This window comes from Canis lupus, chromosome 20 (genome assembly GCF_011100685.1).
Source record: "Canis lupus familiaris isolate Mischka breed German Shepherd chromosome 20, alternate assembly UU_Cfam_GSD_1.0, whole genome shotgun sequence".
NCBI classification, from domain to species: domain Eukaryota; kingdom Metazoa; phylum Chordata; class Mammalia; order Carnivora; family Canidae; genus Canis; species Canis lupus.
The window spans coordinates 583,965-703,285 of record NC_049241.1 but is presented as its reverse complement, the minus strand read 5'-3'; the positions used below and the strand labels follow the sequence as shown (position 1 = coordinate 703,285).

Below are 119,321 nucleotides of genomic sequence, written 5' to 3'. Positions count from 1 at the left end.
AGAGAGAGGCAGAGACACAGGCAGAGGGAGAAGCAGGCTCGCTCTGGGAAGCCTGATGCGGGACTCGATCCCAGGACCTGATCACGACCTGAGCCAAAGGCGACACTTAACCGCTGAGCCACCCAGGTGCCCCCAAACCTCAGTTTTCTATGCTATATAACAGAGTGTAACACTTGCATCTCAGCAAAGGACTGTGGTTCTGCTTTATTCTTACCCAGGTTATAAAAAGCAGCCAAGTGAAGGGATGAATCTCCTGCCCCTCTTCTCCTCCCTTCCCACCCCACCTACTGATGTTGAGGCCTGCTCCCTCCCCTGTAAACATCCAGAGCCAAGCAGGGAGTCAGATTGAGTGGCCCTACCACATGTGCGGGCTGTCCAGGCCAGGAGACAACCCCCCCACCCCCGCCCCATGACCTCACTGTGCAAAGCAGGGCACCTTTGACTACACATCTCCCTTTCATTAATTACTGGCATTAACTCAGCCCCTGGAGCTCACTGACAAATGACCACCTTAACAGAGAATTGAGAAAGAGATTGGGGGATGGGTGTCTAAGGAGCCATGCCCCCCCCCCCCCCCCACACCTGCAAAGAGGAGACCAATCTAGCTGGGGTCTGTGTCTTCAACCACTCCGCACTGTTTATGTCCTCCCTAGTGGCCACTTTCTTGTGTCCCGATTTTGTCTGGGCAGTAGTATATGCATTAAAACATAGTTGATTTTCAAAGCTGCTTTGTGATTAGGAGTGACCACTGGCCCTGTCCTGGTCATGAGATGAGGCTGGAAGTCTCAGGACTTCTGAGAAAGTGGATATTCTTTAACAAAAGTGGGCAGGTGAGGCTGGATTGCTTTTTGCCCTAGGTCCTTCCCTCTGCCAGAACCTTGGGTGTGCTGCCTGGAAGCAAAGCAAGCTTGCTGTGACCACAAGGGCCACAGAAGCACATGGAGGATGCCCATGGGAAGGCAGAGCTGCCCTGCCTCTGGGCAGCGTATGGAGCTGCTGTACCAGCCTCGCTGGCTCCACTCCAGACTCTGTCATCCTCACCTGTTAAAGCCATCCCAGGAGGGCTTCTGTCATATGCAGCAAGCTCAGTACTAAATCTCTACATTGACTGTCAACAAGTCTCCATGAAAGCACCCTGGGACATGTATCTGTGTGAACATTCCCTGTTCCTATGGAGAAACAAAGAGGATATGTTCAACGTTAAGACCAGGACAATCTTTCTTTTCCCATCCAGCACCTTCCCTTAAGGACAGCCAGGCAGGGCTCAATGGCCAGCTTCAGGCCATGGCTCAGGTGGCGGCCAGCCATGTGCATGGGCCTCAGACCCCCTCTTGGTTCCATTCCAAGCCATGCCAGCAAGTAGGCAGCTGCCCTGGGTCACAGCCTGCTGCCACCTGCCAGAAGGGACAACTGACATCCAGAATGGGGCCATCACGGGGCTCAGCAGGGAGTTGGGCAGCCTTGGTGTCTGTGGAATGAATGGAGCAGTATGGCCCTTTTGGTCATGTCTCAGGCAGACACAGGAACTGGATGTTTTAAAGGGCTTCTGTGTCCAGTTCAGTCTTTTTTTTTTTTTTTTTTTTTTTTTTTTTTTAAGAAAGCAGAGATGTGTAGTCTACAGTGAGATGTTTTCATCAAAATGATTAAAATAGAAACCAGTTGGCCATGATGGGCACAGGCTTCAGTTGCCCTAAAAATTCAAGATTGTGAATGTAGTCACGGCCTCTCCCTGGGTAGTCCCTGGGAACTCCCTGGGAATCAGATGACTTCCTTCCTGGCTAGCACAAGCCAGTTCAGGAGTGCTCAGCTGAATGATGAGCTCTCTTGCCCCAGGCTTTCCAGTAGCTTCCTCCAAGGAGCATGTGGGGTGGGGGGTGCAGATTTGAGTTGCCCTCTTTAAATATGTTTGGCTTTGTCACCAAATTTTACAAGTTGGAAGATTTCATTTAAATATCAAGATTTTCAGTTTCCTTAAAGAAACCAAGAGATCAGGTGACTGTGCCCTCACCACCTCTGTGTCAGCAATCAGCTGGAGGCTCCTTGGGGCTGGGCTTGTTTTTTCCAGTTTGCCACAGCCCCTACCAGTCCTTTCTACCCGCCAATGGTGAAGCCAAGTGTGCTTGTTGTTCCTTCTTGGGCTTGAGATGCTGGTTTCTTACACTGCTTCCCACTGTGCGTCACCAGCAGGGTCTCTGCTGGGATGTCAGTCTCTGTGTTTTATCATTCTCAATGAACAGAACCAATAGAAGATGTATCTGTACATATATGTGTGTGTGTGTGTGTATATATATATATATATATATATATATAGAGAGAGAGAGAGAGAGAGAGAGAGAGAGAATGCTATAGATGTCTACATATAGATGTTGTTGCTGTATATATTATGGCAGGCTCATGGATCCCTAAGTTAGAGGCCTGGAAAAGCCAGAGGCATAATTCAGTTCAAGTCTGAAGACCTGAGAACCAGGCTCACAGTGGTGTAAATCCCCATTCCAGAGCAGGAAAAGATAAAATGAGGTGTCCCAGCTCAGTGAGCTATGAAACAGGGAACTCCTATTCCTCTGCCTTTGGTCTTTTTAGACCTCAACAGATTGAGATCTCAAGAGATTGCAGATGCCCACCTACTTGCAGAAGAGCCATCCATTTAAATGGGAATCCTGTCTGGAATCACCCTCAGAAACACACCCAGAAACAATGTTTAAAATGGCCCACTGAAATTGATGGGTAAAGTTAACCATCACGGAAATCCCCAATGGAGGTATTTTGATTTATAATAAAAAGTATATATTTGGTCTTCATCCCCATTTCTGGCACAGAGCTCCAAAAACCCTTGGAATTTCCTAACTTAACTGGCAAGAGTGATCAAGGTGTTTTGATATTCATAACAAACTTCTTTCAAGTACATCTGAGTTTATTGTTAATGAGATGACTTTTGGATAATACCTAAGGATGAGGACTGGTTGCCAGCAGAACCAAGGAGTGATGGGAGGGTTGGAACTTCCAGTCCTATATCTTGACCTCTGGAGAGGGAAGAGGAGCTAGAGGTTGAACCAATCATCAATGGTCAATGGTTTGATCAATCATGCCTGAGTACTGAAGTCTTCATAAGAACCCAAAAAGGACAGGGCTAGGAGAGCTTCTGGGTTGGGGAACACGGAAAATTGGGGAGAATGACATGCTGAGAGGGCATGGAAGCTCTGAGCCCCTTCCCCGTACCTTGCCCTATGCATCTCTTCTCCCTAGTGTTCCCGAGTTCTGTCCTTTTATAATAAACTGGTAAGCTGGGTAAAACGTCTCTCTGATCTCTGCAAGCCGCTCTAGCATAGGAATCAAAGCCAAGGAAGGGGTCATGGGAACCTCCAATCTATCGCTGGTCAATCAGAAGCAACCTGGACTTGCAACTGGTGTGTGTGTGGGCGGCAGGCGGGTATAGTCTTGGAGGATTGAGCTCATAACCTAGGCAATCTGGTGCTATCTGCAGGTAGATAGTCAGAATTGGGCTAATTGGTTGGTGTTGACGCAGGCTGGCCAGGTCTGAGGACCCACAGGACAGCCAAGAAGATCCTTGGCTTTGTGCAGTATAGAAATCAAATGCACTGAGAGGAAGTGAGAGCAGAGTTTATTGCAGACAGAGAGAGAGCACATATAGACAGAACATCTGGGAGACTTGGAAAGGAAAATGACTGAATCTCAACTTTGCTTAGAGTCTGTGGTTTTTACTGAGGATTGTGGTTCAGTGCTGATGTCTTCTTGGGCATCCAGGAATACAGACAAATGTTTAGGTGTCCTCCATAAGTCACTTACGCCCTGGAGCCAGGGGTCTTGGTGAGTCAGTGGTCTTGGAAAGTATTTATGACACCACCGGCCACTCCTTAGATACTGCCTTATTGTGCTGGAAGCCTCCAAAGAAACCATTAATTCCTTGACCTTTACAAGGAGGACACACATATCTGTTCCATGAGGCATGTGTAAGCCTGAGGAACAGGTCCTAGCAAGAATGGAAGCAGGAAAAGAGTCCAAAAACAAAAAACAAAAAAAACCCAAACAGTTTTTACTGGGTCCCTTTAGTTTCCCTGTCTCAGTGGTGTTGGAAAAAACATACACTTTGGAACTCCCAACTGCAGTCCATCCCTACTCCTGCCCGAACTTGTGATGCCCTGCACATGGACATTGGCAATTCAAAGGCCACAGGGATGCCATCAGAGTGCTCAAAGTGGACTTCAGCATCCTTGGTTTTGACCTCAATCTGTACTTTGTAATTCATTAAATTCTTCTTTTCAGTTTGTCTCTTAATTCAAGCAAAAGACCCTTGTGGGAAAGCATCCCCTAGTGGGAATGAAACTGCCCCCTGAAGCAGTAAGGACCACCCTGAGCCAGCAAGACCCTGCCCAGGATAAAACCTTCACTGCCCACCTGCACACACCTATCCACATTTTCCTGCTATAAACCAGGAACTATTTTCGGCACTTTGGAGACAGTCTTTGGGACACTAGTCTGCTGTCTTCCCGATGGTGGCCTTGCTAAACTAATTCCTTTCTTGTTTCGCCACTGCTCATTTCTCTGTCTTTGGGTTTTGACAGCTTGAGTGGCCGAACTTGGTCTGTTTTGGGACCCCTGGAACTAGGTATTCTTGTAACCTTGTGCCCCACTAAAGTGTGGGGCACCCAGGAACATCTGGGCCGGTGAGATTTTTCCCCAAATGCAAACAAATGTGACAAGCACCTGTATGTCAGCTGGTCTGCCCCAAACCAGAGTCTGTCTCTAGCTGCCCCAAACCACTTCCTATACACAAATGCTTGCAGGGTTCCTCTCTCTGATGGAGACACTACCGAACAGCCCAGCATATGAGTTCGCACATCTCCTCCTCACTATAAGCCCTATTATTTGCAGTGATGGAGTACCTCTGGCAGTAGGAAGGGTGAAATGAGTCCTTGCCAAATGCTTAGGCTGATTTCACCCATTTAAAAAAGTTGTGAAAAATATCAGAAGTATCTTTAAAAAAAAAAAAAGATTTATTTGAGAGAGAGAGTGAGAGAGTGAGCAAGAGTGGGTGGGAGAAGGGGCAGAGGGAGGAGAAGCAGACTCCCTGATGAGCAGGGAGCCTGACCCTGGGCTCTATCCCAGGACCCTGAGGTCATGACCTAAGCAGAAGGCAGGTGCTTAACCCACCGAGCCACACCCCAGCACCCCTAGAAGTATCTTTTAAAAGCTGAAAAATTGAAAAGATGCAACTCATCCATAGTCCCACCAAAATTTCTTTTATTGTGATAAAATTTACCATTTTAACCACTTCTAAGAGTGCAGTTCAGTGGCGTTAAGTACACTCAGATTGTGCACCCATCTCCACAATACATGTTCAGGACTTTTTCACCTTCCCAAATGGAAAAACTCCATATCTATTAAGCCCTAACTCACCCTCCGTCCATCCCAACCCCTGTAAGCACCATCCTACTGTCTGTCTCTATGAATTTGATAACTCTAGGGACCTCACATAAATGGAATCATACAGGGTTTATCCTTTTTATGATTGGTTTATTTCATATAGCACAATGTCCTCAAGCTTCATCTATGTTATCACACGTGTCAGGATTTCCTTCCTTTTGAGGACTAAATAATAGTACATTGTAACCATAAACCACCATGTTCTGTTTAGCTATTTATCCATCAATGCAGACTTGATTGATTCTACCTTTTGGCTACTATGAATAATATTGCTATGTACATGGCTGTATGAATACCTGAGTCTCTGCTTTCAGTTCTTTTCAGTATTTACCCAGGAATGGAATTGCTGGATCACATGGTAATTCTATGTTGAGTTTTTGAAGAACCACATACTGTTTCCCATAGTGGAAAAAAATTATTTAATTATAAAAATTACTTTAAAAACACTCATGATCTTAAGAATTCTATAGTTACCAAATATCTCTCATGAACAAAGAAAAAGTCTCAACAAAATATTAGCAAACTGAATCCAACAATACATTAAAAGAATCATTCACCAGAATCAAGTGGGATGTATTCCTGAGATGCAAGGGTAGTTCAGGATTTGCAAATCAATCAACATGATACAACACATGAATAAAAGAAAGGATAAAAACCATGTGATCATTTCAATAAATGCAGAGAATTCACTTGATAAAGTACAATGTCTACTTATGATGAAAACCTTTAACCTTTCCCTCTAGAGGGAACATACCTCAACATATGAAAAACATCATAGTCAATGGGGAAAAACAAAGAGCTTTTCCCCTAAGGTCTGGAACAAGACCAGGATGTCTACTCTCACCACTTTTATTCAACATAGTCCTGGAAGTTCTAGCCACAGCATTGAGAAATAAAAGGTATCCAAATTAGTAAGGAAGAAGTAAAACTGTCACTATTTATAGATGAAAGGATACTATATGTAGAAAACCTGAAGGATTTCTAGAAAAGCTATTAGAACTGATAAATGGATTCAGTAAAGTTGCAGGATACAAAGTCAGTATACAGAAATCCATTGCATTTCTATACACTAATGACTAAGTAGCAGAAAGAGAAATTAAGACAACAATCCCATTTACAATTGCACCAAAAATAATGAAATACCTAGAAATAAGTTTAACCAAGGAAGAGAAAGACCTGTATTCTGAAAACTATAAATATTGATGAAACAAACTGAAGATGGTACAAAGAAATGGAAAGAATTCCATGCTCATGGATTGGGAGGATAAATATTTTTTAAATATCTATATTACCCAGAGCAATCTACAGATTTAATGCAATCGCTATCAAAATTATGAACAGCATTTTTCACAGAACTAGAACAAATGATCCTAAAATTTGTATAGAACCACAAAAAAAAAAAAAATCCCAAATAGCCAAAGCAAAATTGAAAAAGAACAAAACTGGAGGTATCACAATCCCAAATTTCAAGATACACTACAAAGCTGTAGTCATCAAACAGTATGATACTAGCACTAAAATAGATACGTAGCTCAATGGAACAGACTAGAGAACCCGGAAAGACACCCATGATTATATGGTCAATTAACTTTGACAAAGGAGGCAAGAATATCCAATGGGAAAAGGACAGTCTCTTCAACAAATGGTGTTGGGAAAACTGAACAACTACAAGCAAAAGAATGAAGCTGGACCACTTTCTTCACCATACACAAAAATAAATTCAAAATGGATGAAAGACTTAAATATTAGACCTGAAACCATAAAAATCCTAGAAGAGAATATAGACAGTAATTTCTCTGACACCGACCATAGCAACATTTTTCTAGATATGTCTCCTGAGACAAGGGGAACAAAAGCAAAATTAAACTATTGGGACTACATCAAAATAAAAAGCTTCTGCACAGCCAAGGAATCAATCAACAAAACTAAATGGCAATCTATGGAATGGGAGAAAGTATTTGCAAATGACATATCTAATAAAGGGTTCATATCCACAGTATATAAAGAACTTATATAGCTCAACGCCCAAAAAACCCCAAATAATCCAATTTAAAAATGGGCAGAAGATGTGAACAGACATTTCTCCAAAGAAGACATACAGATGGTTAACAGACACATGAAAAGATGCTCACCACCAATCTTTGTCATGGAAATGCAAATCAAAACTACAATAAAATATCACCTCACAACTGTCAGAATGGCTAAAATCAGCAACACAAGAAACAGCAAGTGTTGGCGAGGATGTGGAGAAAGGGGAACCCTCTCACCCTGTTGGTGGGAATCCAAACCAGTATAGCCACTGTGGAAAACAGTATGGAGGTTCCTCAAAAAGTTAAAAATAGAACTACCCTATGATCCAGTAATCGGACTACTGAGTATTTACCCAAATAATACAAAAACACTAATCTAAGGGGATATATGCATTCCTATGTTTATAGCAGCATTATTTACAATAATCAAGTTAAGGAAGCAGCCCAAATATTCATCGACAGTCGAATGGATAAAGAAGATATCACACACACACACACACACACACACACACACACAAAACGAAATATTACTTGGCCATAAAAAAAAATGACATCTTGCCATTTGCAATGACATGGGTGGAATTAGAGGGTATTATACTAAGTAAGCCAGAGAAAGATAAATACCATATGATTTCACTCATGTGGAATTTAAGAAACAGAAAAAAGAGATGAACAAGAGACTGGACTCTTAAATACAGAGAACAAATTAGTGGTTATGAGAGGGAAGGGATGGGTGAAATAGGTGAAAGCAATTAAGAGTACACTTATTTTGATGAGCACTGAGTAATGTTTAGAATTGTTGAATCACTCACTATATTGTGCACTGGAAACTAATATAATACTGTATGTTAATTACACTGGAATTAAAATAAAGCAACAAAAACAAAAACAAATCCCACTCATGATCTAAAACAAAAGCAGGGATCCCTGGGTGGCACAGCGGTTTAGCGCCTGCCTTTGGCCCAGGGCGCGATCCTGGAGACCCGGGATCGAGTCCCACATTGGGCTCCCGGTGCATGGAGCCTGCTTCTCCCTCTGCCTGTGTCTCTGCCTCTCTCTCTCTCTGTGACTATCATGAATAAATAAATAAAAATTAAAAAATAAAACAAAAGCAAATAGGGGATGCCTGGGTGGCTCAGTGGTTGAGCGTCTGCCTTCAGCTCAGGGTGTGGTCCTGGAGTTCCAGCATCGAGTCCCACATTGGGCTCCCTGCATGCAGCCTGCTTTTCTTCCTCTGCCTCTCTCTGTGTGTCTCTTGTGAATAAACAAAAATCTTAAAAAAAAAAAAGCAAATAGTGCCAACAGAAAAGAAGTATTAAGTGAAGGTGCTTTTCCCCACCTCACTTTAGAAGTAGTCACAAGTACTAGCAGTGCCTTGTGTATATTTGTAGAAACTTTCTATGGATATGCAAGCATGTGAACATAGGTATAGTTTTCTCTCCTTATACAAATGGGATCCTTCTAAACAATGTTTGACAATGATTTTTCCCAACAATACATTTTTAGCAGAGTCAATCAGAACATAATCAGAACTATTTTAAAGTGTACAAGTCAGTGGTTTTTAGTATATTCAACTGTCTTACATACCCATCACCATTGTCTGATTCCAGGGCATTTCCATCATGCCAAAAAGAAACACTATAGTGCATTGCCATGATTTCCAGTTTCCCCTCCCTTTCTGTCCCCTGGAAACTACTAATCTACTTTCTGGCTCTATGGATTTACGTTTTCTGGGCATACCAATGGAAGCCTATAGTACATAGTGTTTTGTGTCTGGCTTTTTCCCCTTTGCATGTTTTAAAGGTTCACTCCTGTTGTAGCCTGTATCAGTACTTCATTCCTATTTATGGCTGAATAATATTCCATTGTGTGCATTCCGTCTACCCATTTGTCTGTTGATGGACACTTGGTTGTTTCCACTTTCTATTATGCAGCATTACGAATAATGCCACTATGACCATTCACAAACAAGTTGTTGTGTGAATGTCTTTTCATTCCTCTTGGGTATATGCCTAGGAGTGGAATTGCTGGGTCACATGAAAATTCTATATTTAACTTTTTGAGGAACTGCCAAGCTTCCTTGCACACTGGCTTCATGTTTTAAACTTCCAGCAGAAATGTATGAGAGTTCCAACTTTTCATTTTCACACTCCTCTTTCATTAAAAAAAAAATTGTTCTTACAGGATAAGGAATGTCATCTCCTTGTGGTTTTGATATGCATTTCCCTAATGAGTAATGCTGTTGAGCATCTTCTCATGTACTTATTGGCCCTTTGTACATGTCTATTTGAATAGACATTTGAGAGATGTCTATTCAAATCCTTTGTTTTTAAATTGGGTGGTCTTTTTGCTGTTGAATCATGGGTTTTTAAAAATATACTCTATGCAGTAGTTGCTTATCAGATATATGATTTGCGGTTTTCTCCTATTCTGTGGGTTGCTTTTCATTTTCTTTCTGCTGTTCTTTGAATTAAAGGAGTTTTCAGTATTGACAAAGCCCACTTTATTTCCTTCATTGCGTGTGCTTTTAGTTTCATATCTAGGCTATCATCCCGTAATCCTAGGTCACACATACTGTTTTCTTCTAATAGTTTCTAGTTTTCTCTCTTACATTTAGGTCCTTGATCCATTTTGAGTTACTTTTTGTGTCTGGTGGAAGGTAGGGGTCCAAACTCATTCTTTCACCTGCGGATATCCACTTGTCCTAGGACCATCCGATATTGAATGGACGAATTATTATTGAGTGGTGTATATTTTGGGACATAGATTCATACATCTATCTTGTATTTAAAGCACTTGTAATAGTAAAGCATTCATCAATAAGTATTTACTGAGAGTCTTTGCTGCTAGCTTCTGGGTGTACAGCTGTGAATGAGATGGGCACAGTTCCTGTCCTAAACGAGTCTACACTCTGGAGGGGGACACGGACAATGAATTCTCCAGGAAAGGGGCAAAGAAAACGATAGTCCCAGAGCTAGAAGAGGTAACCCATCAGAGGGGAGGTGGGGAAGAGGGCGCTGGGGGAGGCCGTCCCTGATCCGGAGGAATCAGAGAAGCTTGGCTTGTCGGAGGAGATGGAAAACGATGGGGCGGCCTTGAGGGCAGGGCGAGGCGGGGGGACGTGGGGGCGGCCAGCCGGGCGGGGAGGGCCGTGGCGCGCACACAGGGGGGCACAACGGACCTACGCTTATGGAGCATCACCAAAGAGGCTAGGTTGGGCCGAAGGGTGACGCGGGCGGGGGACCGCGGCGGTGTCCCCCCAGGAGAGCCGCGAGACGGGCTTGGCTCTGAGGGGCTGCGGACGGAGCCCGGGCTGGGGGGGCGGGGGGTTCAGGCAACGGTGAATGAGGCTGGGGTGGTGCGGGCTGCAGCGGGGGATGCGGGGCAGGAGCGCGGGCGGGGGCGGGGCTCTGTGAGCTCTGTGAGCCGCGGCCAGCGGCGCCGGGCCTGGTGGCCGAGGCGGACTCCCCGGCTCCTGGCTGTGTGACCTCGGGCACGAGACTCCAGCTGCCTGCGCCTCAGTTTCCCCGCACCCGTGAGAGTGAAGGCAGTCGGCTGCTAGGACTAACCCATTACCAGGTGGCAGACACGCTGGTGGCGGCGGGCGAGCGAGCGTCGCGGCCCGCCCCGCCCCGCCCCGCCCCGCCCCGCGGAGGGAGCCAGAGCGCAGCCCGCGGGACCCGGGTTGGCAGAAGCGCCCGCGTCCCCGCCCCCGCCCGGCAGGAGCCGCGGACGCGCCTGCGCGGCGCAGACCCTTCCCAGCCCGGCAGGCCTCGCGCGGCGCCCCGCGCCTTACGCGCACGCGCAGCTCGGGCCCCGACTCCCGCCGTGCTCCGCACCCGGCTTTGGCGTCGCCCCGTCGCGGCGTCGCGCGCGGTGGGGCGGGGCGGGGCGGGGCGGACCGCGCTTCCTCCGAGGCGGCGGCCGGGCGCCGCGGCTGGGCCCAAGATGGACCTCCCGAAGCTGCTCGCCGCGCCGGCCGCGCGCGGGGCCCAACATGGCGGCGGCGGCGGCCCCGGTAGACTCCGCCGCGGCCCGGGGCCCCCGCCCGGCGCGGGCCCCGCGCGCCGCCGCCTGCTCCTGCTGCGGGGCCCGGAAGATGGCGGGCCGGGGCCGCTGCGCGGGGAGGCGGGGGCGGCGGCGGCGGCGGCGGGCCCGGGGCCGAGCCCCCCGGCCCTCGAGGACGGCGGCGACTCCTTCGTGGTGCTGCTGGAGGTGGCGCGCGGGGCGGCGGCCGAGGCCCCCGGGGGGCGGGCGGTCGGGCCCGGCGCTGGCGCGAGTCCCCCCGGCTGCCCTCAGCAGGGCCCCGGCGGCGCGGCCGCCGCCCCCGGGTCCGGCGCGGGCCTCGCGGGCACCGTCACCATCAACAGCCAGGACCTGCTGGTGCGCTTGGATCACGGCGTGTTCACGCTGGCCGCCGCGCCGCCGCAGCCCGGCCCGCCGCCCCGGGGCCCGTCGGCGCCGCCGGGAGAGGAGGCCGCGAGCCCGGCCGAGGGCCGCCGCGGCCCCCAGGGACCCGGCCTCGGCGCCCCGGGATACCGCTGCCCCGAGCCGCAGTGCGCGCTCTCCTTCGCCAAGAAGCACCAGCTCAAGGTGCACCTGCTGACGCACGGCAGCAGCCAGGGCCGGCGGCCCTTCAAGTGCCCCCTGGACGGCTGCGGCTGGGCCTTCACTACCTCCTACAAGCTCAAGCGGCACCTGCAGTCGCACGACAAGCTGCGGCCCTTCGGCTGCCCGGTGGGCGGCTGCGGCAAGAAGTTCACCACCGTGTACAACCTCAAGGCGCACATGAAAGGGCACGAGCAGGAGAACTTGTTCAAGTGCGAGGTGTGCTCCGAGCGCTTTCCCACGCACGCCAAACTCAGCTCCCATCAGCGCAGCCACTTCGAACCTGAGAGGCCCTACAAGTGTGACTTTCCCGGTAACTGCGCGCCGCGGGCTTCGGGGGGCTCCCAGGGCCCCAGCTGCAGACGCGGCCGCGCAGGGCGGGTGCGGGTGCGGCGTCCGCCCGCCTCCGGCTGCTCGGTGGGGCAGGATTTACCTTCCGTGGGCCCAGAGTGAGGGGCGGGAGCGGAGCCCTGTGGTGTTTGTGTCCCAGTTCTCTCCAGGTGATTTCGGTTTGACGCTTCCACCCCGCATTACCATGGGGATTCAGGAGCGAGGGAGCGCCAGTAATTACAGCCTGCCTTCCCCTCAGTGGAGGCAGCAGGCCCCTCCTAAGGTGCTTCAGGTTAATGAGGGCGATAAAGCATCTTCCTAGAGATTTGCCTTATGAGTCAGGTGTCTGTGTTCTGGGATCTTTCACCAGTGGAGTTCAGTTAGCAGGTAGTAACGTGGCACACGCTCCAGTGTGGGAGGAACACAGATGACTCTGGCCAGATGCAACACCCTAAGGCCCTAAGGGAATAGTCAAGGTGTGTGGTGCAGTGCAGTTTTCTGGCACTTTATGCTTTTATTTCCTTTGGACTTCACGGTCTTGGGAAGTTTTAAAAATTATCCTGGTTTTGGGATCCCTGGGTGGTGCAACGGTTTGGCGCCTGCCTTTGGCCCAGGGCACGATCCTGGAGACCCGGGATCAAGTCCCCACATCGGGCTCCCGGTGCATGGAGCCTGCTTCTCCCTCTGCCTGTGTCTCTACCTCTCTCTCTCTCTCTGTGACTATCATAAATAAATAAAAAATTAAAAAAAATTATCCTCGTTTTATAAATGAGCAGTGTGAGGCCCCACAATGTGGATAAAATCCAGTGGAGGGTGCTTTCCTCTCTGTCCTTGTCTACATCTGCAGGCTCGGAAAGCATGAACTCCACCAAGATAGAGAGGTTCAGCTGGTCTAAGAGGGAGAGTGTGCCTCCCCAGGAGGAAGAGAAGATTCCTGCCTGGGAAGGAGTTGTCTTGTGGCCCCTGGGGTGGAAGGCAGTGCTGGTGGGTGACACTGCAAAGCCAAGGCAGGGAATGTGGGCCACCATAGTGGTGTGAGGTGGGGATTAAAGTTGGAAGGGTGTGGGAGGGACCTTCCACATCCGCTTCATTAAAACAAAACCTCACCTATGTGTCTAGCATGCACCCTGCGTGTGTATTGATGTATTAAATATGTACAGTGCTCTTACAGTAATGCGTACGTTATAAAATACATTTAAATATAAGGATTTTGAAAAGAAATGAAAAACACGTATCAATGGGTCCTAATATTTTTTTTCTCACATACTTTTGGTTGGTCTTGTTCATGCCTCTTCATGGAGAATATAGATTTGGAGCACTGTTTCGGAGCCTTTCTCATTTATACGCTGAATGTCAATGGCTTATACTGTGCTCCCTAATAAAATGCACAAAGAGCATCATTCCTAGTATAATGCTAGGAAGATTAGGGATCTAGCTTGCTTTAGGGTGAGAAGTCCCCCTGAGAGTTTTGGATTGGATGATCAATGGTGTTCAACATGGGTGGGTTCAGGGGAGGGACCAGTGAAGCCCCATTCAGTGTTCTAGACCAGAGTTCACTGAGGCAGTGGGAATGGTGGGGAGGGGGGGGTTCCATGTAGGAAGGATTGCAGGGGCAGGATCAAAGTACTTGACTGTTGATTGCAGGGAGGGCGGTTCTTGCTAAGGCAGAGAAATTTACTTCTTGGGAGAATGTGAGTACACCAAAGCCCAAATAGAGTAGGGAGGGAGGGCAGATTTATGCTGAGGAAGAGGAGGATTTTAGGGCATTTAGGAAGTTAAGCATTTCCCAGTGAAATGTTGGCAGGGAAAGTAGGGTTCCTGGGACTAGTGCTTTGAGGCAGTGATGTGCAGCATATATCTGCTTGGCACAGTGGTAGCATGTTAAAGGCTCTGGAAAGAGCTGCCACAAAGCTACCTGGTCAGCATCTTGCAACTTGGTATTTTCTACTCTATTTAAGCACTGAACCTTTTTGTCAAAGGAGAGCCAATTGATGGGGGAAGTCTGGGGATTGCTGAGGTAGGCTCCTTTCTGGTGGCTCAGCTGGGGTTGCAGAAGGGAGTGAAAGAAAAGGTCATTATGAATGAAGAAGACCCTGGTAGCCTCCTTTGATGTCAGGGAATCCTGGTGAAATAGGCAAAAGGAGAAGCCAGGTGACAGCAGGAGCTGCTGTCGTGTACACAGGATGTCAGGGAGCACATTTGTAATTGTAGAGGACACAGGCTCACCTGTGGAGGCAGACGAGTCTCAGAACAATGGTTTAACCCTCCCAGATAGTTTCCTTGTTCCTTAGTATCTAATTTCTCTCCTTGGCTTTTCTTTGGCCTCACACAGACAGCGTTGACATTTGAGTTCACAAAATGTGAGAAAGATCCATGCTATGGAAATGGGAGCACGTGGCTGTGATTGGAGGACTTTACTTTGATCGCTTGCTTCATATCCAAGTCACATCACAACAGGTGGCCTGCGTGTGCTTATTGGCTACCCTTAGTCACTATTACAAAGCCAGATGTCAGTGGTTGTAACAGTGATTGTAACTTTCTGGAAGTGCTTCTGACTCGTTTTCTCTCATCTGCTTCAGTGTGAATTGTGTCCTGGAGCGGTAACTGGTTTAGCTGTGTTATGTGATTTTTGTCACACCAGTGAGCAGGGTTTGTGTTTTCTTCGTTTAGGCTGTGAGAAGACATTCATCACAGTGAGTGCTCTGTTTTCCCATAACCGAGCCCACTTCAGGGAACAAGAACTCTTTTCTTGTTCTTTTCCTGGGTGCAGCAAACAATATGACAAAGCCTGTCGCCTGAAAATTCACCTGAGAAGTCATACAGGTAATGAGCTAGAGAATACATTATTTGCACCTAAGATTTGTCTTTGTGGTAGCTTGCATTTATGCTTATGTGGTGTAACTTTTTCTTTTCTAAGGTGAAAGACCTTTTATTTGTGATTCTGACAGTTGTGGCTGGACCTTCACCAGCATGTCTAAACTCCTACGGCACAAAAGGTAATCTTTATGTTTTGGTTTAAGTACCAGTAGTAACAACAAATAAGTTGTTAGTAGTAGAAGCCTATGGATTAAATGTCTGTCTTTTTTTTTTTCTTTTAAGTTATAAGAAATGGAGCCCATTGTAGATAGTTTAGAAAGTTCAGAAAGCTATGAAAAGAGAACCGCTCAGAATCTGATCACCTAAATGTCAGTTTTTCTACATATGCTGCTTTTTAAATGTAGTTTGTGTGCTTTATATCTCATTCGATGTTTAAAACAAGTTAACATTGTGGAAGAAACTTTTCTGATGTCATTACAAACTTTCTGTGCTGGTAACGATGCTCTTGGGGGGCTTTCCCTGCTTGCAGGTGATGTTCAGCACTTTACAGATGTGTTTCCTTTAACCTTCACAAAAACTCTACCTTCGATGTTCTTATTCTCCCTGGTTTGCTTTGGGACAGAGATTGGGTTGTCTGTGCTTGCACAGCTGTGGCGGATTTGAGGGGTTTAAGCACAACAAGATTACTTAGGAAAGGACAGTGTTTATGCATGGACTTGAGGGGGTCCTTTTAACATTGCAGTTGTTTTCTGTGCATCCTTCTCTTTGCCCTCTGTAGCTTGGAAACCACGTTTGTTATCAGAATTTCTAAACATTAGAAGTAGCTCAGCAATACATTTGGGACCCAGCTGCTCCTAGATGGAGCAGCACTAATTGTTGTGTTTGACTTTCCCATCAGCCTTGTCATTAAAGTCAAATTTCTGATTACAGGATTAGCTAAATTGCAAAGCTTCCCACATGGGCTATATAGAATTAAGATTTTCTGAAATGTATGGATCATTTTCTTTAAATGCTAAGAATTTTTAATTTGCAGAATTTTAAACAAAGAATCACCTCTGAGGTCTGGTGTTTCCACGTTGTGTTGTAATCACCATTCCCTGTTTTTCTTTTCTGGCAGGAAACATGATGATGACCGGAGGTTTACCTGCCCCGTTGAAGGCTGTGGGAAGTCTTTCACCAGAGCAGAGCACCTGAAAGGCCATAGCATCACCCACCTGGGTACAAAGCCATTTGAGTGTCCCGTGGAAGGTACATTTTAATATATTAGTTTGAGCTATAAACTAGTACATGTCCTTGTTTTTGTAAGTTTAAGTTGTTTAAAGGTAAGTTTTAGACAAGGTGAGTATAAGTTGCAGCATTCGATTTAAGTGACCAGTTTTTATTTAATTGCTCTCTCTTGGGAACCGTGTGTTGAAAAGAACAGACTTTAGAATCCAGTCTGGTTTGACTCTTGGTTCTGAGGTGCTCTCACTAGATCTGTGGCTCTAGTTTATTACCTGTTTAACTTGGTGGTTGTGAGGATTAGGTGAAATAACATGTGAAAAATGGCTGTTTTGGCATCTGGCACCTATCACAGATTCAGTAAGTGTTAGCTATGTGATTGGACGGCAGTCATGTTAGTCTAGCTTTTAAGAAAAGCATTAGGATTTCTTTTTTTTTTTCTCTGAAACATGGAAGGCACGATTCATTGGCCAGAAGTCAGCTCTGTGGCTTGGCTTGTCTGTGCTGGCCCTAGTGTAAGTGCTGCAGATGTGCTAGAGGGGCAGAGCAGGTCAGTGTATGGTTGTGAATCTGATTCCTGGCTCCTCCTGCCCTAAGTTGATGATACCAGGCTAGCTTCTATTTTCCTTATCTGGAAAAGACCAATTTGAAGCTAAGACCAGTTCCTAGAATATCATGAAGATAATACAGGTAGTTTAATAATGACACAGTTTCCCTTGTATCGGAGCTCCAGTTGAGGCACACCAGGTAGGCCAGTAGTTATAGGGTGCTGTGGGGCCACAAAGGTTCCTAGTGTGGGGGCATGGGAATGGTCTCCCAGTCAGCTGCAAAAGGAGGCAGAGCTAGCTAGGGATAGAGGAGGCAGGAGAGACCAGTGTAGGGTGTCTCCCAGAGTGGTGAGAGCAGCAGGCTGGGTGCTCGGGGCAGGGGTGTGATGGGACCATGTTTGAGCTCAGGCTCCATCTGGTTTCCTGAGGAGATGGCCGGTGCCCGCCATGGAGCTTGGCAGTGGGAAGGTAGAGCAGGCACAGGCGGGAGAGACGGGAGTTAGGCAGTGTACCAGTAGTACCTGGTAATGGATTTGGGAGGAGGACTTGAGGGTGAGGCAGTAGTTGGGGCCAGCATCTCACTGGAGGTGGACACACAGGGCCCATGGTTGGAGGAGCACAATGTGCTGCATGCATTTTAGGTGCCCACAGGCTTTTCAGCTTCACATACTCAGGAGGCAGGGATACACTGCTTGCTGAACTTGGTGAGGAGGTGGGCTGGGAGTGCGGCAGGCAGCACGTAGTGATGATTTAAGCCACAGAAGTGGATGCAGTGCTCAAGGATCGCTGTAGGCTGAAGAGAGGCAGTGTGGTGTGGTGATTGAGGGTCTGAGGCTTCCCGGACTCCAATACCAGGCCTGCTACTTAGGGTGTTCTGTGACCTCTGACAAGCAGCTCTAGCGCTCTCTGCCTCTTTTCTTCATCTTTGAAGTGATCACAAAACCACACAGGGTGTCGTGAGAGGGCCCTGCTAGGTCACAGGTTTAATCAAGGCATATAGAAAACAGCAAATGTCACCTATTGTCATTGTTACCACTGCTATTCAATAAAAAAGGCCTAGGACAAAAACTCTGGGGACCGCCATAAATTCAGGTGGAAAAGAAGAAGGGAACCATGGGAGGGGCCTAAGAACAAATGGGAAGAGTGGTAGCATTAGCAGCATTGAAGCCAAGAGAGGAGGATGTTTGGGAAAGGGGAGGAGTCAGTCCTGAGTGCTGAGGTGCGACAGCTTGGTGAGGACCCTGGGCTCCTTTGGCAGAGTCCGTGGGGTCTTGCAGGGTGAGGGTTGAGGTTCAAGGTTCAGTGGAGAAGCTTACACAGAACCCTGCTCCAGTGCCCTGAGCGGTGGAGTAGGGTAAAGCAGGAGGTAGTCTGTGACGGAGGGAAAGAGGAAGGGTGCTAGCTGGCTACAGAAGAAGGGTTGGCTTCTGCCTTTTAGTAGCTGTGTCCTGGAGAGCTTTGAGCAGGTGGAGGCAGGTGCAGAGGGGGTGACCAGTGGTGCTTGATTGAAGAGTGCTCTCCTCAAGGTGAGGACAGGAGTCCTGGGAAAGGATCCTAGAACCCTTTCTTGGATCGGCTGAGAGTTCTTGAACCTGGATGACTAGACTATTCTTTCTGTTTTTGAAATGTTTGAAATGTTTCATAATAGAAGTTTAAGAACAATAAAAAGTCAAAAAACCACCACCACCCATTTTTCATAGTAACATAGGAGACAGAGGGTAGGGTTACACAGCAGGGAGTGTGTATGATGAGGGAAGGCAGGATGGTTGACTGAGGATGGCGCAAGCGTGCGTGGGGGCGGTGGCAGCGGCCTCTCTAGTATGTGTGGTGCTGCGTATAGAGTCAAGGTTGGGAGGTGTGAGTTGAGGAGATTCCCATGGCATTTGTCATTGATGGGCCATTTCTGCCCCTCCTTGGGGTGGGGATAACTTGGTGTAAGTGTGGGGTACTGGGTATTAATAGCTTTGATTTATTAAGAATAGATAAAAATCTTGGTAGATAATGTTGCAGTTAGGAAAAGACAGCCATTAACACACAGGGAGAAATGGTCACATTCCTGGCCACCAAAGGATATACAAGTGAAAATGAAGTATATTTTGTTTCCTATTGAGTTAGCAAATATTTTTAAAAATGGAAACGACAGGCACACCTCCTTGTTGTGGTTGATCCCTGTCCTTGGCAAAGTAGATTGGTAGCGAGTGTTTTTGGTGCCCTTGCTCTGTGATGTGCCTCCTTAAGCCCGTGTTGAGGAGTCCCAGCTGGACAAGGGGGGCGAGGGACACTGTACAGAGTATTCCTGGGGACTGTGTGGAGCAAAGTACACATTGCCGACTCTACCTCAGGGTGAGACTGGAGGCGTCTGCTCTCTCGTGTGTTTTCCAAATGTTCTCTCATGAGCCTGACCTGGAAACAAGCTGGAGGTTGCCTTTGAAAATGAAGTAAGTTCAAAACTCCTTTCAGAGGCAGCCAAAATCTTTAGTCATCTGGCTGTATTCTATCTTCATAGCTTCTTTTCCTAAAATAAGCCTCTTCCAGGCCCTAGACTCCAGCAGCTCCACCTCGCCATCCCAGGAAGGTGCTACAAGTGCTGTGATGCTTGTTCCATTTTCTTGGACACTGTGCGAGCACTCCGTAGGTTGGCATTGTTTACATGTAGTCTTTATAGCCCTTGTGAGGCAAGTGCCATTCCTGCTTTACAGAAAACAAAAAGATCCAGGAAGAGTAAATAAGGCCACATGGCCAGTAGGGACCGAGCTAGAGTTGGGCTCCAGAATCCAAGCTCTACCCACCCTACTTTGTGGCCTCCACACCTCAGATAGCAGCTCCCTTGGCCCACACACCCTCCTGCTCTGCTGTGTGTCCCCTTACATTTGTCAAGATCCAGTCATCACCTCAAATGCTGCCTACTTCTTCAAACCTTTTTTTCTCTCAAGAGGTATGCTGTTTCTTCTGATGCTAGAACACTTTATGGCACGAGCACTGGTTTTATTTTGCCTTTTGTTAGGACAGCTGGGTGTTTATATGTCCATTCCAGGCCACAGGCTTGTAGCTACCAAGAACTGTGCTTCCCAACTCTGTGTGTACTCGTACAGAGCTCCAGCAGTGGGAGGTAAGGGTAAGGGGAAGGTGTTGTTTTTAATTTGTCTTGTTTTCCTTCTGACACAGGCGCCGGTCTGTGGTCTTCCTGACTCTGGCTAAGCTGTTGAGTAGTCAGCAAGGCAGTTCCCCCTCCAGGCTCCACTTGTGCTCCTGATTTAGGGTCATTTGCTTCATCCCTTTGGGCATCAGTTTTTCAGTGGTAAAATAAGAGGAAGTGGCTTTGGTGATCTGTTGTGAGATGGTTTCCAGCTCTAAATAGGGTTCCAGTTTTTACAGTAGTAGTTAAATACAGATGATTGATACAAATTTTTAGCAGTTGAACGTTTAAGTGGTTGTTTGACATGTAATTTGACTGACTTTCCCCAGCAGCCTACGTCATGGGTGAAGAAACAGGTCTAGAGTTGGCTTGTCAAGGTTATGTGTCTTCTACACAACTGATGGGGGACTCCTATTTCCTTTTAAATACAGTTTGCTTTCAAATTTAATTCCTTGTGTCAGGGAGGAAGAATTTTCTTCTGCTATTCAAAGTTGTTCTAGGTGGAGTAAATTAAACCAATATGAGCCGATTAACAGAAAATAAAATTTAATTTCATGTGTATGGAAAACCCACACAGACATGAGATTCCAAAGACAGGCAAAATGAAGTATATATGTCATCCTGAGCTAAAGAGAAGGGTGGGTAGGGATCTGGGACTTTAAAAGGGAAGGTAAGCATTTCACAGGAAAATGAAAACTAGTAAATTTTTGGTGAACAAGTGCTTGCTGGGCCCACAGAAACAGTGGGACGCAGAGAAGCCTTTATCAAATGGGCCTTGTTGGGTCCTCCCTGTCCACCTAGTTGGTGTCATAATGTAGTTCTCTGTGGTGGTAGCTGGAGCAAGTTCTCCATCTAAATGCTTTTAGGCAGTAGGCAGAGAGATGTCAAAATGTATTTCTGAGTCTTTTGGGCCTTGATTGTTCCCAGCTGGCATAATCTGCATGCCAGGGAGGCCCAGCTTGGGGCAGCCTGCCTTGGCCCTTATGTTCGTGATGCTGCCCCAAGGGGTATTGTGTGTCTTTCCCTGGCCAGTGGCCAGAGCTTGGACATACCATTGTCTTAGGACTGTGTTGGGAGGAAATGTCAACACCAGTTCCTTAGGAATCTTCACTTTTACCACTCATCGTTCTTTTTGTTCCAGGGTGCTGTGCCAGGTTCTCTGCCCGTAGCAGCCTCTACATTCACTCTAAGAAACACCTGCAGGACGTGGGTGCTCCAAAAAGCCGTTGCCCAGTCTCCAGCTGTAACAGACTCTTCACCTCCAAGCACAGCATGAAGGCACACGTTGTCCGACAGCATAGCCAGCGCCCAGGTCTGCTCGGTTTACTTCCCCCTTTGGGCTCTGCAAAGATGTGTATGTTTGACATATGTCAGTGGAGCCAAAGCTTGTCCTTCCGTCCTTCGCCCCTTCCAGAAGTTGCGTGGTTGGAGGTTAAAGTAATTGAGCACAGTGAAATCTGAACTAGTCCATGGACCATGGCTGTGAAGCCTAGTGGCATTGGCATCTTTTGGGGTCTCTCCTGCCACTTGCCGCTGACCCTTAATCCCTCCCTTGTTTCTGAAGTGCTTCCCTTGAGGAGCATTCAGTCTTCTACTTGTGGGTGTGTATCTATCTATCTATCTATCTATTTATTTATGGGGGAAATATTTATGTATATGTATTTTTATTTTCAGTGTTTTACTTGGTTTGTTTTTCCTAGCATGTCTTCTAAAACTGTCTCCCTCTGTGAGTTTTGAGCCTGAATTCTGAGCCTTCCCCTCCTGTTTCTCTTCACTCCTTTCTCCCTGTCCTACTATGCTCTCTGAACACTTCCGTCTCCTCTCCACCATGGTGAGGAAAAATTCTGGAAGGCCAGACAGAGTGGTGGTGCACCTTGTGAGCAGGGGGCCGAGCTTGAGCGCCTGGGGAGGAGAGGGCAGAGAGGGAACCACAGCAGTAGTCAGGGGATTCTGGGCGCCCCTGAAGGCCTAGTCATCTGGCCACATGCTGAGTGGGACTGACAGTCTGCCTCTTGAGACTGCACACACAACCCCTTGAGCAGGACTCTGAGGGGTCTGGGCAGCTGTGCGCTGCCTCTGCCCCGGAGCTCCAACTATCTTGCCCCCTGGGGCGCAGTAGGGTTGCTGTTCCTGGCAGGGAAGGTGCTGGCTGGCCTTACAGTTACTTGAGCCTGCTGCCTCCCTGCCACCTGTGTGACAGGCAGCACCAGCCTTAGGGCATAGCCACTTCCTAGCCGTGTGATCCAAGCCAGGGCACAGGCCCTCAAGCCTCAGTCCCCTCGTCTATAAAACAGAAGAGAATTTGCCTAGTTCTCCAAAGGAAATGTCCTTCCTCTGGCTTCTTCCCATCCTGTTTAGATGTGGTCACTTCATTCCTTTGGCTTTAATAGTAATTGCCATTCTGCTTGGGATTTAAAGAAGCTGCCCTTCTAAACTCTAGGTGTTGGGAGGACTCCTGTCAGAGGCTGTCACCTCACTCACAGAATCCTCAAGAGCCTAAGGTTGGCGTTGAGAGGCCCTCAGCGGTCGGGTTGTCGCTGCTGGCTCTGAGCTGGCACTATGGGATACCCGGTCTCTCTGCTCCTGGACTTGTGCAGTCAGCGACAGCATGACTTATCCCACATGAGCTTCCTTAGGCTCTGTGTCCACATGAGAACCTCTTAGGGGCTCTGTAGTGCCTGTGTTGCCCAGGCTGTGAATTCATAATGTGCCATCGACTGACTTGTGTGTCGTTCTTCCTTGCCATGGTCAGGGGAGATAACGAGCTGGTGTCCCGGGGCCAGCCTGGTGAGAAGCGTGTGCTTGGGAACACCCGCTGTTGTGGATGCTGCCAGGGGCTTTGCCAAGCGCTGGATGGGCTGCTGCAGTCCCCCTTCATGGCAGTCCCAGGGCAGGGGCATCTTCACTGCTCTGTCCCTGATGAGCTGGAAAGGAGAGGGACTTGTCTGGGGTCACATAGACTGAGAAGTGCTGGAGCGAGTCTGGACCATTGTAACCTTGGTCTAGATGATCTGTAAGAATTAACGTTTACTAATTTCTAAATATTGGGGCCTTGTGATAGCAGATGTCTAGTAAATATCTGGATTTCAGTGCTAAATAGGAAATTTTTGAACAAATTAGTGTCTCTTTACACTGAGATGATTATTTTTTCGTCCTTATGAAATTCTGAAGATGGGAATTTTTGGAAAGTTTTGAAAAAGAGTTTTCCATTTTTAATTCTCTAAAGAATGTCTGCCATTGTTTTAAAGCTTTATTGGTACTGAGATACTTAGTAAAGAAGCAATATACATTTATCAGTACTATTCTTAAACTTTGAAGTAGTATGACAAGTTAAGAAGGTATATTTGGGATTTGGTTATTAATTTATTTTGGGAGGGTCTGTATTTCTTTCATAGGTTTGCATTAGAACTCTAATAGGCACTCTGAGCTGGTGTCCACAGCTGGCAAGTAGGAGTTTGGGATCAGCTAACAGTTGGTGTAGGAGGAATACAGCTGGAGCACTGAGAGAACCTTTTCCCTCTGGCCAGGCACTGGCATGTTCTAGAAGCTTCAGGTAGAAATTTCTTGGGAAGGGTTAACTTCAGGGCCCTGTTTGGTTCCTTTACCCAAATACTTTGTCCTCCCATTTTCCTCTTTGCTTGGTGCTTGAAGAGTCCTAGGATATGGGATGATTGATTGGGTGTACTGGTGTATAAATCCCTGATTTGAATATTCACTGGAAGTTTTTAGATTTTATTTTTAAGTAGTTTCTACACCCAACGTGGGCTTGAACTCACAACCCTGACCGAAATCAAGAGTCACAGGCTCCACCGACTGAGCCAGCCTGGCGCCCCTCAATTAAATTTTGCGAAAGTATGCCAATGCTCATTATTTCTCTAAGGGTAGTCTGACTGTTTAAGTTACTTAATTGAATAACAAATACTTGTAGAGTGAATTGATCAACAACTGAAGCTGAATGAACAAATAAGACTAAAGAGGTATTTACTAGAATTATTTTTTTGCTGTAATCATTAAATACTGCTTAGAGACCAGTTGCCAGTGCCTGGTGCTAAAGGGACAGTATGGATCAGATAGACTCCCTATCCTCAGGATGATTGTGGCCTAGGGGGAGGAAGGAGTGTTAGAGGTTGGAAATACAGTGGTAGGGGGTGAAGGGGAGCCCCTCAGAAGAAGTTCCATGGAGAGGACATAGCTCCAGAGTGCCTGGGGGGCTGATGTCTTAGTTCTCTGTAATCCCTAGGGTTGGGACCTTGAGGTAGGGCCTTGATCCCAGAGCGCAACAGCAGGACAGTTTTTTTTCGCCACTGGTCACCCCCAGATGACTCAAATTTGTTTTGGAATGATAGTTGTGGAGTGAAGCACAGATTTTTGATGAGATGTGAGCTGATCAAGCTGATTCCAAAAATATCCCAGAGTCAGAGTTTAGCTTGTGTCTGGCTTCTGAAGATTTGTGTTCTGTGGCAGGTTTTACAGGCTTCCGAGGGCTGTTCTTGTCATGTAGCAGAAAGAGCATAGGCTTTGGAGCCAGAAAGACATGGATTCAAGTCTTGCTCTTCCTGTTACAGTTGATGTGACTTTAGGAAATGTTATTTAGACTCTTAGGTCATTTCCTGTCTGGAGAAATCCCTGTCAGCTCAGGGATTTGAGACAATGTATATAAAATGCCAGATAGGTTATAAGGCAGTGCTTTTCTTCAGCATGTGGCCATTTTGGATGCAGCAGGTATGGGAGGGGTAGATGTTACCTTGATGGGTTGCTTGCTAGCATAACATCTCAAGCACAAATGAAACTTCCAGGTCTGCTGAAGGACATAAAACACCTAGTGTTCATTTCTCTTTCAGATCTCTTCCCTCAGCTTGGAGTTCCGAGCTCTCTCAAGCACAGCAGCGATCTTGGCAGCCCAGGCCAAAGTGAGCTCAACAACATAGACCTGGCAGCGCTCTTCTCCGATGCACCAGGTGATGGTGGTGTTGCGGCCGGGGCCTCCGACGAGGCGCTGAACTCTGGCATCTTGACTATTGATGTTACGTCTGTGAGCACCTCGCTTGGAGGGAACCTTCCTGCTAACAGTAGTTCCTTGGGGCCCATGGACCCTCTGGTGTTGGTGGCGCACAGTGATATTCCTCCAAGCCTGGATAGCCCTCTCGTTCTGGGGACGGCAGCTACGGTTCTTCAGCAGAGCAGCTTCAGTATGGATGACGTGCAGACTGTAAGTGCAGGGGCATTAGGCTGCCTGGTGGCTCTGCCTGTGAAGAACCTGAGTCCGGACCCACAGGCTTTGACCTCAGGTGGTCATTTAGCAGACAGCACCAGCGCACTGACCTCTCCAAGCCCTCCGCCTGGAAAGACCAACAGCCCGGAACTGCTGACTCCAATCAAAGTGGAATTGGACTCGCCTCCTGGCCCCGACACTGTCAGGCAGCAAGAACGGAGCCGAGGGACACCCCGGTCGGTGTTCTGCAGCCCTGCAGAAAAGCACAGTCCTCAGAAAGACACGGGGCTCAGTGCGGGGACCGGCAACATCTATTTGGTATGAAGTGCTCTATTCAGTCACCACCGCATAACTCGCTTCTCTCACACTCAGTTTTGAGGATGTTCTGGATTAATCGTTCATGTGCAGACATTTCTTAATGGTTTGCGAAAAGACGGAGCCCTGGACTACAAGTCTGGAAATCCAAGTCTGGAATTCTGATCTTGAGTCTGGAACTGACTAGGTTTTACGACCTTGAGGAAATCACTTACCCTGTCTGAGCCTAAAATTCTCATTTATTTCTAAAATGAGGGGTTTGGGCTAGATGATTTCTAAGGTCCTTCTATGATTCTGTGATGATGGTTTTTTTTTTTTTTTTTTTTTTTCCCTTGGAAAAAGAAAGGGGGGTATTTCATTATGTTGAAATGTTCTGCCTTTGTGCTTTTTCCGGAATAACAGGTCCTTAGACTTACTAATGGCCAGAGGAAGAGGATTCATGACATCAGGTTTAATAGAAACTTTAAAACCATGCAAAAAGTTCTTTAAAAAAATTAGAATAAAAAAAGGGAGTGGTTGTGAGCTTTTTTTTCTGGAGGGCTATAAGAGTACTCCAATTTTGAGGCTCTACAGTTAAATACTTTATATTTATGTCAATTAATACATTTAATATAATTTAATTTAAAGTAATTTAATTAAAGATTTTTTGGGGAGAGTCTATTTTCTCAGTCTCAGATGGGAATGATCAAATAAGTTTTTTCTTTGTGGCATAGGTTAAATTTGATGGTGATATTTATATTGTTTAAAATGTTAAATCTTACCACAGTTTTTTTAAAAAAGTTAAATTCTTTGAATTAGAATCAATTGTGAGGGATGTGGTAACCCATCTACCATGAGCCTTTCAGTCTGAGAGAAGCACCTTTTCTGACGGCTCTCCCTTGTTTGTGGCAGAGCTGTCCTCACCAGCCTTTGCTTAGGTGGCCAGAGCAGTTGCTAAGCCACCCAGGAGACTGGGCCAGGATGGGAGATGACCGAGGCTCCGAGGTCAGTGGGGAGGAAGGGCCTGTGTGGAGGGCCTTGGTACCTCGGGAGACCGTGGTTCTTGGTGCCACTGCATCTCCAGAGCCGTAACTGTGGGTGGAGGCAGGAGGAGCCACCATGACCTTGATCCTGACCCCTTGTTCATTTTCTCGCTAGCTGTGTGACGTTGGGCTGCCTCGATTCTCTGAGCACAGATGGTGTGTGGTGAATGGGTTACAGGTATGCCACAAGCTGTTGAGGGCTATTCTTTTTCTTTTTGTAGTGATGAGGGTTAAACTGCTTTTCTTACCAAACATTCACAAATTTACAGACGTGAAGTTCCATTTGAATACTGTTTGGCTCCCTCAGTAACTGTCCTGAATTCAGTAATGTAGTTATTGTTTTGGTGTATATAAAATTTTTTGAGTCCAGCACCTGCCACCAGAGCGGCCTCTATAGTGGGATTTGAAGTAGTACCTCCCGTACAAGTGTTGTGTGGCATGTTCTGGAAAATGTTGAGAAGTGCTACAGTTAATTAGCCCTGAACCACCAAGGGAAGGCTGGTTGTTTCAGACAGCAGAGAAGTGTGTAACTCCTTTTATAACAGTTTCTGTGTAAAGTATTTTAATATGTTTAGATTTTGGAGGAATAAACTTTGCTTCTCTGGATAATAAAATTATGTATATTGTTCCAACTCTCATTCTGTTCAGTTGTTACTATAATTGGATGTAGCATTTGATTCTCCGTGAACCTGCTGGAGATCCTCAGAGATTATTGGACTCTACTCTGTTCTGGAGGCAGACTTAGTGCATTTCCGTAGTTCCCTTGCTACCCCTCCTTTACCATGTGGCATGAGTGACTGACACCCTTTTCTTTGGTCTCAGGAAAGTGGGGGCTCAGCAAGAACTGATTCCCGAGCCATTCAACTAGCCAAGAAAAAAAAGCAGAGAGGAACTGGGAGCAATGCAGGTGAGGCTGTGTGTGCTGGGGGACTGAGGGGTCTGGATCACCCAAGGCCTTCATTAAAGACAGGAGAAACACACAGAATAGGTGTTTCTGGTTCATTGTGTTACCTTTATGTTCACAATGTCCTTTATCAACTCTTTAGTTTTATGTGAACTTTAAGAAAAAATTACCAGCAGAAGTTCCAGCCTCAGTATGGACATGTTTAATTTATCTCAAAGAAGCTGTGCAGTTAGTGGTCGCAGATGCCAGTGTCTGCTGCCTAGCAGGGTGCTGAGGTAAAGAACAGGCCAGGTGTCAGAAGAGCAGAGGTGCGAACCCGATGCTAACTGGTCATTGGCCCCTGACCTTGGTTAGCCCTGGGGAGAGCCTGGGGACAGGGCTGCTGCTGTCCCAGGAGCGAAGGGTTCCATGGAGCCAGCCCTTGGGTGGCACGTAGTGTGATGGATACCCAGTTCAGACATACGTTGAAATCTTGTCATTTTTTAAAATGTCAGTGATATTTTTGAATTTTTAAAAAACACTCTGGACCAAACCAGACCTGCTAGTTTCTGTGACCTCATGCATCTATCCATCCATCTGTCCGTCCATCCAGAAAGTGGAATAGTGGGATGCAGTTCTTAAACTGGTAAATCCTTTTGTAAAGGTAACTGATTTCTTGTAATAACATTATCTGCAGATTTTCTATGTCTCTTTATCTAGAATTTGTTTTTTAGAATACTAAAGGGTAGGGGCGCCTGGGTGACTCAGTTAAGCATCCAGCTCTTGGTTTGTGCTCGGGTCCTGATCTCATGGGTTGTGGGATCAAGCCTTGTGTTGGGCTCTGTGCTCAGAGGGGAGTCTGCTGGAGATTCTCTCCCTCTGCCCCTCCTCCCACATGCATGTGCACATACTCTCTCTGAAATAAATCTTTAAAAACAATATCAAAAGGTATGTAGTATTAGCAATACAGGTTTATATTCTGTTCTTAATGTCATGGCTTCTTTAACTCCCTGATTTGTGTTAATCAGTTTTCATAAAAGCAGATACAGCCCTATAATGGATGTTGTTCATGTCTGTATTCGCTGTGACTTGAGAAGGCTGAAGTGTCCAGATGGCACTTGTACAGATAATAAAGAAGGTGTGTGGCGGGGGGCGGTGCGGGGAAGAGGTCTGTAGAGTGAAAGAATTCAGCATGGACTAAGCAAAAGGAGTCAGTTGCCTTTAACTTGATAGATCTCCGTTTGAAGGAAAAAGAACACTGGGCATTCAGGTATCTGGTACATGTTACACTGATTTCAGTGCTTTGCTTTTGGGATGACATCTGCAGAGATGGTTTTATTTATTTTTAATTGTTTTTATAAATATTTCAGCATTTAATCAGAAGGACACAAAAAACATAGTTGCATGCTATTATCACTTTAAAAATAAGAGTATTTCATTAACATCTATCTAGCAAGTGTTCACCTTTTCAGTTTTCTTGGATGCTGTAAATGGTTTTTATTATAACTATTTGCTTAAATCAGAAGCCAAGTAAGTCTCATATTACTATTGGTGGATATGTTTCTTAAGTTTCTTTAACATCTGTAGGTTTCTCCCTTCATTTCTCTCCTGTGTATTTGTAGAAGAAACTGGATGGTTGGTCTTTCAAGTTGGTGAGTCTAGATTAGGCTGATTGCGGTAGTTTGACAGGTTCCTGTGTCTTCTCTGTTCCCTATATGTCAGTAGTTACACACCTGATTGAACTTTGATCTGGTGGGTCAGCTGTTGGGAGTTGACACAACTCCTTTGCAAGTGGTGGGGTGCTCTTCCAGAGGTCCCTGACATCTGGTGGTCGGTTTGTCCTGCGGCACAGGTTGGCAGCCACTGATGACCAGTGACTGGATTTAATAATTCATGAGGGTTTGCAAAAGGTATTTCTCATTCCTTTCTTGTTACTAGCTGGAATATTTCTGTAAAGAGTACCTTCTCATCCATTCTTTACCTTGAAGTACAGTCCTAATGTAATGTCAGGATAAATGTCTGAATCTCTTTTTTCATCAGTTTTCAAAATGATGAACTGTTTTCTTTGCATCCTCCAGTGGTGGTCGGAGTATTTTTTATACAGTCATTGATTTAAACATTTTATAGACTGTTAAGGGGAAATAGAAATCTGGAGCCTGCCACATATCTAGCCTTCAAATATGTACATGGTACAAGAATCTTCTTGTATTTGTGAAGGCTTACACCTTTGCTCCTCATGTGTCTTCCTTGAAAAGCCCTCATGAAGTCTTGTAATCAGCCAGGAAATAGAGGAATGATCCCTTTTACAAAATCTTGGGGCCAGCTCTGTTTCCCCGCCTGTTCTATTTTGCTAGAATTTCGGGCTTGCAGAAAATATGATTCCCTAGTTGGCCATACTCTGTGAATATTGTCATTCACTTGTGTTTTCCAGCTGTAGAACCCTTCTCCCAGCCTCCCCTCATAGGACCATGTCCCATAGTCCTGGTGTGTTTACCTGAGTCCTAGGGAGTGGGCTGCAGGCTTTATCTGAATTTGCCACCCCCTGGGGTCCCTCTCCTGTTCCAGGATCCTGTCTGGATCCCAGGTTGCATTTCATTGTCACAACTACTTTAGGCTATTATGAGAAATATTGGACTATAATCAGTATTTCAGTATTTATTTTACTGCTTAGACTGTTCCAGCTTTGGCCACTGGGAGCTCTTTCGGTTGGACTCTTGTGCCCCTTTCAATGTGCCCTGGTTTTTTCTGAGGGGGCATTCCCTACCTTCTGGCACCATCTTGTGTTCTCATTACCCCAGAACAGGATCCAGCCATTTCCCTAAGGAGTACTGTTCTTTTTATTAGAAAAATTTATTAGAAACCAAGGTATGATGAGTGAAATAAGTCCATCGGAGAAGGACAATCATCATATAGTTTCGCTCATATGTGGAACATAAGAAATAGTGAAAGGGATTATAAGGGAAAGGAGGGGAATTGAGTGGGAAAAATTAGAGAGGGAGGCAAACCATGAGAGACTCCTAACTCTGGGAAACAAACAAGAGGTAGTGGAAGGGGAGGTGGGCGGGGGGACGGGGTAACTGGGTGAGCGCACTTGGCGGGATGAGGACTGGATGTTATACTATATGTTGGCAAATTGAATTTAAATTAAAAAAACAAAAACAAACCAAGGTCTGGGCCCTCCATGTGGTTGTTGCTCTTCACTACCTGTCATTGTGTCTAGGCCCTCCCAGCAGGCAGTATCTTCATGTACATTAACCCATGCTGGCCTTGTTTTGAATTTAGAATATTTTATATTTTAGAATAGTGATAAGGCCATACATTCTATGTTTCTTAACACGCCTAGTTCCTACATCAGCACTTTTCAGTTAAATATATTCATTTAATACGAGTTCAGGTCAGATGTTGCCTCGTAATTATCTTTGGTACCAAATTTAGGGAGGGAAATGTAGGTTTGGGAGGTTTTTGGATTTGGGGATTAAAGGATTGTTGTGTTAGAAGTCTAAGAACAGAGAAGTTGCAGGGAAACAGGACTTTGTGGAATTAAGTCATTTAAGCACAGTTGAGATTTCATTGTTAAATATGGTTAAATGCAGAGTGCACATATTGATTCTTAGAAAATGTGCAATCTGAATGATTTGAAAAATAAGGTATTGGGTCTGAAATTCAAGGCTATTCCCTTTGGGTTGCTTTTGCATATAGAAAATAAAATTGTGCCAGTTTCTCTACCTTTAGTACTGTGGCTCCCCTCCTCAAAATAAACCAAGAATATTTTGTCAACATAAAAAGTAAAGAGAAACTTTCATTCTTGAAGCTGATAGTGAAACTTTTAAAAATTTTTTCATCAACTGCAGGACTGTGAATAGACGTATACCTTTCTGGTCTCTTAAGAGCTGGGCAAAGGAAAGAACAAAGGACTTAGGCGAAGATGCAGTAAACAGCAAAACTGTGTGTCTGTGTGACAGTGAAAGTGTAAATGTGTGACTGCCTTTTTTCTTGACTGAGTCAAATAGCGAAATTCCAATTCTGCGTGATCTAGAAGAGACACAGGCACACCCTGAATGGAAATATTTTAAATTAAGACCAGATAAAACAAAAATCACAAGGGGTTAATACTAATGTTAGACTACTAATGTCAGTGTGGAAGTCGAAACAGTTGGGGCAGAGAAGATTTTTCCTATTTTTGGTTGCTGTTCACATGTAATCAACTGCAAGACTAAGATTTGTAACCATGCATGTATTTATATGAAAACTTATAATATCAAACAAGATGAAGTAAAAACTGGTGGAAATCTAGGAGAATTGAATAAATGAAAACCTACCAATATTGGAAGTGGGTAATTGAAGTCATTTGCAGATCAAGCACAAAAAAACACAGGAAAGGGATCCCTGGGTGGCGCAGCGGTTTGGCGCCTGCCTTTGGCCCAGGGCGTGATCCTGGAGACCCGGGATCGAATCCCATATCGGGCTCCCGATGCATGGAGCCTGCTTCTCCCTCTGCCTGTGTCTCTGCCTCTCTCTCTCTCTCTCTGTGACTATCATAAGTAAATAAATAAAAAAAAAAAAAAAAAAACACAGGAAAGATGTTTACAATGGGATTAATAAAGTTGATTTAATAGATCCTACTCCATAACCATGGGATTATTAATCAAAATTAAACCAAACAAATTAGGCCCTTAGGAAAACCATAACAAAGGCTTTAGGGGGTATAAAACCCAACTTGTCTTTACATGTTTTTAACTATACTGTGGTAAAATAGAAAGTAAAAATTACTTGGAAAACAAGAACTTACTAAATTCTGGTAAAAGAAGAAATAAAAGCTGATTAAGAATAGTTACAGAAAAACTGGATTGCCATCCACTTATGAGTGTGAATCGAGCCAGCATCTTCTCTGCTTATTTTCTCCCTTGTAAAATGGTAATAACAGCACCTACTTAGGATTCTTGTGGGGATTAAATGAAGTAATACAGGTGAGGTGCTGAAAAGCACTCAGGGTCAGCTTCTTGTTGCTGTTGTGTGTGCAAGCAGGAGGTGTGGCCAGAGCCAGATTCAGGTTTATGCCCAGATTGCCTGCTTGTTACATGTGCAGAGGAATCTAAGTGGAATAGCTATTATTTCAAGATGGAAAAAGAACAAGCCTAAGGAGAGTCAGATCCAGATTTGGATGCCTGAGTGTGCAGCCTATTCGTAGTTAAAATTGTTCTGTGTGGGCTGAACAAAACATCCTGCAGTGGATGTTAACTAACCTGTTAGTTTCTACCTCCATCTGAGTGGTTTTATCAAGAGAAAAAATAAAGCATAAGTGAATTGCACATATTCAGTGGAGAGTAAATAATCATGTAAAGTATATGGTGATAAATTGGAGTACTTGCAGGAGAATGCATAATTTTGCAGAAAAACAAATCACCATTTTTCAAAAATAAGAGTATAAACAGTTCAACAACTGCTGGCTGAGGTATTTCAGAGGCTCATGCTTACCTGATAGTTATACAGATCATTTCTACTCTTCCGTGGAATACCTACATTAAACGGTATTCAGGGCTCTGTGGAAAAGGGGAAACTCCTTATGATCTGGAACCCAAAGCCTGACAAGGATACCTCTCAAAAGGAGAGCTATTGATTAATGACTTGGAAAAATACATGGCGAATGTTCTAAATAAAATATCTGTACAGTTTGGCAAAATATTTTAATATTCTGACCAAGTGAGTTTTAATCCTACAGCTTGAGAATGATGAATGTTAGGAAGTCTGGTAGTTGGGTTATATTATTTTTCCCAATGGATTTTGTATTTATTGAAAAAATTGGTATCCATTATTGGTAGAAATAAGAATGTAATAAAGATTTCGTAGCCCAAACTAAGAGCCAACATCACACTGACCGGTGAGTTACCAAAGGCATTCTTCTATATGCACGCAAGAATTGCTTTTGTTACCATTGGTGTTAATGTCGCTCTGGAGGTTCTTGTCATTGAAATCAAGAAAAATAAGAACTTGTAGGGAGGAGATAGTAACTTAAGAGATGATTTGACCACTTACTGGAGAGCCCTAAAGAATCAGTTGAAAATGGTTAGCACTTAAGAGACGTTTAAGTGACTGCTTGTAACATAAATGTATAGCCATCAGGAGTGTACTGTGTGCAGCAATGGCTAGTTAGGAAATGCAGTGGAGAAAATACCTCATTCACAGCAGCAACACAAATCCCAGAATAAGGAGGAAACTTCATAAGTGGGAGGACATAAAGGAGGAAGAGGAGACAAAACTTCACTAAGAAAAGAGAGTTCCAGATGTCATGCCTCCTTCCTTTTGGTACCTGTGCCTGCTAAGTGCCATGCGGGGACACCATTGTTCATGTTCTCCGGGGGGAGCTGGGCGGAGGGAACTGAGCTGCGGCGGGGGGAGTGGGGATGGGGGTGGGGAGGACATCAGATAAACAAAAACAGTAAATGATAAATGTGAATAAAACAAGGAAATGGGTCTGTGATGATTTGCAGTTTTTAATAGGGTAGAGAGAGTCCTCAACAGAGGAGGAGATCCTTGATGGAGGGAAGTGAGGAAGGATGCCATGTGGACAGATCTAAGCAAAGTCCCTGTGAGCCTGAGGCTGGAGGGTGTTCTCAAAGAAAGGCCTTTGTTGTCAGAGGGAGGAGGCCCATGGAGGGGGGAGAAGGGGGGACCTTTTCGGAAATAATCTGAGAGCTGGTGAGAGCCCAGGCTGTTTAGAGCCTTAGGTCATTGTTGGAACTTTGGCTCTCACTTGGAGTCAGATCAGAAGACATAGAGACATAATTAGAAAAGTGACATGATCTTTTTAAAGGATCATTCCAGCTGTTCTGAAAATAAACCATAAGGGGCAAAGAGAGCAGATTGGGGTTCTTTGCAGGCCCCAGTAGGAAATGACTGTGGCTGCAGGCACATGGGCTGCCAGTAGGAAGAGGTGGGTAAATCCTGGATCTGTCTTAAAAGATGGAGACGACAAGATTTGCTGACAGCTGTGGAGTTCGGAAGAGAAAGAAGTCATTATTGCAGACATGCTAACTCTTCCCACAGTATTTGAAGCAATTCCATTTGAAATTCCGAGGAGATTTCAGAGTACTTGGTGTAGGAAACTACAGGCAGGGATTCCTGAGGACCCACAGGAAACTAGCCTGGTTGCCCTGCATTTGCAGGGACATCTCACAAGTGACAACCGTTGAACCTGTGGTGGTCCTGTGCCCCTTAAGCCAAGACAAAGGGACATACATTGATACACAGGCCTGAGACCTACACTGTTTTATGCGTCAAGGTGGCTCTTCTCATTGTTGGCAAATGAGTGATGGCCTTTTGGGAGAAAAGCTACTAAAATTCCATATAGGATAAAGAATGAAGGTGAGAAGTTTAGGGCTTTTTTAAAGGCATGGAAAGCTGTGTGGATAGCCAGCTCTTGCTTTGTCCTCATCTGTGTGCTTTACATGATTTAGCTCGTGTTTTGTCTTCATAGTAGCTCCCTAAGGTAGAGACTTACTACCAGCATGCTCTACAGCTGGGTCACCAAAGCCACTTTCCCTTATGCACTCACTGCTCAGAGGGTGTGGATGCCCAGAGCAGAGCAGAGGCACAGGCCTTGGAGATCAGTGGACACTGAAAGGTTTTTGTTAACATAGCATGAAATGCTAAGAGAGGTGAATCCCCCCATGGGGGGGAAAAATGGAGATGAGGCATGAGTAGGCGCTGTGCAGAAGGCTGTTGACCAAGAAAGAAGCATCTCCTCTGTGGGCAGAGGGGTGTGCTTGGTGCTCAGAGTCAGGGTGTGCATGGAACACGGGGATACAGTGTGACATTTCTGGATGGCCACTTGATGCTGTTTTCAAGAGCTAGAAGATATGGGTAATGTTCAATCATGAAATGACTACTTGTAACTTCTCTTGAAAAAATATCCTGGCATCTACATAAAGGTACATGTGCTAGCTGCTGCCAGGTGTGGAACTGTGTGTTACTAAATATTTATAGCTCATGTCTGCCAGTAAAGCTGCACACTTCCTGCATATTTTTGGTAAGTCCCTGCTTGTAAGAAAAGCTGACATGTTGTTGGTAGACACATTTGTGTTATGTATTTGTATAGAAACGAAAATGATAGAACACATACCCTTGTGTAGTTAGTGTTTTTTTCTGAATGTTAAGATTATGAATTTTTAAATCATTTTTCATCATTTTTATTTTCTGTATTTGAAAATACATTAACCTTGTAATTAATAAATATTAACCCCCCATTTAAGAAGTGGAGCCAAAACAGCTGTCATCCCCCTCCCTTCCCAGGATGGAGCATACCTGGGGCTCTTGGGTGGGCTCTTCAGCTGCTTCACCTGGAAACTGAGACATGTAGTCTGGAATTGGTTTCCTTCCCAGAAGGGGGTGATGAGAGAGCCGCAGGGAACACAGACAGGGGTCAGGCAGCACGGGCAGCCCCTGTGGCTCCTTTAGCATCACCAGCTTGTCTAGCGATGGGCATGCAGATGGAGGGCCAGGTAATGTACGTACGTGGTGCCACTGGAATGTTTGAATAACAGGGTTGGATTGAGCCACGAAATTAAGTCAGTGATCAATTTTTTATAGTATGTGTACACATATTAAAATTTTTAAAATTTTTTTCCTCACATTGAAGCAAAAAAAAAAATCTTTGGGCATTTATCACTAGGCTCCTCCCATTTCTTCCTCTTGCTGCCATGCTGAGAGCAGAAGAGCCACACTGAGGGAGGGAGGACAGGAGGAAGGTCCCAGTGCAGGCTGTCTGTTAACTGGAACGCTGCAGCAGTTGTAACTTTTTTTACAAGAGAAATCTGGGAACATTCACACAGGCACTGGGCCTGAAAGAGTGGATTGTGAACTTGAGTGTCATGAAGCTTCCCAGTGAGGTGGATGGGGATAGTCTGGATTGCAGCTGGAGAAAACCCTCCCTGGTGCTGTGGGAAAACGTGTGTCAGAAGCACTCCGGGCTTTTTCACCCCTTGCCCCCTCTCCCCCCCGTGCCCTGTAGGCTCCATTTAGGCACTCTGGATGGCAGATGGGGCCTGTGATGGAGCAAAGTGGATGGTAGGCTGTGGGGAGGCTGTCTGGTCTTGTCTTTGCTTTTAGGGTCTGGATGATTTTGCTCTAGCTGTCCATGGTAGTTCCCTCTGCACTGCGGACCTTCACATACCAGGGTTAGGGCCTGCAGGTTGGGGTAAGCACAGCATGTTTGCCTTGAGCAGCTCTCCAGAGAGTGAGCCGCCTGCCAGTACGCTTGTGGCCCATCTCTGCTCATTGCTCCCTTGGGGCCGAGGTTCCATTTGGTTCCTGGACCAGAGCTGTGGTGTTGAGGGCTGGCATAGCCAGATATCTGAAGCAGGGTAAAGGGGCTTGGTGGCCACACATTTCCTGTTGTGGTGGGTGGTGGAGAAATGTAAGCCTCCTGTCCCTGAATGGGCTGTGAGTTGAAGTGTCTTGCACCTGGACAGTGAGCAGGCGATAAGGATTTTGTCGGTCCTGACCATGGAGGCCTGCCCTTTATTGACCAGCAGCTGTCACTTACTTTGTTTCTGTTAGCTTTATGCCTGCCCTGTGCTGTTCCTGCTGGAGTGCATGTCTTGCTTCCTTTCTATCTCCTTGGTAGTCACCTGTTCCCCTGCAGGTCCTCCCACCTTGCTGTCAGGTGAGCATGGAAGTCTGACTCTGGCAGGTGTCTAACCCTTGTGAGGAGGAGGCCTTTATTGAACATAAAAGTTGTGATGGCTGTGCCTCACGTTTCTGGAGTTGTGCTATCCATGCTGCCACATGACGTGATTCATGGTGACAGTGTCAGAGTCTGAGGGTCAGAGCACCAGCTCAGTAGTCAGGAACATTGTTGAGGCCTGCTCCTCTGCTTGTGGTGGCTGTGGGCAAGTGCCTAAACTCTCTGGCTCCAGCATCCTCTCTGTTATGGGAGATAGGACCTGTCCTTCTAGGTAGTTTTGCTGGGGCACAATAAGGAAAACAGTGGCAGGGCTTTGTGTATACGTGGTTTCAGACCCCTGGCTCTTAGAGCTCAGCTGACAGAGGTGGGACCATGCCGTGGGAGCCTAAGCCTGCCATCCTTGGCCAAAAGTATGTGCTCTGGCATGGGTGAACTATGGATGGTGCTGGGATGCACTCTGTCCCATAGCCAGCCCCCATTTCTCTGTTACCCTGGGAGCTACTGCATAGCCTTTTTTTTTTTAATGTTTCTTTTTATTTATTTGTTTATTTATTTACTTATTTATGATAGTCACAGAGAGAGAGAGAGAGAGAGAGAGACAGAGACACAGGCAGAGGGAGAAGCAGGCTCCATGCACTGGGAATCTGACGTGGGATTCGATCCCGGGTCTCCAGGATCGCGCCTTGGGCCAAAGGCAGGCGCTAAACCGCTGCGCCACCCAGGGATCCCCTGCATAGCCTTTTTATGTGAACTATAAGTCACCCTGCCCAGCATGCAGATTTGACGTTCACAGCCTCAGGAACTGTCCTTCCTAGGCTCCCAGGCAGGGTTGGCCAATGGAAGTATTGGCAGGAGATTAGGTGGAGGGAGGAAGGAGGAACCAGGACCTTGTTCTCATTTCACTTTGGTAGTTTTATGACAATGGCTGTTTCCCCCATGGTCCCAGTTCTTGATGGGCAGCCCTGGACCCAGACGTTGTTCTGGATTCTGTGCTGACTGGGGTGTTTGCTCCTTAGTGCGCCATCACTGGTATACTCACTGGCGGCATGGAATCCCTCTGGTGCAATACCTAGAGTGTTCCTGGGGCCCTGATGGGACCCTAATGCCCTGTAAACAGTTTCCCCAGGACTGTGACTACATTATGGCTGCCAGGTTATCCCAAACCTTTCCCAAGGCCTCTTGGCACTACTGGCCCCCTCAGTGTTTCTACGGTGCCCTGTACTGTTTCATCACTGCATTTTGAATGTAGGTCCATCTGTATGTCCCTGAGAAACATCTGTACTTAGAACACGGGCAGCCATCATAAACTTCATGGTAAGGATCACCACTATGGCCCAGTACCCAATGGAGTAAAGATACAGTCAATATTTGTTTAAAGAATGATAAGGCACGAATTGATAGCTAATCACTGGACACCTTTCAAGTAAGAGCCATCCAGTTAGCATACTCCAACACTACACTGGACAGAGGTAGAACAGTTAATTCAAGCTGATTGTATGCCCAGCGTTGTTCTGAGGTAGTTCTCAGAGCAGCCCTATGCCGTGCAGCTCTATACAGTCCCATTTTCTGGGTAAGGAGCCTGAGGCACAGAGATGAGGTTGGTGGGGGCTGCACAGGTGATGGGTGACTGCCCTAGGGGTGGAATCCCAGGCTGACTGGCTCCAGAACCTTCAGTCAGCCTGCCAGCTCTACAGCACACAAGAGCCGCATGGCTCACCCTTGATGAGTGAGGTGGACGTGGAACTCCTGAGTAGAATACTAGCACCTGAGTTCTGGATGATCTGGGCTTGTCCAGGGTTAGGCAGCTGTCTGTATAACTTGCCACATTAGAAAACCAAAGGAAAACCACGTTATCTTCACTAATGCCAAACAAGGCAGTTGAAAAAACTCATCGTTGCTGATTTTTAAAAATCATAAACCTTAACTAGGAATTAAAAAGATTTCCCTAATAATAGAGAGCAAGTTAGAATAGCAGTCAACGTTGTTTTCAATGAGGAGATGTGTTCCTATTATAATCGGAAGAACCAACCAAGCCAACACTGCAATAACATTGGACATTTTTATGGAAGCTTTAGAGAAAAATAGATAATCAAATAGGAAGATGTGACTACCTATTGATGATGATTATTAGGCTTAGAAGACCCAAGGGAATAGACTCAAATAATTACAAACAAAGATAATTGCACAAAACACGTTAAGATATATCCCATGAAGAGCTTTTCTATTAGAATAATCAGAAAAACAATAATGAAAAACAATAATAAATCTCACTCATAATGGCAATAAAAGTAATAAAATATCTAGGATTCCCAGTGACGCATATGCCTGAGCCTGGATAAGGTCCTGTTTACAGCTTACTATGTACTTGGGATGGAACATTCAATTCAAAGTTTACATCTTTTATTCAGTTCCTTAAAAATCCCAAAGGAACTTTCTAAAAGAAAAAAAAAACACCTGCCAGTTTTAAGTTCATCTGGAAGAATAACTTAGTTAAAATCTCCATGCAAGATTCGAAAAAGAGTAATAATGGGGCAGGGAGACCACTGTGCTGGGGACCCAGGCCTGTGGAGGAGTGTTGGTGCTGAGACTCGGCCGGTGCTGTGACAGAGACAGGTGGGGCGGCCGGAGCTTGGGCATGCAGGCTGGCATAAGCTTAAGATTCACATTCCTTCACTGGTTTGGTAATGTTGGTTCAGTCTTTGGGAAGAAGAATGGTGGATTTCTTAGGCACTTTCCCCTGCAGTCCCACCACCAACCACTTCAGCCTTTTGATGTTAAATGTTTAGTGTATAAACTATGCTTGTTACTTATTTCAATGATACACGTATACTTTTATCTGTTCTTTGCTGTTGAACATGAATATTTTTTCTTGTGAATAAATCTGTTTTGTGGTATATCCTTTAATAGCCGTGTAGGACTGAACACATCCGAAACTATAAGAGCATTAAGCCCCGGCACCATCCAGGATATGTAATGAGTCCAGCCTCCCATCCTCAGGAGAATTGGGGAATAGGTACTCACATACTTCACTGTGTTCTGTGGTTCAGTGAGGATCTCCAGCAGAGAAAGCTTGCACGAGACCAAAGTCCTATCCCTCCACACACACCCCTGGTGGGGGGAAGCAAGACATCGGAGCCAGTGGTATGCAGGATGGAGAGCTGACCATCTTCAGTGCAGATCCCTCCCAGGCTGAGGATGCCACGAGCTTGAGTTGGCACTGCGTTGTGTAGCTGTCAGTATAGGGGCATCGTCAGGAGGTGTGTGGGCAGAGTGCTTTGCCAGAGCCAGGCTGTATGCTACAGGCCTCACCTATTCTGATAGTGACTCTCTGAGGGGATCATGCTGCAGTGTGGGTCACGGATGAGTCAGTAGGGACTCAGGACTATGCATCGGTGTACTCTTGATCACTTGACTATTTCATCCCCAAATAGGGTTGTCTTTTAGGTCTCTCTACCTAGATGTCAACTTGCTGACTAGCTTTATCTTTCTCTTCTGTCTGCTCTTTCAGGTTATCTGCACAATCCAGTGTTTCAGATAAATGTTGAGATTATTGAAGCAAAATTCAGTTCATTATGAAGATGACTTGCCCCCTGAAGTTTTCTAGATTTCCACTATGAGGAATTTTTTGTTTCTTGACATCAGTTTATGAGTTAAGTTAGTCACATTACATTTAATGCCATGGCATCTTTTACTTGTGAGGATGGCTGCATGGCCATTGTGGGGTTCTATGTAGAGACTATTTGTTGGCTTTAAGCCTCCAGCATCCTGACTCAGGAAGGGTGTAGGTTTCAGCTGATTTACATGTTGACAGCACACTACCAGATGGCAGAGTAGATTGTCTGGAGTCATGTAACCCAGCACCCTGCTCCCATGAATCCAGCTGGTGAAGGCATTTTTTCTTCTGAGCAGGGAGTCAAGAGGCTGGGTGTGGGGCGTTCAGCGTGCCAGTCCAGGTTCCCCTCTCCTAGTCCTGCCTTCTTCCCTTGCAGCTTTCTCAGGGTGCCTATGGGAAGTGTTCAGCCTGTCTTCTAGGACCTGGGGTGGATGAGAAGACTTTGAAGGGGAGGGGAGCATGGCTAGTTTGAAGGGGATCTGCTTTCACATTGTCATCTTCCATTAGTAATCTTTGAGACTGCGTTTGGGTCCAGGACTTCTGCAGGCTCTCTTGTTCGCCTTTGAGTCCTACCCCACCACCAAGCTCCCTATGGTGAAGCACTCCAGGGTGTGTATAGAAACAGTCTTCCAGAGCCCCAGATCCAGGACACTTCAGAGTGCTGGCTTCAGGGAGGCATCTTGTATGGATTCACTCATACAGGCATCAAGACTGCCTCGGGCCACTGTGGCCAGCTGGGCCTTCCTCATGCACAGGTTTTAGGAGGGTATGTTGAGATGTTCTGAACTGATATACAGTATACAGTATACTGCCTCGGGCCCTGGGTGTGTGAGCTCTCAACTTTCTCACCCTTCTGCTCTTGTCCTAGCAGGAACTGCTTTTAAGGAGAATCCCACAAAAGCAGCAGTGTTCGTGTATATAAACCTGAGCAGTTTTTTTAACTATTGACATTTCATCCCTAGAACAAGTCATTAACCAGAGAAGGTGCTAGAGCACTTCCAGTTAGAGGCAGCGATTCTTCTCAGTGCCACTGTGGTGTTGGTAGGACTACCAGATTGTCAGGTACTGGATTGAAGGAATAGATTGAAAAGAGAATGTGATGGTGTATGCTAATACGGCCGTTAAAACCAGTTTAGCTTATAATGTGTCACCAGGTATTCTAGTTTTAGTCCACCTTATTTTCTGTTATAAAATTAATGCCTCTTGCGTCGTTTTAATAAAAATACAACCAAATTTTGATTGCTGACTAGTTTTTCCAGCAGTGTATACTGATTTTTATGGAAACTTGTAATGCTGATGTCTGGCAAAATTAAATGGCATCCATTTCCAATTTTGACCACATGATTTTTACTTAAATTTCCCATTGTTTGCATAGCATACATGGTAGTACACGTCTGGTGAAGGGACACAAGGCTTTGATCATACTTCTTGCTTCATAGGTAACATATAGAATATGATCTACACAGCTTTCATTGAATCATTACAAGATACATGAGAAATGGCTCAACGTGATCTTGTTTTTGTCTTATAAAGCTAGATAATAAATAGTGGATATACATATTTAAATATTGCTTGCTTTTAAAAGTAGCTTAAAAAGTGGAGTCCGGGCAGCCCCGGTGGCGCAGCGGTTTAGCGCCGCCTGCAGCCCAGGGCATGATCCTGGAGACCCTGGATCGAGTCCCACATCAGGCTCTCTGTATGATGCCTGCTTCTCCCTCTGCCTGTGTCTCTGCCTCTCTCTCTCTCTGTCTCTATGAATAAATAAATAAAATCTTAAAAAAAAAAAAAAGTGGAGTCCAAGATGGTGGAGTAGGAGACCTTAGTTTTGTCTGGCCCCAGGAATTCTGCTAGATGGCTGTTAAATCATTCTGAACACCTGCGAACTCAGCCAGAGATCTAAGAAAAGAATAGCTGCAACTCTACAAATAGACAAGTGACTACTTTCTGCCAAGAATGACAAAATGGAAAAACTCGCCTCAAAAAAGAGAACAAGAGGCAGTTACTGACTACCAGGGACCTAATCAATATGGACTTAAGTAAGATGTTGGAACTGGAGTTCAGAGTAACAATCATAAAGATACTAGCTGGGCTTGAAAAAGGCATAGAAGACACTAGATCTGTTTTTGGAGAAATAAAAGAACTATAACAAGTCAAAAAAAAAAGCTATTTAATGAGATGCAATAAAAAATGGAAGCCCTAACTGCTAGGATAAATGAGGTAGAATAGAGAATTAGTGGTATAGAAGACAAAATGATAGAGAACAAAGAAGCTGAGAAAAAGGTAACTAGAATCACAGGAGGAGAATCTGAGAGATAATTGATACCATAAAGCAAAACAATATTAGAATAATTGGAATCCCAGAAGAAGAGGAAAGAGAGAGAGGGAGGCAGAAGGTATATTGGAGCAAATTATAGTGGAGAACTTCCCTAATCTGGGGAAGGAAACAGGCATCCAAGTCCAGGAGGCACAGAAAACCCCCCTCAAAGTCAATAAAAAGAGGTTAACACCTGACATATAATAGTGAAACTTGCAAATCTCAGAGACAAGGAGAAAATCCTGAAAGCAGCTCTGGGCAAGAGGTCCATAGCCTACAAGGAAAGAAACATTAGATTGGCAGCAGATCTCTCCACAGAGACCTGGCAGGGCAGACAGGACTGGCAGGGTATTATTCGAGGTCCTAAATGAGAAGAACATGCAGCCAAGAATACTTTATCCAGCAAGGCTCTCATTCAGAATAGAAGGAGAGAGAAAAAGCTTCCAGGACAAACAGAAACAAAAGGTATTTGTGATCGCCAAACCAGCCCTACAAGAAATATTGAAAGGGATCCTTTAAGTGAAGAGAAAGCCCAAAAATAATATAGACCAGAAAGGAACAGAGACGATATACAGAAACAGTGACCTTATAGGTAATATGATGGCACTAAATTCATATCTTTCAATAGTTACTCTGAATATAAATGGGCTAAATGCCCCAATGAAAAAAACACAGGGTATCAGATTGGATTAAAAAAAGACCCAGTATGTAAATGCTGTCTGTAAGTGACTTTATTTATTTAATTTTTTTTGTAAGAGACTTTAGACCCAAAGATACCTCTAGATTTAAAGTGAGGGGGTGGGAGCACTTGGGTGGCTCAGTGTGTTAAGCATCTGTCTTCAGGTCTGGTCATGATCCCAGGGTCCTGGGCTCGAGCCCCGCATTGGGCTCTTTGCTCAGTGGGGAGCCTGCTTCTTTCTCTCCCTCTGCCTACTGCTCCCCCTGCTTCTGTGCTTGCTCTCTCTTTCAAATAAATAAAATCTTTAAAAAATAATAAAGCGAGGGGGTAGAAAGCATTTATCCTACTAATGGACATGAAAAGAAAGCTGAGGTGGCAGTCTTTACATCAGATGAATTAGATTTTTAAACCAAAGAGTGTAATAAGAGATAAGGAGGGTCACTATATCATCATTAAAGGGTCTATCCAACAAGAAGATCTAAAAATTTAAATATTTATGTCCCTTACATGGGAGCAGCCAATTATATAAGCCAATTAATAACAAAAGTAAAGAAACACATCAATAATAACACAGTAATAGTAGAAGACTTTAATACCCCATTCACTGCAATGGACAATAATCTAAGCAGAAGATCAACAAAGAATCAAGAGCTTTGAATGACACACTGGGCCAGATGGACTTAACAGATCTATTCAGAACATTCCATCCTAAAACAGCAGAATACATATTCTTCTCGAGTGCACATTGAACATTCTCCAGAATAGATTACATATAGGGTCACAAATCAGGTCTCAACTGGTACCAAAAGATTGGCTCATTCCCTGCATATTTTCAGACTTCGAAACTGCTTTGAAACTGGAATTCAATCACAAGAGGAAATTTGGAAAGAACTCAAATACATGGGGACTAAAAAGCATCATACTAAAGAATGAATGGGTCAACCCAAGAAATTAAAGAAGAATAAAATTAATGGAAACAAATGAAAATGAAAACACAACTGTTCGAAACCATGGAACAGAATGCAGCAGAGGTGCTCAGGAGGGAAGTGTATAACAATACAAGCTTTTCCCAAGAAACAAGAAAGGTCGCAAATATGCAACCTACCCTATACCTGAAAGAGCTGGAGAAAGAACAGCAAATAAAGCCTAAGCCTAGCAGGAGAAGAGAAATAATAAACATTAGAGCAGAAATCAATGAAGTAGAAACCAAAAGAACAGTAGAACACAGCAACGAAACTAAGAGCTGGTTCTTTGAAAGAATTAAATTGATAAAACTCGTGGCCAGACTTATCAAAAAGAAAAGAGAAAGGACCCAAATAAATATAATCATGATGAAAGAGGAGTGATCACAACCAACACCGAAGAAATACAATTTTAAGAACATATGAGCAACTATATGCCAGCAGATTAGCAATCTGGAAGGAATGGAGGCATTCCTAGAGATGTATAAACTGCCAAAATTGAAACAGGAAGAAATAGAAAACCTGAATAGACCCATAACCAAGAAGAAAATTGAAGCAGTCATCAAAAATTTCCCAAGAAACAAGAAGAGTCTAGGACCAAATGGCTTCCCAGAGGAATTCTACCAAACATTTAAAGAAGAATTAATATATATTCTTCTGAAGGTGTTCCCAAAAACAGAAATGGAAGTAAAACTTCTAGACTTTTTCTATGAGGCCAGCATTACCTTGATCCCTAAACCAGAAAAGACCCCACCAAAAAGGAGAATTACAGACCTATATCCCTGATGAACATAGATGCCAAAATTCTCACCAAAATAGGATCCAACAGTCATTAAAAGGATTATTCATCACAACCAAGTGGGTTTTATTCCTGGGAAGCAAGAGTGGTTCAGCATCTGCAAATCAGTGTGGTTACACCACATTAAAGAAAGGACAAGAACCATATGATCCTCTCAAGAGATGCAGGAGAAGCATTTGACAAAATACAGCATACTTTCTTGATTAGAACTCTCCAGTGTAGGGATACAGGGAACATTCCTCAATATCATAAAAGCAATCTTCGAAAAGCCCCCAGGAAATAACATTCTCAGTGGGGAAAAACTAAGAACTTTTCCCCTAAGGTCAGGAACATGGCAGGCATGTCCACTGTCACCACTGCTGTTCAACATAGTACTGGAAGTCCTAGCCTCAGCAGTCAGACAACAAAAAGAAAGAAAAAGGCATCCAAATTGGCAAAGAAGTCAAACTCTCACTTTTTGCAGATGACATGATACTCTATATGGAAAACCCAAGACTCCAACCCAAAATTGCTAGAACACATACAGGAATTCAGCAACATGGCAGGATATAAAATCAGTGCACAGAAATCAGTGGCATTTCTATACACTAACAATGAGACTGAAGAAAGGATTAAGGAGTCAATCCCATTTACAGTTGTACCCAGACCATAAGATACCTAAGAGTAAACTTAACCAAAGAGGCAGAGGATCTATACTCAGAAAACTATAGAACACTCAAGAAAGAAATTGAGGAAAACATGAAGAAATGGAAAAATGTTCCATGCTCATGGATTGGAAGAACAAACATTGTTAAAATGTCTATACTACCTAGAGCAATCTATATATTCAGTACAATCCCTATCAAAATACCATCAACTTATTTCACAGAGCTGGAAAAATAATCCTAAAATTTGTATAGAATTAGAAAAGACCCCCGAATAGCCAAAGAAATGTTGAAAAAGAAAACCAGAGCCGGGGGCATCATAATGCCTGACTTCAAGCTGTATTACATGTGATCCTTGAGACAATATGGTACTGGCACAAACACAGACACATAGATCAATGGAATAGAAGAGAGAACCCAGAAATGGGCCCTCAACTCTATGGTCAGTTCATCTTCAACGAAGCAGGGAAGACTATCCAATGGGGAAAAAAAGGACAGTCTCCTCAACAAATGGTATTGGGAAAACTGGACCATTTTTTCACACCATGCACAAAAATAGACTCAAAATGGATGAAAGACCTAAATGTGAGAAAGGAATCCACCAAAATCCTAGAGGAAAATTCAGGAAACATCCTTTGTGATCTTGGCCACAGCAACTTCTTACTAGGCACGTCTCCAAAGGCAAGGGAAATGAAAGCAAAAATGAACTATTGGGACTCCATCAGGATAAAAAACTTATGTACAGCAAAGGAAACAGTTGACACAATGAAAAGACAACCTACAGAATGGGACAAGATTTGCAAATGACGTATCAGATAAAGGGCTAGTATCTAAAATCTAAAGAACTTCTCAAAGTCAACACCCTGTGAACAAATCATCCAATCAAGAAATGGGCAGAAGACATGAATGGATATCTCTCTAACGAACGTAAAAATGGCCTACAGGCACATAGTGCTCCACATTACTTGGCATCAGGGAAATACAAATCAAAACCACAGTGAGATACCACCTTATACCAGTGAGAATGGGGAAAATTAACAGGGCAGGAAACCACAAATGTTGGAGAGGATGTGGAGAAAGGGAAACCCTCTTACACTGTTGGTGGGAATGTGAACTGGTGCAGCCACTCTGGAAGACAGTATGGAAGTTCCTTAAAAAGTTGAAAATAGAGCTACTGTGTGACCCAGCAATTACACTACTACTAGGTATTTATGCAAAGGATACAAATGTAGTGTAATGATGGGATACCTGCATCCCAGTGTTTATACCAGCAATGTCCAGTGTAGACAAACTATGGGAAGAGCCAGAATGTCCCTGAACAGATGAATGGATAGAGGATACACACACACACACGCACACACACATACACACACACACACACACTGGAATACTACTCAGCCCATTAAAAAAATGAAATCTTACCATTTGCAACAACATGGATGGAACTAGAGGATATTATGCTAAGCGAAATAACGTCAATCAGAGAAACTTATGATCTCATATGTGAAATTTAAGAAACTAAACAGGATCATAGGGAAAGATAGGAAAAATCAAGACAAAATCAGAGGGAGACAAACTGTAAGAGACTCTTAATCATAGGAAACAAACTGAGGGCTACTGGATGGGAAGTGGGTAGGGGATGGGGTAACTGGGTGATGGGATGAGCACTGGGTGTTGTATGAGACTGATAAACCACTGACCTCTGACCAATAATACATTGTATGTTAATTAATTGAGTTTAAATTTTAAAAGAGCTACATTACTTGATGCTTTCCTTAAGCGATTTCACAGTGGTTTTCATAATACCCCTTAAACCATGCTTTGGTGTTTATTTGAACTGAAAAGTGAAATCGGACCTTTTGTGAGGCAGGAGCAGTGTCCTGATGGTCCAGACTGCTGCTGCCAGCGCTGCGTGCACAGATGTGCACAGATCCCCGCGAGCTGCACCGGAGTGCTGTCATTGTGATGAAATTACATCTAAAGCACAGGAGTATTTTATTTAAAATGTTTCTTAATTGGCAGAAGTTGTGCTGACCAAGTCTGAGGCTAGCAACGAGAAGTACTTAGAGAGAAGTACTTAGACGCAGCCGCCTGAGCCTCCTGGAAAAAGTCACAGTTCTCAGTGCTTTTATAGTACAATGTTGCTTTTGATATTTCATCATTATCAGAGTTTCTAATAGGTTTTGTTATTTTGGTTGCGTTTGCATCTCTAATAATTGCAGTGGTAACTGGGTTTTTCAGATGAAGATTTCAGCTTTAGAAAGTATAAGTAAGTCTTCAAACGAACTCTATGTGCGTGTGTGCATGTGATGCGCGCTCGGGTGGTGCAGGACCTCAGAGCCTAACGGCACGTTCCGGAAGTTGAGAGGAGTAACACGTGGTTCAGGGAGAATAGGAAGTGATGTAGAGTTTCTCGCTGTTAGAGAAGAGCAAGCGGATCCCGGGCCCCAGCACCGCACCTTGCTGGCTCACCCAGGTGCCAGTGCTGGTCTGCGGTTGGGCCGCCCACAGGGCAGTTAGGAGCACGGAGGAGGCCAGAGCTGTGCTCACAAGGGGACTGGATTCCCTGAGGCCCAGGCGCTGACGGATGGAAGGGGAAGCAGGTGCTCAGCTGTGCTGGGTCTGCGTTTCCCTGCAGTGAAGGGGGCGCCACACATGCTCCCTGAGAACCGAGACTTGCCACCAAGGTGAAGAATCCCTCAGCATCCAGGAAGGAAATAACAGGCCCCCACGCCAAGAGCTGTGTCTGTCAAGTGCAAGGCTTAGGGAGAGTGATCCCAGAGTTTCCTGGCAGCCAGGTTGTCCCGTGGGTGCGGAGGCCGCAGACAGCCCTGGGTGGGAGCAGTCCCGAGCTTGTGGGAAACCCTGCTGGGGCAATGGGCAGGAGCAGGCGGGCATCAGCGTGGGGCGCCCCCGTAGCACATGGCGCAGCTGCAGAGCTCGGACCTGTAGGCCGGTGCTGGCCCTGAGACTACAGGAGAACTTGCCGTAATGGAGGCGGTGCATCCTGTGTGCCAGAGTCGACCGTTCCTGTTTAAAATGGAAACTTGAAAAAATAAATAAATAAAAAAAGAATAATAAAATGGAAACTTGGAGTACAGAGACCTACACAAAGAACACAGCCTCTCATGTTTTTCCTCTTTTCCCTGTTAATGTCCTGAAAAATCATGAGAAATTTTCACGAAGATGTGTTTTCTGGAAGTTCAGGACATTCTTCAGTTTCACCTGTTCCTTTTCATTTTATTAAATCCAACAAAAACTAAATGCTTTTATTATTATCAGCCTGTGTGAGGGTCACTGTAAAACTGTATGAAGTCATTCGTGTTCGCCTGTCCTGGGCTGCCTGCACACAGCCGTCACCGCACCTGAAACTCCGTGGCACTTACTAGGACCCAGGCACTGTTCTGAACTTGTATCACATATTTCCTTAATCCTCCCAGAACTTTGAGGTAAGGAGTGTTGTTCCCATTTCACAAGGAGGCCAGAGCTTAGGCTGTTGTCCCAGGTCAGACTGTGGAGTCAGTGGCCACTGGTCTGGGCTTTCCTGCTGCTCACAAACCATGCGCTGACCGTTTCTGGGTGCTCGGATTGTTCCTTTCTTCTTTGTACTTAATTATTTTGAAAAGCATGTTCTTATTCATTCAATGAAGTGATGACTCTTGAAAGGGACCTTGGGCAGAAAACGCCTGAAGGATTTGGCAGCTTATTGAGCACCTGCGGCTCTGCGGCTCTGTGTGGTAGTTGCACGCCATGGTCTGGGGGAGCTCTTGTTCTTGGGGTTGCAGGGTAAGGAGGGGCCTCTGCCCCCGTGGAATGAACACCGCGGGTCTGATTGCCGAGTGTCCAGAAGACATGGGTGTGAGTTTGCTACGTTTTCTAATCAAAATCTTGGTTTTTTTCACCATGACTCTCTATGAGCTGGTTTGGAGTATGCAGGGCTGTGCACAGTGATGACGGGGAGGCTGTGCCCCCAGAGTGTGGCCTTGGCTAGGGCAGGGCTTGAGCAGCCACCCACACTGCATGTGTTGGTTTGTTTCATTGTAGGAGCCTCAGGTCCCGCTCAGAGGAAAATGAAAGGTGGCATGGCCAGTCCTGCTCACTGCCACACAAGCCCAACTGGTTGGTTGTACGGGAACTTAGTGGTGCCCAGTGGAGGTGTGCCAGGACCAGCTCCAGCAGCCGGTGTGCAGTGCGTTCAGGTCCAGTTGCTGCAGGTAAGAGCCAGTGAGCCCAAGGGGTGCCAGTCGCCGGGAAGCTGCCAAGCTGCCGGCCGGGTGGGACTGGGGGAAGCCTGTCTTCGGGTCGGTTTCCTGAGTTTCTACCCCTCTGGAGCTCCTCCCTCTCAGGAGCTGCCCCCACCCTGCTTCAAAGCATCCCTAGTCCTGGGTGATGACTGTCACCCCAGCTCCCTCCCTCCCATCCTGTCCCGCGGTGTTTGAGCTCTCATGGTCACCAGAACGGACGCCTCACTGTCCCCACACCTCCCGTGTCTGCGGCCCGTGAAGTCTGTGTGCCACACCTCTCCGCTGGGGCTGTGAAGTGGAGGTGCAGCCCTGCTCCGGCCTCAGGCCTCCTCGTAGCTGCCCTCTGGGGAGGGCTCGCAGTGCAGCCGAGGATGGAGCCTTTATGTGTTCAAGATACCAGCTTTCCCCCGCTCCCCGCCTGTCTTCCCTACAAAATGAGCCCCTCACAGGCAGGCCAGCCACCTCTTGGACTGTGCCGGGGGCCCCACGGGCACCTGCAGCTGACAGCCACTCACTCCCTGAACACCCACTGGACACAATGGGTACACCTTGGTTTCCAGTCTCATTTTGGAGGAACTGGAAGAGGAACAATAAATTGGGGCTGTTTAGGGGAGAGAAGAGCCCTGCCCTGATCACGTGCCACCTCTTCCCTGAGCAGTGCCTGTGTTCTCTGCACCCTGGGGCAGCTAGAGGAGGCACAGAGGTATCTGAGACTTCTGAGGGCTGAGCTGGCTCCGAATGGGGAGAAGGCCAGATCCATGGGGTCTCTAGTTCTGGGAGAGGCTTGTCGAGGAGATAGGACTGTGCCGCTTGTGAAGAGTCTAAGAGGGGCGGGGAGGGCTTGGGAGACGGGGCCAGGGAACAGCCTTGCTCTTACAGAAAACAAGAAGCTAACGTGGTGGCAGTGGGACCTAGGAAGCTTAGGCTTAGGGTGAGCAGGAAAACAGGTCTCTTCTTGCCTGCTGTGGGGCCAGGGCATTAGAGCAGTAGACCGGTCAGGGCTCTCCCCAGATGGGGGCTGTGGGGCGGGGGGAGAACCAGCAGAGCCCTTCTGAACGTGGTCACGGCTGGCAGGTGAGACCTGGGGAAGGCAAGACTGGAGGCTCTGACTCTGCGACTTCAAGGAAGCTGGTGCCATTGCAGCAAAGGCACTCATTGGAAAGGGAGAAGCGCTGTTTGAGACACCCAGTTGAAGATGTGAGCCTTGAGGCAGAGAAATCTCACTTTTAATCCTCTACCTTTCCCTTTCCAGCCAGTATTGTCTGGGGCAAGTTACCTAAGTTCTCTGAGCCTCAGTTTTATTGTCTGTGAAGTACGAGTGGTCATGCTCAGCACAGGAGGTTCGTGAGGCTGGGAGAAGGTTGGGCGATGCTGATGGTGGCAGTGGCACCAGCTTGAGTGGCTGGGCGGTGGGCCACCATGGGCTGGGCCTGCACGTGAACACTGAAATGTTAGATGGTGTACCTTTTCCTGCTTGCCTGATTAGGGGCCTAGGAGCCTCCCCTCTCGGGAGACCAGCTTGACTATGGATCGGGGCAGAGATGGGCCTTCTCTTGCAGTGTGGGGCAGCCGCTGGTGAGCCGGGGGGCGTGCAGGGAGGGCAATGGGAATCTCTGCCAGTGTTCAGGAACAGCCCACAGGAGGGAAATCAGGGCCTAGGCTGGCGGGAGGTTCTGGGCATCGGGGAGTTCCAGAGAAAGGCCTGGGAGTGCGGAGTAGCCACATGGCAGGAGGGATGGGCTGCAGGCTGGAAACAGGGGAGAGACTGAGCACCAGGAGGAGGGGCAAGCAGCCCCCAGCCCCCTATTTCAGTTATTGGGTCCTCAGGCCTCAGCTGGCGCCTGCTGTGGCCTCTCCTGGGATCCGGTGGATATGTATCTGAGCAACGGGAATCCTCAGGCCAAGGTGAGGAATGGTGCTGTGCTTGGTAAATGAGACATGCCATTGCCTCCCTAGGATGACCCCTCCAGTGAAGCAGCCTCGCCGTTGGTCCTCAGCCCACAGCCTTCTGCCTTCCACCCCCTGTATGCTGTGGATTTGCCCATCTACGTCCTCCAGGTTTGGACGCCTTACAACTCTTTGGGTTTGTTAACAACTCTTTGGGTTTGTTAGTAAGATTGTCATGAAGCGTCTGGCTTTCTGAGACTTGTCACTGAGGTAGGGCTCTAGTGGAAACTCACTGGGTTGGTTGCCAGGATGTCTTGCTGGTTTCTAGAAGACGTAGGTAAGTGACCAAGAAATGAAAGACTGAGAATAAAGCCTCAATAAAACTGAGGCTCAGGTTTGCTCACCATTGTAGCCCCTACTTGTAAATAAGGTCAAGTTTAATATATTCTTTAAATATTTCATATTTAGAAATTCTAGTCAAGTTTCTCCTAGGAGAAAGGCTGTCCAGTTTGGGGTTTTTTTTTTTAAAAAAGGGATTTATTTATTTGAGGGGACGGGGCAGAGGAAAAGGCAGAGAAACCCAAGAAGGCTCTGTTCTGAGCTTGGAGCCTGACATGGGGCTCAGTCTCACGACCCTGAGCCCAAACCAAGAGTTGGATGCTTAACCGACTGGCCAGCCAGGTGCTCCCAGATCAGCCACAGTTTAACCTATGGGAAAACAGACCCAGGAAGGTTTGCTTAAGTAAGTGGATGAACCAAGTGTAGGCGGCAGTGGGTAATGTAGATTTGGCAATAAATAAATAAGATATAAATAAAATAAAATAAATAAGTATAAAATAAATAAATAAAATAGATAAGATAAAATAAAATAAATAAAATAAAATAAGTAGCTTATCAAATTTCTAATAATTCAGCCTTAGATTACTTATTTCTAAAATCCATACATGTGGTAATTTTTTCTTGTATTCAAATTGGGCTATTCAGCATTTTTCTTTTTTTTTTTTAATTTATTTTTTATTGGTGTTCAATTTGCCAACATAACACCCAGTGCTCAGCCCATCAAGTGCCCCCCTCAGTGCCCATCACCCAGTCACCCCATCCCCCCACCCTCCTCCCTTTCTACCACCCCTTGTTTGTTTCCCAGAGTTAGGAGTCTCTCATGTTCTGTCTCCCTTTCGGATATTTCCCATTCATTTTTTCTCCTTTCCCCTTTGTTCCCTTTCACTATTTTTATATTCCCCAAATGAATGAGACCATATAATGTTTGTCCTTCTCCGATTGATTTATTTTACTCAGCATAATATCCTCCAGTTCCATCCACGTTGAAGCAAATGGTATTTGTCATTTCTAATGGCTGAGGAATATTCCATTGTATACATAAACCACATCTTCTTTATCCATCATCTTTTGATGAACACCGAGGCTCCTTCCACAGTTTGGCTATTGTGGACATTGCTGCTAGAAACATCGGGGTGCAGGTGTCCTGGCGTTTCACTGCATCTGTATCTTTGGGGTAAATCCCCAGCAGTTATTCAGCATTTTCTTTAACGTCTAAAACAGATATTGAGTGAAGTGCTGGTACACAGAGGGGGCTGGTGGGGCTCCCAGACCGCTGGAGTGTGGTCCCTTCAAATGCAGTTGGGGAATGTGTATTCAGAAGACCTCACATGTGTTGACTCCATTCTGTGTGGTATTCCCACTCATGAGATCATTCTTAAATCTGGTAGTGTACTAATAATTGGCCGAAAGATATTTACCCTTGCCTTGGATCTAATGCAGTGGGAGAGTTGTAGCAGGAGGAGGGGGTGGGTAGGTGGGTGGTGGTGCAGCCGCTATTGCTGCCCACGGGCAGCTAGGAGCTGGGAGAGGTGCCATAAAGGCTCATAAAGTAACCTGGGACAGTCACGTTGCCCAGAACACCTGCAACATAGTAGTATTAAGTTCACTTTGTCTTCTTTAGTGCCTGTTTACACTAAAATTTCTTTCTTCAAGAAATATGTGCTAAAATGAGGGGAAAGCAAGTTCTTTTTGATAAAGTAAGGGGTGCCTTACTGGCTGGCTTTGCAGGTTATGCTGCTGGTTGTGTGGGGTTGCCGGGCCACCTTCTGCAGGTGGCTGTGCGCCGCCCCAGCCCCTACTCTGCCCCTCACTACTCTGCTTGGTTTTTCAGGAGGTGCTTCCTGCAGCTGGAGGGGCTGCCAGGCCCGAGGATGTGCAGTGTGCAGGGAGCACCATCAATCTGCGAGACCTGCAGTGACGGCAGCCCTCTGCCCCGGGGGTGACACCTCTGGTCTATGTCCCATGAGACTCCATTACGTGGTCGTGCAGTCCCCATAGGGTTCCTGCTCAGAAGGCTAGCCGAGCTCCTTGGAAACCTATGGGCACATTTCTCAAAAATGTTTTTCTTATGTTTTATCAGGAACCATTTGGGGGCTGTATTTGTTGAAATTGCCTTATACGAGCAAAGTGCTTCGCTGAGGCAAGGGACTGCCTTCAGGGCAGAGCACATGGCTTTCCCATACTCGGCCATGCAGGGATATCTCCTGTCCCATTCCATCTGCACCATGGAGCACCTGCTGCGTTAGAAAAACAGACTTACGCAGGATTGGGGTAGAGTACAGAGTCCCTAGTCAAGTACCAGGTATTTGTAGTAAAAGCCAGTGGGATCTTTCAGCTTCTTGTGTTTTAGTGTTTGGCCTGAGGGAGATCTGGAAACAGTTTTCCCTTTCTGAGAGCTGTTTCCCAGCCCCCTGGGTGGTGTTTGCAGTTGGGCTGATTCTGTCTCCCTCTAGGGCAGAAGCGGGCATGTTGTCACCATGAAGCCACCTTGGAATCCCCATGTCGGCAGAGCCCGCGGACAGCTGGCGTGTGGGGTGACGTGGGGTGCACTGAGGCCCTGTTAGCAAGGCCTCCTCACAGACCAGACTTAGACCTTATAATTCGGGGATGGATGGTAGCGTTAACACTAAATTCTTCTAAATTCTGTTTTTGGGTGTTCATGTTTAGTAATTTGTCCAGTTTCTAAAGTCGTGGCCTGATTACTGCTGACATGTAGGATGGTGACAGTGGCCTGTGTGCTTGTCATGGTGCATGTGTGCATAGACTGCATCCCCGTTGTTTCCAGAGTACAATCTGTCTTGCAAAGGAGATGATCTGATAACCTTGCACATATTTATTTGTTTGCTAGCAGGACTGGCCGCGGGTCACTCAGAAGTGCTGTTTTCCACCTTGTGCCTATCAAGGCACATGTCTTTTGAGAAGCTGTTTGGTTCTTGGACGTGGAATTGTCCAGACTCTGCCTGTTTTGTGTTTCTTCGTGTCTGGAGTTGTCAGCCTTTGACAATGACCCCAGCACTCAGGTGTGAGTCCTCCCTGTATCCTGCTCTGAGGTGCTGTCTGTTTGGGTGCTTTTCTACCCACAGGAACTCGGGCCCCATTTATAAACAGTCTTTACCCGCAGAGCCCTGTGCCATGTCACAGACTAAGGTTTTGTGTCCGCTTGGCCCCTCAGCCTCCCAGTCACCCAGCAGCCCTCTCCCTGCTTGAGAGCCAGCCTGCCTGCCAGGGTGGCCTTGGGGGCTGGTGGCCACCATTGTCCTGGTGGGAGTGGGGCCAGGCCATGGGAACACTCGCTTCGGAGTGTGTCACTAGACCTTCCCCCGGGACATCTCCCCCTATGGAGTGATTGGTGCTGACTGGCAGTTTTCTGGGCTCTGGGTTCCTTGGTGGCCAAGGGCCCAACTTCTAGTACAAACGAATAAAAGTTTTTGTATAGTCACGTACTAGTGGTGTCGCTTGGCTTACTTCACTGGAGTGTGTGTGTAGTGTTGACATGGTGTTTTGTCTTCTGTCGATAGTGTAACCCTCTCGTCCACCCAGCTTACTGCCTCCTTTTCTGGTCTTTGCACATCAGACCTCAGCGTGGGCTTGGCCCGTGTGTCTCAGACGTGCGGGCCAGGCTGAGCTCCTCCTCCCAAGCTGGGGCTTGGGCTCCAGGGATCAGAGGGCTGGGTGCGGGTGTTGGAACCAACCTGCCTCCTTAAACAGGGCATCAGACTACCACGATGGGGAGTTTATTTCACACACATGAGGAAGCGTACCGAGGGAGGCCAGGTGGGGGGCATGTGGACGCGGGGACAGCTGCTGCGGGCCAGCTGGTGGCTAGGTGAAGAACAGCAGCTGTTCCTCCTTGTTCTGGTCCATCAGCACGTGCTCGGGCTCCTCCTTTGCTTTGAGAGCAGGGGGCCGGGAGCGACACACCAGTCTCCTGCCTCTCTGCAGGGCAAGCCGACTCCGTGAGCAGGTACCCCACGGCCCCAGGCCCCACAACCCCCAGCAGGCGCCACCTAGGCCCTGAGGCGTCAGGTGCTGGTGTCCTGAGCGTGCCTGGAGGCTGGTGGGCCCAGGCGGTGGGGCCTGGGATGTCCCGGCGTCTGCAGTCTGCCCGCAGGCTCAGGGCTGGAGCTGCCCTCAAACTACTCAGGCCTGAGTACCCCCAGAGCCTGTTCCTGGGCTGCCGGCCCCGAGATGGGTGAGTGTTGCAGGGGCACACCAGGAAGCACACGGGGAAGTATCCGGCTAAACAGAGGGAACCCGCTTCCTTTGGGGGACTTGCAGGGAGACCCCACAGTGTGTGTTGTCCCCACGTGATGGCATGTGGGGTGCTGCTGTATGCAGAGAGCAGCCCCTCGGCCTCGTGTCTGCTGGGGGCCGGGGGCTGTATCCAGGCTTGGGCCTGCACTGGGGAGTGCGCCTCCTGCTTCCAGGGCCAAAAGGAAGTTCCTGGCAGGGCAGTCAGGTTGGGGACCCCCTGGGTATGGGTGATGAGCTGGAGGGGCGGGGTCTGGCCCAAGCGTTGGTGGTATGGTGGGCCCCTGAGGGGCTGAGCTGTTCCTGCCAGCTCCTGAGCCGAGGGCTGCACCAGGGTAGGGCCGTGAGGGCACCAGCCAGTACAGTGGCTGACCAGGATAGGGCAGGTAGCCCCACTGGAGGACGTGCAGGGGAGGCAGGGCCCGAGATGTGGAGGGCAGCCCTATGGGACAGGGGCTGGTGGGGGCCGGGGAGCCAGAGACCCCACTCTAGCCTGGCCTTACTCTGGGGGCCCTGCCTTGCCCCCAGCACCTCAGCAGTAGCGCCTGCAGAGGGGGTGAGCCAGGCTTGGCCGCAGGCCCCCGGCCCCTCCTAGCCCCACTGTGCCTGGTCGCAGGGCCCTTCCCCAGCAGCGACTCCCTGGGGCCACCCTGCCCACCTTCCTCTTGATCTCAGCCTGGGCCCGGGCCTGGGCCCGCTGCAGCCGCTCCTCCTGCAGCTGCTTCTGCATCATGACCTTCTCTTCCCGGAGTCTGGGTGTCCATGACAGCACGAGACGGATTGAGGACTGGAGGCACCTGGGGAGGCTCCCAGACCCCTTCCTGGCTCCTTGTGTGCAGCCCGCAGTCAGGCCATGGCCCTGCCTCTGGAGAAAAGTGCCCCCACTTCCCCCCTTTCCCTGCCAGGCCAGGTTGGCTTCTGCTCCTGTTTCTTCGGGTTCCTGGCTCCGGAGCATCAGCTCATATGCCCTGGAGGCCCACGTTCCCTGGTCCCCTCCCCTGGTCACTGGTCAGCCTGTGTGTGCATCTGGTCATCAGACCTTTGCCCAGTGCCTGCTCCCACCAGGGTACAGGACGAGGGACACCGAGGAAGAGCCCCTGTGCTTGTGGGAGAGACGAGTGGCCTTTTGCAGATGTGTTAGGGCCCTGCAGGAGTGGGTGAGCGTGGTTGAGGGCACCCCCTCACGGGCACACCCCCCCCCCCCCGCACCCCCAGTCAGAGGAGCTGGTGGGTCTGTGAGGAACTCCCTGGGCCTCCCTTGGAGGATGGCCCCATGCTGCCTGTGTCCGCCTGACACTGCCACTAAACTGGGCTTTCTCAGCTTTGGCTTGCATCTGCAGCTTTGCTCCCCTGGGCTCTGGCGATGCCAATCTGTCCCTCTCCAATCCAGCAGGGAAAATGGCCATTGCTGTCCCTTGGCCTTGGGGTGAGGCCATGCTGTCCACACCCTCACTTTGGCTCCTGGGCTCCCTGGATCCCCATCATCTCCCACTTCAGAACAGGAGCTTCCCTAACTGGGGCTAAGTTTGGTGCCCTCTCTGGAGGACCCCCTGGCCTTGCCTCAGCCTGGAGCACCAGGGTGCTGTCTCCCCTGGTTTGGGAGCTCTTTGAAGACAGGTCTGTACCTGGCCTCTGTCCTCAGTGCCAGCCTGGAGCAGGAGCAGGGGTGTAGAGGGCATCTCCCTGCTCAGGGCCCTCTCTGCCATGAGAGGCACCCCTGTAGACCACACCAGGTGGGGCGGGGCCTGGGCTCTCACCTCATGCGCCGCTCCTTCTCCTTGGCCTTCTCAGCCTGCTCAATCTTGATCTGCGGTACACGCTCCAGGTTTTCGAGGAGCTCATCCAGGTGCTGCTCGATGATGGTCAGCATCTGCACGGTGCCCAGGTTGGACTCCTGCTGGGTACCGATGCAGTGGTGGTACACGTCTAGCACTTTGCGGTTCAGACTCTCCAGCAGCTTGTCCTGCAAGGCAGGGGGGCCTGCAGAGGGGCTGCATGCACCCCTGTCCTCCCCACTCTGCAGCCTGCTGCACCCAGGGCCCTCGCCGTGACATGGCGGCGTTGCCTGAGCCCTGCCCAGCACACTCAGGAAATGTGGGAGAAACAACTTGGTTGCTTGGAGTTTTCCTGGCCAGAGCGGCCCTTGTCCCCCACTGTCAGCTGGATGCAGCAGGGTTCCAGCCGCCGCTGAGGCTTGCCCCTGTTCCTCGGCCTCCCTCCACCAGGAGTGAGTCTGTCTGGCAGAAGGTGGGAGGCCCCGGCCTGCTGGCTGTGACATCCTGTGTGCCTGGTTCTGGCACAAGGTAGGTAAAGTCAACAGTAATGTGAATTAGGAAGCTGGGACTGTGCCAATGGTGCCAGCCCGGGTGCATTGTCAGGAGGGATGTGCCACTCCCTGGAACATTCCTGGCCCTCTGAACCCTCAGCATTCTCTTTCAGGCTTGGGGACATGCCTCCTTCTTCCTGACAGGGTCACCTTCTGGACACTTGTGTTGAATGAAAGAAGGCAGGAATGGAGGGAGATGTGCTGGTCAGCTGAACAGCCCAGGGGCATAAATACACAAGAGTGGCTCTGGTTGGGGGACCAAGGACCTCTTCCAGCCAGTGTGTAAGGCCAGGTCTAAGAGCCTGGAAGGTGGCGAGGCGGGACTGCCCCAGAGGTGCTCCTGAATGGATGGGGCCCTGGGCTGTGGTCACCCGCACACCCTCCACACCCACTGCCTGCTGGCTGCTGACCGGGGGCCTACCTCCTGTGCACCCTTGTACTCGCCGAAGTGGAAGACGCGGGCTTTGAGCTCCAGCTCGGCGGCCATCTCCTCCTCCTTGTTGATGGACATCATCAGCGTGGTGACCCAGTGCTTCAACTGGCTGACCTCCCTGTCCCTGGATGGGGGAACGGCAGGGCCCTGCCCACTCAGCGCAGCTTTGGGCACTTCACCTGTCTGAGCCTGACTACCCTGCCCCTGTCCTGAGGGCTTGAGGGGTCGTGACCACCAGGCGTCTGCGTGCCCAGGGCCAGAGATGCTGCTGACATACGGAGCTAAAGTTTAAGATCTTTAACAATCAACACTACAAAAAAGTAAGTAACAGCTTTATTAAGGTCTAATTCACATACCTATAAAATTCTCTTAAAATGTACAATTCAGGGGGGCCTGGGAGGCTCAGTCTGTTAAGCACTGGACTCTTGATTTCAGCTCAGGTCATGATCTCAGGGTTGTGAGATTGAGCCCCATGTTGGGCTCCACACGCAGCAAGGGGTCTGCTTGTAGATTCTCTCCCTCTGCCTCTCCCCTCCCCCTGCTCATGCACTCTTCTAAAATAAATTCTTTTTAAAAATGTACAATTCAATAGTGGTCAGGATATTTATACAATTGCACAAACATTGCCATCATCTCATTTTAGAATATTTTCCTCACCCAGAGGAACCCAGTCCCCATGAGTAGTGTGGCCTTTGTGTCTGGCTCCTTCATTCAGCTGAATGTGTTCAGGGTCCATCCATGCTATGACATGTGTCAGAACCATTCTTTTTTAGGACTGTGTGACAGTCCCCTGTGTGGATGGACCACATTTTGTCGAAACGGACATTTGAATGGTCCTACCTTTTGACTCTTGTGAATGTTCTACTATGAACATTCATAGACAGATTTCTGTGAGGACATGTTTTCAGTTCTCGTGTGTGTGTGTGTGTGTGTGTGTGTGTGTATATATATATATATAATTTTTTAAGACTTTATTTGAGGGACAGAGAGCATGAGTATGGAGAGGGGCAAAGGGAGAGGAAGAAGCAGACTCCCCACTAAGCAGAAAGCCTGATGCAGGACTCTATCCCAGGACCCTGGGATCATGACCTGAACCGAAGGCAGATGCTTAAACAACCGAGCCACCCAGTACCATTGGGCATATATTTAGAAATAAAATTCCAACAATCAATTTTTAAGTGAAATAATAAACTTAAAGAATAATACTAAATAAAAATCTGCCACAATCATGGCAGACACTGACCATGTATGTTGGGGTCTCCCAAGCAGGAATCTCTGCTCATAGGGCTGATGTGGGACCACCCAGTGTGGGCAGCTGCATCTGGCCAGTCCACCAGTAGTGCCTGGGAGGCCCAGAGGGACCCTGCCACCCCCATGGTGATTCTGTGGCTCTTCCCCCATTTGTTGATAGAACCCACTGCCATTTTCCCAACCCTAAGCTGCTCCTTTGCCCACTGTGGGTCCCATGGCCTATCACGTGCATCAGCACAGGGGTGCAGGGCACCCCCACCACAGGAACTCTCCAGGCCACACTCCCCTGGCTGTGGGGTTGAGGGCTGAGACCAGAAACTTGTGAACTGGTCTGGCCAGCTCTCCTGGGCTCATGCCCAGAGGTGGATGGCCAGAGAGCCCACAAGCAGCACACACACAGCCCACCCACCCAGGTGCTGGGGGGCTCATGCAGGTCCTCATGCACCTGGGACAACAGCAGAGAGCATGTCCTGGGTGTCAGGACCAACTTTCCTCCAACCAAAGTGCCCCTTGTAGGAGTGGTAGTCCTCCCCAAGGATACATGATGCATTCAGTTTTAACCTTTTTTTTTTTTTTTTTTTTTAAATCCTTCACTTTCAGTGCCTTAACTGGTAAGTGATCCTACAGCTGGCGCGGTGCTACTTTGCTTTTGCCCTCCTTTGCTATATGGATGTGGTAGTGGTGGTGGAGGGGTTTTCATCATCGTTCTATTTCTTATCAGGGTAACTGGGATAAAAAGATACCTTTTCCCTACTAGTTCTCTTTAGATATAAAAATTGTTGGGTCACAATCTTTTCTCCTCAACTAGATCTCACCAATTTACAGGAATGCAAAGACCTAAGGGACATACTGCTCAGCATTGATCCTCAGACTACCATGCATATCACCTGCATGTTTGTCAGAAATGCAGATTCTAGGAGGGATTCCAGTGCACACGGAGTCTAAGGAGCACTTCATTACTGGAGAAGTGACCTGGCTTCTTCAACAGCCAGACTGCAGGAGGACAAGATAGAGAGGAAACCTATAGATTGAAAGGAATTTAACAACGCAACTAATTGCAGAGCATGATATATTTGGATTCTAATTCAGACTAAGTCTAGAAACTCCATTTATGGATTATAGATATTTAATATTAAGGATTACTGTTTTTTTTAATGTGATGATGGTATTGTGATTATATAATAGAGTCCATATCTTTTTAGAGGTATCTACTGGAATATTTACAGATGAAATGATACATGCCTGGAATTTGCTAAGAAATACTATGGGAGATGAAGAAGTTGGTGGGTCTAGGTAAAGGGAGATGGGCTTTGAGTTGATCACTACTGAAGCTGGTGATGGGATCCTGGGGATTCATGATACTATTCTCTCTACTTTTGTACATTTGTATGTATGAAATTTTCTTAGAGCTGTTGGGATGAATTACAGAAGTTATAACAAGTTTTTGAAAGCTAACAAGAAAGATGATCTCTTCATAAATACCTAAGAATATATAGTCAGAAAGCTTAGTATACTTGTATTAAAAAAAGAAAAACAAAAAAAGCAGACACCACCAAATATGAATAAAGACCAAGCAAAGAAAAGAGTTACCACATTCCTGCAGAAATAGCAGCAAAAAAAAAAACCAAAAACAAAAACAAAAACAAAAAGCAAAACAAAACAAACAAACAAAAAAACCCAAAAACAAACAAACAAATTTGAAATGGAGAAAGCAGAGTAGGAGCACCATGAATCTGTCTCCCCACTAGACAATGATTGTACTTGCAGAATCTGATATAGCCATTTTGGAACTCTAGAGCCTATTGAAAGCTTGTAACTTCATGGGAAGTCTTGGACAGTAATGGTGGTTAGAGCCATTTCAGCCCTAAGCATAGTAACACTTACCTAGCCACTACTCCCAGCCATGTGGCAGGCAAGCTGTTCAGGTTTTCTGGAGCAGCTAGGACACAGCCTACTGGAGCTAGGGTGGGCAAAAAAGGACCTTGTCCAAATGTTGGGGATCTCTGCTCTGATCCCTGATTGGTGCTTTCGACCACAGAGGTACAGACAAATAGGCCGGCAGCTGTTGTTTCATTTCCCTTCATTGTTTCAAGCCACCCCTAGCCCCACTTGACTTCCAGGGGATTTAAAAGGCTAGTGTCCTTTTTCCTCCCTTCATTTTGGCTTTTTTCCCTTTGGAGAGCCAGACTTTAAAGACCAAAGACATACAAATCAACAGCATATATGGGAAAAATTAGAAAGTGACCATGCATGCCCAGGGAAAGTCTCAGAAAAGACCTAAGTGTATACCACAGGATGGTTCTCAAGACAGAGACAGCCCACAGGTTTCAAAGGGAAACAATACACATGGAGTAGGAAAATGAAAAATTCTCTAGGATTCAAAGGCTTATCTGAGTAGGGAGAAGACAGAATCAGTGATCTTGAAGATAGGACACTGGAAACTATCAAGGCTGAGAAACAGGAAGAAAAACGTTGAAAAAAGGAAGCAAACAGACCGTAAGGAATTAGTGGGACATCATCAAGAGCACAAATACATGTATCATGGGAGTCCCAGAAGAAGAGAAAAGGGGGCAGAAAGATTTGAAGACTAATGGATGAAAATTCGAAAATTTGATGAAAGACATGAATATAAACATCCAAGAAGCTCAAGAAACTCCCAAGTAAGAGGAAACCAAAGAGCCCCACACTGAGACATTATTATAATCAAACTATCACAGGATAATGAAAAGCCAAAGCTGAGAAGTTTGAAAGTTGCAAGAGAGGAGCAAATCATTGTATACAGAAGATCTTCAAGAAGATCATCAGCAGATTTTTCCTTAGAAACTTTGGAGGTCAGGGGCAGCCCTGGTGGCTCAGAGATTTAGCACTGCCTTCAGCCCAGGGCGCAATCCTGGAGACCTGGGATTGAGTCCCATGTCAGGCTCCCTGTGTGGAGCCTGCTTCTCCCTCTGCCTGTGTCTCTACTTCCCTCTGTCTGTCTGTCTGTCTCTCTCATAAATAAATAAATAAATAAATAAATAAATAAATAAATAAATAAATAAATAAGGTCTTAAAATTTTTTTAAAAGAAACTTTGGAGGTCAGAAGATAGTGGACTGACATAGTCAAAGTGCTCAGAGAAAAAACTTAACTAAGCATTCTATATCTGGCATAACTGTCCTTTAAATGTGAGGGACTGGGACGCCTGGGTGGCTTAGTGGTTGGGCGTCTGCCTTCAGCCCAGGGCATGATCCTGGAGACCCCGGATCAAGTCCCACGTCAGGCTCCGTGCATGGAGCCTGCTTCTCCCTCTGCCTGTGTCTCTGCCTGCCTCTCTCTGTGTGTCTCTCATGAGTAAATAAATAAAATCTTAAAAAAAAAATAAAAGGGAGAAGCTAAGACTCTCCCCAATGAACAAATGTAAAGGAGTTCATTGCCACTAGACCTGCCCTCCGAGAAATACTCAGGGGAGTCCTGCAGTGAAGTGAAAGGAAATCAGACAGTAAAGCCATATGACATTAAAAATCTCAATAAAGGTATAATGTGGGCAATTTTAAAAGCTAGTAAAAGTGTAACTCTGTAGGTTTTGTAACTGTACTCTCTGTTTTCTACATGATTTAAGAGACTAATACACTTAAAAGAATTTTTAATGTTTTAGAGCACACAATGTATGGAAATACGAGCTTGTGACATCAGCAACAAAAGGATGAAGATGGAACTGTAAGGGAGCAGAGTTTTTGTATGTTATTGAAGTTAAGGTGGTATAGATTCAAATTTGAGTGTGGTAACCACAAAGAAAATAGCTATAGAATATCCACAAAAGGAAAAGAGAAAGGAATTCAAACATTTCACTACAATCAACTAACCACAAAGAAAACAGTATTGCAGGGCATGAGGAACAAAAACTATAAGGCATATAGTAAACAAAATTACAATGACAGAAGTCCCACCATATTATTAATTACTTTACTATAAATGGGCTAAGTGCGCTCTCTCTCTCACTCTCTCTCTCTCTCTCTCTTTTTTTATGAAGGGCTAAACTCTCCAATCAAAAGACTGAGACTGGCAGAATGGATAACACATGATTCAACTGTATGCTGTCTACAAGAGACTCACTTGAGATCCAAAGACACAAACAGGTCAAGAGTGAAAGGATGGGGAAAGATATTCATGCAAATAGCAAACCAGAAGAGAGAGCAAGGGTAGCAATATTAGGATTAGACAGAAAAATTTACAGGAGACAAAGAAGAACATTATATATTAATATCCAATACAATAAGAAAGTATAATAATTATAAGCATTTATGTACCTAATAACAGAATACCAAAATATACGAAGCAAAAACTGACAGATGGAAGAGAGAATTAATTCTACAATGACAGAGGCCTCAATATCCCCCTTGCAATAGTAGAAGAACAAGCAGATGAGATAAGGAAACAGGACTGAAGCATCAAATACACCATCTGGATGTAACAGGCATACACAGAAAACTCTACCCGACAACAGAGGTATACACTCTCAAGTGTGGATGGGGCATTTTTAGGATGTCCCAAACATTAGGGCCTCGAACTAAGTTTCAATAGATTTTAAAAAGATAGGCATTATACAAAGTATCTTCTCTGCCAACAACTGGACAAAGTTAGGAATTGTTAACAAAAGCAAAACTGGAAGATTTCACAAAGTTGTAGAAACTAAAGAACATATTTTTCAGCAACCAATGGACCAAAGAAGAAATCATAAGGGAAATTAGAAAGAAACCAACAAACAGGGATCCCTGGGTAGCTCAGCAGTTTAGCACCTGCCTTCGGCCTAGGGTGTGATCCTGGAGACCCAGGATCAAGTCCCACATCAGGCTCCCTGCATGGAGCCTGCTTCTCCCTCTGCCTGTGTCTCTGCCTCTCTTTCTGTGTTTCTCATGAATAAATAAATAAAATCTTTAAAAAAAACATAGATGAAGAATACAACAGAGCAATACTTACAGGGCACATAGCAAAACTTACAGTGCTAGGGGAGAATTTACGACTATAAAGAAAGAGAAAGATCTCAAACCAACAACCTGACTTTACAACTTAAGGAACTTCTAGAAAAAGAAGAAATTCAACCTGAAACTAGCTAATGAAAGGAAGGGATTTTTACAAAAATTGGAGGAGAAAAACAAAGTAGAGAATAGAGAATCAGTTTTTCAGTAAGATCGATATAATTGACAAACCCTTAGCTTGATAGACTAAGGAAAGGAAGACTGAAGTTACTAAAATAAGAATGAAAGTGGGAACATCACTACTGATCCTACAGAAATGAGAAGGATTAGGAGAGAGTACTTTCAACAACTGTGTGCCTCCAAACTGGACAATTGACAAATTCCTAGAAACACAAAAGCCACCAAGTAGAAATAGAAAATCTGAATAGTCCTATCTATACCTAGTAAGGAGATTGAATCAGTAATCAAAAATCTAATACCAATCCTTTTTAAACTTTTCCAAAAAAATTAAAGAGGAGGGAACACCTCCTAATTCATTCTATGAGAAGAGCATAACCATGATACCAAAGCCAGTCAAAAGACACTTACAATAAAAAAAAAAAAAAACTACAGACCAACGTCTCTGATGAACATTCATGCAAAAAAGTCAACACATGCTCTGCTAGATCCTGGCTGGCATTTAGGATTCTGGAGGAAACAGGTGACAGACCTGTGAACACACAGAATTCAGCCAAATATTAGAATGATTATACTGTACTTATATTAGAAGGATTAGAAGCAAGTGGGACTTATTCTGGAATGCAAGGATGTATTATCAATCAAGGTAATACACCACATTAACCGAATAAAGGAGAAATACCATGTGATCATCTCAATTGATACAGAAAAGGGATTTGACAAACACAAAATAGCAAAATAGGGATGGGAGGAAACTACCTCCATATTATAAAAGCCATATACGAAAAGCCCACAGCAACATCATACTCAGTGGCCAAAGACAGAAAGATTTTCCTCTAAGATCGGATGGTAAGGATGCTTGCATTCACCACTTCTATTCAACATAGTACTGGAAGTTCTACCAGAGTGATTAAGTAAGGAAAAGAAAGAAAAGAAATCCAAGTTGGGAAAGAAGAAGTAAAATCATCTGTTTGCAAATGATATAATCTTCTATGTAGAAAACCCTAAAGACTCTACCACAAAGCTGTTGGAATTAAATAAATTTAGCGAAGTAGCAGGATACAAAGTCAGCAAAATCAGCTATCGTTCTATACACTAATAATGAGCACTCTGGAAGGAAAAATGAAAACAGTCCCATTTACAATAGCATCCAAACAACTCCACTTGCAATAGCATCCTAAAGTTAAAAACAGAAATACCGTGTGCTCCAGCAATTACACTTTTGGAAATAATACCCAGAGGAATTGAAAGCAGAGTCTTGAAGAAGCATTTGTGTACTCATGATTGCAGCAGCAGTATTCACAGGGGCTACAGTGTGGAAGCAACCCAAGTGTGCATGGTGGACGAATGGATGAACAAGATGTGGTCAAGACATAAATGGAATATACCTAACTGTAGAAAGGAGGGAAACTCTGACACATGCCACCACACATGAACGAACCTTGAAGGCATTGAGTGAAAGAAGCCAGCTACTAAAAGTCAAATATTGTATGATCCCACTTCAGTGAGGTATTTGGAGTAGTCAAAACCTTTATGACAGAAAGCACAGTGGCTTTGCAGGGACCGAGGGGCAGGAGGACGGAGACCTCCTAGTTAACAAGGGTAGAGCTTCAGTTTTACGAGACAGGAAGAGCTGGGGCGTTGTACAGTGAGGATGGGGGCACAGCAACATCAACGTACTTAGTACCACTGAACCAACACAAGTGGTTAAGATGGTAAATTTCATGTTATGTGCCTTTTATCACACCAAAAAAGGAAAGAAAATGAAATAGAGACCCCTTTCACCCTCAAATACAAGAGTGATGCTCTGCTAGACCCCAGCTGGCATTTAGGTTCCTGGAGGAAACAGGTGACACATGCTTAGTTCTGGTTCCTTTATGGGTACCTGGCTTTTTTTTTTTTTTTTTTTTTTAAGTGAGGAGGGGCAGAGGGGGAGAGAGATTGGGAGAGAGAATCTTAAGCAAGCTCCATGCCCAGAGTCAGGGCTGGATCTCACAACACTGATACCATGACCTGAGCCAAAATCAAGAGCTGGATGCTTAACTGGCTGAGCCACCCAGGTGCCCTGTGGGTACCTGTCTTTTTGCTTGTTTTCCTCATCTGCCTCGGGATCGTGGCTTTTTTGGCTGACTCTTAAGCCCCACAGGACGGGCTCCCTGCCCGCAGGCCTGGCCTTTGTTTCAGCACAGGGAAGTGTTCATCCATCACTACACTGGCTTTTGCTCCTCCGTGTGTGGCCACCTCCTGGAATTCCTCCCATGTGCCCCCTGTCCACGGTCTCCCTGGGATCCTATCGCTTCATCTCCTTGTCCTCTCCCTCAGAGTTCTGGGAGCTGTTCCCAGCTTAACATTGTCTCCCTTGCCTACTCGACTGCCGGCTGTGTCCAGTCCTCCTTGTGGCCTTGATGCCCATGGGTGGTCTGCACCCAGTCTGCTCTGTGGCAGCAGGGCTGCAGCTTACTGGGAGAATTTAAGAGGTTTGTCCTGATTCTTCAGGATCCACTTTTACTTGGATTTCTCACACTCCTCCCTTAATGAATGTATTTTCTCATGTTTCCGGTGACATTTTCCTGCTTACTTGTCCTTTGTGCTTCAAGTCAGTGCAAGTCTAATACCAGGGATTTGAGAGGAGTTGTGCCATTTTGATGGTGTGTCCAGATGGAGCCTGGGCTGGAGGCGGATGTGCAGGCTGGTTTCCCCTGAGCCTTGGGGACTCAGGTCTGAGTGGCAGCCATAGTTGCAGGTGCATCACACGACTGCCAAGACTCAGCCCACACAAGATCTCACCTCAGCCAGAGGTCAGCACTGGCATGTGCCTTCTGCAGCTGGCATGTGGTGGGCTTTGCCCTGGGGGCCCCTGCTGCTGCAAGACTGATCTTCATCTCCACCTCTGGCTCATTGCGGTGAGGGGGTGTCTGTGTTCCTTCCTGTGCATTTTCCGACTTACTGGCTGGGCTGGGTTTTCCTGGAGGAAGGTTTGGATGGTTTCCAGGAACGGACTTAGGCTTAATTTCTCTTTTCTGTTCTTTTAGCCAATGTGTCAGAATCTGGGAGGGATTGGGTTGGGCTTTATCTCACTTGAGCAGCTCTGCTCTTTCTTCTGGCTCCCATCACCTCTGGCTGCTGGAAGTATTGAGCCAATGCTGGTGTTTGGGCTCTGCAGCTTCCCTTGGGCTGTTCTGGGGTCCTTGTGCTCCCTTCTGTATCCAGGGATCCATCTTCCTGGGCTGGGCTTCCTTGGCCCTCACTGGAGGGACTGTGCAGTGAGCATCTCAAATCACAGCAAGGTGGGCAGAGAATGAGGCTAGGACGCAGCACACAAAATCCAAGGAAGTGCTCACCCTTGGGGTCACACGTGCACCTCTCTAAACGTTGTGCCCTGGCTACCTCACGCACCTCACCCCAGTCCTCCCTGGCCAAGAATGAATGATGCTGTTCTCTCATCCAAGGAGGCAGGACATGACTCATCCTACAACCCTTATGCACCCAGTCAATGTAGAGAAGTAAGTGACAAAGTCAGCCTTCAAAAGTCCTCAACTTGCCAGGAAATATTGAGATTTAATTTACCTATAATAAAATACATCCATTTTGTGTGACATTTGATGAGATTTGACAGATTTACACACCTGTGTAAGGACCAGCATTATCAGGACAGAACATTTTCATCACCCCAAAAGTTTCCTCATGCCCCTTTGTATCAACTCCCTCTCCTGTCACAGCCACAGGTACCCAATGGGCTGATGTCTCCATTCATTTTCCCTTATGAGCAAACCTCTAAGGTGGCCTCTGGAGACACCTGCTTCCTCAAAGGTGTTACTGGAATGTGGGCTGAGCCCAGCAGCTTGCTTCTAGCCAGTGGAATGTGGGATGGGGTGTCACCTCTGCGCTTAGGGTACATGAGACCATGACCTCCGTCTTGCTAGCAGACTCATTCTCTTGGCTTTTTGGCTTGCATGCTTTGAAGGAACAAGCTGCTATTATCAGAGCTCATGTGGCAAGAGACTGAGGGTGGCCTCTGGCTTACAGCCAGCAAGGAATCAAATCAGCCACATGAATGAGCTTGGAAGTGGCTCCTTCCTCAAGTGCAGTTTTGGGATGACCACAGCCCACCTGCCACCTGGACAGCAATCCATGAAAGGTCCCACTGCAGAGGAGCCAGCCCAGCTGGGCCCAGATCCCTGATCCGCAGAAAGGGTGAAATAATAAATACGTGTTATATTAAGCCACCAAGCTTTGGGATGATTTGTTACGCAACTGATAACCAATATGGCTGGTTCTAGCACTGCAAATGAATGACATAGTAGGTCATCTTTGGTGCCTGGCTTCTTTCCCTCAGCATAATGTGTGTGGGGTTCAGCCACATTGTTGCCTGTGTTAATAGTTTTCTCCTTTTTTTTTTTTTTATTGCTGAGTAGATTTCTATGGTGTTTAATGGCTTCCTTACAAGTCCACACCCTAATCTCAAGACTCTGTGGATACAGTATATTACTTTGCAAGGGAGACCAAGGTGGTAGCTGCACTTAAGGTTGCAAACCAGCTGACCTGGAGATGGGGAGATGATCCTGGATTGCCTGGTGGGCCCAGTGTCATCACAAGGGTCCTTATAAATGGAAGAGGGAGGCAAGAAAGAGAGTCAAGGGTGACAGGGTGTGAGAAAGACTCAGCTGGCATTGCTGGTTTGAAAATAGAGGGGCCATGGTGGCCTCTGGAAGCTGGACAAGGTAACAAAAAGATCTCTCCAGAAAGACCCCCTGCTGATGCCTTGATTTCAGCCCAGTGATACCTATTTTGGAATTCTGGGCTCCAGACCTATAAGGGAATAAATTTGTTCTACAGCACTCTGCAGGGCAGCCCCGGTGGTGCTGCAGCCTAGGGTGTGATCCTGGAGACCCTGGATTGAGTCCCATGTCAGGCTCCCTGCATGGTGCCTGCTTCTCCCTCTGCCTGTGTCTCTGCCTCTCTCTCTCTCTCTCTCTCTGTGTGTCTCTATGAATAAATAAATAAATAAATAAATAATCTTTAAAAAAAAATAAGGCACTCTGCAGTCATTTGTTATAGCAGCAACAGACGTTTAATGCACACAGCTTGTCCACTCCCTTGCTGTGGACATATGGGATTTTTCTTTTTTTGTTGCTGTTTATTTTTTTTAAAGATTTATTTATTTATTTATGATAGACATAGAGAGAGCTCAACTCCTACACAGGAGGAGGGAGAAGCAGGCTCCATGCTGGGAGCCTGACGTGGGACTCGATCCCGGGACTCCAGGATCGCACCCTGGGCCAAAGGCAGGCGCTAAACCGCTGAGCCACCCAGGGATCCCCTTGTTGCTGTTTTTTAGGGATTTTATTTGTTTTAGAGAGAGAGAGAGTGACTGAGCAAACAAGATGAGCACAGGGAGGGGCGGGGGGGGGCGGAGAAAGAAAATTTTAGGCAGACTCTGCAAGGAGCACAGAGCCTGATGTGGGCTCAACCTCAAAGCCCTGAGAACATGACCTGAGCCTAAATCAAGAATCAGACACTTAACCAACTGAGCCACCCAGGTGCCCCCAGCATGTGGGCTGTTTCTAGTTCTTGCCCTATTATGAATAACTTTGCTGTGAAGAATTCTGGGCTTTGTGTGTGTGTATGTCTGTGTGGTCTCCAATACAGCCACTCTTTCTTCCAGTGTTGGAATAGATTTCTCATTTGCTGTTGTATAGGTTTTTGGATAGAGATTTCATCTTTAACAGCAGTTTTAGGTTCACAGCAAAATCGAGAAGGTACAGAGAATTCCCATATCCACTCCTCCCACCTCCCTCCTCCACCATCAACATATATTTGTTACAATCAGTGAACCTACAGCAGCACATAATTATCACCCAAAGTCCATAGTTTCCATGGGGGTCCACACTTAGTGCTGTTCCTTCCATAGGTTTGGACAAATGTATGACCTGTATGACAGGTTTCCATCATTAGGGGTATCATGCAGAGTCATTTCACTGCCCTAAATATCCTCTGCGCTCCACCTACTTACCTTGCCTCCCCCCAAACCCTGGCAATCCAATCTTTTGGATTTGGGCCATTCTAATAGGTGTATATAGTAGTATAGTTTTGAGCTGCAATTCCTTAATGACATCTGATGTTGAACATCTTTTCATATGTTTATTTGCCATCTGTATATATTATTTGATGATGTGTCTTTGGCCCTGTTCAGGTCTTTGGCCCACTTTTAAGTCAGATTGTTCACTTTTTTTTGAAGATTTTATTTATTTATTCATGACAGACACACAGAAAGAGAGGCAGAGACACAGGCAGAAGGAGAAGCAGGCTCCCTGCAGGGAGCCCGAGGTGGGACTTGATCCCAGGACCCTGGAGTCACACCCTGAGCTGAAGACAGATGCTCAACCGCTGAGCCACCCAGGCATCCTTTATGGTTAAAATTTAAGAGTTCTTTGTATATTTTGGATAATGGTTCTTTATCAGATACGTGTTTCACAAATATTTTCTTCCAGCCTGTGACTTGTCTTGTCATTCTCTTACCTTTCATAAAGCAGAATCATTAATGTTCATGGAGTCTAGTTTACCAATTCTTTCTTCATGGATTGTCACTTTGGGATTGCATCTAAAATTCACCAGACCCAAGGGCATCCTACGTTATCTTCCAGGAGTTTTATGGTTTTGCATTTTGTACTTCGGTCTATGATCCCTTTTGAGTTAGTTTTTTATGAAAGGTGTAAAGTCTGTGTCTAAATTCATTTTTTGCATGTGGATGTCCAGTTCTCCCAGCACCATTTGTTGAAAAGTCTCTCTTTGCTCTATTGCATAGACTTTGCTCCTCTGTCAGAGATCAGTTGACTGTATTTGTGTGAGTCTGTTCCTGAGCTCTCTATTCTGTTCCACTGATTTATTTGCCAGTAACACATCACTTGATTACTGTGGCTTCATCATAAGTCTTGAAGTTGGATAGTGTAAATCCTCCAACTTTGTTGTTCTTTAACAACATGTTGGCTCTTCTGGGTCTTTTGCCTCTCTGTATAAACTTTAGAATCAGTTCGTTGGTATCCACAAGATAACTTTCTGGGATGCTGATTGGGATTGCATTAAATCTATAGATCAAGTTGGGAGGAACTGATATCCTGACAATATTGAATCTTCTCACCTATATACATGAACTAGCTCTAACTCTTTGGTCCATCATCAGAATTTTATATTTTTCCTCATATAAATCTTGTACATATATTGTTAGTTTTATTTTTTATTTTTTAGAGGGAGAGAGAGTGTGCATGAGGTGGGGGGAGGGGCAGGAGGAGAGGGAGAGAGAATCTTAAGCAGGCTCCATGCTCAATGTGGAGCCCAACTCGGGGCTTGATCTCATGACACTGAGATCATGACCTCGGCTGAAATCAAGACTTGGATGCTCAACCAGCTGAGCCACCCAGGTGCCCATTGTTAGTTTTATATGTAAGTATTTCTTTTTTGAGAGTTCTAATGAAAATAGTATTGTGTTTTCAATTCCAAATTCCACTTGTTCATTGCTGGCACATAGGAAATGAAGTTTTGTACTGTAACCCTGTATTCTGTAACCTTGCTATAATGGTTTACTAATCCAGGAGTTTTTTGTTGATTCTCTGAGATTTTCTGTAAGATGATCTTGTCATCTGCCAACAAAAAAGTTATTTCTTTCTTCCCCATCTGTATACAGGTATTCCTGCTTTTCTAAATTCCCTATTAGGCCACTTTCCTTTTATGAAAGATCTACATTGGTATGTTTTCACTAACTGAAAGAAAACTGAAGAGGATTTTCACGTTTATGAAAAAAGGCAAAAGGTGAAAATAGTGTTCAGTGTCTGCTGTGCAGTAAGCCATTATGGAGGCCTCACTTACCTGCCTCCAGCAACAAGACTGGCACTGCCAAGCTCCTGCCCCAAGAACTACACCCAGCATCTCAGTACCAAGGCTCTAGAGCTCTGCACTGTGTCTTTGCACATCAATGCTCTATCTCTTCTTTATGCATGTTAGCAAGATGAGTCCGAAGGTTTCAGAAAAGCCTAAGAGAGGTTATTTTTTGAGTCTGGGAACACTGAGAAAATTTTCCTTATCAATTTATGCTACTTGCTCCTTTGCTTTATACCATTTTGGTTTACAAAAGGTTTTATAGGAATGTTCTACTTTGATATTGAGGAAACCTGTATGTTTATTTCCTTCTCTTGTCTTATTGGCTTAGTGAGGACTCCCAGTAAGATGCTGAAAAGGAGAGGTGAGAGAAGACATCCTTGCTTTGTTCCTGATCCTAGTGGGAAAGCTTTAAGCATGATGTTAGTGGTAGGGTTTTTGTAGATAGCTTTTACCAAGTTCAGGAAGTTCTCTATTCCTAGTTAACGGAGAGCTTTTATTATGAATCGGTGTTAGATTTTATCAAATGCTTTTTTTCTGTATCTATTGATATAGTGATGTGCTTTAATTGGTTTTCAAACACTGAAACAGCCTTGCATATCTGGGAAAAATCCCACCTGAACACAGTGTACAATTCTTTTATACATTGTTCGATTCAATTTGCTAATATTTTGTTGAAGATTTTTTACATGTATGTTCATGAGAAATACTGGCCTGTAGTTTACTTTTCTTGTAATGTCTTTCCCTGGTTTTGGAATTAGGTTAGTGTTGGTCTTACAGAATGAGTTAGAAAGTATTCCCTCTCTATCTTCTGGAAGACACTGTAGAGATTGGTAAAATTTCTTCCTTAAATATTTAGTAGAATTTGCTACTAACCCCATCTGGGTCGGGTGCTTTCTCTTTTGAAAGTTATTAATTATTGAATCAATTTCCTTAATAAATACAGACCTATTCAGGTTACTTGCTGCATATATTTTTAAAAGTATATGTGTATCTCTTGCTGAGATAGGGTGGTTGAGTTCACGGAAGTTAATGCATACAGGCCATGACTCTCCTGGAAATAAAGTGTTGGTGCTCAAGGATGGCTCAGCTGGCTAAAGACCAGTGACTGGAGTGCATCTCCAGGATTCTGCTAATGCAAGTGTGTACGTGTGTGTCCTCTGGCCAGGTTTCTGGAATCTGGGAGGCTGCCTGCATTTCCCCAGCTCATCTCCCTTTCTCTGTCTCTGCTACTCTCAGCTTTCTAGGAGACACAATCTTGCCTGAGAGCTAGTGGTTTCATATCACCCAAAAGAGACTCTGGGCAGGAGATTCTCCATGGCAGGACACAGGCCAACAAGACTCAAGAATATGACTCCCTATGGAGCCTCAAAGCCCTGGGATGGCTTCCACCTTACATCTTTGCACTTGCTTTCTCTCTGCCTGGAACCCTCTTCCACCAGATATATGTGGCTTCCCATTGCTCAGGAAGTGCCTGGTTCAAATGATGCTTTCCCCTAGAAGCCTGCCCTGGCCCTCCGCTATGGCCTTCCCTATCACTGTCTCTCTTCTTTTGGCACATGTCAGTACCTACAAGTCACCCCTGTCTGCCTCCAACAAAAATCAGCTGCACGAGGCAGGGCCTTGCTTGTCCTTAGAGAGCCTAGCCCTGGGCTTGCCCCAGAATAGGAGTTCACTCTTTGGGTGTGAAGGGATGATTCCTTGCTCCTGATGAGCCTCACCTATTGCCCCAGTCTGACACGGCCCAGCAGAATGCACCTGGGTGGGAGCCCCTTGATACCTCCCAGGTTGCAGGCTGCTCTGGGGTGGGGAGAGGACTAGCCCCATGTGGATCCACCTACCTGACCTCTTCCCACCTCCTCCCCAGCTCTCCTGCCCAAAATGACATGCCTTCTCCCCAGAGTCAGGCTTCCAGTGGAGCTTTCCAGAAAGCTGAAGCTAGAGCAGGGGCAGAACTTTGGATGGGAGGATGGGTGGCTGCATAGCTCAGTTCCCAGTGGCTACGGGGGTCCCAGGATGACAGCCAGTGATGGAACCCTCTCCTCCCCGCACCCAGCCAGCCCTGTCAGGAGACCTACATGCGGATCTGGGTGTTTTTCAGGGTTAAGCTCAGATCATCCAGGGCCTCCTCCATCTCCTGTGTGTTCTGGATGAGGGAGAGGTTCTGCTCCTCTAGATTCATGAAGACGTCCAGGAGCTGCTGGGGCTCTGTGAAGTACAGCTCCAGCTCCTGCAACCAGAGCCATGTGTGCAGGCCGGCTGGGCAATGCGGGGGGACGAGCTTCTGCAGCCCCACCCAGAGTGGGGCCACTGACCTCCCCTTCACTGTCTGGATCCTCGTACACTGTGGAGATGGAGTTTGACCTGCAGAGAGATGTGGGGTCAGGGCACTGCTACCCTGCCTGGGGAGGCAGGGGAGCCAGAGGTCTGCTGGTTGTCTTACCCCATCCCCGGTGCTGAAGCCTCCTGGCATCACCAGGGTACCTTCCTGCCCCTTGTGCCCTCCTCCTCTCCGTCCCAGCAGCTGAGCAGGCAAGGGCACCAGTTCCCCTTTCCTCCCCATAGCTGTCGTACAGCAGTCAGGGGACAGTTTCAAAATTCGATTAGTTGATAGCATTTCAGTTAGAATAAAACTCAGCCTCCCCGGGAGCCTGTAGGGCCCCTACTGTGCCCTCACCTCCCTCTGCTACCCTCGAAGTTGCTCTGCTCCTGCCCTACCAGCTCTCTTGAGGTTTCTCTGGGGGCTGACCCTACCACAGGACCTTTGCATCCACAGCTGCCACTGCTAGAGTTGCTGGCTCCATTTGTCATTCTATTTCTACCATTTCTTTCCTGCCCACCTCCCCTATCTAGGTTTGCCCTTGGCACTTGTCCTTGACAGACTACTCAGAGCTCTCCTTTGATACCGCAACCACCTCGACTGATCCTGAGCACCCTACATGGGCGGGGACCATCCTGCACTGGCCTCAGGGTTGCACTCAGTATGGGGTCCTGGAAGCCCCCGCTGGATGGGACCTGGCTGCCACTGACTTCCAAACCTGCTTCCATCGCCCCTCCTGGCCTCCTTCAGCCCAGGCCCTGGCCCTGGATGTGCAGCTTCTGCTAGCTGAGAAGCAGGTGGGGCAGGCTCATAGCCAGAGGCATTTGGGCTCTGCCCCCAGGAACCTGGCTGAGAACTGCCTGACTCCAGCCCTGACCTGACACAGGAGAGGTGCTAAGTGCAGGGCTCTGTGGGAGCCCAGAGGGGGAGCCCTGGAGGATTTCCCAGAGGAAGGGTCACAGTAACAACCAAAGCACTCACCAGGCCGGTGCCTCATACTGAACACTTGATGTCCATTTGGCAAATGAGCATGCAGCTTAGAGAACTGGCCACCCACCCAAGGTCACCAGCAGGGTACTGCTGGCCTAATTGGCACCTGAGAATCTGCCCTCTGGATGAACGTAGTCTGGGGGGCAGGCTGGACTTTAGCTCCCACTTGTCCTCTCAACTGAATGCCTTGTGCAGCCCGCCACCTGCTCGACTGTACTCAGTGGCCCTGGTTGCATGGCTAACAGATGGAGAGACCTGGATAGTGTGATCCATAGACCTCTCTTCCAAGGGATGGGCCCAACATGGGGCTTTGATGGCGGGAGCTCCAGGCTGAGGGCAATCCAGGCAGAGGAAGCATGCATAGCTACCCTCTTGGAGCCTCTGTTCAACACTGAAGTGGAAGAAACAGTTCCCACTGGCCAGGCTTGCAGGGATCAAGGTTAACCGAAGGCATGTGCCCGGCCCCCCAGGGGTGGCTGGTCTCCAAAAGGCACCACATGATGCACAAGGATGAAAGTGAGCCTGGAAACTGGTAGCACTCAGGTCCCCTCCCAGCCCAAGATGCATCAGTTCGGGACACGGTGGAATGAGAACATCAAGGGGGGGGGGGGATGCACTCACAGAGGCGTGGAGCTCAGGAGCAGGTGGGTGACAGACCACGGGAGAGGCCGTTGGAGAGAAGGAAGGACAGGGGATGGTGCACGTAAGGGGTGAGCAGAAGATACAGACCCGCGAAGGAGGGTGGCGGGGAGGCTCCTGAGCGCCTGGACCAACTGTTCTTGCAGCCCAGGTACTGCGACCCTTATCTAAGCCGACAGACTAGAAAGCTTCCAGAAGAGAGCACAGGAGACTATTTCAGTGACTTTGGGATTGGAAAAGATTTCTTAAAGAGGGCACAAAATGCACCAACCATCAAAGCAAAGATTGGCTAATTGGATTCAAAATGATCACAATGAGAGAGTAATAAGACAAGTCACAGGCTGGGCAAAGTTATTCATACTATACTCTTACATGGAGAGGTGGCATCCAGATAGATAAAGAACTAATAGAAACCCAGAAGAAAAAGACCAATAGTCCAATAAAAATGTACAAAAATTGGGGCAGCCCGGGTGGCTCAGTGATCTAGCACCGCCTTCGGCCCAGGGCATGATCCTAGAGACCCAGGATCGAGTCCCACGTCAGGCTCCCTGAATGGAGCCTGCTTCTCCCTCTGCCTGTGTCTCTGCCTCTCTCTCTCTCTCTCTCTCTGTATATCTCATGAATAAATAAATAAAATCTTAAAAAAAGAAACCCTGAATGAAATATCTATATATTTTTAAATGTACAAAAATTGAACACTTTACAAAGGAGGATCTGAGTGGCCATCATATTTGTCATCATGAAAATGTCATGAAGACCATAATGAGATACCACTCTACCCAGTATTAATCCTGTCTTCTCTTTTCCATATTCTGTTATGAATATTCCATTTTCACCCATGGGGCTGAGCTGACCCTGGACTGGATAGACCGTCCCTGCCAGGGCTGGCCAATTCCAGACAAAGTAAAGGACATACCCTCCAAGTGCAGACCCACCAGTCCAGAGCTCAGATCCCAAGCTCTCACAGCCAGAACCACTAGCCCCCTGCCCTATTTGCCAGATACCTGAGGACACCCGTCTGTCCCAGAGCCCCGAAATCCTTCAAGCCCGCCAATCCTAAATCCACGTCCTCTGCCTCACTCATTCTTTCCTGCAGAAACTGCAAGAGGGGGCTTCTGTCCCCTGTTCCCCAGCTCCCTGTGCCCCCAGACCCAGCCTCTTGCCTCCCCAATGCCCCCCTCCTCATGGGAACTGAGTGAAGGCCATCTTTTCAATGACATCATCTCCTGATGTGTTGGTCTCACTGAACGTCACATTTTCTACCAAGACACTCGATTTGCAAACGCCGCCGCCAGAATAGAGACTGAGGGGACCTACAACAGCCCAACCCCAGGGTCTGAGCTTGCCAGGCGAGACGTGGGGCCACTGGAGCTCTCCTGCCTGCTGGCCGGAGCACGAGTCTGTTTGGAGGCCTGGGCACAACCGCTGCTCACCTCCACCCAGCAATCCCACTCTCATTTCCAACACACAGAGGGCTCGTGCTCACACATAAAAGTCCAGGGGGCATGCCGCAGCTTTAACCAAAATACGCAGCTCTGGGGAACAGCTCCAAAGGCCCCACTCGCCACGTGGAGACAGGACCCAGACTGGGGCCTCTTGGGAGCCGGCGTGTGAAAGCAGCACCAGCCAGCTTTTGCGCACAACCGCGCAGACATGCAGCGGGAGAAGCCGGCCAAGAGCATGCTGGGGCCCTTCTCACGGCACCGAGCGTCAGCACAGGGAAGAGCCCCAGGGCAACAGATCCAAACAGTGCCAACTTCCTGGGTGAGGTCTGACCAAGGAGGGCCTGAGGGAGTTCTGGGCACCGGGAATGTTCTATGGCCGGGTCTGGGTGTGATTACACAGGTGCCTACATGTGTGAAAATTCAAGGATTCCCTTAAGATTTGTTCGTTTTGTTATCTGGCAATAGCATCAATATAAGAGGGAAAAAGTAAAGGAAGACTGACCATGTCAGACACTTCCCAGCCTCTGGAGGCTCTGACCTGAGGTGCCAGCTCCCCCTGGGTGCTGGTACCTCGGTTTTCTCACCACCCTCCAGGTGGCACTGGGGCTTGGGGTGGCTGGCTGGGGAAGAGGCAGGAGGAAGTCTGTCTTGTGGTCACTTGCTGCAGCTGGAGAACACTGGTGGCTGTGTGTGGGGGTGTTGGGGACTGGCAGGGAGATATCTGGGAGGTGTTTAAGAGGCATCTGGTGTTCCCATAGTGGGTGCTGTAGGGGTTAAGAGGCAAGAGTCACTGGAGTTGGGACCTGTCCAGGAGGAGGGCTGGCCTTCAGCTGGAGCATCCAGGATCACTGACAGCTGTTAGACATTGAAACGACTCTGCAAGACCAGCAGACCCACCCCTGCCCCAGTGCCCCCTGGGACAGTAGATTTTGTTCACTTGGCTAGGTCCAACATTATCCTACAAGTTTCGGTGAAGATACTTATCAGATGAGATGAGCAAATCAGTGGACTTTGAGTAAAGCAGATGACGCTTCATGGTGGGCCTTGTCCAATCAGTTGAAGGCCCCAAGAGAAAAAGACTGACCTCCCAGAAAGAACAGGGAATTGTCCCAGCTCACTGCCTTCAGACTCACGTTGCAGCAACTCTTCCTCCCTGGGTCTCCAGTCTGCCAGCCACCTGCCTTGGCTCTCCAGTTTTGCCACTCTGGCCCAAGGGCGCTCCAGATTGCATGCGACAGGTAAGCACCCTGGCAGTGGCCCTGGCACTATGAAGGCAAGCGCCTCACAGCCATGCGAGCCCCCCCACCCCACAGTCACACATCATGAATAAGGCCCCAACTGTACGGGAGACCAGGGGCTAGATGGCCGGGGGAGGCTACAGTCGGCCTCCACACGTGCCCCCACCTATGCTGTGCACAGACAACGAGCAGCACAGGGCCAGCTCCCTAGTGAAAGGGAGGATGGGGTAAGAAAAGCACCTTTGCTCGTACTTAGGTTGAATGGGCGGAAATGCCAGCGTTCTATTGAGCTGCCCAACAGCAAGCAACGTCATACGGTTCAAGGAACCGTTAACATAAAAATGGCCGCCAAGGGGCGCCCAGGCCTTGTCACTTCCTCTCCGGTCACGATCGCAGGCTTAGCAGGGAATCTGCTTAGGAGTCTCTCTCTCCCTCTCCCTCTGCCCCTGCGCCTACTCGCGTGTGCTCACTCTATCAAGTAAATAAATCTTAAAAAAAAAAAAGGGCTGGAAGGATATGCAGTAGATAACAATTCCCACTGCAGTGCCACCTGTGGCTTCCTGGCCCAACAGTCTGGGTGGAAGGGGGCTGGAAGGAGGTGCACGGGTGCTGGGGGGCGGAGGCACAGGGTGAGCCTTCTCAGCTTGTATCTTTCTATATAGCTGTGATTTTTCTGAATGTATTACTTAGAAAACCCCTAAAACTAAACACATTTTCAGTGAGGGAGGAGGAGTAACTGGGGGTGACCCAGCAGCAGGGGGAGGTGGAGGGTTTGGCTCTGGCCTTGTAGGCAAGAGCAGTTTTATATGGGGACAGGTTTTCATTGGCTCACGGATCTGTTTGGGGTTTCTATTTGTCCCTCTCATGTTTTTAAAAAAGATTTGAAAGTCAGTCACACTAAATCTGGGTAATTTTTTTAAAAAATCCAGATCTGAAAAAATAAAAAAAAAAAAAATAAATAAATAAAAATCCAGATCTGGGGATGCCTGGGTGGCTCAGTGATTGAGCGTCTGCCTTCGGCTCAGGGCATGACCCTGTGATCCTGGGATCGAGTCCCGCATCAAGCTCCCCACAGGGAACCTGCTTCTCCCTCTGCCTGTGTCTTTGCCTCTCTCTCTGTCTCTCATGAATAAATAAATAAAATCTTAAAAAAAAAATTAAAAATCCAGACTCTGGCTTCTCTTGAAAAGCTCTGGAGCTCTGGCCTCATTGGCCAGCACTCCTTGGGCACCGAAGGCTGGCAGAGCCTGTACCCTTCTGCTCACACCTGTATATACTTGACTGTCCCATTAGCATCCAAGTGGGTCACCCTAGGCATAAGTTTATCAAATTGGACAGAAATAAAACTGTTCAGAAAACATCTTGATTTGGTGCTTAAGTCAGACTAGACACTCTGCATGTTGGGAACAGCCCCTCCTCATGGTCACACTCTTCCCGGATAGGCTGGACTCATCCTGGGCACCCCTGGCCTGGAGCCCCTAGGGAGCACCGCCCCCCCCCCCTCCCCCGGGCCCAGCCACTTTCTTACCCTACACTAGGCCCACTCACCCTTTAGGGTCCAGCCCGCTACTCACGCTGGGCTGGCGGCTATGCTGGAGGCTCATGGCACTGGACAGGATCCGCCCCAGCCGGGCCACCTGCAGGAACTTCCAGGGCTTCTTTGGGCCCTGCCCATCTGGAGGAAGCAGAGGAATGGTTTCCATGCACCCCAGCCCAGGGCGGGACACCTCCAGCTTGGGGCAGCCACGTACCTCTGGAGCTTGCTTTGCTCTTGATCCCTGGTCCTACAGGAAGCAGAGGAGGATTCCAGATGGCTCCCACCGGAGTCAGGCCTTCAGCAACACTGCCTGAGGGCAGAGGCTTCCCCAAGATGCCCCCAACCCTCTTTCCCTGAGCTTCAGAAAGCAAGCATGGGAGGGAAGGAGGGAAGCCCCTTGGTCTGAGTTAGCACAGGCCCTATCTTGCTTGAGTGAATGTGTGGGCAGAGCCACAAGGCCTTAAGGGGCAGCTGCTGCCTCTGGTGGGGCTTTGCGAGGTCCCCAAGGGGCCCCGGCCTGGGGCCTGGACACCTCCAAGGCCACCGCCAGCAGGTCACAGGGTCTAGATGGACCCAGGGACCCTCTCTCTCTTTTCCGCTACCTTTGTCTCCAACTGAGGAGAATAAGAGGTTCTCTTTGGGGGGCTCGGTGGCCTCCTTGGCCTTTTTGAGAGCTAGGTGCTTCTTCTCCTTTTCTTCCAACCACTCTTTGGGCGACAGCTTGTAGAGGAAGTCCTTGTAGATCTTGTAACGCTGCAAAGTGTCTTCAAATTTGGAGATTTCACTAGACCCGGGGAGGGGGTGGTGAGGTCAGCTTCTGCCTGCTGGGACCCCCTCCACAGGGGACCACCTCTGAAGCCTGGTCAAGCCTGGCAGCAGCACTGTTGTGCCGGGGAGAGGACACCACCCTGCCGAGGACCAGTGGGGGCCAGATGTCCAGTTACAGCCCTCTGTGACCTTGGAGTGGCGGCTACCCTGGGGACTCTGCCAAGTGAGCCCTGCCTCCCGCTGGTGTGGCCTGGGAAAGTCACTGAATCTTTTCTTGACCTCTGTCACCTCATTTGTAAAATGGGCAGCTGAGTCCCTGAGCTATTTAGGTTTGAGAGGTGAGGCTGTGAGGTTTGTGCAGTGCAGGGGCCCTTTTTTGCCTATAGGAGAGGTGTGCAGGGAAATGGTGGCAGAGCCAGCTCCCCAGGCTCCCCTCTGAGCTCGCCTTTTGATGTTCATGATCTGGGTGGTCAGGTCGTGGATCTCAAGGATCTTCTCCATCTTTGCTTTGGTCTCCTTCTCAGCCCTGAGGGTGGGGTGGGGGTAGGGGCGGGAGCCAATCGCAGACTGTTAAGGAGGGCGTGCACACCGCCCTGGGGGGTGGGGGCCAAGGAGCTGCTAGGGGCCAGTGGGCAGGGTAAAGGGTGGGGCGGGCTGCGAGGTGCAGGCAGGTGGAGCGTAGGTGCACAGCCCCGGGGAGGGGGCACCGGGGGCCGGGGGTGCAGGGGGCGCCGGGGGCGCGGGCCGCCCCTCTGCACTGGCTCACGCTCTCAGGGCCTGCACGGAGCTGCGGTCGTTCTCCCGGAGAAATTCGTCGAACAGGGCAGCGTCCTTCTCCAGGGACTTCTCGGCCCGCTCCAGCTCCGCCTCCTCCTTGGTTGCCAGCATCTCCAGCCGCTGGATCTCATTCCGCTTCATGTCCAGGGCGTACTGAGGGCCAGCAGTGTGGGAGACGGACTCCTTGCAGGGACGGCCCCATCCCCTGCCCTGCAGCTGGGCTTACCTGGATGAGGAACATCTGTCGCTTCTGGTTGATGTAGTTGCTCATGTTCTCAGATTCCATCTTCTTTTCTGCAAAGAGGGGAAGGATGCCTCTAGGTGGGGGGCGGCGGGGGTAGTGCGAGGGAGACCTCAGCTGGGCTAGGATGCCGCTCCTGGCAGGTGCTCTGCTGAGAGGCCCAAGTCATCCCAGGGACTCTGTTTATGTGTTGCACTCTGCATGGTGGGAGACTGGGCCAGGTGGGAAGTCCTTTCCTATGCCTAACTCAAGCCTCTCTTGCTGTAGTACTCTTCTCATCTGGAGTGAGACTCTGGACACCCCTGCGCTGAACGTTTCACCCAGCTGGACCTAATTAGGCCAGGACCTGCATCAGGGTGTTGAGACAAACATGGGGCAGCATGATCTCTATTTGGGGTGCTCTAAGCCCCCAGGATCCAATTTAGTTAGTAGCTAAGTCTAGACACCAGGGTTTAAGCCAGGTGGGAGGAAATTAAGGCAGGCATCTGGAGAGCCAGCAGAGAGCCAACACATTTGGGGCTGAAGGCCAGGGGAGCCTTTCTCCCTCATCTTTCTGGGGAAGAAGGCCTAGATGCACCCAGACATTGGAGAGGCAGGGAACCGAGGAAAGGGCTGAGGAAAGTGGCTCTCTGTGTTGTCTCTCAATCCCTCTCCTTTCCCAAAGACCCTGATGTGACATGGGAGTCTTAAGTCTAGAAGCCTGGCAGAGACCCAGCTTGGCTGCAGCCTCCCTGGGCCACCTGTGGGCAGGCCCTTCCCTCAAGGAGACCCAGCTCCTCACTGCAAATCAAATCTGGAACAAGGACATGTATTGTGCCTGAACCCCTTGGGTCCAGTCTTCCCCATCCAGACACTACCTGCCTCTCCCAGGTCTTAGGAGACAGAATGCAGCAATGTGCAGTGCTGTTCTCCCTCCTGCAGAGCTGGGCACACAAAGCTTAGGGGTTTGAGCTTAGGGGGGTGAGCTTAGGGCTCCCCACCCAAAAAAGCAAGTCATTGGGTCAGGGGTGGAGGCTGGGGGTCTCTTTAACATTCACATTCAGTACACAGGCAGTCCAGTTGGGTTCTGGGACTTTATCATCTGGGCTCGTAGAATATTCAGTACTTAAGATGTCCTCCTGGGTCATAAAATTAACAACAGCTCACACACACAACTTCCTTCTCACTATGTGCAGCATCTAAAGACGTTGAATCCCACAACCCACAGGTTGGCACTGTCCTAGGCCAGGAGAGGAACCTGCTGTGCAGAGCTGGCCCAGGACGGCGGGGTCATTCGATGCTGAAGCTGCCATCTGAACTGCAGGGCCCAGTTCCAGACCGACACTACCACCAAGGGAAGCAGCTCTATCTTACTCGTGTGCAATCTGCATTCACGTGCACGGTAACATTCCGAATGCACGCGTATTGGGATTCAAAGGCTTTCAGATCTGCAGTCTGTCTGGAATAGAGCTGTGTGCAGGCGGGGGCGGGGGGTGGGGTGGGGGAGTGTCCTACACAGAAAGACCACCCCACCCCTCGTCCCCACTGCATCGTAGCCCTGCCTCTCCAAGCAATTTGTAAGCACTGCCCACGCACGGAAGGCAAGGCCCGATGGCTGGGGCACCTTTGGTCATGGAGAGCTTCCACGCCGTGTTGTCCTGGAAGGCACGCAGCCGCTCCGCCTCGGCGCGCGCCTCCTTGTCCTGCATCTGGTCCTCCAGCTGCAGCTCGCGACGCAGGCTGGTGTGCTTGGCCGACACCTTGGAGGAGTAGGTCATCTTTTGGTGCACCCGCTGGACAGTCTTCTGCTCGCGGTCCTGGTGGCCGTGGGCCGATGTCGGTTTCTGCGCCCTCCGCCCCAGCCTGCGCCCCGCCTGCGCCCCTCGGGTCGGCGGGGATGCGCACATGCGGGGAAGGGGGGGGCGGAGGTGCGCACCTGGTCGGGGTGCGGGGGCACCAGGCCATGCACACCCACTGAGCTCGGAGGCGGCTGCGAGCTGTGTGTCTAGGGGAGCGCCCGCAGCAGAGCACAGCTCCCGGGCTGAGGGAGAGGTGGGCAGAAAGCGCCTCCAGGGAGCGGGGTGAAGGCAGGGGTCGCCAGGTGAAGGACAAGGTGCCCATTTGGAAGTGAGTGCAGTGACAAAGTCACTAGGATGATTCCTCCCATATCTGAAATTCACACTTGGTGTCTCACGCTGTGATTTGCTAGACCTGACACTCCGGGGTCCAGGTTCTCTGAGTTTCCAAAAGAAAACCCGAAATCCGCAGTTTGATCTGCAAGCTCAGCCGTGAGTGTGCACCGGGGTAAGGGGGCTCCGGGGCGCGGGGGCTATGCCCCTCTGCAGCTCCTGTCCACCCTGCCTGCCTCCCGCCTGTCTCAGGGCTGCTTCCCTTCCCAGGCCTTCACTTGGAGGATCCTGGGATGGGGGGGGGGGGGGGGGCTCTCCTTCCCCCAGGTCTTTGGCTGCAGGGTGCCCGGCCCCTCCTGCTGCCCAAGCCCTGGGAGTCCTTGCAGGGCTCACTGGCTCAGCATCCTAGCCTGCAGGGTCAGGCAGGCCTTCACAAGTCCTCTTCCTTTGTCCCCCCGCCCCCCCAGGGCATTTCTATTCCCTGCGGGCCCTGCAAGGTGGAACAGCCCATTCAGCCCCTAAAGGTGGCTGTTCAGGGAAACCTCATCTGTGAAGGGATTCAGCCTGAGGCCACTAGCTTGCCTGTCCATGCAGAATAACAAAGTGGTGACATGTCACCTGTTAGAATCCCAATGGCAGCCATTAGAAATGACAAATACCCACCATTTGCTTCGACGTGGATGGAACTGGAGGGTATTATGCTGAGTGAAGTAAGTCAGTCGGAGAAGGACAAACATTATATGTTCTCATTCATTTGGGAATATAAATAATAGTGAAAGGGAATATAAGGGAAGGGAGAAGAAATGTGTGGGAAATATCAGAAAGGGAGACAGAACGTAAAGACTCCTAACTCTGGGAAAGGAACTAGGGGTGGTAGAAGGGGAGGAGGGCGGGGGGTGGGAGTGAATGGGTGACGGGCACTGGGGGTTATTCTGTATGTTAGTAAATTGAACACCAATAAAAAATTAAAAAGAAAAAAAAAAAGAATCCCAATGGCAGACCTCTGCGCTTAGAAGAAACTGGGCAGCTGCTTGGGGTCCATGTGAGATTGGGGGCTCAGCTGGGGCAGGGGGAGGGGTGTCGAGACTGGAGGATTTATGAAGGTAGAGGCGACCTGGAAGCAGGGCCAGGCTGGGAGAAGAAAATCCAGTTGTGCACCGGAGAAAGAGAAAGGTTTCTAAGTCAACGTCAGGGAAAGTTGTGCATGTGCCCGCTGTGTTCCCCACTTGGAGGCCTCCGAGAAGTGTGTACTGCCAGGGATGGCTTTGCGTGAGTGCCCTAGTGGGCACACAGTGTGGCTGGAGGGCAGGGAGCACATTGTTGGTGGCCGCCCAGAGCTTCTATGAGGAGGTCTGGGGTGTGGCTGGAGAACATGCATGTCCTTATGTGTCTTTGGTCATTGTTGGGGTGTCAGTGGAAGCCACCTCACCAAACTGAGCCCTGGGTCAGGGCAGACAGAGTCAGCCCTGGAGGGAGCCTGAAACACTGCCAAGCCGGTGCCCCGGAGAGCGTGTCCCGGAAACATGGCCCATGCTGACTGCTTCTCAGGGAAGATGCCCACGGGTGTGTCCTCCCAAGCCTGGCTGTGGTGATGCTTGCTTGCTCCAGCCATGCTACAGGCAGTGGGAATGGGCAAATGGGACCTTGGATGGGGAGGGAAGGGAGACTATGCTGGAGTGCAGACAAGGCATGGGCTGGGGGTTGGGGCTGGCTGTGGGACTCCCAGGTACTGCTGAAGGGCACGCGTGTCTCCGTGCGTGTGTGCGCATGTGTGCATGTTTGTGTATGTATTTGGCCTCCAAGAACTCCAACAAGGGGGATCATGCAAGGCTGGAGCAGTTGGGGGTGGTCTCTTGGGGGAGGTAGGAAGGTCCCTGAGGTCTGAGATGGGCCTTGAAGGACAGGGAAAGTCTCTGGAGCAGATGGCATCTCATACAAGGGACAGCAAAAGCAAAGCCTGGTGACAGAGCTAGGTACCACGGCTTCAAACAGCTCACTCTAACAAGACCGAGGAACCCTGTAAGACAGTGCAACAGGCCAGAGACTGGAAAGCTAGTCAGGCTTTTGAATTGATTTTTTAAAAATGGTGAGCCATTGGGCACTTGGGTGGCTTAGTCGGTTAAGGGTTCTGCTCTTGATTTTAGCTCAGGTCATGATCTTGGGGTCATGCGGTCGAGCCCCCATCAGGCTCTGTGCTCAACTTGGGGTCTGCTTGAGATTCTTTCTCTCTCTCTCCCTCTGCCCTCAGCCCGCTTGAACTCTAAATAAATAAAATGCTTAACAAAAAAATAGTGAGTTATTGACTATTCTAGAGTGAGAGAGTACCCTGAAGAAATACTCTTCTGAGAAGGGCAGTCTGGCTCCACGTGTGTGAGGGAGGGGAGAGTTGCGGGCAGACTTCAGTCCTAGGTACTCACTGTGCGAGACTTATTCCGCTCCTGATCTCTGAGCAAGAAGAAATCCACATCTCCAGATATGTGGAAAGGATTCGCTGAACGGTCAGGAACAATCATGGACACTGGGGAGAGAGATACGTCATTGGAGAGATGAGCCAGCTCCTCCAAGTGGTGGCCCGTGCCTCAGGAGCCCCGGTGCCCTCCCAGTACAGCACGAGGAGCTTCCTTGAAGGCACGAGCAAGCGGTGCACATTCTCTTGGATCCAGCTGTGCCTGAAGTCCAACCTTCCAGCTCCATGAACTCACCTGTCTGGTATAACCTAGTTGGACTTGGGCTTCTGTCCCTGGCATCTGAAAGAGACCTGGTGAACACAGCCTCACCTATGTCTCGGGCATCTGGCCCCCTGTCCCCTCTTGTTTAAAGTCTCAGGAACCCCTGTTGCATAGAGGAGAGAAGCAGGATGGGGGGAGTGATGGAGCCAGCTGGCAGGAGGCTGGCCAACTCCGGGGCCGGGGCACCTGCCTGCAGAGGGCAGAGGGCAGTGGGCAGTGAGCACTCGGGGTGAACAGGCCTTGTCTGCAGGGTTCCCTAAGAGCCTCCCAGGGGGAGGCTGAATTTGTGGGAAGTGATGGCACAGCACCTGAGGCCCAGGTGGGGGGCAGGGCAGGCATCTGGAAGATGGGGGGGCGGTGCCACGGACTCCAATTCTGCTGCTCTCCCTACCCCTGTGGGTAAGATGTACTATCTCAGCTCTGCAGGGACAGGACCCAGAAGCCACCAGACTAAGGGCTAAAATATGGATGCTTTCTCCCCCATCCTCGATTTAGAAGAAACAGAGTTCATTGTAAAACAAAACAAAACAAACCATTCTTGGAAGTAAAAGAGTATGATAACCAAATAACTTCTCCACTTTGAAACAACTGCTGGTAACATTCTAGGGGTATTTTCTGCTAGTGCTTTCCAACACCTATTTTTAATAATTTCACATCTTTAAGAAAGACCATCATCAGTAAATGCCTGCAAAATTACGAATTCTTTGCAAGCCCTGTACGCAGTGATCAAAGGCTGTAGGAAGGCATGACCCAATCGGGCCTGGATAGGGACACCCACAGCAGCCCCAGCACTGCCCCGGATACCCGGGTGCCATTGCCGGCTGGCTCCTGGCAATTGATTTCCTGAAGGGAGGCCAGAGGGCAGCGGCTGTGAGCATTTCCAAGCTTCAGAGTCCTATCCGGCCTGCATTTCTGGAGGTCTGCCCCGTTTGACACCATCCCCCGTGAAAAGGGGAGCTGTGAAGAGGATTGAAGTTACACTCTGAGAGTCTCAAAATACCTCTGCACAAGATCATCCTGATTGATGACCAAGAGTAGAGCAGCTGGCTTGCCCACTGCGTTCTGCTCAGGCCATCAGAGGGAACCAGGGCGGAGGCCAGAGGGCTGGGCCTGCTCCTGCCAGTGCTCTCTGGCAGTGCCTGCCCGTGATGCTTCTCCTGCCCCCGCTGTGTGGAGGGGTTGGGAAAGCTCCAAGTCTACAACTTCTGCGTGCTAGTCTTTCAGCTTCTCTCTAAGAATTAAATCCTGTCAAAATAGACACTTCTAGGGGTGCCTGGGTGGCTCCATCGGTTACGCATCTGTCTTTGGCTCAGGTCATGATTCCGGGGCCCCTGCTCAGCTGGGAGCCTGGTTCTCCCTCTCCCTCTGCCCCTACTTGTGCTCTCTCCCTCTCTCTCTTTCTGTGTCTCAAATTAATAAATAAATCTTTAAAACAATAAAATAATTTTAAAAAGTAGACATTTTTAGTATTTGAGTGAGAAGAATAAAGAAATATTATCTACTCCTGGGCTCAGCAGAGAGGAGGAAGCCAGCAGGGCCTCCAGTCGGCTCTCTGGAGAGGAAGCATGTGGGAAGCATGTGGGAAGCCTGGCTTCTGGAGAGGGTAGCATGTGGGAGGAGGTGTCCGAGACAGAGAGAGGTCACAGGGGTGGTGCTGGCCCCCAGGGCCATCAGGGACTGCCGGGTAGGAGGGACAGAGATGGGATGGGGCTTGTGTGGCTTTGGTTTGCAGCGTGGACTCTCATCCTATGCCTAATTATGACTTTCTTTTACACTGACTTTGATTCTGACACAGAGGTTCCAGAAGATACTGCCAAAGGGCCTCTGTCTGCTCAGGAGGCTGGAGAGGCAGGTGAAGATGGTGCAATGGGCTCAAGGCTTGCCTTGCCAACTAGGCCAACCTCATCCCCCAGAAATGATGTAACATAAATTTAGAAACTGCACCCAGCTCTGGACAAGAGGGGGTGACTGGCAAGGCGGGAGCTGTTGGGGAGTGCTGGACGAGGGAGGGTGGCCCGGCCAGGCCAGGCTGCCCTGCCGGAGGAAGGTATGCAGGAAGTGACAGCTTTGGTTGCAGAAACGGGGGCGTGGGGGCCCCCACAGAACTGCCACAGTGAGCTGCCCCCTCACGTCCTCAGCCCACTTCCCTGCACCCTCTGTGCATGCCTGGCCACTCTGGGCAGGGGCATTGCCTGAAATTCAGAATAATGAGCACTGAGCTTGAGTGAGAGAGGCAGGGACGAGTCAGAGTCCTGATGGCCCCACATGGCCTGTAGATGATGGGCTGCCCGTCCCACGTCCCCATCGAAAAGATTAATTATGATCCTTAGCAAGCACTGAGCATCTATTGTGGCTGGACCAAGGACTTCACCTGACTTAATCTTCCTAACAACCCCGAGGTGGGAATTACTGTTACTCCTGGTGACGAGTAAGAGAGGCAGAAAGACATAAGTAAGCAGCCCACACTGTAGTAGCTATGTGGAGACTGGCTTCCGAAAGCAAACTGCATTTGCAGTCTGGTGAGTAGGCAATGTTTCCGAATGGGAACATGTTAATGAAGGTGGCAGCAATCGAAGCAGATCATTCCAGAGATGCAAAGCTGGTTTAACATTTAGAAACCAATCGATGCAATATACCCCATTAACAGAATGGGGAGAAAATTTTTTTTAATTTTACTTAGTCATTCATGAGAGACACGGAGAGCGAGGCAGAGACACAGGCAGAGGGAGAAGCAGACTCCCTGCGGGGAGCCCGACGTGGGACTGGATCCCAGGACCCTAGCATCACACCCTAAGCCAAAGGCAGACGCTCAACCACTGAGCTACTCAGGCGTCCCAGGATGAGGGAGAAAATAATATGATCTTTTTAAGGGATGTAGTGAAAGTATTTGATACAATTCAAACCTGATTTTAATAACTAGTCTTAGCAACCTAGGAAAAGAAGGAGACTCCCCAATCTGATAGGGGGAAGTATGATGAGCTGAGTGATGTCCACACCCTAAACCCCAAACCCTAAAAGACTAGTTTCCTTTATATGGTAAAGGGGACTTGGTAGATGGGATGAAGTTAAGGACCTCGAGATGGGAGACAGTCCTGGACTAGACAGAGGGGCCTGATGGAATGATAGGAGTCCTTCTAAGATGGAGGTAGGAGGGCCTAAGTGTGCAGAAGAGTAGGCATGACAACAGAAGCAGAGGTGGGAGTGACAGCATGGAAAACTGGAGCATGCTGTGTTCCTGGCTTTGGAGACAAGGAAGGGACCAGGAGTGGAGTGTGCGGTGCCTATGAGCTGGGAAAGGCAAGGGAGCATAGTCTCCCCTGGAGCTCCTGGAGGGAACACAGCTTGTGGACACCTTGCTGTGGATACCTTGCTTCTAGTGCTGTAAGATTCACGTCAGACTTCTGACCTCCACAATCGTAGGATAGCATATTTGTGTTGCTTTAAGCCACTGAGCCTGTGGCACAGCAGCCACAGGAAAGGAATATAGGCATCTATATAGAGAAACCTCGAGGGGAAATATTGCATGGTCCCCCACCCCTCTTCCCAAGGTCAGGAACAAGGCATGGACACTTGGCTTTGTACTTCTATTTAATGTTGTATGTAGGCAAGAAAAAGAAATTAAAAGTATAGGAAAGGCAAATAATGTCCTTTCAAGGTGATGTGACTGTAGATGAGAAAATCCAAAGAATCTACAAACAAATTATGGTTACGATTAGACTACAAATGATTTGTAGGTCTGATTAGAAAGTGAACACAAATTTTTTTATACTTTTATTTATTCATGAGAGACAGAGAGAGAGAGAGAGAGAGAGAGGCAGAGACACAGGCAGAGGGAGAAGCAGGCTCCATGCAGGGAGCCTGATGTGGGACTCGATCCCGGGATCCCAGAATCATACCCTGGGCTGAAGGCAGATGCTCAACCACTGAGCCACTCAGGCATCCCAAACACAAAACTTGTATGAGATACAGTATCTTCATGACTTGGGTCAGCAAGGAACTTTAAAACAGGACATAAAAAGTTCCAACCATAAGAAAATGATTGATAAAGTGAACTCCACTAAAATTAGGAACTCTTGTGTATTAAATGGCACCCCCAAGAAAGGAAAAAGCAATCTCCCAAGTGAGGGAAGCTATTTGCACACTTAGAACTGGTGAATGATTTGTTTCCAGAATATGTAAAGAGCTTCTAGAAGTCATTAAAATAAAAGGACAACCCAATAGAATAGTGAGCAGAGGCAGGGACAGGCACTTTATAACAAAGTCACCAGTGAACTATATATGGAAAGGTAATCACCCTCATTGGTCACAGGGAATATGAGATGCTAATACATATCCAAAGGGCCAGGTTAGTAAAAGCATCAACAGTGTGCCAACTGCTGGGGAGGACATAAGGCATCTGGAGCACTCATAGCTGTTGGTGGGCCTGTCAGCTGGTACAACTGTTCTGGAAAACTGCTCAGCGGTATCTACTCAGGGTAGACACACTATCGGCAATTCCACTCTTTCACATATACCCAGGAGAAAGGAGTGCTCCTTTCCCTAAATGGCATGCACAAGAATGTTCATTGGAGGATATTTGTAATATCGAAAAACCAGAAACAACCCAAATATTCAATTCCAGAAAGAATAATACACTGTCTACATATGCACACAATAGAACACACAAACAACAAAGAAGGGACTCCTGTGCCTGGTATTTACAGATGCGATGTTGAGTGAAAGCAGCCAGGACCCCAAGAGCACAGAATGTGACCCTATTTATATGAGAGGTTTGAGAACAAAAGAAAAATCATGAAGTGATTTTTTGGTGGGACGCCTGGGTGGCTCAGTGGGTGAAGCGTCTGCCTTCAGCTCAGGTCATGATCCCGGGGTCCTGGGATCGAGCCCCATGGTGAGCTCCCTTCCCAGAGGGGAGTCTGCTTCTCCTTCTGCCCCTCCCCCCTGCTCGTGCTCTCTCTCTCTCTCTCTCTCGTTCATTCTCTCACAAATAAACAAATAAAATTTTTTAAAAAATTTTTGAAGTGATTTTTTGGTGATAGCAGGACAGTGCTGTCTCTGGGGGTAAGGGAATTTTTGGGCAGATAGACGTGTTCTAGACGGTGAATGGGGTGGAAGCTAAAAGTTGTATAAATTTATTGAGACTTATCAAACTGTACACCTAAGACGTGTGAAATCACCTTATGTGAATTATACCTTAGTGAAGAAACCAAACCAAAATCCAGATCCCTCAACCCCTAATGTAGGGGTCAGTTCAGACACAGGCATCCATGGGTAGAGGAAGCTGTTAGGTGAAAGGCTGGTGGGAATCTGAACCCACTGAGCATGACATGGCCACATCAAGGCAGCTGGATGTATGGGCTGCTTGTGAAAGGTGGTGGGAAGGATTCTTCTTTTTTTTTTTTTTAGAGTTTAGAAGTGTAAGGGCTTTAGATATCCTACTCCACCCTCCAATTTTATTTTATTTTATTATTTTATTTTTTTATAAATTTATTTTTTATTGGTGTTCAATTTGCCAACACATAGAATAACACCCAGTGCTCATCCCGTCAAGTGCCCCCCTCAGTGCCTGTCACCCAGTCACCCCCACCCCCCGCCCACCTCCCTTTTTACCACCCCTAGTTCGTTTCCCAGAGTTAGGAGTCTTTCATGTTCTGTCTCCCTTTCTGATATTTCCCACTCATTTTTTCTCCTTTCCGTTTTATTCCCTTTCACTATTTTTTATATGGTGGGAAGGATTCTTGCAGACAAAATAGAATGTCAAGCATGTAGGGTGATGTCCAATTAAAGGAAATATGAGGACCCAAGAAACAGTTTCAATAAATGACAATAACCAGGAAGCAAACAGACACATCAGAACAGGGGACATTCTACAGAATGTCCAGAAGGTAACACTATTCCTCAGTAAGTCAGAAAATGAAAGGATGTTGGGGAGGGGCTCTGCTAGATTTAAAGATAGTGAAGGCCATCTGATTTCATTTGATTTCTGATTAGAATGAACCTTCTATAGGAAGACGTTTCTGAGATACTTGGGAAATTTCCTTGTGGCCCTGCGGGGAGACATCCCTATTTTTTAAAAATGCATATTGAGGGATAAAACAATGAAATGACACCCCTGAATTTTACTTTAAAATATTCTGGCAAAATATGGAAGCAACCCAACTGTGCGTTGATAGATAAATGGATAAGAATAAGGACACCTAGCGGGTATTATGCTAAACAAAATCAGTCAGTAGAGAAAGATAAATGCCATATGATCTCACTCACAAGTGGAATTTAAGAAACTAAACAGATGAACAAAGGGGAAAAAAGAGGCAAACCAAGAAACAGGCTCTTCATTATGAAGAACAAACTGATGATTATGAGCGGAGGTGGAGGGGGGGAGACGAGTGTAACAGGTGGTGGGGATTAAGGAAGACACCTATCAGGATGAGCACCCGGTGATGTGGGAAGTGTTGCATCTCTGTATTGTACACCTGAGACTTACATAACACTGGATGTTAACTATACTAGAATAAAAAATTTTAATTTTAAAAATTAAAATAAAAATTATGGCAAGACAAGAAAAGAAAAAAAGCAAAAGGATACATGCAACAAATGTGGGCAAATCCTCTCTACTGTCCAGTCTAGTGATGGGCATCTGAGTTCACTTTGTCTTAGTCTCTGTTTCTGGGCAGGTTTGGACTGTCAACGTTAACCGAAAGAGGAAAAGGGGGTGGGGGCTTGAGGGGTGGGAGCTCAGCCTGGGAGATGCAGGTCAGGAACACACTCACATCTGCACCCCTCTGTAGGAGGATTAGACTGGCCTGCAAGCCTGGGGGCAGGGGGGAGAGCCAAGAGGTGGAACAGCAGTGCAGGGGCACAGAGGAAGCAATACAAGCAGCTAGCTGCCCACCCTTCTTCCTCTTAACAGGTGGCAGCCCTGTGCCTTGTTGAAAAGCTATACTTCTCAGGCTCTCTTACAGATACTGATCGCCACACGACAAATTTCTAGACAATGGAATGTAGGCAGAAATTGTCAGGCAGGGCCTCTGGGAAGACTCTTTTTCCAGGGATGGCTGAGTTGGCTGAGGGGTGGGCAGTTTTGCTCTTCCCTTCACCCCTTCTCCCTGTCTGAAATCAGATGTGATGGCTGGAGCCGCAGCAGCCATTTTGTGATCACATGATCACTTTGCAGTTGAGAACCCTAAAGCTAAAATTGGCGGAGCAGAAAGACTTGGGACCTGGTCATCTGATTTCTTAGAACTGCTTTTCGTAGAGCCTCATGGAGCTCTGGACTGCCTCCTGTATTTACCATTACTAGAGGAAAAATGAATCCTACTTTGTTTATGTACTATTATTTCAGGTCTCAGTAACCCAACTCTTTTTTTTTTTTTTTTTCAGTAACCCAATTCTTAATGCAAATGGAAGCATTTCCTTTTGCCACTGGCCCTGGAGACTATGTTGACCAGGGGAGATGTTTGACTCCCACCAACTTAGACTTCAGCTCCCAGCTTGAGGGCTATGTTTACCTTTTTTCCCATGTTTCTCCTTTTTTTCTTCTTCAGTGATTGAAGAAGAACTGTTTTCTGTGGACTCTAGGCTGTTATCTGAGGAGAGAGAAAAGTGAAGCTGTGAGCATAGCATGAGGCTGGGGAGAGGCCCTGGCTCCAGCATCCTTGCCTGCCTGTTGAGTGGCCCTGGCAAGTCACTCAGCTTCTCTGAGCTTGTTTACAAATCTAAGACCATCATGCTGACTTTGCTGGGCAAGTTGTGATAACCGTGCAAGAAAAGGGCCCACCTGTACATGTGCCTGGCACACGGGACATATTTTGTGCCTTCCCTTTTGCATCCTTCCATTTGCTCCTTAAGAAGAGTGCAGGAAGGGCACCTGGGTGGCTCAGTGGGTTAAGCGTCTACCTTCAGCTCAGGTCATAATCTTGGGGTCCTGGGATGGGACCCCACATCAGGCTCCCTGCTCAGGGAGCCTGCTTCTCCCTCTCTCTCTGCCCCTCCTCCCAGCTTGTGCTCTCTCTTGCTCTGCTCTCTCTCAAATAGGTAAATAAAATCTTAAGAAAAAAAAAAAAAAGAACGCAAGTCTGTCTTATAGGAAGGTCACAGACCCAAGCCCTCTGTCTTGTGGCGCTGCCCATACTTTTGCTGTGAGCCTCCCAGGGCTTCCCTCAAGACTGCAACAGAAGATCCAGAGAAACACCCATTTCCTTGTCCTTCAACTGATACCCACACAGAAGGAAGCATTTGGCCTGATACTTCCTCCTACCCTAACCCAGAAATTATTGTAACTTGGAAATTACAGTCTATGCAGCTGTGGAGGGTGGGGGCTGCTGGAGAGCCTGGGATGTGCTCTGGTGGGGAGTTCAAGAAGCCGGTCCATTTGGACCAGCTTGGAGGAGGAGGCCTGGGGTGATGAAGGCTAGGCAGGGCTTGAAAGGTGGGGGGTAGGATGCTTAGGGGTGGCCCCTGAGCAGCTGGGTGACCAGGTGTGGGGAGAGTGAGGAGGGGAGCTGTCCCGTGGCGGGCAGGGAAGGTCAAGGGCCTAGGCTGGAAACTCAGGTGCCTGCAGATCAAGCTGCATATGTAATGGAAGGAGAGGGGAGGTGGTAGGGAGAAGGGAGACCTGCAGAGCATTCAGGAGCACAGGCTGCTTGCTCAGTCAGTACTTTCCATTTTAGTGACTCTGTGGTTCAATTTCCAGGTAGCAACATTTAACTAATCACATCATAAAGATCAGAAGATACCATAGATATTTAAATAGACCCAAACCCAAACCAAACCCAAATTCTAATAAAATTCAGCCTTAAAAAAAAAAAAAAGATTGTATTTATTCATGAGAGACACAGAGAGAGAGAGAGGCAGAGACACAGGCAGAGGGAGAAGAAGGCTCCATGCAGGGCGCCCGATGCAGGACTCCATCCCAGGACTCCAAGATCACGCCCTGAGCCGAAGGCAGACGCCCAACCACTGAGCCTCCCAGGCGTCCCCAGCTTTTTTCTTAATTGAAAAAGCAAAGCACATATACAGCAGAGATTTTTAACGATGTTGTTTAATGTGTTATGATGAACACTGATATGACATGTTGATAGGATGAGCAGTCCTCACCTGAAGCCTTCACTACCATATGGATCTTTATTCACCTGCCTGGAGGGATTATGCATGCACATTCTCAGATGCCCCTTTGCTTTTCACTGAAAAACACATCTGCTTTCACGCTACAATATGGACAAACATCCAGGACATGGTGCTCAGGGAAATCAGCCAGTCACAAAAGGACAAGTTCTTTTTAAAAATTTAAAAAAATTTTTTTTTATTTTTATAAATTTAGTTTTTATTGGTGTTCCATTTGCCAACATATAGAACAACACCCAGTGCTCATCCCATCAAGTGGCTCCCTCAGTGCCCGTCACCCATTCACCCCCATCCCCCGCCCTCCTCCCCTTCCACCACCCCTAGTTTGTTTCCCAGAGTTCGGAGTCTTCATGTTCTGTCTCCCTTTCTGATATTTCCCGCACATTTCTTCTCCCTTCCCTTCTATTCCCTTTCACTATTTTTTATATTCCCCAAATGAATGAGACCATATAATGTTTGTCCTTCTCCGCTTGACTTATTTCACTCAGCATAATACCCTCCAGTTCCATCCACGTTGAAGCAAATGGTGGGTATTTGTCGTTTCTCATGGCTGAGGAATGAATATTCCATTGTATATATAAACCACATCTTCTTTACAAAAGGACAACTTCTATGAGGCCCTGGAGTCCGTAAATTCCTACCCACAGAACGTAGGATGGTGGGCACCAGGCACTGGGGAAGGGGATGGGGAGTATTTAATGGAGACAGAGTTTCACTTTTATGAGGTGAAAAAGTTCTGGAGATGGACGGTGGGGACAGTTGCACACCAAGGTGAATGTACTTCCCACACCACTGAGCTGTATATTTGAAGATGCTCAAAAGAGTACATTTTGTTATGTACATATAGGTGACCACAATTTTTTTAAAAGTTTTTAAAAAAAAAAAAAAAAAAAAAAGACCTATATGCCTATATACAAGTGTCGCTGCTCCTTAGCCAGGTTCCCCTGGTGGGTCCTGAGGCTATTTCCAGCCCAATGCGATTTCCAAACTGGTCGATGGTTACTGTCTATCACTGCGTTGAGTTGCACTGTTTCCCACACACCTGGAATTTTGTCAGTCTGATAGGTGATAAATGCATCTCAGTTTTAATTTGCACTTCATAATTTGTCTTCATTACGGAAACTATTATGGCTTTGCAGATGTTAATTATCCCCTCACTTCAATCTGTCAGTATCCCGGGAGCATTTTTCTCTGCCTGGCATGTCCTAGTTCTTAAATGATCTGGAGAACCTTTATTAGAGGACGCTAGCTCTTTTGTCAGAGCTGCGAAGATATATTTGCTCCAGCTCAGATGACAGCTCCCTTCGGATTGTCTGTCATGTATTTTCCTTACAGGACATCCTCATCTTTGCTTTAGTGAAATGCTTTGGAGTTGTGTCTTGCTTAGAAAGGAATTCTGCGTATGAAGGTTAAATACATTTTAAAAATTCCTGTTTCTTAAAAAAAAAAATTTCCTGTTTCTTTCTTGCAAATTTTAAATTAAAAAGTCTTAAAAATGTAAGCCTCCTTGTAGAAAAATTCTCTGGGAGAAACAGGGGGAGGCGAGCTGGGTGCAGTGTCCTCATAAAAAGTGGTAAAATTTTAGCACCCCATCCCCCCAGCCGTGGGAGCAGAGGTGTAGGCTCAGGGCACACAAAGATCCTCCTGCCCGCTGCTTCCTGCAGCTCCAGGGAAGCCACCTGCTGACCTGCTCCCACTGCAGCAGCCAGGGGAGCCACTTCTCTGCTCTCCACCTGCGTGAGAGAGGGATGGGCCCCACCGTGGGCCCCCGGTCTCCACCATCTCAGCCTTCACTCTGGGACTTACGGGCACCTCCCCTACACCCTGGCAAGCCTGTCCTCCCCGCTGCCCACAGGAGAGGGCTGGTGCTTAGACAAGGGTGGGAGCGGGGGCTGGAGGAAGGGTGGATGCAGTGCTTTTCCGGAGAGCCCAGGGGCTAGGTGCCTGATGGGATGTGAGCTCTGGGAGAAGGGAGCATGGGGAGAACCCCACCTGTTAGGTACGAACACCTGGGTACCAGTGCCGTCTGCTGAGGTGCCAGAGAAGGGAGGCAGGGGCTTGGATGGAGCAAGAGGCCTGGGTTCAGGGGCCCGTGGGACACGCCAAACGGGGCCTCTGAAGAGGCCACTGCGGATGAAGGCCTGGGAATTGGCAGAGTGAGGACGGAAATGTGTCCCCAGCCAGCAGATGGAACGGGCCCTGTGGATGGAGACGGAGGGTGGCCAGGGCAGCCCGAGGAAGCCGCTGGCAGCGCAGCCTGGCCCGGGCCGCCCTCACGGGCTGCCTGGGGACGAAGGTGCACGGTGCTCAGGAGGGGCCACCCTGGGACCCGCAGGACACAGAGGGTCCACAGGAGGACTGATCCGAGGGGAAGCAAGGAGGCCAACTGGTGCTCTTAACAGCAGGAGCCCTGCGCACACCCTGTCTGAGGAGGCCGAGGAGAGATGTGGCCCCGAACCCTGAGCCGAAATTAAGAGTCGACTCCACTGGACTGAGCCCCGCAGGTGCCCCCGGGGCAGGACATCTTCCAACACGATTCACAAACCCGACCTGTGTTTACAGGGTAGTGGCGCCCTTGCCGGAAATGGCCCCAGGGTCCTTGGGCTCCGGAACTCAGCCATCAGCACTGCCCCCAGCCCTGGATCCTGCTTGGTTGGTGCGGCCAACTGTGAAGTGACAGCACGTTACTTCGGAGGTGAGGTCACAGAAGACGTCTGGGCTCGCCCTGCCTCTCAGGGAACACCTGCTCTGGGCGAGCTCAGCCCTGGCCAAGGCCAAGGGCCATCCGAGCATCTTTTCACGTCTGTTGGTCATCTGCATATCTTTTTTGGAGAAATATCTGTTCATGTCTTCTGCCCATTTTTAAATTGGATTATTTGGTTTTGGGGTGTTAAGTTTTACCAGTTCTTTATATACTATGGATACTAACCCTTTATGAGATATGCCATTTGCAAATATGCTCTCCCATTCCATAGGTTGCCTTTACTTTTGTTGACTATTTCCTTGGCTGTGCGGAAACTTTTAATCTCGATGTAGTCCCAACCGTTTATTTTTGCTTTTTCCCCCTTGCCTCAAGAGAATTATCTAGGAAAAAGTGAAATCCACATTTTCAAACCTCAGGAACCATGCCTGTCCGTCCCCAGCTCCCAGCACCAGATTGGTGATGTCAAAATGGCAGCTGGGTCTCTGCGGGGGAAGTGTGGGGGCGGGGGGCAGAGGAGTCTTTAGAGCAGTGTCTGGGCTGGTGTTGAGGCCTTTCCGCGAGCTGGTGGGGGTGGGGCAGGGGGGACCAAGGGAGATCATCACATTGGTGTCTGCTGGCCAATGTTTACTTGTGCTGCAGCAGAGCCTACATTGGAGACTTGTGACAAACACAAATAAGACAGTGTTGGGGTTCCAATAATTTTGCGAATGTACCCAGACATGGATGGCTGGATCATGTAATTCTAGCTGTACTTTTTTGAGGGAGCACCTTACCATTCTCCACAGCTGTGCACCTATTTACATTCCCCCCAGCAGTGCATGGGGATTCCAGTTTCCCAACTGAGAAAGTCGGGAAAGAAAGAAAGAAATACGTAGGGACAGAAAGAAAGAAACCCTTTACTTTGGGTTTCTTTTTTCATAGCTTTCCTACTGGTGTGAGGTGATAGCTCATTTTCCTAATGACTGATGATAGTGAGCACCATGTCATGGACTCATTGGCTCTTTGGAAGATCTTCTTTACAGAAACGTCTATCAACTCCTTTGCCCATTTTTTAGTGGGGTTCTTGGTTGTGGCTGTTGTTGTTGAGTTTTAGGAATTCCCTATATATTCTGGATATTAATCTTTTGTTAAAGATTTCTTTAAATGTCTGTGTCCCGAAAGCCTGAGAGGGAAGGTCCTGTCTCTTTAGAGATAGGTCCCTATGGACAGACTGGCAGGGAAGTTACTCGAGCTCCTGGTGGTGAACGAACAGAATGGCCAGCCTCAGTCCTGGCTTCTCAGCCACCAAACACACAGTGGGTTTGGGCAGAAGAGCTCCTTATCATCCACCGTGGCACCAGCAAGCCACGCCAGGAAGGCGGGCTGCCCTCTTGTTGTTGCCAGGCTGGAGGCTGCTCCACAAGATGCCACAACTGGCTTAAGTCTCCCAGCCTCCCCCCAAGTTCTGCCTGGAAACTGCATGCGTTCTAGGCTCCAGAGTTCCCATTTTGGATTCCAACAGTTCCTGCCAGCTCAGCAGCTGTTTTGCTGGAGAGGCTGATTCCCGGATCGCTCCTACCCTAATGAGTATCTCCCATGACGTCCCCTCATACGTGGGTCTCCCGTTCTTTCAGATGCCATTGTAAATGGAATTGCTTCTTAATTTCCATGTTGGGGTGTGGAAACACAGCTGACATTGGCACTTTGATCTTGCACCCCGCAACCTGGGAGAACTCATTCATGAGCACTAGAGGCTTTCTTGTGGGCTCCTGGGGATTTTTTTCTATGTCGGATCCTGTCATCTGTGAATGAGATAGTTTCACTTCCTCCTTTCCATTTGGATGCCTTTCCTTCCTCCTTTCCTTCCTTCCTCCTTTCCTTCCTTCCTTCCTTCCTTCCTTCCTTCCTTCCTTCCTTCCTTCCTTCCTTCCTACCTTTTGTTTTTAAGATTTTATTTATTTATTCACAAGAGACACAGAGGGAGAGACAGAGACGCAGGCAGAGGGAGAAGCAGGCTCTATCCCAGGACTCGGTCCCAGGACTCCGGGGGATCACGACCTGAGCCAAAGGCAGAGACGCTCAACCACTGAGCCACCCAGGCGTCCTAAGGATGCCTTTTATTTCTTTTCCTTGTCTAAATGCCCTGGCTACGGGGCATCTGGCTGGCTTGGTCAGAAGAGTTCTAAGTTTGAGCCCCATGTTGGCTGGACACAGAGATTACTTAAAAATAAAATCTTTTAAAAATAAATAAATGCTCTGGCTAGAACTTCCAGCCCACAGTATTGAATAGCAGTGAAAACAGACATCCTGGCTTATTCCTGAACTTCAGGGGAAAGCTTTCAGCTAACAGAATTTTACTGGGGACCTGTTATGTGCCAGGCTCTGGGGAGACAGCAACACGCAGGACAAACACCTCTGCCTGGGTGGACCTTACATTCTACTGGGGAGAGAGAAACAAGGAACGGGGATGCAGGTGGGAGGTGGAAGGTGATAGCAAGAACAATAAAGCAGAAGGTGACATGTGAATAAATGCTTAAAGGAGGTGGAGGAGGGAGCCATGGGGAGACCTAGGGGGAGAGCACTCTGGGCAGAGGGACAGCAGGGCCAAGACGCTGAGGGGAGTGTAGTGACCTGGCTGGGCCAGGGAACATGGGCAGTGGAGTGGCAGGAGTGGCAGGAATCGACAGCTCGGAGAGGGAGCTGTCTATTGCTTTTCTCTCCAACTGTCTGCATGGTCCTGCAGACGCTGCCCCACAAGCCCTGACTAGGGAGCCTTGGGTCTAGTCTGGGCTTTCACTGGCTCCTCTGCCTGGCCAGGTCTCTATCATGTGTCCTCTACCCTATGCACTGGGGGTAAGGCCTTGCCTGGGGTCCCTAGGGAGGCTATGGTGAACCAGCCCCTCTGCCTGTGTCACAGACCATGGTATCCTTACTGATCGAAGTCATAAAACCCAGAAACTGTGCAACCCCTCTCAGCATCTTAACAGAACTGGACAGTCCTCCCCATGGTCTGTATGGCCCTACCCAAGTTGTTCAGACTGGCCTCTGTCTCTTCCTCTAACACTGCAAGCTTATACCAGCCTCAGCCTTTGCTGGCCCACCCCCCTGCCTAGAATGCCCTTCCCCCTCTTCCATCCTTCGGGATTGTTACTGATAGGTTTCAAATGTCACCTCCTCTGAGAGGCCTTCCCTGACTACCTCTCCCATTTCTATACCCTATACTCCCTGCCCAAAGCTTCCAGTAGGTTTCCTTTCTACTGCTTCTTGGCTGTTGTAAGTAGAGACTGGCTGTTTGCTTTGCAATGTCTGTCTCCCTCGTCATGATGTAAGTCTCACGAGGGGGAGGGTTTTATTTGCCCCTGAATCCCCAGTGCTTAGAACACATGCCTGCATCCAGCTGGCACTTAATAAGGATTTGTGAATGAAGAACAAACCCAGAGCTCACTTCTCTGATGTCCAATTGCAGCTAAGTCTTTCATCCTGACCCCTTAACCACCCCTCCATGTGGACTCTGAGCATCTCCTTCCGGCTCAGACTTCACATACTGGGAGGCTAGCCGAGGCTGTAGAGGTGGGATGGTGGGTGTCATAATAGTGGGAGTGGAGACACTAATGATAGCAGTATCACGGAACTGAGCCCTCAACCTGTGTCTCTCCTTACAGCTCACAGAGCCTGAGGATTGCTCCCATTTCACAGATGAGGCAGCTGAGACTCACAGAAGTGCTGTGCTCCAATGAGTATGTCAGACTCCAGTGCTCCAAACCTCAGTGGGGGTGTTCTTGGATGGGGTCCAGAAACCCTCTCTGTACCTGGCCTGGGCTCAGGGCCCAGAGTCCCTAAGCCCCTCTTTCTCTCAAAGGGCTCAGAGTCTTTCTGGCCCCTACCGTAGTACCCAGCTTCTGCAACTGAACCCAGGATGTCAGGCTCAACAAAGCTCCCAGTCTGAGCTCCTGGCTGATACACCCTCATCCAGGGTGACTTCACCTGCCTGCCTGACGAGGTGCCCCTGGCTGGCCTGGCCTGCGCTTGCTGTGGGTCTGTCCACTTGGCCGTGCCTGCCTGGCCTGGTTTCCTCCCAAGTGCAGAGACCCTCAACCCACACCCTGGCACTTAGCTTCGGCGTGGCAGGGAATACCCTCTGTTTGCATGTCACTGCCAAGGGAAGTGATATACCCATTCTCCAGGGCTACAGGGTACACCCCATGTAACTACCCTCTTGGTACTGCAGGATGAAGCAATAGAGTCTAGAAGGCCTTCAGCAGTCTTGAGACAGTGAAATTATGTTGCATTGCTGTGTGTGTATATGTGTGTGTCTAAACTTGTTATCTAAAAAAAATAAATAAATAAAAAATAAAAAAAATAAACTTGTTATCTGCAAACATTTCAAAGCTATCTTTTTTTTTTTTTTTTTTTGGTAATTCCATTTCAGCCTTCCTTCATTTTTCAATTTGCTCTGGAGCAGAGTGACTGAGCACACAACTGCAAAGGCGATGACAAACAACACATTTTGAAATGAGCTAAATGCCCATTAATATGGATTGGTTAAATAAATCAAGGTACACTCACATTATGGGATCACTGTTCTGCTCGCAACACCAGAAGTCTAAGGGAACTCTTGGTGTATTGATAAGGAAGAGTCTCCACAATGTTATGGGGTTAGTGCAAGAAACAAGGCACAGGAAGCCTGTTTCTTATGACTGTTTGTGTGAGAAAAGAACAAACTGTACCTAACGAATCTGTAGGTATTTGCCTGTGTGCACAGAGCATGTGCGTGGAGCAGGTGTAGAAGGAGATGAGAGACAAGTGCCACTGGCCATCTCCAAGGAGGGGGTGCTGGCTATCTGGGGACAGGTGGCGCCTTTCAAAAGAAGGGGCTTTGGGGATCCCTGGGTGGCTCAGTGGTTTAGCGCTTGCCTTTGGCCCAGGGCGTGAGCCTGGAGTCCCTGGATCGATTCCCACATCGGGCTCCCAGCACGGAGCCTGCTTCTCCCTCCTCCTGTGTCTCTGCCTCTCTCTCTCTCTCTGTGTCTATCTCTATCATAAATAAATAAATAAATCTTTAAAAAAAACACACACAAAAGAAGGGGCTTTGAAGACGTTTGAATTTTGAACCATGGGAATCCTTTACCTAATTCAAAGTTAAATTGAATTAAAAGCTGAAGACAGGGGGAGCCCTGGGGACTCAGTGGTTCAGCACGTGCCTTGTGCTCAGGGCGTGACCCCGGGGTCCTGGGAATCGAGTAATGCATGGGGCTCCTGGCAGGGAGCCTGCTTTTCCCTCTGCCTGTGTCTCTGCCTCTCTCTGTGTGTCTCATGAATAACTAACTAACTAACTAACTAACTAACTAAATAAATAAATAGAGAGAACCCACTGGCCCTTAGAGGTTGGTCTCTGAATTCTAAAAAAAAAAAAAGAAAAAAAAAAAAGACGAAAGCAGTTAAGAGCCAGGTGACAGCAGGAAGCATTGCCCATTCTGCCCACCTCAGCCCCAGGGGCCCCCAGAGGTTCCCCCCCCTCCGCCCCCCTCCCCCGCCCGTAGCTTCCCTCCATGCCTCCCAGCAGGAGCACTTGGCAGCAGATGTGTGAGTTCAGAGGAGGCAGGGCATCTCCCATAAGGGCCTGGGGCCAGCTGGTACTACCTCTGGGCTCGGCCCAGTGACCACAGCTGCAGAGAGGATGAAAGCGACCCACTTCCACAGAGCCTGCTTTGGGGTGAACTGCGTTCCCTACCCACTCAATTATCGTTTTTGAATACTTGAAAGCCTAACTTCCAGCACCTCACAAGGTGACCCTGTTAAGAAATAGGGTCACTGCAGACATAACTTAGATGAAGTCATGTTGGAGTATAGCGTGGGCACTTCATCGTATATGACTCCCGGCCTTAAAGAAAGGGGAAATGGGCAACAGGCATGCACACAGGCAGAATGCCATGTGATGATGAAGGCAGAGCTAGGGAGGACACGTCTCTAATCCAAGGAGCACCAAGGATGGCTAGCAAACCACCAGAAATTTCCTAGGAGAGAGCTTAGAACAGACACTTCCTCTAGCCCTCAGGAGGAATCAACGTCAATGCCAACGACACCCATGTCTTGGACTTCAGCTCCCAAAACTGTGAGACCACAAATCTCTGTTGTTAAAGTCAACAAAGTGGTGGCACTTTGTTACAGCAGCCCTAGGAAATAGAACATGGAGTTTCCAGAGAACTGGCACATCTATGATTTCCGCCTCATGGCCTGGTTTTGAATCACCTTAGCTCTCAATTAAGTCTGGATGTCATTGTCCCAGGCTCCCGAGCCCGTCTTTGCCTCTGAGTCCATGCCAGCCCCATACTTACTGTTGTAAATCATGTCCTTGGAGACCATGGTAGGTACTATCTTGGACATCTGGGCAGAGGAATAAAGGCTTGTTGCAAAACTTGGTTTTGGCTAAAGGCGATTCCAACCTGAGGAGTGACACAATGCTTGAGCCAGATGATCCCCAGGCCCTAAGCTCCCCTTTCCCCTGGGTGGCTGAGAACAGTTGTCTTTTACTGAGGGTTCACCAGGTGACCAACACCTATAGCTCCCTGCCTATCCTCTCTCCCCTCCTTGACGTAGATCTAGCTGCCCTGACTAATCTTTCTGTTTCTAGAACATGCCAGCCTTGGTCTGCCTCAGGGCCTTTGCATATAACATCTCCTAAGCCAAAAATTGTTCACCCACACCCGCTGTGGAGGAAGGTCCTTTCCCTTCAGTTCTGAGCTCATGTCACCACTTCAGAGACACCCTCTCTTGCCACTCCATCCAAACTGGTTTCCTTCTCCCCACCCCTCCATATGACCTCTTTACTTTCTTCTCTGCAATTACCAGTATCTGATTCATCACTTAAAAAAATCGGTGCATTGCGTACGACCCCTCGAATGTAAGCTCCAAGAGAACAGGGGTCTTTTCTCATTGGTAGCCAACGCACTCATCCAAGCGCCTGGCGTGGCCTTGCGGCTTCTTAACTATTCACTGAATGAATCTTTCATTGTGCAGAGGGGGAAGTAAAGCGGAGGTGCGGCGAGGTGTCCAAAGTTACACAGCAAGCAAGGGCCATAGCCGGGATTCCAGCCCGAAATTCCTTGGCTCCAAAGCCTGAGCCCTTCCAGCACCATTCCGCTAGCACTCGGGCGGCCGAGCGCAATCGGGCCGCGTCGGCGGGGCTGCGCGGCGGGCGCCGGGTCTGCGGAGGGCAGGTTGGAGCGGGCGGCTGGGAGCTACGTCTGTGCTGACGCTCGTCTAGCACCGAGGGAGGAAGCCTGCAGAGAGGCCCTGCGGGGTGCCCGGGGCCCGCCCCTCCTCCGCGCGCCCCCGCCCGTCCTCCGCGCGCCCCCGCCCCTCCTCCGCGCGCCCCCGCCCGTCCTCCGCGAGCCCCGCCCCTCCTCCGCGCGCCCCCGCCCGTCCTCCGCGCGCCCCCGCCCCTCCGCGCGCCCCCGCCCGTCCTCCGCGAGCCCCGCCCCTCCTCCGCGAGCCCCCCGCCCCTCCTCCGCGCGCCCCCGCCCCTCCTCCGCGAGCCCCCCGCCCCTCCTCCGCGCGCCCCCGCCCCTCCTCCGCGCGTCCCCGCCCCTCCTCCGCGCGCCCCCGCCCCTCCTCTGCGCGCCCCCGCCCCTCCTCCGCGCGTCCCCCGCCCCTCCTCCGCGCGTCCACCGCCCCTCCTCCGCGCGCCCCCGCCCCTCCGCGCGCCCCCGCCCGTCCTCCGCGAGCCCCGCCCCTCCTCCGCGAGCCCCCCGCCCCTCCTCCGCGCGCCCCCGCCCCTCCGCGCGCCCCCCGCCCCTCCTCCGCGCGTCCCCGCCCCTCCTCCGCGCGCCCCCGCCCCTCCTCCGCGCGCCCCCGCCCCTCCTCCGCGCGTCCCCCGCCCCTCCTCCGCGCGTCCACCGCCCCTCCTCCGCGCGCCCCCGCCCCTCCTCCGCGCGTCCCCGCCCCTCCTCCGCGCGCCCCCGCCCCTCCTCCGCGCGTCCCCCGCCCCTCCTCCGCGCGTCCACCGCCCCTCCTCCGCGCGCCCCCGCCCCTCCTCCGCGCGTCCCCGCCCCTCCTCCGCGCGCCCCCGCCCCTCCTCCGCGCGCCCCCGCCCCTCCTCCGCGCGCCCCCCGCCCCTCCTCCGCGCGTCCCCCGCCCCTCCTCCGCGCGCCCCCGCCCCTCCTCCGCGCGTCCCCGCCCCTCCTCCTCGCGCCCCCGCCCCTCCTCCGCGCGCCCCCGCCCCTCCTCCGCGCGCCCCCGCCCCTCCTCCGCGCGCCCCCGCCCGTCCTCCGCGCGCCCCCGCCCGTCCTCCGCGCGCCCCCGCCCCTCCTCCGCGCGTCCCCCGCCCCTCCTCCTCGCGCCCCCGCCCCTCCTCCGCGCGCCCCCGCCCGTCCTCCGCGCGCCCCCGCCCTTCCTCCGCGCGTCCCCCGCCCCTCCTCCGCGAGCCCCGCCCCTCCTCCGCGCGCCCCCCGCCCGTCCTCCGCGCGCCCCCGCCCCTCCGCGCGCCCCCGCCCGTCCTCCGCGAGCCCCGCCCCTCCTCCGCGAGCCCCCCGCCCCTCCTCCGCGCGCCCCCGCCCCTCCTCCGCGAGCCCCCCGCCCCTCCTCCGCGCGCCCCCGCCCCTCCTCCGCGCGTCCCCGCCCCTCCTCCGCGCGCCCCCGCCCCTCCTCTGCGCGCCCCCGCCCCTCCTCCGCGCGTCCCCCGCCCCTCCTCCGCGCGCCCCCGCCCCTCCTCCGCGCGCCCCCGCCCCTCCTCCGCGCGCCCCCGCCCGTCCTCCGCGCGCCCCCGCCCGTCCTCCGCGCGTCCCCCGCCCCTCCTCCTCGCGCCCCCGCCCCTCCTCCGCGCGCCCCCGCCCGTCCTCCGCGCGCCCCCGCCCTTCCTCCGCGCGTCCCCCGCCCCTCCTCCTCGCGCCCCCGCCCGTCCTCCGCGCGCCCCCCGCCCCTCCTCCGCGCGTCCCCCGCCCCTCCTCCGCGCGCCCCCGCCCGTCCTCCGCGCGCCCCCGCCCGTCCTCCGCGCGTCCCCCGCCCCTCCTCCTCGCGCCCCCGCCCCTCCTCCGCGCGCCCCCGCCCGTCCTCCGCGCGCCCCCGCCCGTCCTCCGCGCGTCCCCCGCCCCTCCTCCGCGCGCCCCCGCCCCTCCTCCTCGCGCCCCCGCCCTTCCTCCGCGCGTCCCCCGCCCCTCCTCCGCGCGTCCCCCGCCCCTCCTCCTCGCGCCCCCGCCCCTCCTCCGCGCGCCCCCCGCCCGTCCTCCGCGCGCCCCCGCCCTTCCTCCGCGCGTCCCCCGCCCCTCCTCCTCGCGCTCCCGCCCCTCCTCCGCGCGCCCCCGCCCCTCCTCCGCGCGCCCCCGCCCGTCCTCCGCGCGCCCCCGCCCCTCCTCCGCGAGCCCCGCCCCTCCTCCGCGAGCCCCCGCCCCTCCTCCGCGCGCCCCCGCCCCTCCTCCGCGCGTCCCTCGCTCCTCCTCCGCGCGCCCCCGCCCCTCCTCCGCGCGCCCCCGCCCCTCCTCCGCGCGCCCCCGCCCGTCCTCCGCGCGCCCCCGCCCCTCCTCCGCGCGCCCCGCCCCTCCTCCGCGCGTCCCTCGCTCCTCCTCCGCGCGCCCCCGCCCCTCCTCCGCGCGCCCCGCCCCTCCTCCGCGCGTCCCTCGCTCCTCCTCCGCGCGCCCCCGCCCCTCCTCCGCGCGCCCCCGCCCCTCCTCCGCGAGCCCCCCGCCCCTCCTCCGCGCGCCCCCGCCCCGCACGCCCCCGTCCCGCGCCCCCAGTCCCACGCACTCACCGGCCCCGCGCGCCCGGGCCAGCTCCGAAGCCTCCGCGCCGCCGCAGCTCCCGGCTCTCGGCGCCCGGCCTTCGGTTTACGTCGCCAAGGCAACCAATCTCCCCGGCCGCCCGGGCGCTGACGTCACAAAGCCCCGGGGTCCCGGCCGCCCGGGGGAGCGGAGGGGGGCGGGCGGGCGGTCCCGGCGCTGAGAGCCCGGGCCCCGCGGTCAGAGCGCCAGGGTCTGCGGGACGCGCCCGGGGCGGCCTGGGGCGGGAGGCTTCTCCTCCGCCCTCCTTCCTCCGCACTCCCTGCTCTCTTCCTTCCGTTCCCCGCTTCGTTTCTTCCGCGTGCACCTGGGGATGCAGGTGCTGCAGGCACCGACTGTCCTTTCTGCCGGGGTGGGGGGGCACACACAAACCCCTCCCCTGCCCGAGGGGCTGCTCCTGGGGCCAGCAGCAGCCGACAACGCCGACGCTAGGAGGGCCGCTGTTCTGCACCCCCTGGAGCCGAAAGCCGATGGGGTGGGGGGTGCGGGGTGCGCGGTGCCGGCCTCGGGGAAGACGATGCTGGCCAAGGCTTGAGGATCACTACTCAGAGGGTGAATGACTCTTAGGGTAAGACACGGAATGGCGGGGCCTAGCAGCAGACGGGGAGGACGACGGGGCGATAAAGGGCCGGATCACCCATCAGCTGAGGTGGCCACGGGCTCTAGGGTGTGCCCTCTGCCCCCTCAGCTCAGGTCCCCCGTCCTCCAGGACGGGAGAGCCCCTCCTTGAGTGCTCACGGTGGTCTCCGCATGGTCCCACACGTCTAGGGAATTTGCAGGTTGACAAAGGCAGCTCGGAGCTGGGGGCACAGTCAGGGCCTGTCTCTCTAGCCCTACTCTGCTCTGGAGCAGCCTGCAAGCCTGTAAGGTGCAGATAAGGCCCCCAGCAGCCCCCAGCTCTGCCCAAGGCAGGTGTAGTGGGCAAGGAGACCCGGGCCGCGGAATGTGGAAGGGCTCCCTTCCATGGAAGGAGTGGTGGGGGTCCCCGAATCACCACTGGAGGACAATGATGGTGGACAGTATCTACAGCGGGCTTTGCACAAGCAGGAAGGAGATTTTACTAGGTTAAGCCATATAGGTGATTTGTGTGTGAGTGTGTGTGTGCGCCCACATGCATGTGGAGGGGACTACTTGTTACAGCGGCTACTGTACCTGAACAGATAAGTGGTTTCCCTTTAGCCGCTCCAGGACAGAGGCTCCTTACACTGTCATTTAAAGTACTGGGTGTTATTGCTATATGTTGGCAAATCAAACTCCAATAAAAAAAAATAATTTTAAAAAAGTCCTAAATGATTTAGCCCCTGCCCTGCTGGAGTCAGCTCTCAGCAAGCGCCCGAGGCACTTTATTAATTAGTGACTGAGGTAGGACAGCAGTTTCCAAATGGTTTATCTCAAATAGGTGTTCTGATGAGACTTAGGACTCTTGGGAATAGGTGACCCAAAGAGGGAAAAGCTACTGAGCATACGATCAATTCATTGTGATAACAGGAACGGCTATGAACTATCATGAGTCATCTGTGAACCTTTGCAGAAGGTTTCTGAGGGCCTGGCCCTGTTCTCTGTGCCCATTTAATGCAGACCGCGGTGAAGTAGGTCCTGTTGTTACACCTGCTGTCAGCAGGGAGATCGCATCACCCGGAGGTTAGGAAACCTGCCCAGCAGAACTAGGGAGTCCCAGAGACAGGGTTCACAGGCAGTGGAGTTTTATCTTTGTTCTTAACCAGACACATGCTGACTCTCACCAGGAATTGTTTTATAATTCTATAGAATTATATAAAGAAATGGTGCATACACCTTGAAAAAGCCCAAGAACTCCAAAGGTGTGCTTCATAATATGGGTCCTGCACGCTTCGGGGGTGCGACTCTGCTCAAAGGTGTACTTCACAGTAAAGACACATTCTCTACTTAATGTGTGTGCTCCTGTTTTTGCTTTGGCTTGGTTATTTAGAAGATTAGAGAACTGTCTAGAAAATGTGGTCTTTTTAAACTTATAATTTTAGCCTAAAAATCTAACTATAGGGTGTCTCGGTGGCTCAGTCAGTTGGGTGTCTGCCTTTGGCTCTGGCCATGATCTTTGGGTCCTGGGATCGAGCCCCACGTCAGGCTCTCTGCTCGGCAGCGAGTCTGCTTCTCTCTCTCCCTCAACTTGTGCTCTCTCTTTCAAATAAATAAATAAATAAACAAATAAATAAATAAATAAATTCTTAAAAATAAACCCTAACTATTGACACAATTTGTAGATTAAAAGCTGATCTAAAAAATGTGATGGATTGATGGAGACACACATAGATGGATGGATGGGCGATGAAGACGGATAGATGTGTGTTAGTTATAGAATCCAGGTGGTGGGGGATCCCTGGGTGGCGCAGCGGTTTAGCGCCTGCCTTTGGCCCAGGGCATGATCCTGGAGACCCGGGATCGAATCCCACATCGGGCTCCCTGCATGGAGCCTGCTTCTCCCTCTGCCTGTGTCTCTGCCTCTCTCTCTCTCTCTCTCTCTGTCATGAATAAGTAAATAAATCTTTAAAAATAAAAGAATCCAGGTGGTGGGTACATGAGTGTTCATTACAAAACTCTCCGTATTTCTGTATATTCAAGTTTGAAAATTTCTGTAATAAAGTATTTAGGGGAAAAGCTGAGGATCCTCTTAAGGGAGAAACTGTATTCCTGATTTCATACTTCCCTTCCTCAAAGGAGTGTACCAGTCAGGGTTCTTGGTAACAGCCAACAGACATCGGTTAGAACAGGTTAAAGGAGGGACGCCTGGGTGGCTCAGTGGTTGAGCATCGGTCTTGATCCCCCTGTCCCAGATCTGCCTTTGGCTCAGGTCATGATCCCAGGGTCCTGGGATCGAGTCCCACATCGGGCTCCCCATAGGGAGCCTGCCTCTCCCTCTGCCTGTGTCTCTGCCTCTCTCTCTTTGTCTCTCAAGAATAAATAAATAGAATCTTAAAAAAAAAACAAAAACAAAAACGGGTTGAAGGAGAAAAGGGAAGGCAGGGGATGGGTGGCTCCTGGATCCTGTGGGGGGACAGGAAACCAGGCCAGGAGATGCTATGGCCAGGGGCAGAGGCCAGAGCAGGCTGCAGGTGTGTCCTGGTGGAGATACAATGGCTTTGATTCAGGGTGTGGTTGTGGGTGTCTGTCAGAACCTGGGTCACCTGCCAGCACCTTCTGTCTCATAGGCAGAACCCAAGAGTCCCTGCCTCCACCCTGGCTGAAAGGGAGACCGGGAGAGAAAGCTTCTATGGTGGGAGGTGGGGGCTCCTAAAAGGGGGGTCTCCCAACCCAAGAGGTGTTTATAGGTGCAGGTGGCCTACCAGCAGGACAAGCAGCTGTGTCTGTTCTCCATGGCACCAAGTCTCAGCTTGTCCCAGCATCACCAACTCTATGCTTCCCCCCCCTACCTTTTCCCTTTCTGGGGAGTTGTCCTTTATTCTGCCAGCAAATTCCTACTCATTTCTCAAGATCAGGTCAGGGGTTGTCTTCCTGGGAAGCATCTCTTTGTGAGGACACAGCCTGCCTCCTCTAGATCCATCCCCAGACATTTTGTGTCCATGGGGGCTGGGCAGGTCTGGTGGGTAGGAGAGTGGAGGGCAGAAGATGTGGGGGAGCCAGGGCATTTGTCCCCTCCCTCTGCTCTCTGTGGTTCCTCAGGCTGCGGCTGCCTTGGGCAGGCCTGTTGTGGTTTTAGCATCGGTCAGGAGCCCTGGGTCCCAGGTCCCAGGTCCCAGGTCCCAAAACACCACCTCCCTCCTGAGCCTGGGGCCTGCTCTTGCTCATTTCTAGTGGCCTCTCTATTCCCATTTTGGCATCTATTTGCTTCCATCGTGTATGTAACCAATTCCCTGCATTAAATTCCCTCTCCCTGAAAGCCTTCAACGGCTTTCATTTTCTGGACTGAAGCCATTAGACAGAGGCAGGAGAGCACGGTGGCCAAGACGATGGGCTATGACATCAGTCCTGGTGGGCTCCAGATCCTGGCTCAGTTGCTCACTGGCTCAGTGGCTTTGGGCAAGTTACTTAGTGCTCTGGGCCTCAGTTTCCCTATCCAAAAAGTAGGAATGAAACTAATGACGTGGGAGGATGTTGTGTGGTTAGCACAGAACCTGGCACCTGGTTGGCCTATATCCCAATATTACAGTAGGATCTGAGGGCTATGTCTGGCTAAGAAGGTGCATCTGCAGTCCTGGTCCTGTCTGCACACAGGGCATCCCCGCCAGGTGGCTGTGGTCTCTGTGAGGAAGCTGAAGGTGGGACATGTGAAGCCATTTGCCCGAGACTACACAGCCCATAAGTGCAGAACTGGACTCAAACCCAGGCAGTCTGACTCCCTGGTCCAGGCTGTGAGAGGTCACCGTGTGCTCCTCCCACTGGTCTGGAAAGAGGCGGTGCTCCTTGGCTGGCTGAGGAGGGCCAGGTCATGGGGGTGGGGGCTGGGGCCATACTCTGCTGGTTGCTTAGCCGGGCAGCGTCCTGTCCAAGCCCCACCTGCGCTTGTCTACCTTGGGGGGCTTGATGCCTGGGACCAAAGACCTCAAGTTGACTTTAGAGCCTCTTTCCCAGGTGTGGTGCCACCCACCACAGCCAACGGCTCTGGACAGCATGCAGCACAGCCACTGATACCTCTTGGATGTCTGGAGGCTTCCTGTGGAGCAGAAGGGAATAAACCTGCAGCAGTTGGAGACATGGCAGGATTTCAGTGACTTCCCAACCAGGACTGAGTAGACACCTTACTGGTAAGATACCTTACTAGCCTGGGTACCTTGCATCTGGATTTCCTTTTGTTTCTTCCTTCAGCCTCTAATGTTGCAAGATGTGGAAGGAGACCAAGCCATGTCTTCCCTACCTCACAATGTGTCAGAGCTTCCCACGGGCATTACTGACCACGGTGCTGCTTCCACTTTGCCCACTGCCCATGGCTGTAGCCCCAGTTCAGGCTGTGGTCCGCAGTATCTCCATCTGCTGGGTATCAGGGGAAGCTGCCAAGTCCTGGCAGGGAGTCTGAAGCACCATGCCACTTCCCTTTTGGGGACCCCTTCTACCCTACTGCCCTGGCCTGGCATGGTTTTTATGTCACGGTCATCAGACTGCTTTCCCATCAGCTCAGATGGACAGATGATTTCATGGGCTTCTGGAGAGAAAACAAGAGTGACTTTTGGTATCCACATTTGACTACAGTGCTAAGTGGGATGATAAGGAAGGTCTTGAAGCCCAAGGTAAGATCCAGTTGGCTTGAGCATTCAGGGAAGGCACCTTAGGAATGTGACATCATTGGGACCAGATTAAAGGATGCATAGCATCTAAACAGGCAGATAGGGCCACGAGTGAGGGAACTTGAGGAGCAAGGGAGACCGAGTTTGAGTTCAGGGAGCACAAGCAGCCTTGTGAGGCTGAGGTGTCAGATGTGTGTTGACAAAGGCAGTGGGGAGGGGCAGAGAGAGGTGCCAGAAAAAGGTAGGCAGGTGTCTGCCAGGTCACAGAGGTGATGGGGATCTCCCATCCCTGCTCAGGGAGCAAGAAGAAGAAAAGCCACCATCAGGTTTGCTATTTTGTTCCATCTTTAGCTTCATGGAGAAGATAGTTTGGGAAGAGGTCCTAGGAAGTTGTTTCCAAGCATGAGATGATGTTGACTTATATAAAGGTGGAGGCAGTTAGGCTGGAGAGAGTGGCTGAATCAGGCTACATGTGGGATGCAAGGTCAGAGGCTGGCTGTGGGGGTGGGAGAGGTAACTGGACTCAGGCAGCCTGAACAAGTTGGCTGAGATGAAAATGGGGATGGAGGGGTGTGTGCTCAGGTCTCCTTTCCAGAGAAAAGTTTCTAGGAATTTAGCTGACTGACAGGTTCCAGCTGCTCCACATCTGGGATGAAGCACAGCTTATACTGAGGCCCATGCTTTCCCCAGGCCACCACCCCCTGGTCCCCCAGCCAGTGCCTGCCCGAGCACTGTGGGAGCCTTAGAGGCCATTTTGGCCTCGTGCAGGATTCCTCCAATGGGTGAGCTTTGCACCAGAGCTTCCTGTCAGCCTGGACAAGACTTTCTCAGAGCTGCAGCCTGGGCTCTGCCGACCCCACTTCCCTTCCTTTCTTTGCTCTCTTCCCAGACTCAGACATGACTCAGGGCATGAGGCTCTCTCCACTGACTCTGCTCCCCTTGCCCTTTATCCAAGCAGGCCTCTCTCCCAAGATCTCTTATACCTCTATTTCTGTCTGGGCATTTCCTTCCCAGAGGATCTGCACTGACATGCAGAGTAGGGGCAATGGGGAGAACAGGGTGAGTTGCAGATGGCTGCGGGGTGCCTGCAGGACATCCCTGGAGTAGGTGTGGAGAGCCAAGGAGAGGGGCTCTCTGTCAGCGCAAAGACACTACAGCCAGGGGGAAGAAGAGTCCCCCTGCAGGAGAAAGGGAAAGCGGGGACCCAAAGTGGGAAGAAAACCAGGCAAGTGTTCTTCAGAAAGTCAAAGGAACAGAGAGTTTAAAGAGTGGGTCCCAGGACAATTCGATGATGAGGCAGGGGCAGGGGTCGGGGGATGGCCTTTCAACAAGTGGTGCTAGAACAATTGGATTTCCACATGCAAAAGAGTGAGGTTGGGCTCCACCTCATCCCATACCAAAATTAACTTAAATGGAACCAGAGACCTAAATGTAAGTACTAAAATTCTTAGGAAAAAACACGGGAGTAAATCTTTGTGACCTTGAGTTAGGGGGCTCTTCCTTAGCTCTGACACCAAAAGCACAAGTGACAGAAGAAAAAAAGAGATAGATTGGACTTCATCGAAGTTAAAAACTTTTGTGCTGTAAATGGTACCATCAAGAAAATGGAAGGAATGGGAGAGAACGTTTGCAAAGCATATATCTGATAAAAGACTTGTATCACAAATATGTAATGAGATACATAAGTATCTCAGATACATAAGTATCTCAAGTAATCCCATTTAAAAATGGGCAAAAGATCTCGATAGATAGTTCTCCAAAGAAGATAGCAGATACCCAATAAGCACATGAAAAGATGTTCAGCACACCTAGTCATCAGGAAAATGCAGATCAAACCCAAGGTAAGATATTATTTCACACCCACTACGATAGCTCTACTCAAAAAGATGGATAATGACAAGTGTTGGTGAGGATGTGGAGAAATTGGAGCCCTCATGCATTGCTGGTGAGAATATAAATGGTGCAGCTGCTTTAGATCACAGCCTGGCAACTCCTCAAAGAATTACATTAGACTTACTACATGACCTAGCAATTCCACTCCTAGGGATAGACCCAAGCAAAATGAAAACATGTCCATACGAAAACTCATACGTGAATATTCGTAGCAGTATTCTTCATAACGGCCAAGAAAAACAACCTGGATTTTCATCAACTGATGAATGGATCAACAAAATATGGTACACTCATATGGAATATTATTTGGCAATACAAAGAAACACAGTACTGATAAATCCTATAACATCCAGCCTTGAAAACATTATGCTAAGTGCAGAGAGACAATCCCAAACAGCCACATACTGTTTTATTCCATTTGCAATGTCTTGAATAGGCAAACCACAGAGATGGAAAGTCCATGGGGGTTGCCAGGGGCTCGGGGAGGAACGGTGTTGGGGGAAGCTGGCAGTGACTGCTAATGGGAACAGGTTTTTTTCTTGTGGGAGATGAAAATGTCTACAATTATATTATGGTGGTAGTTGCACAACTCTGTCAATATACTAAATGCATTTTAAGTGGGTGAATTCTTTGGTATGTGAATATCTCTAGAAACATGTTAAAAAGAAGAAAAAGAAATGCTCTCAAGTGGCTAAGAGATTGAAAAGTTCTCATTGGATTTATCAAATAGGAGACTCTCAGTGGTCTGGGTGAGAGTAGTTTCAGGAAGTGCTGGGCATGATCTGATGGGTAAGGAGGGAGGAGACACAAGGGTCTTGGCTGAGGCCCTGTCTTACCTTTTGAGGGCAGGGCTGGCATTGACCCACAGTGGAACTAGGGGATCTGACCAGGTTCTTCCCTGCTGCTCTGCTGGAGCCTAGATCATCAGAGGCAGACCCAGTGCCACAGCTCAGAGTCAGATGGCTAAAGCTAGGGAGATTCTTTTTTAAAAATTTTTATTTATTTATTTGACAGAGAGGGAGAGAGAGAGTAGTAGACGGAGAGGGGTAAGCAGACTCCCGGCTGAGCAGGGGCCCCAGTGTGGGGCTCTATCCCAGGACCCTGGGATCATGACCTGAGCCGAAGGGAGATGCTTAACAACCTGAACCACCTAGGCTCCCCCAAAGCTAGGGAGATTCTGTGCATTGGCTGGGAAAGCTGCAACGGTATCATTCTGGATCAAAGGTTGTGCTCCACTGCCTGGTCATCACAGGTTTGGAGTGGGGTGGGGTGAGGTGCGGGTCCCAGGCAGTCTTGGGGATTGTGGTCACCCAGGAAGAGGAGCTGAGACCAGACTAGGCTTGAGGTCACAGAGGAAGCAAGATTGAGAGAGAGGGAGGGAGAGGAGAAAGAGGACAAGATGGAGGGACCATGGTGCTGAGGAGGTGGGGTAGGAGTGAGGGGGGTGCTGCTAAGGTTGGGGAGGACATTCTTTCTTTTGGGATCAGGAGATTTGAGGCAGCAGAGTGTTAGTTACTTCCTGGACTGTGCCCCACAGGAGAGCGTCATTTAGCTTCAGGAGCCAAGGATAAGGAGATTCTCAATAATAGTTCCTGACATCATTTAGGTTGCATTTTGCTTCAAGAAACAGAAAGCTCCATGAGAAAATGACTTAAATAAGAAGGCGATATCATCCCACACAATGAGAAGCCCCTCAAAACACTTGTCATATCTCCTGAGCAAAAAGGACTTTTCACACATCCCTAAACCAGTCCTAGCATGGAAAGTGGGAACTCTGTGGGAGACTCCAGTCCTGGGGCAGAAGAGGAAGAGGGCACATGCCTGGGCCCCATCAGTTGTGTCAGCAAGGA

At 49.0% G+C, this 119,321-nt stretch overlaps 2 protein-coding genes and 1 long non-coding RNA gene across 6 annotated transcripts; 2 read left to right on the top strand and 1 right to left on the bottom strand.

Annotated features, from left to right (window-relative positions):
* Window positions 1-11,420: 11,420 nt before the first annotated feature.
* Window positions 11,421-56,170, top strand: ZXDC (ZXD family zinc finger C). The gene is made up of 10 exons (XM_038565436.1): window positions 11,421-12,393; window positions 15,081-15,233; window positions 15,328-15,406; window positions 16,345-16,475; window positions 21,274-21,444; window positions 24,974-25,662; window positions 27,504-27,588; window positions 50,302-50,471; window positions 52,458-52,559; window positions 54,559-56,170. The coding sequence occupies exons 1-10, from the start codon at window positions 11,421-11,423 to the stop codon at window positions 54,643-54,645; spliced, it is 2,640 nt and encodes an 879-aa protein (XP_038421364.1). The 3' UTR covers window positions 54,646-56,170.
* A 269-nt stretch (window positions 56,171-56,439) lies between these two features.
* CFAP100 (cilia and flagella associated protein 100) lies at window positions 56,440-110,476 on the bottom strand. 4 transcript variants are annotated; one of them, XM_038565438.1, is made up of 17 exons: window positions 110,335-110,475; window positions 106,928-107,035; window positions 96,295-96,372; window positions 88,475-88,575; window positions 85,553-85,745; window positions 83,935-84,002; window positions 83,698-83,861; window positions 83,377-83,457; window positions 82,766-82,947; window positions 82,378-82,410; window positions 82,175-82,301; window positions 76,310-76,358; window positions 76,073-76,224; window positions 59,726-59,861; window positions 58,736-58,941; window positions 57,637-57,730; window positions 56,440-56,663 (listed from the first exon to the last, which is right to left on the bottom strand). In XM_038565438.1, the coding sequence occupies exons 2-17, from the start codon at window positions 106,974-106,976 to the stop codon at window positions 56,550-56,552; spliced, it is 1,827 nt and encodes a 608-aa protein (XP_038421366.1). In that variant the 5' UTR covers window positions 106,977-107,035; window positions 110,335-110,475; the 3' UTR covers window positions 56,440-56,549. The 4 variants fall into 4 exon arrangements, with proteins under 4 accessions (XP_038421366.1, XP_038421367.1, XP_038421368.1 ...); XM_038565439.1 differs by having other exon boundaries at window positions 56,508-56,663; window positions 57,637-57,806; window positions 110,335-110,476; XM_038565440.1 differs by having other exon boundaries at window positions 56,527-56,663; window positions 85,553-85,688.
* A 24-nt stretch (window positions 110,477-110,500) lies between these two features.
* Window positions 110,501-112,271, top strand: LOC111091217. Its single transcript, XR_005374489.1, has 2 exons — window positions 110,501-110,930; window positions 112,130-112,271. It is a non-coding gene; the product is annotated as an uncharacterized LOC111091217 (long non-coding RNA).
* Window positions 112,272-119,321: the final 7,050 nt, after the last annotated feature.

Bases quoted from the DNA above. Each gene is read 5' to 3' on its own strand.
- ZXDC (XM_038565436.1), top strand. From the start codon at position 11,421: ATGGACCTCCCGAAGCTGCTCGCCGCGCCGGCCGCGCGCGGGGCCCAA. The intron at 15,407-16,344 runs GTAATCTTTATG...CTTTTCTGGCAG, and splicing joins AAACTCCTACGGCACAAAAG to GAAACATGATGATGACCGGA. The intron at 25,663-27,503 runs GTATGAAGTGCT...CTTTGGTCTCAG, and splicing joins GGACCGGCAACATCTATTTG to GAAAGTGGGGGCTCAGCAAG.
- CFAP100 (XM_038565438.1), bottom strand. From the start codon at position 106,976: ATGTCCAAGATAGTACCTACCATGGTCTCCAAGGACATGATTTACAAC. The intron at 88,576-96,294 runs GTAAACATAGCC...CTCTCTCCCCAG, and splicing joins GGAGAAACATGGGAAAAAAG to TGTCCATGATTGTTCCTGAC. The intron at 58,942-59,725 runs GTAGGCCCCCGG...CCTGCCTTGCAG, and splicing joins AGTACAAGGGTGCACAGGAG to GACAAGCTGCTGGAGAGTCT.